At 50.1% G+C, this 144,179-nt stretch overlaps 1 protein-coding gene across 1 annotated transcript; it reads left to right on the forward strand.

The window, feature by feature from the left end:
* Nucleotides 1-11,447: 11,447 nt before the first annotated feature.
* Nucleotides 11,448-82,283, forward strand: LOC124022339 (mitotic spindle assembly checkpoint protein MAD1-like; the record flags this gene model as incomplete). The annotated part of the gene is made up of 18 exons (XM_046337259.1): nucleotides 11,448-11,598; nucleotides 12,545-12,724; nucleotides 13,889-14,029; nucleotides 15,027-15,206; nucleotides 20,342-20,466; nucleotides 20,571-20,679; nucleotides 22,228-22,262; nucleotides 22,963-23,077; nucleotides 23,515-23,576; nucleotides 30,512-30,598; nucleotides 33,711-33,855; nucleotides 38,971-39,111; nucleotides 45,590-45,646; nucleotides 47,130-47,221; nucleotides 49,479-49,569; nucleotides 73,411-73,627; nucleotides 80,955-81,007; nucleotides 82,146-82,283. Coding segments are annotated over exons 2-18 (1,935 nt in total), but the record flags the coding sequence as incomplete, so codon positions are not given.
* Between the last annotated feature and the right edge of the window lie 61,896 nt (nucleotides 82,284-144,179).

Here is a 144,179-nt window from a genome sequence, read left to right on the forward strand (position 1 = left end):
TCTTGCTCTTCATTGTATCTTATCTAGACCAGAGGGCCGTAGTTTGCTCTTCATTGTAACCAGCCATGTCTTGTTTATTGTAACCGCTCTTGTTTTATTGTATCTTGCTTCATGTCCAGAGGGCCGTAGTCTTGCTCTTCATTGTAACCAGAGGGCACACAGTCTTGCTTTCATTGTAACCAGAGGGCACTAGTCTTTATCATTGTATCTTGCTCTTCATTGTCCAGAGGGCACACAGTCTTGCTCTTCATTGTAGGCCAGATTGTAACCAGCAGTCTTGCTCTTTTGTAACCGATTACATGTCTTGCTCTTCATTGTAACCAGAGGGGCACACAGTCTTGCTCTTCATTGTAACCAGAGGGCACACAGTCTTGCTCTTCATTGTAACCAGAGGGCACACAGTCTTGCTCTTCATTGTAACCAGAGGGCACACAGTCTTGCTCTTCATTGTAACCAGAGGGCACACAGTCTTGCTCTTCATTGTAACCAGAGGGCACACAGTCTTGCTCTTCATTGTAACCAGAGGGCACACAGTCTTGCTCTTCATTGTAACCAGAGGGCACACAGTCTTGCTCTTCATTGTAACCAGAGGGCACACAGTCTTGCTCTTCATTGTAAGAGGGCACACAGTCTTGCTCTTCATTGTAACCAGAGGGCATGTCTTGCTCTTCATTGTAACCAGAGGGCACACAGTCTTGCTCTTCATTGTAACCGAGGGCACACAGTCTTGCTCTTCATTGTAACCAGAGGGCACACAGTCTTGCTCTTCATTGTAACCAGAGGGCACACAGTCTTGCTCTTCATTGTAACCAGAGGGCACACAGTCTTGCTCTTCATTGTAACCAGAGGGCACACAGTCTTGCTCTTCATTGTAACCAGAGGGCACACAGTCTTGCTCTTCATTGTAACCAGAGGGCACACAGTCTTGCTCTTCATTGTAACCAGAGGGCACACAGTCTTGCTCTTCATTGTAACCGGAGGGCACAGTCTTGCTCTTCATTGTAACCGGAGGGCACACAGTCTTGCTCTTCATTGTAACCAGAGGGCACACAGTCTTGCTCTTCATTGTAACCAGAGGGCACACAGTCTTGCTCTTCATTGTAACCAGAGGGCACACAGTCTTGCTCTTCATTGTAACCAGAGGGCACACAGTCTTGCTCTTCATTGTAACCAGAGGGCACACAGTCTTGCTCTTCATTGTAACCAGAGGGCACACAGTCTTGCTCTTCATTGTAACCAGAGGGCACACAGTCTTGCTCTTCATTGTAACCAGAGGGCACACAGTCTTGCTCTTCATTGTAACCAGAGGGCACACAGTCTTGCTCTTCATTGTAACCAGAGGGCACACAGTCTTGCTCTTCATTGTAACCAGAGGGCACACAGTCTTGCTCTTCATTGTAACCAGAGGGCACACAGTCTTGCTCTTCATTGTAACCAGAGGGCACACAGTCTTGCTCTTCATTGTAACCAGAGGGCACACAGTCTTGCTCTTCATTGTAACCAGAGGGCACACAGTCTTGCTCTTCATTGTAACCAGAGGGCACACAGTCTTGCTCTTCATTGTAACCAGAGGGCACACAGTCTTGCTCTTCATTGTAACCAGAGGGCACACAGTCTTGCTCTTCATTGTAACCAGAGGGCACACAGTCTTGCTCTTCATTGTAACCAGAGGGCACACAGTCTTGCTCTTCATTGTAACCAGAGGGCACACAGTCTTGCTCTTCATTGTAACCAGAGGGCACACAGTCTTGCTCTTCATTGTAACCAGAGGGCACACACAGTCTTGCTCTTCATTGTAACCAGAGGGCACACAGTCTTGCTCTTCATTGTAACCAGAGGGCACACAGTCTTGCTCTTCATTGTAACCAGAGGGCACACAGTCTTGCTCTTCATTGTAACCAGAGGGCACACAGTCTTGCTCTTCATTGTAACCAGAGGGCACACAGTCTTGCTCTTCATTGTAACCAGAGGGCACACAGTCTTGCTCTTCATTGTAACCAGAGGGCACACAGTCTTGCTCTTCATTGTAACCAGAGGGCACACAGTCTCGCTCTTCATTGTAACCGGAGGGCACAGTCTTGCTCTTCATTGTAACCAGAGGGCACACAGTCTCTCTTGGCTGAGAGTTGAGGAAAGACACTAATTGTTTTAATAACAAAGTGTTATAAATTCCAAATAGTTTCCATAGTCACCGTACACACAGCACTGACACACACACTTACCCCACCAGACACGCCACCAGGGGTCTTTTCACAGTCCCCAGGTCCAGAACACAGTCAAGGAAACATACAGTATTATACACGCGCGTGAGTGCCTGGTGCTCCCTTCTATCTTATATACAGTATTATACAGAGCCGTGAGTGCCTGGTGCTCCCTTCTATCTTATATACAGTATTATACAGAGCCGTGAGTGCCTGGTGCTCCCTTCTATCTTATATACAGTATTATACACGTGCGTGAGTGCCTAGTGCTCCCTTCTATCTTATATACAGTATTATACAGAGCCGTGAGTGCCTGGTGCTCCCTTCTATCTTATACACAGTATTATACAGAGCTGTGAGTGCCTGGTGCTCCCTTCTATCTTATATACAGTATTATACAGAGCCGTGAGTGCCTGGTGCTCCCTTCTATCTTATACACAGCCGTGAGTGCCTGGTGCTCCCTTCTATCTTATACACAGTATTATACAGAGCCGTGAGTGCCTGGTGCTCCCTTCTATCTTATATACAGTATTATACAGAGCCGTGAGTGCCTGGTGCTCCCTTCTATCTTATACACATTATTATACAGAGCCGTGAGTGCCTGGTGCTCCCTTCTATCTTATATACAGTATTATACAGAGCCGTGAGTGCCTGGTGCTCCCTTCTATCTTATATACAGTATTATACAGAGCCGTGAGTGCCTGGTGCTCCCTTTTATCTTATACACAGTATTATACAGAGCCGTGAGTGCCTGGTGCTCCCTTCTATCTTATACACAGTATTATACAGAGCCGTGAGTGCCTGGTGCTCCCTTCTATCTTATACAGTATTATACAGAACCGTGAGTGCCTGGTGCTCCCTTCTATCTTATATACAGTATTATACAGAGCCGTGAGTGCCTGGTGCTCCCTTCTATCTTATATACAGCCGTGAGTGCCTGGTGCTCCCTTCTATCTTATATACAGTATTATACAGAGCCGTGAGTGCCTGGTGCTCCCTTCTATCTTATATACAGTATTATACAGAGCCGTGAGTGCCTGGTGCTCCCTTCTATCTTATATACAGTATTATACAGAGCCGTGAGTGCCTGGTGCTCCCTTCTATCTTATATACAGTATTATACAGAGCCGTGAGTGCCTGGTGCTCCCTTCTATCTTATATACAGTATTATACAGAGCCGTGAGTGCCTGGTGCTCCCTTCTATCTTATATACACTATTATACAGAGCCGTGAGTGCCTGGTGCTCCCTTCTATCTTATACATATTATTATACAGAGCCAGGAATGCCTGGTGCTCCCTTCTATCTTATACAGCGCTAGTGAACCTCAGACCTGGTTTGGAAACAACCGATGAAGCAATAGCTCACGACACAACGCCTCTCCATGTTTATTTATTTATTTCACCTTTATTTAACCGGGTAGGCAAGTTGAGAACAAGTTCTCATTTACAATTGCGACCTGGCCAAGATAAAGCAAAGCAGTTCGACAGATACAACGACACAGAGTTACACATGGAGTAAAACAAACATACAGTCAATAATACAGTATAAACAAGTCTATATACAATGTGAGCAAATGAGGTGAGAAGGGAGGTAAAGGCAAAAAAGTAAATGCAATATAGCAAGTAAAACACTGGAATGGTAGTTTTGTGACATGTGTGTATGTACTGACAGGTATGTGTAACTGATAGATACACACACACACACACACACACACACACACACACACACACACACACACACACACACACACACACACACACACACACACACACACACACACACACACACACACACACACACACATTACATATGCATGTTTTTAAATATATGTAAACTGTGAAGTATTTTTTTCTGTATTGTATTTTTCGTTATGTGTCGGGATCCCAGTAAAGACGAGCTGTCTCCGTTGCCGTCGGCGACTGGGCATCCTAATAAATCACACGTTAGGACCTCATCCCTGTTCCCTGTGTGTGACTGAGATTCTGTAGCCGTTCACATCAGCACAGCATTTTGCCATCACAGTCTCCATTCATTCAGCCTGGACATCCATTCATTCAGCCTGGACATCCATTCATTCAGGCTGGACATCCATTCATTCAGCCTGTACATCCATTCATTCAGCCTGTACATCCATTCATTCAGCCTGGACATCCATTCATTCAGCCTGTACATCCATTCATTTAGCCTGGACATCCATTCATTCAGCCTGGACATCCATTGCTTTAGCCTGGACATCCATTGCTTTAGCCTGGACATCCATTCATTCAGCCTGGACATCCATTCATTCAGCCTGGACATCCATTCATTCAGCCTGGACATCCATTCATTCAGCCTGGACATCCATTCATTCAGCCTGGACATCCATTCATTCAGCCTGGACATCCATTCATTCAGCCTGTACATCCATTCATTTAGCCTGGACATCCATTCATTCAGCCTGGACATCCATTGCTTTAGCCTGGACATCCATTGCTTTAGCCTGGACATCCATTCATTCAGCCTGGACATCCATTCATTCAGCCTGGACATCCATTCATTCAGCCTGGACATCCATTCATTCAGCCTGGACATCCATTCATTCAGGCTGGACATCCATTCATTCAGCCTGGACATCCATTCATTCAGCCTGGACATCCATTCATTCAGCCTGGACATCCATTCATTCAGCCTGGACATCCATTCATTCAGCCTGGACATCCATTCATTCAGCCTGGACATCTATTCATTCAGCCTGGACATCCATTCATTCAGCCTGTACATCCATTCATTCAGCCTGGACATCCATTCATTCAGCCTGGACATCCATTCATTCAGCCTGGACATCCATTGCTTTAGCCTGTACATCCATTCATTCAGCCTGTACATCCATTGCTTTAGCCTGTACATCCATTCATTCAGCCTGTACATCCATTCATTCAGCCTGGACATCCATTCATTCAGCCTGGACATCCATTCATTCAGCCTGGACATCCATTCATTCAGCCTGGACATCCATTCATTCAGCCTGGACATCCATTGCTTTAGCCTGTACATCCATTCATTCAGCCTGTACATCCATTCATTCAGCCTGGACATCCATTCATTCAGCCTGGACATCCATTCATTCAGCCTGGACATCCATTCATTCAGCCTGGACATCCATTGCTTTAGCCTGTACATCCATTCATTCAGCCTGTACATCCATTGCTTTAGCCTGTACATCCATTCATTCAGCCTGTACATCCATTCATTCAGCCTGTACATCCATTCATTCAGCCTGGACATCCATTCATTCAGCCTGTACATCCATTCATTCAGCCTGTACATCCATTCATTCAGCCTGGACATCCATTCATTCAGCCTGTACATCCATTCATTCAGCCTGGACATACATTCATTCAGCCTGTACATCCATTGCTTTAGCCTGGACATCCATTGCTTTAGCCTGGACATCCATTCATTCAGCCTGTACATCCATTGCTTTAGCCTGGACATCCATTGCTTTAGCCTGGACATCCATTGCTTTAGCCTGGACATCCATTGCTTTAGCCTGGACATCCATTGCTTTAGCCTGGACATCCATTCATTCAGCCTGTACATCCATTGCTTTAGCCTGGACATCCATTGCTTTAGCCTGGACATCCATTGCTTTAGCCTGGACATCCATTGCTTTAGCCTGGACATCCATTGCTTTAGCCTGGACATCCATTCATTCTGCCTGGACATCCATTGCTTTAGCCTGGACATCCATTGCTTTAGCCTGGACATCCATTGCTTTAGCCTGGACATCCATTCATTCAGCCTGGACATCCATTGCTTTAGCCTGGACATCCATTCATTCAGCCTGGACATCCATTGCTTTAGCCTGGACATCCATTCATTCAGCCTGGACATCCATTGCTTTAGCCTGGACATCCATTCATTCAGCCTGGACATCCATTGCTTTAGCCTGGACATCCATTCATTCAGCCTGGACATCCATTGCTTTAGCCTGCCTGACATCCATTGCTTTAGCCTGACATCCATTGCTTCCATTGCTTTAGCCTGGACATCCATTCCATTGCTTTAGCCTGGACATCCATTGCTTTAGCCTGGACATCCATTGCTTTAGCCTGGACATCCATTGCTTTAGCCTGGACATCCATTGCTTTAGCCTGGACATCCATTGCTTTAGCCTGGACATCCATTGCTTTAGCCTGGACATCCATTGCTTTAGCCTGGACATCCATTCATTCAGCCTGGACATCCATTGCTTTAGCCTGGACATCCATTCATTCAGCCTGTACATCCATTGCTTTAGCCTGTACATCCATTCATTCAGCCTGTACATCCATTCATTCAGCCTGTACATCCATTCATTCAGCCTGGACATCCATTGCTTTAGCCTGGACATCCATTGCTTTAGCCTGGACATCCATTGCTTTAGCCTGGACATCCATTCATTCAGCCTGGACATCCATTGCTTTAGCCTGGACATCCATTCATTCAGCCTGGACATCCATTGCTTTAGCCTGGACATCCATTCATTCAGCCTGGACATCCATTGCTTTAGCCTGGACATCCATTCATTCAGCCTGGACATCCATTGCTTTAGCCTGGACATCCATTCATTCAGCCTGGACATCCATTGCTTTAGCCTGGACATCCATTCATTCAGCCTGGACATCCATTGCTTTAGCCTGGACATCCATTGCTTTAGCCTGGACATCCATTGCTTTAGCCTGGACATCCATTGCTTTAGCCTGGACATCCATTGCTTTAGCCTGGACATCCATTGCTTTAGCCTGGACATCCATTGCTTTAGCCTGGACATCCATTGCTTTAGCCTGGACATCCATTCATTCAGCCTGGACATCCATTGCTTTAGCCTGTACATCCATTCATTCAGCCTGGACATCCATTGCTTTAGCCTGTACATCCATTCATTCAGCCTGTACATCCATTCATTCAGCCTGGACATACATTCATTCAGCCTGTACATCCATTCATTCAGCCTGGACATCCATTGCTTTAGCCTGTACATCCATTCATTCAGCCTGTACATCCATTGCTTTAGCCTGTACATCCATTAATTCAGCCTGTACATCCATTCATTCAGCCTGTACATCCATTCATTCAGCCTGGACATACATTCATTCAGCCTGTACATCCATTCATTCAGCCTGGACATACATTCATTCAGCCTGGACATCCATTGCTTTAGCCTGGACATCCATTGCTTTAGCCTGGACATCCATTCATTCAGCCTGTACATCCATTGCTTTAGCCTGGACATCCATTGCTTTAGCCTGGACATCCATTCATTCAGCCTGGACATCCATTGCTTTAGCCTGGACATCCATTGCTTTAGCCTGGACATCCATTCATTCAGCCTGTACATCCATTGCTTTAGCCTGGACATTCATTCAGCCTGGACATCCATTGCTTTAGCCTGGACATCCATTCATTCAGCCTGGACATCCATTGCTTTAGCCTGGACATCCATTGCTTTAGCCTGGACATCCATTCATTCAGCCTGGACATCCATTGCTTTAGCCTGGACATCCATTCATTCAGCCTGGACATCCATTGCTTTAGCCTGGACATCCATTCATTCAGCCTGGACATCCATTGCTTTAGCCTGGACATCCATTCATTCAGCCTGGACATCCATTGCTTTAGCCTGGACATCCATTGCTTTAGCCTGGACATCCATTGCTTTAGCCTGGACATCCATTGCTTTAGCCTGGACATCCATTGCTTTAGCCTGGACATCCATTGCTTTAGCCTGGACATCCATTGCTTTAGCCTGGACATCCATTCATTCAGCCTTCCATTGCTTTAGCCTGGACATCCATTCATTCAGCCTGGACATCCATTGCTTTAGCCTGGACATCCATTGCTTTAGCCTGGACATCCATTCATTCAGCCTGGACATCCATTCATTCAGCCTGTACATCCATTCATTCAGCCTGGACATCCATTGCTTTAGCCTGTACATCCATTCATTCAGCCTGTACATCCATTGCTTTAGCCTGTACATCCATTAATTCAGCCTGTACATCCATTCATTCAGCCTGTACATCCATTCATTCAGCCTGGACATCCATTCATTCAGCCTGTACATCCATTCATTCAGCCTGGACATACATTCATTCAGCCTGGACATCCATTGCTTTAGCCTGGACATCCATTGCTTTAGCCTGGACATCCATTCATTCAGCCTGTACATCCATTGCTTTAGCCTGGACATCCATTGCTTTAGCCTGGACATCCATTCATTCAGCCTGGACATCCATTGCTTTAGCCTGGACATCCATTGCTTTAGCCTGGACATCCATTCATTCAGCCTGTACATCCATTGCTTTAGCCTGGACATCCATTCATTCAGCCTGGACATCCATTGCTTTAGCCTGGACATCCATTCATTCAGCCTGGACATCCATTGCTTTAGCCTGGACATCCATTGCTTTAGCCTGGACATCCATTCATTCAGCCTGGACATCCATTGCTTTAGCCTGGACATCCATTCATTCAGCCTGGACATCCATTGCTTTAGCCTGGACATCCATTCATTCAGCCTGGACATCCATTCATTAGCCTGGACATCCATTGCTTTAGCCTGGACATCCATTCATTCAGCCTGGACATCCATTGCTTTAGCCTGGACATCCATTGCTTTAGCCTGGACATCCATTGCTTTAGCCTGGACATCCATTGCTTTAGCCTGGACATCCATTGCTTTAGCCTGGACATCCATTGCTTTAGCCTGGACATCCATTGCTTTAGCCTGGACATCCATTGCTTTAGCCTGGACATCCATTCATTCAGCCTGGACATCCATTGCTTTAGCCTGGACATCCATTGCTTTAGCCTGGACCTGGACATCCATTCATTCAGCCTGGACATCCATTCATTCAGCCTGGACATCCATTCATTCAGCCTGGACATCCATTCATTTAGCCTGGACATCCATTCATTCAGCCTGGACATCCATTGCTTTAGCCTGGACATCCATTGCTTTAGCCTGGACATCCATTGCTTTAGCCTGGTTATTTCTAAGCATTTCTTATTTGTTTTTGTATTTTATTTAACTAGGAAAGTCAGCTAAGAACAAATTCTTATTTACAATGACTGCCTACCCCGGCCAAACCCTTTACGTCACTGGGCCAATTGTGCGCCGCCCTACGGGACTCCCATTCATGGCTGGTTGTGATACAGCCTGGACTCGAACCTATAGACATATCGGTCCTGGATGGCAGGAAGCTCGGCCCCTGTGATGTGCTGGGCCGTACGCACTGCCCTCTGAAGCGCCTTGCGGTCGGATGCAGAGCAGTTTCCGTACCAAGCGGTGTTGCAGCCAGTCAAGATGCTCTCAGTGGTGCAGCTGTAGAACTTTGAGAGGATCTGAGGGCCCAGATCCTTTCAGCCTGCTGAGGGGGAAGAGGTGTTGTTGTGCCCTCTTAAGGACTGTGTTAGTTTGTGTGGACCATGATATATCCTTGGTGATGTGAACACAGAGGAACTTGAACCCTACACCACTACAGCCCCGTTGAAGTGGAGTCGTGCGAGTCCACGCAGTTGTGGGTGAAGGTAGTATAGGAGGGACTAAGCTTGCACCATTGAGGGGCCCCCGTGTTGAGGGGGAGTATGTGTTGTTCTCTACCCTCACTACCTGGGGGCGGCCCGTCAGGAAGTCCAGGGTCCAGTTGTAGAGGGAGGTGTTCAGTCCCAGGGTCCTTAGCTAAGTGATGAACGTGGAGGGGACTATGGTGTTGAACGCTGAGCTGTTGTCAATGAATATCATTTTCACATAGGTGTTCCTTTTGTCCAGGTGGGAAAAGCCAGCAGCATACAACCCTGCATACCACTGCTGGCTTGCTTCTGAAGCTAAGCAGAGTTGGTCCTGGTCAGTTCCTGGATGGGAGACCAGATGTTGCTGGAAGTGGTGTTGGAGGGCCAGTAGGAGGCACTCTTTCCTCTGGTCTAAAAAATATCCCAATACCCCAGGGCAGTGATTGGGGACACTGTCCTGTGTAGGGTGCCGTCTTTCTGATGGGACGTTAAACGGGTGTCCTGACTCTCTGAGGTCATTAAAGATCCCATGGCACTTATCATAAGAGTAGGGGTGTTAACCCTGGGGTCCTGGCTAAATTCCCAATCTGGCCCTCGAACCATCAATGTCACCTAATAATCCCCAGTTTACACTTGGCTCATTCATCCACCTCCTCCTCTCCCCTGTAACTATTCCCCAGGTCGTTGCTGTAAATGAGAACGTGTCTCAGTCAACTTACCTGATAAAATAACGGATCAATAAAATAAAAAGGCCAGTGTGGAGGGTAATAGAGATTGAGTCGTCTGTGGATCTGTTGGGGAGGTATGTGAACTGGACTGGATCCAGGAGATTGAGTCGTCTGTGGATCTGTTGGGGAGGTATGTGAACTGGACTGGATCCAGGAGATTGAGTCGTGTGTGGATCTGTTGGGAAGGTATGTGAACTGGACTGGATCCAGGAGATTGAGTCGTGTGTGGATCTGTTGGGAAGGTATGTGAACTGGACTGGATCCAGGAGATTGAGTCGTCTGTGGATCTGTTGGGGAGGTATGTGAACTGGACTGGATCCAGGAGATTGAGTCGTCTGTGGACCTGTTGGGAAGGTATGTGAACTGGACTGGATCCAGGGTGTCTGGGATGATGGTGTTGATGTGAGCCATGACCAGCCTCTCAGACCAGTGTCTACATTCAGTTCAGTCAAAAGTTTGGACATATGACATTATGTATGTATGTATGTATGTATGTATGTATGTATGTATGTATGTATGTATGTATGTATGTATGTATGTATGTATGTATGTATGTATGTATGTATGTATGTATGTATGTATGTATGTATGTATGTATGTATGTATGTATGTATGTATGTATGTATGTATGTATACACACAGTACCAGTCAACAGTTTGGACACACCTCATTCCAGGGTTTTTCTTTATTTGTACTATTTTGTACATTGTAGAATAACAGTGAAAACATCAACACTATGAAATAACACATGTAGTAACCAAAAAAGTGTTAAACGAATCAAAATATATTTGAGATTTTTCAAAGGAGCTACTCTTTGCCTTGAGGACAGTTTTAAACACTCTTGGCATTCTCTCAACCAGCTTCATGAGGTGGAATGCATTTCAGTTGACATAAAAATCACTTCCAAACCAAATGGTATTAACGATATAAGATCTTACTCGGAAGTATTTAGTGAATTGCTCGATATGCGCATCGAGCGCAGCCTTGACTCTCCTTTAGAACGCAGCAGGTAATCTCGCGATAACAGCACAGATCTCGTTCTAGGAAAGGAGGGAGTTCGAAGTTATGCTAGCTAGCTGTTGTTACTATCTATAACTACCTAACTAGTCAACTTTTTTAAACGTCAAGTTCCAAGGTAAGATCTGATCAAACTGTATAATACATTCTATAACGTGTCCATTATGATTTAATAGTCGGATTATTTGCCGATCAACATGTGTCGACAATTTGCCGATTGAGCTTGCTAGCTAACGTTAGCTAACTAGGGGCTTCGAGACGTCTAGGTAACCAACGTTAACTATCATAGAGAAGTTGTTGTGATCACATTATTTATGTTCATCGACTACGACGTGTGACTCGTCCATCCTTAAAATAACCGAGTAAATCCATAGTTATTAGGCAACCCTGGTAGCAGGTTATAGCATGGCTAGTTGGTTACTCGTTCACGTCATTGGCGTTACATGCGGCTTCATCTTTCCAATTGTGCAAAGTCACTAAAGTACCGACCAACTTGTTTCTCTTGTATGCGCATTTCAAACATCATGTCGCGACTTTCGGACACTTTTTATTTTTATTTAACCCCAGACTAGCTTTGCGCATGTGTCGGATCAGCAGTACGAGTTGTGCATCCGACGTAAACTTTTTTATTTCTTTATTTAACTAAACCCTAACCCGGAAGACGTTGGGCCAATTATGATACAGCCTGGAATCGAACCAGGGTCTGTAGTGACGCCTGTAGTACTGAGATGCAGTGCCTTAAACTGCTGCGCCACTCTGGAGCTAGCTAACATGCTAACATCTTCTTGCCCACCAGAGATAGTCGCCCCAAAATGCTCGTTGACCATGGACATAGCCTCCTATGTCACATAGGAATATGAAGCTACTGAAAATGTTGCCAGCTAATTACCCTCTCTGTTCTAGCGCAGTAGGCTTGTAAAAAATAAACAGTTGACCACCATGGACATCGTAGCTCCTGTAAATATTGGTCTCTCTCTCTCTTATAGAAGCTACAGCAACCTTGTAAACAGTTGACCACCATGGACATCGTAGCTCCTGTAAATATTGGTCTCTCTCTCTTATAGAAGCTACATCAACCTTGTAAACAGTCGACCACTATGGACATTGAGGATGACACGACGGTGTTCTCCACTCTGAAGTCCTTTAAGAGTTTCATCTCTCTTCCGGACACGTCTCGGAACCAGGGAGAACCCGCCCCGGTGCAGAGCCACGTCCTACAGAACCAGTACCTGCAGAGATTACAGGTGGGTGGAGTAGGACAGACCCACGTCCTACAGAACCAGTACCTGCAGAGATTACAGGTGGGTGGAGTAGGACAGACACACACAGAGCCACGTCCTACAGAACCAGTACCTGCAGAGATTACAGGTGGGTGGAGTAGGACAGACACACACAGACCCACGTCCTACAGAACCAGTACCTGCAGAGATTACAGGTGGGTGGAGTAGGACAGACCCACACAGACCCACGTCCTACAGAACCAGTACCTGCAGAGATTACAGGTGGGTGGAGTAGGACAGATACACACAGACCCACGTCCTACAGAACCAGTACCTGCAGAGATTACAGGTGGGTGGAGTAGGACAGACACACAGAGCCACGTCCTACAGAACCAGTACCTACAGAACCATTACCTACAGAACCAGTACCTACAGGGATACCAGGTGGGTGGAGTAGGACAGACACACAGAGCCACGTCCTACAGAACCAGTACCTGCAGAGATTACAGGTGGGTGGAGTAGGACAGACCCACGTCCTACAGAACCAGTACCTACAGAACCAGTACCTACAGAACCAGTACCTACAGAACCATTACCTACAGAACCAGTACCTACAGAGATACCAGGTGGGTGGAGTAGGACAGACACACAGAGCCACGTCCTACAGAACCAGTACCTGCAGAGATTACAGGTGGGTGGAGTAGGACAGACCCACACAGACCCACGTCCTACAGAACCAGTACCTGCAGAGATTACAGGTGGGTGGAGTAGGACAGACACACACAGACCCACGTCCTACAGAACCAGTACCTGCAGAGATTACAGGTGGGTGGAGTAGGACAGACCCACACAGAGCCATGTCCTACAGAACCAGTACATACAGAACCAGTATTTAGAGGACAGAGGTGGTGGGACTGTGACACATTGTGTTGTTGTGAATGACCAGAGACTGCAGAGAGAAGGTTCAGTCTGAAACCTGTGTATGTAAGACACAGGAAGTGACCCGTGTGTCTCTGTGTGTAGTTGCTGGAGGCAGCAGAGAAGGTTCAGTCTGAAACCTGTGTATGTAAGAGCACAGGAAGTGACCCGTGTGTCTCTGTGTGTAGTTGCTGGAGGCAGCAGAGAAGGTTCAGTCTGAAACCTGTGTATGTAAGACACAGGAAGTGACCCGTGTGTCTCTGTGTGTAGTTGCTGGAGGCAGCAGAGAAGGTTCAGTCTAAGACCCAGCTGATCCAGATGGACCAGGAGAAGAGACAGATGGAGATCAGTCACAAGAGAGCACGCATCGAACTGGAGAAGAACGCTACGCTGAGCGCTAGGGACTTTGAGGTATGTAACACACACACCTGGAGGTAACACACACACACACCTGGAGGTAACACACACACACACACACACCTGGAGGTAACACACACACACACACACACCTGGAGGTAACACACACACACTGGAGGTAACACACACACACCTGGAGGTAACACACACACACCTGGAGGTAACACACACACACCTGGAGGTAACACACACACACCTGGAGGTAACACACACACACCTGGAGGTAACACACACACACCTGGAGGTAACACACACACACCTGGAGGTAACACACACACACCTGGAGGTAACACACACACACCTGGAGGTAACACACACACACCTGGAGGTAACACACACACACCTGGAGGTAACACACACACACCTGGAGGTAACACACACACACCTGGAGGTAACACACACACACCTGGAGGTAACACACACACACACACACACCTGGAGGTAACACACACACACACACCTGGAGGTAACACACACACACCACCTGGAGGTAACACACACACACCACCTGGAGGTAACACACACACACACTGGAGGTAACACACACACACACACCTGGAGGTAACACACACACACACACCTGGAGGTAACACACACACACACCTGGAGGTAACACACACACACACCTGGAGGTAACACACACACACACCTGGAGGTAACACACACACACACACACACCTGGAGGTAACACACACACACACACACCTGGAGGTAACACACACACACACACACCTGGAGGTAACACACACACACACACACCTGGAGGTAACACACACACACACACACACCTGGAGGTAACACACACACACACACACACACCTGGAGGTAACACACACACACCTGGAGGTAACACACACACACACACACACCTGGAGGTAACACACACACACACACCTGGAGGTAACACACACACACACACCTGGAGTATTCTGTGTTCATATTCTGTGTTCTGTGTTCTGACTTCTATGGCCCACGTTCTAATTGTTCCCAGCGTGAGGTGGACCGTAACCAGGACCTGCTGGGACGAATCAGACGCCTGGAAGAGAGGGAGGCGGAGTCTAGCCAGAGCCTATCGGAAAAGGCAGAGGCAAACCGTGCTCTACATCGGACCCTGGAGTCTCTCAACAGGAGGGTGGAGGAGAGGGATGGATGGCTCAACACCTCTAACCAGGTACACCTGTAACAGAGATCAGATTATACCATGAAATCACTCCTCTAACCAGGTTCACCTGTAACAGAGATCAGATTATACCATGAAATCAACCAGGTTCCTCAGAGATAACCAGGTTCACCTGTAACAGAGATCAGATTATAAAATCCATAAAATCACTCCTCTAACCAGGTACACCTGTAACAGAGATCAGATTATACCATAAAATCACTCCTCTAACCAGGTACACCTGTAACAGAGATCAGATTATACCATAAAATCACTCCTCTAACCAGGTACACCTGTAACAGAGATCAGATTATACCATAAAATCACTCCTCTAACCAGGTACACCTGTAACAGAGATCAGATTATACCATAAAATCACTCCTCTAACCAGGTACACCTGTAACAGAGATCAGATTATACCATAAAATCACTCCTCTAACCAGGTACACCTGTAACAGAGATCAGATTATACCATAAAATCACTCCTCTAACCAGGTACACCTGTAACAGAGATCAGATTATACCATAAAATCACTCCAGGTCACCTAACCAGATTATACACCTGGTACCTGTAACAGAGATCAGATTATACCATAAAATCACTCCTCTAACCAGGTTCACACCTGTAACAGAGATCAGATTATACCATAAAATCACTCCTCCCAGGTCACCTGTAACAGAGATCTGATTATACCATAAAATCACTCCTCTAACCAGGTACACCTGTAACAGAGATCAGATTATACAGATTATACCATAAAATCACTCCTCTAACCAGGTTCACCTGTAACAGAGATCAGATTATACCATAAAATCACTCCTCTAACCAGGTTCACCTGTAACAGAGATCAGATTATACCATAAAATCACTCCTCTAACCAGGTTCACCTGTAACAGAGATCAGATTATACCATGAAATCACTCCTCTAACCAGGTTCACCTGTAACAGAGATCAGATTATACCATGAAATCACTCCTCTAACCAGGTTCACCTGTAACAGATCAGATTATACCATAAAATCACTCCTCTAACCAGGTACACCTGTAACAGAGATCTGATTATACCATAAAATCACTCCTCTAACCAGGTACACCTGTAACAGTTCAGATTACACCATAAAATCACTCCTCTAACCAGGTACACCTGTAACAGAGATCAGATTATACCATAAAATCACTCCTCTAACCAGGTTCACCTGTAACAGAGATCAGATTATACCATAAAATCACTCCTCTAACCAGGTTCACCTGTAACAGAGATCAGATTATACCATAAAATCACTCCTCTAACCAGGTACACCTGTAACAGAGATCAGATTATACCATAAAATCACTCCTCTAACCAGGTACACCTGTAACAGAGATCAGATTATACCATAAAATCACTCCTCTAACCAGGTTCACCTGTAACAGAGATCAGATTATACCATAAAATCACTCCTCTAACCAGGTTCACCTGTAACAGAGATCAGATTATACCATGAAATCACTCCTCTAACCAGGTTCACCTGTAACAGATCAGATTATACCATAAAATCACTCCTCTAACCAGGTACACCTGTAACAGAGATCAGATTATACCATAAAATCACTCCTCTAACCAGGTACACCTGTAACAGTTCAGATTACACCATAAAATCACTCCTCTAACCAGGTACACCTGTAACAGAGATCAGATTATACCATAAAATCACTCCTCTAACCAGGTACACCTGTAACAGAGATCAGATTATACCATAAAATCACTCCTCTAACCAGGTACACCTGTAACAGAGATCAGATTATACCATAAAATCACTCCTCTAACCAGGTACACCTGTAACAGAGATCAGATTATACCATAAAATCACTCCTCTAACCAGGTTCACCTGTAACAGAGATCAGATTATACCATAAAATCACTCCTCTAACCAGGTTCACCTGTAACAGAGATCAGATTATACCATCAGATCACAGATTATACCATCAGATCACAAATTTGATATGTCTCCACTAGGGGTCGACTGATGATGATTTTTCAACGCCGATAAAGATTTATTGGAGGACAAAAAAGCCAATGCCGATTTTTATATATATATTTGTAATAATGACAATTACAACAATACTGAATGAACACTTTTATTTTTAACTTTATATAATAAATCAACTCTATTTAGTCTTCAATAAATAATGAAACATGATCAATTTGGTTTAAATAATGCAAAAACAGTGTTGGAGAAGAAAGTAAAAGTGCAATATGTGCCATGTTAAAAAGCGAACGTTTCAGTTCCTTGCTCAGAACATGAGAACATATGAAAGCTGGTGGTTCAACATTCCCAGTTAAGAAGTTTTAGGTTGTAGTTATTATAGGAATTACAACATGTTGACTATTTCTCTATACCATTTGTATGTCATATTTTGACTATTGGATGTTCTAATAGGCACTTTAGTATTTCCAGCCTAATTCTGAGTCGATATTGAAATCATAAACAGCGCTGTGCTTCAAGCATTGATAAGAGCTCTAAACGCAGGCTGTTTGAATGAATGCTTTAGCCTTCTGCTGCCTGCCAGCACTCAGTCAGACTGCTGCTGCCTACCACCTCTCAGTCAGACTGCTGCTGCCTACCACCTCTCAGTCAGACTGCTGCTGCCTAGGACTTGAAATCATACCACCTCTCAGTCAGACTGCTGCTGCCTACCACCTCTCAGCATTGACCACCTCTCAGTCAGACTGCTGCTGCCTACCACCTCTCAGTCAGACTGCTGCTGCCTACCACCTCTCAGTCAGACTGAAAGTGCTGCTTTGAATGTCAGACTGCTGCTGCCTACCACCACTCAGTCAGACTGCTGCTGCCTACCACCTCTCAGTCAGACTGCTGCTGCCTACCACCTCTCAGTCCACCACCACTCAGTCAGACTGCTGCTGCCTACCACCTCAGTCAGACTGCTGCTGCCTACCACCTCTCAGTCAGACTGCTGCTGCTGCCTACCACCTCTCAGTCAGACTGCTGCTGCCTACCACCTCTCAGTCAGACTGCTGCTGCCTACCACCTCTCAGTCAGACTGCTGCTGCCTACCACCTCTCAGTCAGACTGTCAGACTGCTGCCTACCACCTCTCAGTCAGACTCAGAGACTGCTGCTGCCTGCCACCTCTCAGTCAGACTGCTGCTGCCTACCACCTCTCAGTCAGACTGCTGCTGCCTACCACCTCTCAGTCAGACTGCTGCTGCCTACCACCTCTCAGTCAGACTGCTGCTGCCTACCACCAGTCAGACTGCTGCTGCCTACCACCACTCAGTCAGACTGCTCTATCAAATATCAAATCATAGACTTAATTATAATATAATAAACACAGAAATACGAGCTTTAGGTCATTAATATGGTCAAATCCAGAAACTATCATTTAGAAAACAAAACGTTTATTCTTTCAGTGAAATACGGAACATTTCATTATTTTATCGAACGGTTGGCGTCCATCAGTCTAAATATTATACTCTGACTCTGCGTGCAATGAACGCAAGAGAAGTGACACGATTTCACCTGGTTAATATTGCCTGCTAACCTGGATTTCTTTTAGCTAAATATGCAGGTTAAAAAATATACTTCTGTGTATTGATTTTAAGAAAGGCTTTGAGGTTTATGGTTTGGTACATTCGTGCAATGATTGTGTTTTTGTTAAATCATCCCATGTTTGGCGAAGTAGGCTGTGATTCGATGATAAATTAACAGGCACCGCATCGACTATATGCAACGCAGGACAAGCTAGTTAACCTAGTAATATCATCAACCATGTGTAGTTAACTAGTGATTATGTGAAGATTGATATTTTTTTTTCTAAGATACGTTTAATGCTAGCTAGCACCTTACCGTGGCTCCTTGCTGCACGCGTGTAACAGGTAGTCAGCCTGCCACTCAGTCTCCTCGTGTAATGTAATGCAATGTAATGTAATGTAATGTAATGCAATGCAATGCAATGTAATGTAATGTAATGTAATGTAATGTAATGTAATGTAATGTAATGTAATGGGCCATAATCGGCGTCCAGAAATTCCCGATTGTTATGAAAACTAGAAATCGTCCCTAATTAACCGGTCGACCTCTAGTCTCCACTCACATTGTCAAATTGCTATTTTTCTGTGGAGTAACTCATTAGTCCTGTTTATATATATTTTTTAAATCCCAACCTGCGTCCCCGCAGGAGGCAGCTGTAGACGGTGAGCGGTTTAAAGGATGAGATTGATGACTACACTATGTGTTATTTGTCCCTGTAGAGGATGAGCGGTTTAAAGGATGAGGTTGATGACTACACTATGTGTTATTTGTCCCTGTAGACGGTGAGCGGTTTAAAGGATGAGATTGAGGATGAGGTTGATTACTACACTAAGTGTTATTTGTCCCTGTAGACGGCGAACGGTTTAAAGGATGAGGTTGATGACTACACTGTGTGTTATTTGTCCCTGTAGACGGTGAGCGGTTTAAAGGATGAGGTTGAGGATGAGGTTGATGACTACACTGTGTTATTTGTCCCTGTAGACGGCGAACGGTTTAAAGGATGAGGATGATAAAGTCCCTGATGAGGGTTGGATGAGGATGATGACTACACTGTGTGTTATTTGTCCCTGTAGAGGATGAGGATGAGGTTGATGACTACACTGTGTTATTTGTCCCTGTAGACGGCGAACGGTTTAAAGGATGAGGATGATGACTACACTGTGTGTTATTTGTCCCTGTATTTGTCTACACTGTGTGTTATTTGTCCCTGTACGGTGAGCGGTTTAAAGGATGAGGATGAGGTTGATGACTACACTGTGTTATTTGTCCCTGTAGACGGTGAGCGGTTTAAAGGATGAGGTTAAGGATGAGGTTGATTACTACACTAGGTGTTATTTGTCCCTGTAGACGGCGAGCGGTTTAAAGGATGAGGTTGATGACTACACTGTGTGTTATTTGTCCCTGTAGACAGCGAGCGGTTTAAAGGATGAGGTTGAGGATGAGGTTGATGACTACACTGTGTGTTATTTGTCCCTGTAGACGGCGAGCGGTTTAAAGGATGAGGATGAGGATGATGACTACACTGTGTTATTTGTCCCTGTAGACGGCGAGCGGTTTAAAGGATGAGGTTGAGGATGAGGTTGATGACTACACTAGGTGTTATTTGTCCCTGTAGACGGTGAGCGGTTTAAAGGATGAGATCCGGGACCTGAAGCAGCAGGTCCAGACGCGGGACAACACCATCTCTAACCAGACACTGGAGAACCAGGGACTACAGGAACAAGTGGAGCTACAACACAGGTAACACACACTACTTCCTGGATTTCGTTTCTTCTGATTGGTCCTGTCTGGATTTCATTTCTTCTGATTGGTCCTGTCTGGATTTCGTTTCTTCTGATTTACAGGAAGTACCAGGAAGTGTCTCAGCGGTGCCAGGCCCTCCAGTTAGCATCATCCACCTGCTCCGACCACGAACTCAAGATTAAGGTGAGGCTAGGATTATTGTTGTTCAAAGTTGGACTAAAATCAATGATGTCTAGATTAAGATTGGTATTAATACAGTTCAGATTGGGACTAGGTTTAGAAAACTAGGAGGTTGGGACTGATGGGTTGACTGATGTATGAAGATTGAGACTGATTGTACCTGAATTCAATTTAGGACTGAGGTTGAGTTTGGGACTAGAGTTGGGGAGCGAGGTTAGGATTAAGACTGGGGTTGAGATTGGGACGAGAGTTGGGGAGCTAGGTTAGGATTAGGACTGGGATGGGGACTAGAGTTGGAGCTAGGTTAGGATTAGGACTGGGGTTGAGATTGGGACTAGAGTTGGAGCTAGGTTAGGATTAGGACTGGGGTTGAGATTGGGACGAGAGTTGGGGAGCTAGGTTAGGATTAGGACTGGGGTTGAGATTGGGACTAGAGTTGGAGCTAGGTTAGGATTAGGACTGGGGTTGAGATTGGGACTAGAGTTGGGGAGCTAGGTTAGGATTAGGACTGGGGTTGAGATTGGGACTAGAGTTGGGGAGCTAGGTTAGGATTAGGACTGGGATGGGGACTAGAGTTGGAGCTAGGTTAGCTATTAGCTCTAGGACTGGGGTTGAGATTGGGACGAGAGTTGGAGCTGGATTAGGATGGATTGAGATTGGGACTAGAGTTGGAGCGAGGTTAGGATTAGGACTGTGGTTGAGATTGGGACTAGAGTTGGTACTAGGAAAAGGACTGGGATTGAGATTGGGACTAGAGTTGGTACTAGGAAAAGGACTGGGGTTGAGATTGGGACTAGAGTTGGTACTAGGAAAAGGACTGAAGTATCAATCTCGTTTATTCTGTGGTGCTTTATATGCATGTAGAGGTTTTGAGCTGTTGAACAGGTGCAGGTCCATTTCTTCTGCTTATCTTGGCATCCATGTGTGTTCTCTCCAAAGTGTCATTTGGGAAGTTAAGTGGTAATTGTTTATGCAATGTAATCACCTTTTATTGTTTCTGGGTTTAAACTCTGTCCTCTGTAGGCTTTATAAACTCTCAATGTAATCACCTTTTATTGTTTCTGGGTTTAAACTCTGTCCTCTGTAGGCTTTATAAACTCTCAATGTAATCACCATTTATTGTTTCTGGGTTTAAACTCTGTCCTCTGTAGGCTTTATAAACTCTCAATGTAATCACCATTTATTGTTTCTGGGTTTAAACTCTGTCCTCTGTAGGCTTTATAAACTCTCAATGTAATCACCATTTATTGTTTCTGGGTTTAAACTCTGTCCTCTGTAGACTTTATAAACTCTCAATGTAATCACCATTTATTGTTTCTGGGTTTAAACTCTGTCCTCTGTAGGCTTTATAAACTCTCAATGTAATCACCATTTGTTGTTTACTGGGTTTAAATGACTCTGTCCATCAAATGAAGAGATGCTATTAACTTTCAGTCTAAAACCTCAAACTCTCAGATGTAATCACCATTTATTGTTTCATGAGGGAGTTTAAACTCTGTCCTCAGGTAGTTTATAGAACTCTGGAGGAACAGGATGTAATCACCAAGAATGTTTCTGGGTCCCAGATAAACTCTGGAGCTCCGACAGCTAAGGGAGGAGAATGTTTACCTCAGGTAACACTACTAGAACACATGGAATCAAGAGAGGAGAATGTTTACCTCAGGTAACACTACTAGAACACATGGAGCAGGACAGCTAAGAGAGGAGAATGTTTACCTTAACACTACTAGAACACATGGAGCAGGACAGCTAAGAGAGGAGAATGTTTACCTTTCAGATTGTCACAAATCTACTAGAACACATGGAGCAGGACAGCTAAGAGAGGAGAATGTTTACCTGGTAACACTACTAGAACACATGGAGCAGGAGTTGGAGAGGAGACTGTGCAGGAACCTCATGGTAACACTACTAGAACACATGAGCAGGACAGCTAAGAGAGGAGAATGTTTACCTCAGGTAACACTACTAGAACACATGGAGCAGGACAGCTAAGGGAGGAGAATGTTTACCTCAGGTAACACTACTAGAACACATGGAGCAGGACAACTAAGAGAGGAGAATGTTTACCTCAGGTAACACTACTAGAACACATGGAGCAGGACAGCTAAGAGAGGAGAATGTTTACCTCAGGTAACACTACTAGAACACATGGAGCAGGACAGCTAAGAGAGGAGAATGTTTACCTCAGGTAACACTACTAGAACACATGGAGCAGGACAGCTAAGAGGTTATTTGTAGGTTGTAAAAGAAGACAACTATCATTAATGTCTCTTAAACCTCTCTCTCACTGTCTCCCCTCATTCCGTATCCCAGGGAGACGAGGGAGAACGTGATCCTGCTGAAGGAGGAAACGGAGGGTTTGAGACGTAAGGTGGAACGCATGGAGAAGATGAAAGAGGAGATGGTGAACGTGGAGCTGGAGAAGGAGGTGTGTGACCTGTTTAAATGTGAAACTGGGCTGGAGGAGAAACATTTGCAGTGTGCCGTCTGTTCTAACTAATGGTTGTTCTGATACACAACTGAAATGGAAACGTAACTTCAAAAATAAATCATTTTTATTTTTTAATTTCACCTTTATTTAACCAGGCAAGTCAGTTAAGAACAAATTCTTATTTTCAATGAAGGCCTAGGACCAGTGGGTTAACTGCCTGTTCAGGGGCGGAACGACAGATTTGTACCTTGTCAGCTTGTGAACTCGCAAACTTCCGGTTACTAGTCCAACGCTCTAACCACTCGGCTACCCTAGTTAGCGACAAACAAATCTCAGGCTTGGAAACAATCTGCATAGTAGTTGAATTTGTAAATGTGAAACCTTGAATCCCGACACCCTGGTGTGTCATCCTGTTCCTTCCTCTCCTCCTCCAGAAACTGTCTCAGAAACTGCAGGCCTGGGAGAACCTGGGACAGTCTACTGGACTCAACATACGGTCAGTTGGAATGCCTGTAGTATAATATTTCACCACTTGGTGGAGCTCTTGAGTCATGAAAAATACTGGTGCCTCATTCTCTCTGCGAAGAGAGTGAGGTTTTATTTGTGTGTGTGTGTGTGTGTGTGTGTGTGTGTGTGTGTGTGTGTGTGTGTGTGTGTGTGTGTGTTCTGGGCTGAAAGCCCGTAATGACAGAATGATTGCATGTTTCCATATGAGCAGCGAAGCACATCAGACACATTACAAACACTGCACTGCATCTAACACACACACACACTATATTTTTCTCTCAGGACTACCCCAGTGTTTGATGTACACTGAGTGGCCAGATTATTAGATACATCACCCTGTTCACCAAAATAGATGGCTCCTACAGACAGGGAGTCTATAGAAAGCAGGCAGACAGGCATCGAGGCATTCAGTTACTGTTTGATTGAACGTTAGGATGGGAGAACGAGTGACCTGAGAGACGTTGAGCGTGGTATGGTCCTCAGTGCCTGCTGCACCGGATCCAGTGTCTCAGAAACATGGCTCTACCTAATAAACTGTGTGAATTGATTGTTAAATGGTGCATGTCCTCTCTCCCATACGATACTGATACATAGCATTACCTCCCCTCTCTCCCATACGATACTGATACATAGCATTACCTCCCCTCTCTCCCACACGATACTGATACATAGCATTACCTCCCCTCTCTCCCACACGATACTGATACATAGCATTACCCCCCTCTCTCCCATACGATACTGATACATAGCATTACCTCCCCTCTCTCCCATACGATACTGATACATAGCATTACCTCCCCTCTCTCCCATACGATACTGATACATAGCATTACCTCCCTCTCTCCATACGGTACTGATACATAGCATTACCTCCCTCTCTCCCATACGATACTGATACATAGCATTACCCCCCTCTCTCCATACGATACTGATACATAGCATTACCTCCCTCTCTCCCATACGGTACTGATACATAGCATTACCTCCCCTCTCTCCCATACGATACTGATACATAGCATTACCCCCCCTCTCTCCCATACGATACTGATACATAGCATTACCCCCCCCCTCTCCCCATACGATACTGATACATAGCATTACCCCCCTCTCTCTCCCATACGATACTGATACATAGCATTACCCCCCTCTCTCCCATACGATACTGATACATAGCATTACCCCCCTCTCTCCCATACGATACTGATACATAGCATTACCCCCTCTCTCCCATACGATACTGATACATAGCATTACCCCCCCCCATACGATACTGATACATAGCATTACCTCCCTCTCTCCCATACGATACTGATACATAGCATTACCCCCCTCTCTCCCATACGATACTGATACATAGCATTACCTCCCCTCTCTCCCATACGATACTGATACATAGCATTACCCCCCCCTCTCCCCATACGAAACTGATCACATAGCATTACCCCCTCTCTCCCATACGATACTGATACATAGCATTACCCCCCCTCTCTCCCATACGATACTGATACATAACATTACCCCCCTCTCTCCCATACGATACTGATACATAGCATTACCCCCCTCTCTCCCATACGATACTGATACATAGCATTACCTCCCTCTCTCCCACACGATACTGATACATAGCATTACCTCCTCTCTCTCCCATACGATACTGATACATAGCATTACCTCCCCTCTCTCTCATACTGATACATAGCATTACCTCCCTCTCCCCATACGATACTGATACATAGCATTACCCCCCCCCTCTCTCCCATACGATACTGATACATAGCATTACCTCCCCTCTCTCCCATACGATACTGATACATAGCATTACCTCCCCTCTCTCCCATACGATACTGATACATAGCATTACCTCCCCTCTCTCCCATACGATACTGATACATAGCATTACCTCCCCTCTCTCTAGTCTTTTAAGGACTTGAAAGAATAGAATCTTCAGGAGAGTTTAGATTCAGCAATTATCCCAAATGGCACCTGATTCCCTATGGGCCCTGGTCAAAAGTATAGGTAAAGGGCTATAGTAGTACCACTATAAAGGGAATAGGGTGCTACTTGGGAGACCGACGGTGTTGGTTAATTGAGCTGCTGTAGTCGAGCTCCATCAGTTAAGCTTTAGGACTGGAGACTGGAGCACTTTGACAAGCTGTGTGATGTCTTTAGAACTTACCCATCTGTCTGCTCCCTCACACTAATTAGTCCTCATCTCTCTTCCCTCTGTCCTCCTCTCTCCTCCTCCCCCTCTCTCTCCTCCTCCCCCCTGCTCTCTCTCCTCCTCCCCTGCTCTCTCCCTCCTCTCCTGCTCTCTCTCCTCCTCTCCTGCTCTCTCTCCTCCTCTCCTGCTCTCTCTCCTCCTCTCCTGCTCTCTCTCCTCCTCTCCTGCTCTCTCCTCCTCCTGCTCTCTCTCCTCCTCTCCTGCTCTCTCTCTTCCCTCTCCTCCTCTCCTGCTCTCATCCCTCTGTCCTCCTCCCCTGCTCTCTCTTCCCTCTGTCCTCCTCTCCTGCTCTCTCTCCTCCTCCCCTGCTCTCTCTTCCCTCTGTCCTCCTCCCCTGCTCTCTCTTCCCTCTGTCCTTCTCTCTCATCCTCCCCTGCTCTCTGTCCTCCTCCCCTGCGCTCTCTCCTCCTCTCCTGCTCTCTTCCCTCTGTCCTCCTCTCCTGCTCCCTCTTCCCTCTGTCCTTCTCTCTCCTCCCCTGCTCTCTGTCCTCCTCCCCTGCGCTCTCTCCTCCTCCCCTGCTCTCTCTTCCCTCTGTCCTCCTCTCTCCTCCACCCCTGCTCTCTGTCTCAGCAGGGTTGGAGGTTGCTCTCTGTCTCAGCAGGGTAGGAGGTTGCTCTCTGTCTCAGCAGGGTAGGAGGTTGCTCTCTGTCTCAGCAGGGTTGAGGGTTGCTCTGTCTCAGCAGGGTTGGAGGTTGCTCTCTGTCTCAGCAGGGTAGGAGGTTGCTCTCTGTCTCAGCAGGGTTGGAGGTTGCTCTCTGTCTCAGCAGGGTTGGAGGTTGCTCTCTGTCTCAGCAGGGTTGGAGGTTGCTCTCTGTCTCAGCAGGGTTGGAGGTTGCTCTCTGTCTCAGCAGGGTTGGAGGTTGCTCTCTGTCTCAGCAGGGTTGGAGGTTGCTCTCTGTCTCAGCAGGGTTGGAGGTTGCTCTCTGTCTCAGCAGGGTAGGAGGTTGCTCTCTGTCTCAGCAGGGTAGGAGGTTGCTCTCTGTCTCAGCAGGGTAGGAGGTGACTCTCTGTCTCAGCAGGGTAGGAGGTTGCTCTCTGTCTCAGCAGGGTTGGAGGTTGCTCTCTGTCTCAGCAGGGTAGGAGGTTGCTCTCTGTCTCAGCAGGGTAGGAGGTTGCTCTCTGTCTCAGCAGGGTAGGAGGTTGCTCTCTGTCTCAGCAGGGTAGGAGGTTGCTCTCTGTCTCAGCAGGGTAGGAGGTTGCTCTCTGTCTCAGCAGGGTAGGAGGTTGCTCTCTGTCTCAGCAGGGTAGGAGGTTGCTCTCTGTCTCAGCAGGGTAGGAGGTTGCTCTCTGTCTCAGCAGGGTAGGAGGTTGCTCTCTGTCTCAGCAGGGTAGGAGGTTGCTCTCTGTCTCAGCAGGGTAGGAGGTTGCTCTCTGTCTCAGCAGGGTTGGAGGTTGCTCTCTGTCTCAGCAGGGTAGGAGGTTGCTCTCTGTCTCAGCAGGGTAGGAGGTTGCTCTCTGTCTCAGCAGGGTAGGAGGTTGCTCTCTGTCTCAGCAGGGTAGGAGGTTGCTCTCTGTCTCAGCAGGGTAGGAGGTTGCTCTCTGTCTCAGCAGGGTAGGAGGTTGCTGTCTCAGCAGGGTAGGAGGTTGCTCTCTGTCTCAGCAGGGTAGGAGGTTGCTCTCTGTCTCAGCAGGGTAGGAGGTTGCTCTCTGTCTCAGCAGGGTAGGAGGTTGCTCTCTGTCTCAGCAGGGTAGGAGGTTGCTCTCTGTCTCAGCAGGGTAGGAGGTTGCTCTCTGTCTCAGCAGGGTAGGAGGTTGCTCTCTGTCTCAGCAGGGTAGGAGGTTGCTCTCTGTCTCAGCAGGGTAGGAGGTTGCTCTCTGTCTCAGCAGGGTAGGAGGTTGCTCTCTGTCTCAGCAGGGTAGGAGGTTGCTCTCTGTCTCAGCAGGGTTGGAGGTTGCTCTCTGTCTCAGCAGGGTAGGAGGTTGCTCTCTGTCTCAGCAGGGTTGGAGGTTGCTCTCTGTCTCAGCAGGGTAGGAGGTTGCTCTCTGTCTCAGCAGGGTAGGAGGTTGCTCTCTGTCTCAGCAGGGTAGGAGGTTGCTCTCTGTCTCAGCAGGGTAGGAGGTTGCTCTCTGTCTCAGCAGGGTAGGAGGTTGCTCTCTGTCTCAGCAGGGTAGGAGGTTGCTCTCTGTCTCAGCAGGGTTGGAGGTTGCTCTCTGTCTCAGCAGGGTTGGAGGTTGCTCTCTGTCTCAGCAGGGTAGGAGGTTGCTCTCTGTCTCAGCAGGGTTGGAGGTTGCTCTCTGTCTCAGCAGGGTAGGAGGTTGCTCTCTGTCTCAGCAGGGTAGGAGGTTGCTCTCTGTCTCAGCAGGGTTGGAGGTTGCTCTCTGTCTCAGCAGGGTAGGAGGTTGCTCTCTGTCTCAGCAGGGTTGGAGGTTGCTCTCTGTCTCAGCAGGGTAGGAGGTTGCTCTCTGTCTCAGCAGGGTTGGAGGTTGCTCTCTGTCTCAGCAGGGTAGGAGGTTGCTCTCTGTCTCAGCAGGGTAGGAGGTTGCTCTCTGTCTCAGCAGGGTTGGAGGTTGCTCTCTGTCTCAGCAGGGTTGGAGGTTGCTCTCTGTCTCAGCAGGGTAGGAGGTTGCTCTCTGTCTCAGCAGGGTAGGAGGTTGCTCTCTGTCTCAGCAGGGTTGGAGGTTGCTCTCTGTCTCAGCAGGGTAGGAGGTTGCTCTCTGTCTCAGCAGGGTAGGAGGTTGCTCTCTGTCTCAGCAGGGTTGGAGGTTGCTCTCTGTCTCAGCAGGGTAGGAGGTTGCTCTCTGTCTCAGCAGGGTAGGAGGTTGCTCTCTGTCTCAGCAGGGTAGGAGGTTGCTCTCTGTCTCAGCAGGGTTGGAGGTTGCTCTCTGTCTCAGCAGGGTTGGAGGTTGCTCTCTGTCTCAGCAGGGTTGGAGGTTGACGTGGTTTATCAGAATGTCTAATACATGACGTCTGTCTCTCTGAGCTCTATGGATGTCCTCTGTCCAGTGTGTTAACTGTGTGTTGTGTCCCCTACAGGACACCAGAGGATCTGTCCTCCTCTGTCCAGTGTGTTAACTGTGTGTTGTGTCCCCTACAGGACACCAGAGGATCTGTCCTCCTCTGTCCAGTGTGTTAACTGTGTGTTGTGTCCCCTACAGGACACCAGAGGATCTGTCCTCCTCTGTCCTCTGTCCAGTGTGTTAACTGTGTGTTGTGTCCCCTACAGGACACCAGAGGATCTGTCCTCCTCTCTCCTCTGTCCAGTGTGTTAACTGTGTGTTGTGTCCCCTACAGGACACCAGGGGATCTGTCCTCCTCTCTCCTCTGTCCAGTGTGTTAACTGTGTGTTGTGTCCCCTACAGGACACCAGGGGATCTGTCCTCCTCTGTCCTCTGTCCAGTGTGTTAACTGTGTGTTGTGTCCCCTACAGGACACCAGAGGATCTGTCCTCCTCTGTCCTCTGTCCAGTGTGTTAACTGTGTGTTGTGTCCCCTACAGGACACCAGGGGATCTGTCCTCCTCTGTCCTCTGTCCAGTGTGTTAACTGTGTGTTGTGTCCCCTACAGGACACCAGAGGATCTGTCCTCCTCTGTCCTCTGTCCAGTGTGTTAACTGTGTGTTGTGTCCCCTACAGGACACCAGGGGATCTGTCCTCCTCTGTCCTCTGTCCAGTGTGTTAACTGTGTGTTGTGTCCCCTACAGGACACCAGAGGATCTGTCCTCCTCTCTCCTCTGTCCAGTGTGTTAACTGTGTGTTGTGTCCCCTACAGGACACCAGAGGATCTGTCCTCCTCTGTCCTCTGTCCAGTGTGTTAACTGTGTGTTGTGTCCCCTACAGGACACCAGAGGATCTGTCCTCCTCTCTCCTCTGTCCAGTGTGTTAACTGTGTGTTGTGTCCCCTACAGGACACCAGGGGAACTGTCCTCCTCTCTGTCCTCCTCTCTCCTCTGTCCAGTGTGTTAACTGTGTGTTGTGTCCCCTACAGGACACCAGGGGATCTGTCCTCCTCTGTCCTCTGTCCAGTGTGTTAACTGTGTGTTGTGTCCCCTACAGGACACCAGGGGATCTGTCCTCCTCTGTCCTCTGTCCAGTGTGTTAACTGTGTGTTGTGTCCCCTACAGGACACCAGGGGATCTGTCCTCCTCTGTCCTCTGTCCAGTGTGTTAACTGTGGGTTGTGTCCCCTACAGGACACCAGAGGATCTGTCCTCCTCTGTCCAGTGTGTTAACTGTGTGTTGTGTCCCCTACAGGACACCAGGGGATCTGTCCTCCTCTGTCCTCTGTCCAGTGTGTTAACTGTGTGTTGTGTCCCCTACAGGACACCAGAGGATCTGTCCTCCTCTGTCCAGTGTGTTAACTGTGTGTTGTGTCCCCTACAGGACACCAGAGGATCTGTCCTCCTCTGTCCTCTGTCCAGTGTGTTAACTGTGTGTTGTGTCCCCTACAGGACACCAGAGGATCTGTCCTCCTCTGTCCAGTGTGTTAACTGTGTGTTGTGTCCCCTACAGGACACCAGAGGATCTGTCCTCCTCTGTCCAGTGTGTTAACTGTGTGTTGTGTCCCCTACAGGACACCAGGGGATCTGTCCTCCTCTGTCCTCTGTCCAGTGTGTTAACTGTGTGTTGTGTCCCCTACAGGACACCAGAGGATCTGTCCTCCTCTGTCCAGTGTGTTAACTGTGTGTTGTGTCCCCTACAGGACACCAGAGGATCTGTCCTCTGTCCTCTGTCCAGTGTGTTAACTGTGTGTTGTGTCCCCTACAGGACACCAGAGGATCTGTCCAGAGAGGTGATTCAGATCCAACAACGAGAGATCGCTGTCAAACAACACAACTACACTCTCACCAGCAGGTAACACACACATCATGATGCTTCATCAGCTTCCTCATATGCCACACCTGTCAGGTGAATGGATTGATTATCTTGGCAAAGGACAAATGGTCACTAATAGGGATGTAATATTTGAATAGAAAATGAGGGAAATAAGGATCACCTCTTTAAGGAATACCTAGGATAGGATAAGTAATCCCTCTCACCCCCCCCCCCTTTAAGATTTAGATGCACTATTGTAAAGTGACTGTTCCACTGGATGTCATAAGGTGAATGCACCAATTTGTAAGTCGCTCTGGATAAGAGCGTCTGCTAAATTACTTAAATGTAATGTAAATGTAATTTTTTTCAGCTCATGAGACACGGGACCTTCACTTTAACGTGTTACGTTATATTTCTGTTTAGTGCAGTTAACGTGCTATAGTAGCTAGCATAGTTAGCGTGCTATAGAACTGTAGGTATCAGATGCTCTGTTTAGTTAGCGTGCTATAGAACTGTAGGTATCAGATGCTCTGTTTAGTTAGCGTGCTATAGAACTGTAGGTATCAGATGCTCTGTTTAGTTAGCGTGCTATAGAACTGTAGGTATCAGATGCTCTGTTTAGTTAGCGTGCTATAGAACTGTAGGTATCAGATGCTCTGTTTAGTTAGCGTGCTATAGAACTGTTGGTATCAGATGCTCTGTTTAGTTAGCGTGCTATAGAACTGTAGGTATCAGATGCTCTGTTTAGTTAGCGTGCTATAGAACTGTAGGTATCAGATGCTCTGTTTAGTTAGCGTGCTATAGAACTGTAGGTATCAGATGCTCTGTTTAGTTAGCGTGCTATAGAACTGTTGGTATCAGATGCTCTGTTTAGTTAGCGTGCTATAGAACTGTAGGTATCAGATGCTCTGTTTAGTTAGCGTGCTATAGAACTGTAGGTATCAGATGCTCTGTTTAGTTAGCGTGCTATAGAACTGTAGGTATCAGATGCTCTGTTTAGTTAGCGTGCTATAGAACTGTAGGTATCAGATGCTCTGTTTAGTTAGCGTGCTATAGAACTGTAGGTATCAGATGCTCTGTTTAGTTAGCGTGCTATAGAACTGTAGGTATCAGATGCTCTGTTTAGTTAGCGTGCTATAGAACTGTAGGTATCAGATGCTCTGTTTAGTTAGCGTGCTATAGAACTGTTGGTATCAGATGCTCTGTTTAGTTAGTGTGCTATAGAACTGTAGGTATCAGATGCTCTGTTTAGTTAGCGTGCTATAGAACTGTAGGTATCAGATGCTCTGTTTAGTTAGCGTGCTATAGAACTGTAGGTATCAGATGCTCTGTTTAGTTAGCGTGCTATAGAACTGTTGGTATCAGATGCTCTGTTTAGTTAGCGTGCTATAGAACTGTAGGTATCAGATGCTCTGTTTAGTTAGCGTGCTATAGAACTGTAGGTATCAGATGCTCTGTTTAGTTAGCGTGCTATAGAACTGTAGGTATCAGATGCTCTGTTTAGTTAGCGTGCTATAGAACTGTAGGTATCAGATGCTCTGTTTAGTTAGCGTGCTATAGAACTGTAGGTATCAGATGCTCTGTTTAGTTAGCGTGCTATAGAACTGTTGGTATCAGATGCTCTGTTTAGTTAGCGTGCTATAGAACTGTAGGTATCAGATGCTCTGTTTAGTTAGCGTGCTATAGAACTGTAGGTATCAGATGCTCTGTTTAGTTAGCGTGCTATAGAACTGTAGGTATCAGATGCTCTGTTTAGTTAGCGTGCTATAGAACTGTTGGTATCAGATGCTCTGTTTAGTTAGCGTGCTATAGAACTGTAGGTATCAGATGCTCTGTTTAGTTAGCGTGCTATAGAACTGTAGGTATCAGATGCTCTGTTTAGTTAGCGTGCTATAGAACTGTAGGTATCAGATGCTCTGTTTAGTTAGCGTGCTATAGAACTGTAGGTATCAGATGCTCTGTTTAGTTAGCGTGCTATAGAACTGTAGGTATCAGATGCTCTGTTTAGTTAGCGTGCTATAGAACTGTAGGTATCAGATGCTCTGTTTAGTTAGCGTGCTATAGAACTGTTGGTATCAGATGCTCTGTTTAGTTAGCGTGCTATAGAACTGTAGGTATCAGATGCTCTGTTTAGTTAGCGTGCTATAGAACTGTAGGTATCGGATGCTCTGTTTAGTTAGCGTGCTATAGAACTGTAGGTATCAGATGCTCTGTTTAGTTAGTGTCTCCTCCTCCTTCAGCTCCCCTTCTCTCTATTATGTCCACCTCTCCCCCTCCTTCCCCCTCCCCAGCTCTCCTTCTCTCTATCATGTCCACCTCTCCCCCTCCTTCCCCCTCCCCAGCTCTCCTTCTCTCTCTCATGTCCACATCTCCCCCTCCTTCCCCCTCCCCAGCTCTCCTTCTTTCTCTCCCCCTCCTTCCCCCTCCCCAGCTCTCCTTCTTTCTCTCCCCCTCCTTCCCCCTCCCCAGCCCTCCTTCTTTCTCTCCCCCTCCTTCCCCTATCAGACAGCTAATTAGACTCATCTTGACTTCGTTAGTACTGCTACACTAATCCCCAGCATAGAGGTGTGTGTTTCTGTGTGTGTGTTTGTGCTAGTCGTTAGCTAACGAGCTACCCTCTCTTGATCCATACGGAGCTAATTATGAAATATAACACTGTTTAGAAGCACTAGATAACGAGGAGAGATGGAGTGCAGGGGGAGGGTGGAGAGGGAGGAGGAGGAAGCCGGAACGAGAAGCACTTAGGAAAGTAGGGAGAACAGGGAGGGTATCTCTCCTTCCTCTGTGTTCACTTCCCTTCACTGATTTGAAAGGAAATGAGGTCAAATGAAGCATGGTGGAAGCTTCCTCTTGTTCATTCCTCCCAATCCAATGCTTTAAGTTTAGTTGGAAGCAGTGAACAGGTGCACACTTACTGACAAGGTATAATTATTGGAACGCACCCATTAAGAGGGACTGAAGAGAAAGAGGGGGGATTTAGTCTCCCTCCTTCCCCCTCCCCAGCTTTCCTTCTCTCTATCATGTCCACCTCTCCCCCCTTCCCCCCCCCTCACCCCTTTCTCCCCCCCAGCTGTAGATCAGTGGAGCGTTCTAAGGCTGACCTCCAGGGGGAGCTGTTCTCTACGTTCTAAAGCTCTCTCCTCCCCCCCAGCTGTAGGTCAGTGGAGCGTACTAAGGCTGACCTCCAGGGGGAGCTGTTGTCGCTACGTTCTAAAGCTCTGGAAGAACAGAAGAAGAGAGAGACCCAGGAATCACTGGTCAGACGACTACAGAAGAGAGTGTTGCTGCTCACCAAGGTAGTGTGTGTTTGCGTGTCAGATCAACTGGTGGAAACTATTATGTCTCTGTGTCCGTTCTGAAGGAAGTTAAGAGGTAGTTTAGCGAGCCGTTAACTACAGTAGACTTCATCATTGCGCTAACGCTAGTTAGCATTTTTGCTAGATAGTAACTGCCTTCAACCTGCCTGTGGAGACAATATACATGGTATCCAGGAGTTCATGTGACTCTGGGGAAGTAGATTAAGGGCCCTACCAGTATCCTGACGTCCCCCTTTAAGGAGGCTCAGACAGTCTACATGGTAATGACGGCTCTGTGAGACAGCGACTGTTGGTGGAGGTCTTGGATAAGAGACACAACCTGCTTTAGGCTGCTTAATGTTTCTCATCATAGTCTCTTTCATATTAGCCAACACGTTCTTTAATCCGGGTAGACGTGTGTGTGTGTGTGTGTGTGTGTGTGTGTGTGTGTGTGTGTGTGTGTGTGTGTGTGTGTGTGTGTGTGTGTGTGTGTGTTGACGTGGTAGAATCCTATTATCACAACAGATAAGTTGACCAAAACCAATTTTGTTTATATAAATAAATAAGAAATGTATGAAAATAATAAAATTCTAAATGGGACTGTTATCTGTGTGTGTGTGGGGGGGGGTCACAGTAAGCATCCTGAGTAGGACATCTTGTGTGTGTGTGTGTTGATGGGTGTGTGATTGGTCTCAGGCCAAGTTGTTTGTTCCGTGACAAATGACTGGCGAGAAAACAATCAACAAGTTCCGTCAGTCTGAATTAAACAGACCTTCACAGCCCTACCACGACCTTCACAGCCCTACCACGACCTTCACAGCCCTACCACGACCTTCACAGCCCTGCCACGACCTTCACAGCCCTGCCACGACCTTCACAGCCCTGCCACGACCTTCACAGCCCTGCCACGACCTTCACAACCCTGCCACGACTTTCACAGCCCTGCCACGACCTTCACAGCCCTACCACGACCTCCACAGCCCTACCACGACCTCCACAGCCCTACCACGACCTTCACAGCCCTACCACGACCTTCACAGCCCTACCATTACCTCCCCAGGTCTCCGTTTAATTGACTTGGAAATGAGGCTCGTACACACGTGTTATAGGGGGCCAGTTGTGTGCTCTTAAAGGTCAACTCCACCTGCATGAACACCTGCATATATAGATATATATAGATATATATACATTTTTATAGACATTCATTTTCAACGATCTATATAAGACGTCGGCGGCCATTGCTCTGTTTCCAGATGACCTTTTCTTTTCATAGTGAATTACTTGTAGACTTTTTGTTACTTCTAATAGGTCTCCAGTGTTGGATGGTTGGACTGAGGCTGTGTTTTGTTACTTCTAATAGGTCTCTAGTGTTGGATGGTTGGACTGAGGCTGTGTTTTGTTACTTCTAATAGGTCTCCAGTGTTGGATGGTTGGACTGAGGCTGTGTTTTGTTACTTCTAATAGGTCTCTAGTGTTGGATGGTTGGACTGAGGCTGTGTTTTGTTACTTCTAATAGGTCTCCAGTGTTGGACTGAGGCTGTGTTTTGTTACTTCTAATAGGTCTCCAGTGTTGGATGGTTGGACTGAGGCTGTGTTTTGTTACTTCTAATAGGTCTCCAGTGTTGGATGGTTGGACTGAGGCTGTGTTTTGTTACTTCTAATACATTTACATTTACATTTAAGTCATTTAGCAGACGCTCTTATCCAGAGCGACTTACAAATTGGTGCATTCACCTTATGACATCCAGTGGGACAGTCACTTAACAATAGTGCATCTAAAACTTAGGGGGGGTGGGGTGAGAGGGATTACTTATCCTATCCTAGGTATTCCTTAAAGAGGTGGGGTTTCAGGTGTCTCCGGAAGGTGGTGATTGACTCCGCTGTCCTGGCGTCGTGAGGGAGTTTGTTCCACCATTGGGGGGCCAGGGCAGCGAACAGTTTTGACTGGGCTGAGCGGGAGCTGTACTTCCTCAGTGGTAGGGAGGCGAGCAGGCCAGAGGTGGATGAACGCAGTGCCCTTGTTTGGGTGTAGGGCCTGATCAGAGCCTGGAGGTACTGAGGTGCCGTTCCCCTCACAGCTCCGTAGGCAAGCACCATGGTCTTGTAGCGGATGCGAGCTTCAACTGGAAGCCAGTGGAGAGAACGGAGGAGCGGGGTGACGTGAGAGAACTTGGGAAGGTTGAACACCAGACGGGCTGCGGCGTTCTGGATGAGTTGAAGGGGTTTAATGGCACAGGCAGGGAGCCCAGCCAACAGCGAGTTGCAGTAATCCAGACGGGAGATGACAAGTGCCTGGATTAGGACCTGCGCCGCTTCCTGTGTGAGGCAGGGTCGTACTCTGCGGATGTTGTAGAGCATGAACCTACAGGAACGGGCCACCGCCTTGATGTTGGTTGAGAACGACAGGGTGTTGTCCAGGATCACGCCAAGGTTCTTGGCGCTCTGGGAGGAGGACACAATGGAGTTGTCAACCGTGATGGCGAGATCATGGAACGGGCAGTCCTTCCCCGGGAGGAAGAGCAGCTCCGTCTTGCCGAGGTTCAGCTTGAGGTGGTGATCCGTCATCCACACTGATATGTCTGCCAGACATGCAGAGATGCGATTCGCCACCTGGTCATCAGAAGGGGGAAAGGAGAAGATTAATTGTGTGTCGTCTGCATAGCAATGATAAGAGAGACCATGTGAGGTTATGACAGAGCCAAGTGACTTGGTGTATAGCGAGAATAGGAGAGGGCCAAGAACAGAGCCCTGGGGACACCAGTGGTGAGAGCGCGTGGTGAGGAGACAGATTCTCGCCACGCCACCTGGTAGGAGCGAATAGGTCTCCAGTGTTGGATGGTTGGACTGAGGCTGTGTTTTGTTACTTCTAATAGGTCTCCAGTGTTGGATGGTTGCTTGGACTGTCGCTGGGTTTTGTCTGTATCGTTGAAAACACTTGATTTCAGAATGCAGCAGGGTTAGTTACTTAGTGAGCTAGCATTGCTAACGTTAGCACCAAATGTTTTAAGACTGTCGCTAAGATTTAAACTCCGCTATTATTGTTAAACACCATTTTTTTTTGCATGTAGCAGTCGGACTAGCAGATACAGGACTATGCTTAGCGCCGTTAGCCAGATTAGCATCTACATTCAGATACAGGACTATGCTTAGCGCCGTTAGCCAGATTAGCATCTACATTCAGATACAGGACTATGCTCAGCGCCGTTAGCCAGATTAGCATCTACATTCAGATACAGGACTATGTTTAGCGCCGTTAGCCAGATTAGCATCTACATTCAGATACAGGACTATGCTTAGCGCCGTTAGCCAGATTAGCATCTACATTCAGATACAGGACTATGCTTAGCGCCGTTAGCCAGATTAGCATCTACATTCAGATACAGGACTATGCTCAGCGCTGTTAGCCAGATTAGCATCTACATTCAGATACAGGACTATGTTTAGCGCCGTTAGCCAGATTAGCATCTACATTCAGATACAGGACTATGCTTAGCACCGTTAGCCAGATTAGCATCTACATTCAGATACAGGACTATGCTTAGCGCCGTTAGCCAGATTAGCATCTACATTCAGATACAGGACTATGCTTAGCGCCGTTAGCCAGATTAGCATCTACATTCTGATACAGGACTATGCTTAGCGCCGTTAGCCAGATTAGCATCTACATTCAAATAAATAAAAAAATCCACATACGTGTTTAGCAGATGTTATTGCGGGTGTAACGAAATGCTTGATACATTCAGATACAGTACAATCGTTAGCCAGATTAGCCTCTACATTCAGATATTGTACTATGGTTAGCACCATTAGCCAGATTAGCCTCTACATTCAGATATAGTACTATGGTTAGCACCATTAGCCAGATTAGCCTCTACATTCAGATATAGTACTATGGTTAGCACCATTAGCCAGATTAGCCTCTACATTCAGATATAGTACTATGGTTAGCACCATTAGCCAGATTAGCCTCTACATTCAGATATAGTACTTTGGTTAGCACCATTGGCCAGATTAGCATCTACATTCAGATATAGTACTATGGTTAGCACCATTAGCCAGATTAGCATCTACATTCAGATACAGGACTATGCTTAGCGCCGTTAGCCAGATTAGCATCTACATTCAGATACAGGACTATGCTTAGCGCCGTTAGCCAGATTAGCATCTACATTCAGATACAGGACTATGTTTAGCGCCGTTAGCCAGATTAGCATCTACATTCAGATACAGGACTATGCTTAGCGCCGTTAGCCAGATTAGCATCTACATTCTGATACAGGACTATGCTTAGCGCCGTTAGCCAGATTAGCATCTACATTCAAATAAATAAAAAAATCCACATACGTGTTTAGCAGATGTTATTGCGGGTGTAACGAAATGCTTGATACATTCAGATACAGTACAATCGTTAGCCAGATTAGCCTCTACATTCAGATATTGTACTATGGTTAGCACCATTAGCCAGATTAGCCTCTACATTCAGATATAGTACTATGGTTAGCACCATTAGCCAGATTAGCCTCTACATTCAGATATAGTACTTTGGTTAGCACCATTGGCCAGATTAGCATCTACATTCAGATATAGTACTATGGTTAGCACCATTAGCCAGATTAGCATCTACATTCATTAGCATCTCCATTCTGATTTATTTTTCAGGGTAATGCAGTTGATTGGTGACTATCACTACAAGCATTATAATATGATCACAACCCAAAGTGTTGTGAAATGCACTCATAGTCCCACAGGGCGGCACCCATTTGTCCCAGCGTCGTCCGGGTTTGTCCCAGCGTCGTCCGGGTTTGGCCCGGCGTCGTCCGGGTTTGGCCCGGCGTCGTCCGGGTTTGGCCCGGGTCGTCCGGGTTTGGCCCGGCGGGAGGCCGTCATTGTAAATAAGAATTAGTTCTTAACTGACTTGCCTCGTTAAATACATTTTTAAAAAATGGTTTAATGACAAAAGCCTACGTGTCTCAATCAATGTTTTTAGTTGCCTCACTGTCTCTCTTTCCGTGTCTGTTCCAGGAGCGGGATAGGATGCGCGCTATCCTGGAGTCCTATGACAGTGAGCTGTCTTCTAGTGACTACACTCACTGTCTCTCTTTCCGTGTGTTCCAGGAGAGGGATGGGATGCGCGCTATCCTGGAGTCCTATGACAGTGAGCTGTCTTCTAGTGACTACACTCCTCAACTCAGCCGCAGACTCAGAGAGGCAGAAGATGTACTGACCAAGACTCAGAACCACAATACAGAGATGGAGGTATGGAGACGGTCTGTCTGTGTCTCTGTCTGTCTGTGTCTCTGTCTGTCTCAACCTAGATGTCTGTCTGTGTCTCTGTCTGTCTCAACCTAGATTCGGTCTTATGGAGCAGAATTTGAAATTGTGTTATTTTGAGTTGAGGAACAATGGGAAAATAATTCTGCTTTGAAGTTGATCAACTTTGTAAACTCACTTTTGAGAAAATGATTTTTGAATGTTTTGGTATCTGGTGAAGAGCTCTTCTTTGTCTACACCCATTCAGCATCGTTCACGCCTTCTTAAGCACCCACTTGGCGCTCAACTAACAGTACACTTTTAGTTTAAGACATATAGCTAGCAAGTTAGGTAAACAATGAACCTAGCTAGGCAAACGGAGTGTAAGATCACACACACGTCACTTAACGTTAGCTAACGAGCCAACCAGTTAACGTTAGCTAGTTAACCTCTCTAGGGTACGTGGGGCGTCCCACCTCGTCAACAGCCAGTGAAAGTGCAGATGTGTTTTCTTTAAAATGATACCAAGAATATGCATATCCTTGCTTCTGGGACTGAGCTACAGGCAGTTAGATTAGGGTATGTCTACAGGCAGTTAGATTAGGGTATGTCTACAGGCAGTTAGATTAGGGTATGTCTACAGGCAGTTAGATTAGGGTATGTCTACAGGCAGTTAGATTAGGGTATGTCTACAGGCGGTTAGATTAGGGTATGTCTACAGGCGGTTAGATTAGGGTATGTCTACAGGCGGTTAGATTGGGGTATGTCTACAGGCGGTTAGATTAGGGTATGTCTACAGGCGGTTAGATTAGGGTATGTCTACAGGCGGTTAGATTAGGGTATGTCTACAGGCGGTTAGATTAGGGTATGTCTACAGGCGGTTAGATTGGGGTATGTCTACAGGCGGTTAGATTGGGGTATGTCTACAGGCGGTTAGATTGGGGTATGTCTACAGGCGGTTAGATTGGGGTATGTCTACAGGCGGTTAGATTGGGGTATGTCTACAGGCGGTTAGATTGGGGTATGTCTACAGGCGGTTAGATTGGGGTATGTCTACAGGCGGTTAGATTGGGGTATGTCTACAGGCGGTTAGATTGAGAAAAGGGGGTTATCCTGTCTAGGATAGAACCCAGTTTCACTAGCGTCCCACCTCGTCAACAGCCAGTGAAACTTTGCAGGGCGCCAAATTCAAAACAACAGAAATACCATAATTTAAATTCCTCAAACATACAAGTTTATCCACCATTTTAAAGACAAACTTGTTGTTAATCCCACCACAGTGTCCGATTTAAAAAAGGCAAACGATTGTTAGGTCAGAGCCAAGTCACAGAAAAACACAGCCATTTTTCCAGCCAAAGAGAGGAGTCACAAAAAGCAGAAATAGAGATAAAAAAATTAATCACTAGTCTTTGATCTTCATCAGATGACACTCATAGGACTTCATGTTACACAATACATGTATGTTTTGTTCGGTAAAGTTCATATTTATATCCAAAAATCTGAGTTTAAATTGCCACTTTACATTCAGTAGTTCCAAAACATCCAGTGATTTTGCAGAGAGCCACATCAATGTACAGGAATACTCATAATAAACATGTTATGTTTTATGTTATGCTAAAAGATACAACTGTTATGCATGGGATTTTAGATCCACACCTCCTTAAAGCTGTGTCAGATTTTAAAAAAAAACTTTACGGAAAAAGCACACCATGCAATAATCTGAGTACGGCGCTCCGAGACCAAAACAACCCAAACAGATATCCGCCATGTTGTGGAGTCAACAGAAGTCAGAAATAACATCAGAAATATTCACTTTCCTTTGATGATCTTCATCGGAATGCACTCCCAGGAATCCCAGTTCCACAATTAATGTTTGTTTTTGTTCGATAATGTCCATTTATGTCCAAATACCTCCTTTTTGTTCACGCTTGTTTAGCCCAGTAATCAAAAATCATGAGGCGACATCACTAGGTGCAGACGAAAAGTCAAAGTTCCGTTACAGTCCGTAGAAACATGTCAAACGTATAGAATCAATCTTTAGAATGTTTTTAATATAAATCTTCAATAATGTTCCAACCGGAATATTCCTTTGTCTGTAGAATTGCAATGGAACACAAGCTAACTATCACGTGAACGCGCGTGGTCAGCTCATGCCTCTCTGGCAGACCTCTGACTCAATCCCCTCTCTTTCTCCCCCACATCACAGTTGAAGCCTCAAACAAGGTTCTAAAGACTGTTGACATTTTTTCTCAGGTTTTTGCCTGCCATATGAGTTCTGTTATACTCACAGACATAATTCAAACAGTTTTAGAAACTTCAGTTTTTTCTATCCAAATCTACTAATTATATGCATATTCTAGCTTTTATGTCTGAGTAGCAGGCAGTTTAATTTGGCCATGCTTTTCATCCAAAATTCCCAATGCTGCCCCCTACCCTAGAGAAGTTAAACAACAATGAACACAGTGCCAACAATGCCACAGTGCTGGGAGCTTACTAACCAGGTTGAATGTTAGCTAGCTAACATCAGGCTCCTAACTAGAAAAGTAAATGGTTTTGGGATACAGGGAACCAGCCAGCTAACATTAGCTAGCTAGCTAACGGTACACTAGCTTGAAATGAAACAATTTTCTGTCAATTAGAAACATGTAATATCTGAAAATGTAGCTAACTATCTTACCTGTATACATCATTAGGCATGATGGACGCCTCTCCCTGTCAGGAATGCCATGCCACGCTTGCCCCTTAGTTTGAAGATGTAATCCGGAGACAGGTGTTTTCTCCATCTCTTTAGCTGTCATGCTCTAATTTCACTGATTTTCAAAACTTGATCCTTCAGAAAGTGGAGAGCAACACTTATGCAGCTCCTCTACACTACATTTCATAGAGGATTACCAACACAGACTGACGAGGTCATAGGCAGAACCCTTCTGTAGGCCGGACCCTTCTGTAGGCAGAACCCTTCTGTAGGCCGGACCAATCTGAACTCCTCTCTCTGCACATGGCCTAGTTTCCCGAATCGGGTCACATATATACAGTTGAAGTCGTATGTTTACATACACCTTAGCCAAATACATTTAAACTCCATTTTTCACAGTTCCCGACATTTAATCCTTGGATAAAGTTGCTGTCTTAGGTCATTTAGGATCACCACTTTATTTTAAGAATGTGAAATGTCAGAATAATAGTAGAGAGCTATTAAATAAATCATATTTTATTTCTTTCATCACATTCCCAGGAGGTTAGAAGTTTAAATACACTCAATTATTATTTGATAGCATTGCCTTTTTAAATTGTTTAATTTGGGTCAAATGTTTCGGATAGCCTTCTACAAGCTTCCCACAATAAGTTGGGTGAATTTTGGCCCATTCCTCCTGACAGAGCTGGTGTACTTGAGTCAAGTTTGAAGGCCTCCTTGCTCACACATGCTTTTTCAGTTCTGCCCTCAAATGTTCTGTAGGATTGAGGTCAGGGCTTTGTGATGGCCACTCCAATACCTTGACTTTGTTGTCCTTAAGCCATTTTGCCACAACTTTGAAAGTGCTTGGGGTCATTGTCCATTTGGAAGACCCATTTGCGACCAAGCTTTAACTTCCCGACTGATGTCTTGAAATGTTGCTTCAATATATCCACATAGTTTTCCTTCCTCATGATGCAGATTTCCAAGCTGTTTAAAAGCACAGTCAACTTAGTGTATGTAAACTTCTGACCCACTGGAATTGTGATACAGTGAAATAATCTATCTGTAAACAATTGTTAGAGAAATCACTTGTCATTCACAAAGTAGATGTCCTAACCGACTTGCCATAACTATAACTTGTTAAAACAAGACATTTGTAGAGTTGAAAAACACGTTTTATTGACTCCAACCTAAGTGTATGTTAACTAGTTTTATTGACTCCAACCTAAGTGTATGTTAACTAGTTTTATTGACTCTAACCTAAGTGTATGTTAACTAGTTTTATTGACTCTAACCTAAGTGTATGTTAACTAGTTTTATTGACTCTAACCTAAGTGTATGTTAACTAGTTTTATTGACTCCAACCTAAGTGTATGTTAACTAGTTTTATTGACTCCAACCTAAGTGTATGTTAACTAGTTTTAATGACTCCAACCTAAGTGTATGTTAACTAGTTTTAATGACTCCAACCTAAGTATGTTAACTAGTTTTATTGACTCCAACCTAAGTGTATGTTAACTAGTTTTAATGACTCCAACCTAAGTGTATGTAATCTTCCCACTTCAACTGTGCATGTATGTATCTTATGTTGACACCCCCTCAAATGAGTGGATTTGGCTGTTTCAGCCACACCCGTTGCTGCCAGGGGTATAACATTGAGCATACATCCATGCAATCTCCATAGACAAACATTTGCAGTAGAATGGCCTTTACTGAAGAGCTTGGTGACTTTCAACGTGACACCGTCATAGGATGCCACTTTTCCAACAAGTCAGTTTGTGAAATGTCTGCCCTGCTAGAGCTGCCCCTGGTCAACTTTAAGTGCTGTTATTGTGAAGTGGAAACATCTAGAAGCAACAATGGCTCAGCCGTGAAGTGGTAGGCGACACAACCTCAGCAGAACGGGACCGCAGAGTGCTGAAGTGCAATGCTTGTAAAAATGGTCTGTCCTCTGTTGCAACACTCACTACCGAGTTCCAAACTGTCCTCTGTTACAACACTCACTACCGAGTTCCAAACTGTCCTCTGTTACAAAACTCACTACCGAGTTCCAAACTGTCCTCTGTTGCAACACTCACTACCGAGTTCCAAACTGTCCTCTGTTACAACACTCACTACCGAGTTCCAAACTGTCCTCTGTTATAACACTCACTACCGAGTTCCAAACTGTCCTCTGGAAGCATCACTCACTACCGAGTTCCAAACTGTCCTCTGTTACAACACTCGCTACCGAGTTCCAAACTGTCCTCTGTTACAACACTCACTACCGAGTTCCAAACTGTCCTCTGGAAGCATCACTCACTACCGAGTTCCAAACTGTCCTCTGGAAGCAACACTCACTACCGAGTTCCAAACTGTCCTCTGTTACAACACTCACTACAGAGTTCCAAACTGTCCTCTGTTGCAACACTCACTACCGAGTTCCAAACTGTCCTCTGTTGCAACACTCACTACCGAGTTCCAAACTGTCCTCTGGAAGCATCACTCACTACCGAGTTCCAAACTGTCCTCTGGAAGCATCACTCACTACCGAGTTCCAAACTGTCCTCTGGAAGCATCACTCACTACCGAGTTCCAAACTGTCCTCTGGAAGCATCACTCACTACCGAGTTCCAAACTGTCCTCTGTTGCAACACTCACTACCGAGTTCCAAACTGTCCTCTGTTGCAACACTCACTACCGAGTTCCAAACTGTCCTCTGTTGCAACACTCACTACCGAGTTCCAAACTGTCCTCTGTTGCAACACTCACTACCGAGTTCCAAACTGTCCTCTGGAAGCATCACTCACTACCGAGTTCCAAACTGTCCTCTGGAAGCATCACTCACTACCGAGTTCCAAACTGTCCTCTGTTACAACACTCACTACCGAGTTCCAAACTGTCCTCTGGAAGCAACATCATCACAATGACAGATATTACACGTTTCTAATTTTGACACAGTGGTTTCATTTCAAGCTACAGTGTACTGTTAGCTAGCTAGCTAACATTAGCTGTCTGGTTTCCTAGCTGATGTTATTATTCGTATCCCAGAGCCGTGTTCATGCAGGGTGGTAAAACCACGTGATCTGAACTTCAATGGGTTTCCATGGCCGAGCAGCCGCACACAAGCCTAACATCACCATGCTCAATGACACTCGTGGCTGGACTGGTGTAAAGCTCGCCGCCACTGGACTCTGGAAACGCCTTCTCTGGAGGGATGAATCACGCTTCACCATCTGGCAGTCCGAAGGGCGAATCTGGGTTTGGCGGATGCCAGGAGAACGCTACCTGCCCCAATGCAAAGTGCCAACTGTAATGTTTGGTGGAGGATAAATAACGGTCTGTGGCTGTTTATCACAGTTCGGGCCCGTTAGTTCAAGTGTAGGGGAATATTAGCACGACAACATACAATGACATTCTAGACAATTCTGTTTCTTCCAACATTGTGGCAACAGTTTGGGGAAGGCCCTTTCCTGTTTCAGCATGACAATACCTCCGCGCACAAAGCGAGATCCATTTCAGAAATGGTTTGTCGAGATTGATGTGGAAGAACTTGACTATCCTGCACAGATCCCTGACTGCGAGCCAGGCCTGGTCTCCCAACATCAGTGCCTGATCTCACTAATGCTCTTGTGGCTGCATGGAAGCAAGTCCCCGCAGCAATGTTCCAACATCTAGTGGGAAAGCCCTCCAGGAAGAGTGGAGGCTGTTATAGAATATTTGGTTCTCTACCAGTCTTCCTCTCTCTGCCTGCCGCACGCGCACACGCACACACACGCACACACACCTACCTCTTGTCTAAGTGGTGTTTTTCTCCCTCTTCTGCAGGTTCTGTTGACTAAAGCCCAAGAGGAGGCTGGGGCCCTCAAACTACAAGTACAGACTGTGAGTGCACACACACACACACACACACACACACCCTGTGAAATAAAGCGTGTTTTTCCTAGACGGCGGTCGTTTATAACACACACTTGGCTGTTCCTGTTTCCAGGGCAACGTCACAATTGCCGTGGTGATGGGAAGTGACACGTGTGAAATCATCTCGTCTCGCCACACACACACACACCCTCTCGTCTCTCCACCTTGTGATTACCTCTCTGTCTGAGGAGAGACAGAAGAGGGAGAGGAATGAATGAATGTATCATTGTGTGTGTCTGAGTGGTGTTGAATCACGAGCCGTGTCCCTCTCCTCCTCTCTTCCCTTGTTACCCAGACATCTCCTTCATTGATTAGTCTCTATCAGAGGAGAGACAGATGGAGGGAGACCACTGTGCTGTCTGTTTAGGGAATAGTGGTATAGAGAGGGAGATGCACCACTGTGCTGTCTGTTTAGGGAATAGTGGTATAGAGAGGGGGACCACTGTGCTGTCTGTTTAGGGAATAGTGGTATAGAGAGGGGGACCACTGTGCTGTCTGTTTAGGGAATAGTGGTATAGAGAGGGGGACCACTGTGCTGTCTGTTTAGGGAATAGTGGTATAGAGAGGGGGACCACTGTGCTGTCTGTTTAGGGAATAGTGGTATAGAAAGGGAGACCACTGTGCTGTCTGTTTAGGGAATAGTGGTATAGAGAGGGGGACCACTGTGCTGTCTGTTTAGGGAATAGTGGTATAGAGAGGGGGACCACTGTGCTGTCTGTTTAGGGAATAGTGGTATAGAGAGGGGGACCACTGTGCTGTCTGTTTAGGGAATAGTGGTATAGAGAGGGGGACCACTGTGCTGTCTGTTTAGGGAATAGTGGTATAGAGAGGGGACCACTGTGCTGTCTGTTTAGGGAATAGTGGTATAGAGAGGGGGACCACTGTGCTGTCTGTTTAGGGAATAGTGGTATAGAGAGGGGGACCACTGTGCTGTCTGTTTAGGGAATAGTGGTATAGAGAGGGGGACCACTGTGCTGTCTGTTTAGGGAATAGTGGTATAGAGAGGGGGACCACTGTGCTGTCTGTTTAGGGAATAGTGGTATAGAGAGGGAGACCACTGTGCTGTCTGTTTAGGGAATAGTGGTATAGAGAGGGGGACCACTGTGCTGTCTGTTTAGGGAATAGTGGTATAGAGAGGGAGACCACTGTGCTGTCTGTTTAGGGAATAGTGGTATAGAGAGGGAGACCACTGTGCTGTCTGTTTAGGGAACAGTGGTATAGAGAATTTAGAGAGGGAGGTGGAAGAAGGGAGAGGGGGCCGGAGGGAGGTGGAAGAAGGGAGAGGGGGCCGGAGGGAGGTGGAAGAAGGGAGAGGGGGCCGGAGGGAGGGAGATGATGGGGGAGAGGGGGCCGGAGGGAGGGGGGAGATGGGGGAGAGGGAAGGCATCGGAGTGATTGGGTCTGTTTTTATGTTAGTCTGGGTTACTAAATGTGTGTCTCTGTGTTCTAGATGGAGTTGGAGCTGGAGGTTATGAAGAAGCAGCAAGACTCCGTCGCTGAGGGCATCCCCTTAGCAACGAACGAGGAAGTCAACACACTCCGGTAACTCACACACTTAACACCAGCAGAGAGGTGAAGTACCATACTATATGTAGTGGATTGTGAGAGAGGAGAGAGAATGGAGTGGAGGGTGAGAGAGGAGAGAGAATGGAGTGAGCCTGGGGGCCAGGCGGCTGGCTAGGGAGCGCGGGGGGCCAGGCGGCTGGCTAGGGAGCGCGGGGGGCCAGGCGGCTGGCTAGGGAGCGCGGGGGGCAAGGCGGCTGGCTAGGGAGCGCGGGGGGCCAGGCGGCTGGCTAGGGAGCGCGGGGGCCAGGCGGCTGGCTAGGGAGCGCGGGGGCCAGGCGGCTGGCTTGGGAGCGCGGGGGGCCAGGCGGCTGGCTAGAGAGCGCGGGGGCCAGGCGGCTGGCTAGAGAGCGCGGGGGGCCAGGCGGCTGGCTAGGGAGCGCGGGGGGCCAGGCGGCTGGCTAGGGAGCGCGGGGGGCCAGGCGGCTGGCTAGAGAGCGCGGGGGGCCAGGCGGCTGGCTAGGGAGCCCGGGGGTCAGGCGGCTGGCTAGAGAGTGCTGGGGGCCAGGTGGGTTGCTAGGGAGCGCGTGGGGCTAGGCGTCTGGCGCGGCGGGCTGGTTAGGGAGCGCGGGGGGCCAGGCGGCTGGGAGAAGAGGGGGTGAAGAAGAGAGGCTGGGAGAAGAGGGTAGTTGGAGAAGTGGGGGGTGAAGAAGAGGGTAGTTGGAGAAGTGGGGGGTGAAGAAGAGGGTAGTTGGAGAAGTGGGGGTGAAGAAGAGGGTAGTTGGAGAAGTGGGGGTGAAGAAGAGGGTAGTTGGAGAAGTGGGGGTGAAGAAGAGGGTAGTTGGAGAAGTGGGGGTGAAGAAGAGGGTAGTTGGAGAAGTGGGGGTGAAGAAGAGGGTAGTTGGAGAAGTGGGGGGTGAAGAAGAGGGTAGTTGGAGAAGTGGGGGTGAAGAAGAGGGTAGTTGGAGAAGTGGGGGTGAAGAAGAGGGTAGTTGGAGAAGTGGGGGGTGAAGAAGAGGGTAGTTGGAGAAGTGGGGGTGAAGAAGAGTGTAGTTGGAGAAGTGGGGGTGAAGAAGAGGGTAGTTGGAGAAGTGAGGGGTGAAGAAGAGGAGGAGAGGCTGGGAGAAGAGGGTAGTTAGAGAAGTGGGGGGTGAAGAAGAGGAGGAGAGGCTGGGAGAAGAGGGTAGCTAGAGAAGTGGGGGTGGAGAAGAGGAGGAGAGGCTGGGAGAAGAGGGTAGTTAGAGAAGTGGGGGTGAAGAGGGTAGTTAGAGAAGTGGGGGTGAAGAAGAGGAGGAGAGGCTGGGAGAAGAGGGTAGTTAGAGAAGTGGGGGTGAAGAAGAGGAGGAGAGGCTGGGAGAAGAGGGTAGTTAGAGAAGTGGGGGGTGAAGAAGAGGAGGAGAGGCTGGGAGAAGAGGGTAGTTAGAGAAGTGGGGGTGAAGAAGAGGAGGAGAGGCTGGGAGAAGAGGGTAGTTAGAGAAGTGGGGGGTGAAGAAGAGGAGGAGAGGCTGGGAGAAGAGGGTAGTTAGAGAAGTGGGGGGTGAAGAAGAGGAGGAGAGGTTGGGAGAAGAGGGTAGTTAGAGAAGTGGGGGGTGAAGAAGAGGAGGAGAGGGATGTGAGGTCGACTGGGAGCGATAGAGGAAGAGATGGAGGTCAGACGTCATGCTGCATCTAATGTCAATCTGTGACATCATAACGACGACCAGAGGTTTTCCTACTAATGATGTGTCTCCTTCAGAATGGGGTTGTATTGCTTAGCCACTATAATTTACTTTTGGATAAATCTTCATCAGCGTTAATGGACTTTGTATTGAGAATAATGCTCAGTCGGGCGTCAGTCCAAAACAAACGTTCAAAACAATATTGTCAGTTAACATGTAACCCATGAATAGAACACCAAGCGTTAGAACATAGAACTATGGAACACACAACTGTAGAATATAGAAATATGGAACACACAACTGTAGAATACACACACACACACACACACACACACACACACACACACACACACACACACACACACACACACACACACACACACACACACACACACACACACACACACACACACACACACACACACACACACACACACACACACACACACACACACTTTACCATCAATTACACACGTTGTGATTAGTGTCTCTGTTTCACTACAGTCTGGATATCAAAACAAACATTCAGTTCATTAATGGGGACACACCGCTTCATTACACTCAGAATCATGATCACTATTGAGCTCATTCATCTAAGGAGTGTGTGTGTGTGTGTGTGTGTGTGTGTGTGTCGGCAGGCTGAAGATTGAGGAGTTGGAGGGAGAGCGACAACGTCTGGAAGAACAGAACAATGTTCTAGAGCTGAGGCTGGAGAGACACAACTTACAGGTACACAGTCATGTGTGTGTGAGGACCTACAGGGCTTCTCTCTGGCCTGGGAGGTTCTGGTATCTCACCTGTCAATCATCCATGTCAGGGCTTCTCTCTGGCCTGGGAGGTTTTGGTAACTCACCTGTCAATCATCCATGTCAGGGCTGCTCTCTGGCCTGGGAGGTTCTGGTAACTCACCTGCCAATCATCCACGTCAGGGCTTCTCTCTGGCCTGGGAGGTTCTGGTAACTCACCTGTCAATCATCCATGTCAGGGCTTCTCTCTGGCCTGGGAGGTTCTGGTAACTCACCTGTCAATCATCCACGTCAGGGCTTCTCTCTGGCCTGGGAGGTTCTGGTAACTCACCTGTCAATCATCCACGTCAGGGCTTCTCTCTGGCCTGGGAGGTTCTGGTAACTCACCTGTCAATCATCCATGTCAGGGCTTCTCTCTGGCCTGGGAGGTTCTGGTAACTCACCTGTCAATCATCCACGTCAGGCGCTTCAGCCAATAACAATACTAATAATAATGATGGATGAAAAAGACGCTGCTTCCTGTTAGTTCACTATGTAGATGATCAGCCGAGTTTGAGCTGAATAAATAATAACAATAATAATCTGTCGCGCAGCAAACAAACAACTTGATACTCAGAGGGGGCAGCACTGAGCCTCTGACGTCACTTCCTGTAGCAGCACTGAGCCTCTGACGTCACTTCCTGGAGTAGCACTGAGCCTCTGACGTCACTTCCTGTAGCAGCACTGAGCCTCTGACGTCACTTCCTGTAGTAGCACTGAGCCTCTGACGTCACTTCCTGGAGTAGCACTGAGCCTCTAACGTCACTTCCTGTAGCAGCACTGAGCCTCTAACGTCACTTCCTGTAGTAGCACTGAGCCTCTAACGTCACTTCCTGGAGTAGCACTGAGCCTCTGACGTCACTTCCTGGAGTAGCACTGAGCCTCTGACGTCACTTCCTGGAGTAGCACTGAGCCTCTGACGTCACTTCCTGGAGTAGCACTGAGCCTCTGACGTCACTTCCTGTAGTAGCACTGAGCCTCTGACGTCACTTCCTGTAGCAGCACTGAGCCTCTAACGTCACTTCCTGTAGCAGCACTGAGCCTCTAACGTCACTTCCTGTAGTAGCACTGAGCCTCTAACGTCACTTCCTGGAGTAGCACTGAGCCTCTAACAGAGTCAATGTGGAGGCTATATACAGGGGGTACCGGTACAGAGTCAATGTGGAGGCTATATACAGGGGGTACCAGTACAGAGTCAATGTGTCAATGTGGAGGCTATATACAGGGGGTACCGGTACAGAGTAAATGTGTCAATATGGAGGCTATATACAGGGGGTACCGGTACAGAGTCATGTGGAGGTTATATACAGGGGGTACCGGTACAGAGTCAATGTGGAGGCTATATACAGGGGGTACCAGTACAGAGTCAATGTGTCAATGTGGAGGCTATATACAGGGGGTACCAGTACAGAGTCAATGTGGAGGCTATATATAGGGGGTACCGGTACAGAGTAAATGTGTCAATGTGGAGGCTATATACAGGGGGTACCGGTACAGAGTCAATGTGGAGGCTATATACAGGGGGTACCGGTACAGAGTCAATGTGGAGGCTAGATACAGGGGGTACCGGTACAGAGTCAATGTGGAGGCTATATACAGGGGGTACCGGTACAGAGTCAATGTGGAGGTTATATACAGGGGGTACCGGTACAGAGTCAATGTGGAGGCTATATACAGGGGCTACCAGTGCAGAGTCAATGTGGGGGCTATATACAGGGGGTACCGGTACAGAGTCAATGTGGAGGCTATATACAGGGGGTACCGGTACAGAGTCAATGTGGAGACTATATACAGGGGGTACCGGTACAGAGTAAATGTGGAGGCTATATACAGGGGCTACCAGTGCAGAGTCAATGTGGAGGCTATATACAGGGGGTACCGGTACAGAGTAAATGTGTCAATATGGAGGCTATATACAGGGGGTACCGGTACAGAGTCATGTGGAGGTTATATACAGGGGGTACCGGTACAGAGTCAATGTGGAGGCTATATACAGGGGGTACCAGTACAGAGTCAATGTGTCAATGTGGAGGCTATATACAGGGGGTACCAGTACAGAGTCAATGTGGAGGCTATATATAGGGGGTACCGGTACAGAGTAAATGTGTCAATGTGGAGGCTATATACAGGGGGTACCGGTACAGAGTCAATGTGGAGGCTATATACAGGGGGTACCAGTACAGAGTCAATGTGGAGGCTATATACAGGGGGTACCAGTACAGAGTCAATGTGGAGGCTATATACAGGGGGTACCAGTACAGAGTCAATGTGGAGGCTATATACAGGGGGTACCGGTACAGAGTCAATGTGGAGGCTATATACAGGGGGTACCGGCTATATACAGGGGGTACCAGTACAGAGTCAATGTGGAGGCTATATACAGGGGGTACCAGTACAGAGTCAATGTGGAGGCTATATACAGGGGGTACCAGTACAGAGTCAATGTGGAGGCTATATACAGGGGTACCAGTACAGAGTCAATGTGGAGGCTATATACAGGGGGTACCAGTACAGAGTCAATGTGGAGGCTATATACAGGGGGTACCAGTACAGAGTCAATGTGGAGACTATATACAGGGGGTACCAGTACAGAGTCAATGTGTCAATGTGGAGGCTATATACCTGTAGAGACACACCATCTAATCCTTCACTACACACACCTAGACACACACCATCTAATCCTTCACTACACACACCTAGACACACACCATCTAATCCTTCACTACACACACCTAGACACACACCATCTAATCCTTCACTACACACACCTAGACACACACCATCTAATCCTTCACTACACACACCTAGACACACACCATCTAATCCTTCACTACACACACCTAGACACACACCATCTAATCCTTCACTACACACACCATCTAATCCTTCACCACACACACCTAGAGAGACACACCATCTAATCCTTCACCACACACACCTAGAGACACACACCATCTAATCCTTCACTACACACACCATCTAATCCTTCACCACACACACCTAGAGAGACACACCATCTAATCCTTCACCACACACACCTAGAGACACACACCATCTAATCCTTCACCACACACACCATCTAATCCTTCACTACACACACCATCTAATCCTTCACTACACACACCATCTAATCCTTCACCACACACACCATCTAATCCTTCACCACACACACCTAGAGACACACACCATCTAATCCTTCACCACACACACCTGGAGAGACACACACCATCTAATCCTTCACCACACACACCTAGACACACACCATCTAATCCTTCACCACACACACCTGGAGACACACACCATCTAATCCTTCACTACACACACCTAGAGACACACACCATCTAATCCTTCACCACACACACCTAGAGACACACACCATCTAATCCTTCACCACACACACCTAGAGACACACACCATCTAATCCTTCACCACACACACCTAGAGACACACACCATCTAATCCTTCACCACACACACCTAGAGACACACACCATCTAATCCTTCACCACACACACCTAGAGACACACACCATCTAATCCTTCACCACACACACCTAGAGACACACACCATCTAATCCTTCACCACACACACCTAGAGAGACACACCATCTAATCCTTCACCACACACACCATCTAATCCTTCACCACACACACCTAGAGACACACACCATCTAATCCTTCACTACACACACCATCTAATCCTTCACTACACACACCATCTAATCCTTCACCACACACACCATCTAATCCTTCACCACACACACCTAGAGACACACACCATCTAATCCTTCACCACACACACCTGGAGAGACACACACCATCTAATCCTTCACCACACACACCTAGACACACACCATCTAATCCTTCACCACACACACCTAGAGAGACACACCATCTAATCCTTCACCACACACACCTAGAGACACACACCATCTAATCCTTCACCACACACACCTAGAGACACACACCATCTAATCCTGCCTCTCACATCTCACCAAGTTTTTTTAAAACTACCTCTCTATGTGGACCTGATCCCCTTCACTTTTAAACTGGCTGGAGGGGTTGGCTCTGCTCTGCTCTGCTGTGTGTGTGTGTGTGTGTGTTGTGTTGTGTTGTGTTGTGTTGTGTTGTGTGCGTGTGCGGTCTCTCCCCACCTCACAGGAGAGATGTGCTTTTGGTCCACAGACAGACGGGGATTTTAGAGTCTATTACGGTAGTGTGTTTAGGGACAGTCCGAATGGGAACCCAATGATGAAGCAGGTATCAGTAACTAAATTATTTCACTGGCCGTCTCTCGATCGCGACCTTGAATGTCTGAAGAATTCCCCCCGGTGTTACTCGCAGCGGACAAACTAGTTTCACCTCGGGCTGGGACATTCTGTCAGCCGCTGAATCAAATACCTGCCGGTCTCACGGCAATCGCCCGTTAATGAACACCAACACGCTTAGCGTCTCCTGGCTTCCACACAAAGCCACTGATCCTTTTGGAACATCTACCTTCACAGTAAATCCATGTGATATAGCCTAGACCTTCACAGTAAATCCATGTAATATATCCTACACCTTCACAGTTAATCCATGTAATATATCCTACACCTTCACAGTAAATCCATGTGATATAGCCTAGACCTTCACAGTAAATCCATGTAATATATCCTACACCTTCACAGTAAATCCATGTAATATAGCCTACACCTTCACAGTAAATCCATGTAATATAGCCTACACCTTCACAATAAATCCATGTAATATAGCCTACACCATCACAATAAATCCATGTAATATAGCCTACACCTTCACAGTAAATCCATGTGATATAGCCTACACCTTCACAGTAAATCCATGTGATATAGCCTACACCTTCACAGTAAATCCATGTGATATAGCCTACAGAGAAGCCTAATTACCGTGTCTAAACGGTCAGGTGGAATTTGACTGTCTTCATGACTAGTGACCTCCGGTGTGGCGGTAGTATGGTCACCATAACAACCCTAGTTTCAACCCAACTCATCCCTCTCTCTCTCTGTGTGTGTGTGGATCTTAATAGAATCAGTCCTACTGTTGTCACAGTCCTGATGGTCCCTAAAGCCACACAGAGATTAGATTCCCTATTCCACAGCAGTGATGGGACACTATCAACTAGAGAGCGTTTTAGATCAGACTGCTAGTTTAGAGTCTGCCTACATGTCTGGGGGACCTGTCTGGGGTAGACATGAAGGGTAACTTTTTCTGTCACTTCCTGTCCCTGTGTGTTCTGGTCACACAGACACTTCATGTCCCTGTGTGTTCTGGTCACACAGACACTTCCTGTCCCTGTGTGTTCTGGTCACACAGACACTTCCTGTCCCTGTGTGTTCTGGTCACACACACACTTCCTGTCCCTGTGTGTTCTGGTCACACAGACACTTCCTGTCCCTGTGTGTTCTGGTCACACAGACACTTCCTGTCCCTGTGTGTTCTGGTCACACAGACACTTCCTGTCCCTGTGTGTTCTTGTCTAATTGTCAGATCTTTCTGGCCTCAGGTTCCAAACCATTTTCTAACAGTTACTGTGAACTCTACTGTTCCTCTCTCTCCTCTTCATCTCTCTCTCCTCTTCATCCCTCTTTGTCTCCTCCCTTTCTCTCCTCCCTTTCTCTCCTCCCTTTCTCTCCTCCCTTTCTCTCCTCTCTTTCTCTCCTCTTCATCTCTGTCTCCCTCTCTCTGTCTCTCTCTCTCTCTCTCACCCTCACTATTTTCTCCCCCCTTCATTAAAAGAGAAGATGATGTTCCTCTCTACTTATTTAGATCACTAATGACACTTTAGGAGACTGGGTTTTCCTTTCCTCTTTAAGACACACACACTGAGACACACACACTGAGACACACACACTGAGACACACACACTGAGACACACACACTGAGACACACACACTGAGACACACACACTGAGACACACACACTGAGACACACACACTGAGACACACACACTGAGACACACACACACACACACACTGAGACACACACACACACTCCTCTACTCCCCTCTCCTCTACACTCCTCTCCTCTACACTCCTCTCCTCTACACTCCTCTCCTCTACACTCCTCTCCTCTACACTCCTCTACACTCCTCTACACTCCTCTCCTCTACACTCCTCTCCTCTACACTCCTCTCTTCTATACTCCTCTACACTCCTCTCCTCTACACTCCTCTCCTCTACACTCCTCTCCTCTACACTCCTCTCCTCTACACTCCTCTCCTCTACACTCCTCTCCTCTACACTCCTCTCCTCTACACTCCTCTCCTCTACGCTCCTCTCCTCTACGCTCCTCTCCTCTACGCTCCTCTCCTCTACGCTCCTCTCCTCTACGCTCCTCTCCTCTACGCTCCTCTACGCTCCTCTACACTCCTCTCCTCTACGCTCCTCTCCTCTACGCTCCTCTCCTCTACGCTCCTCTCCTCTCCTCTACGCTCCTCTCCTCTCCTCTACGCTCCTCTCCTCTACGCTCCTCTCCTCTACGCTCCTCTCCTCTACGCTCCTCTCCTCTACACTCCTCTCCTCTACACTCCTCTACACTCCTCTACACTCCTCTCCTCTACACTCCTCTCCTCTACACTCCTCTCCTCTACACTCCTCTCTTCTATACTCCTCTACACTCCTCTCCTCTACACTCCTCTCCTCTACACTCCTCTCCTCTACACTCCTCTCCTCTCCTCTACACTCCTCTCCTCTACACTCCTCTCCTCTACACTCCTCTCCTCTCCTCTACGCTCCTCTACACTCCTCTCCTCTCCTCTCCTCTACGCTCCTCTCCTCTACGCTCCTCTCCTCTACGCTCCTCTCCTCTACACTCCTCTCCTCTACACTCCTCTACACTCCTCTCCTCTACGCTCCTCTCCTCTACGCTCCTCTCCTCTCCTCTACTCTCCTCTCCTCTACACTCCTCTACACTCCTCTCCTCTACACTCCTCTCCTCTACACTCCTCTACACTCCTCTCCTCTACACTCCTCTCCTCTACGCTCCTCTCCTCTACGCTCCTCTCCTCTCCTCTACACTCCTCTCCTCTACACTCCTCTACACTCCTCTCCTCTACGCTCCTCTCCTCTACACTCCTCTCCTCTACACTCCTCTCCTCTACGCTCCTCTACACTCCTCTCCTCTACGCTCCTCTCCTCTACGCTCCTCTCCTCTACGCTCCTCTCCTCTACACTCCTCTCCTCTACACTCCTCTCCTCTACACTCCTCTACACTCCTCTACACTCCTCTACACTCCTCTACACTCCTCTCCTCTACACTCCTCTCTTCTATACTCCTCTACACTCCTCTCTTCTACACTCCTCTCCTCTACACTCCTCTCCTCTACACTCCTCTCCTCTACACTCCTCTCCTCTACACTCCTCTCCTCTACGCTCCTCTCCTCTACACTCCTCTCCTCTCCTCTACGCTCCTCTACACTCCTCTCCTCTACGCTCCTCTACACTCCTCTCCTCTCCTCTACACTCCTCTCCTCTACACTCCTCTCCTCTACGCTCCTCTACGCTCCTCTCCTCTACGCTCCTCTCCTCTACGCTCCTCTCCTCTACGCTCCTCTCCTCTACGCTCCTCTCCTCTACGCTCCTCTCCTCTACGCTCCTCTCCTCTCCTCTCCTCTCCTCTACACTCCTCTACACTCCTCTACACTCCTCTACACTCCTCTCCTCTACACTCCTCTCCTCTACACTCCTCTCTACACTCCTCTCCTCTCCTCTACACTCCTCTACACTGCTCTCCTCTCCTCTCCTCTACACTCCTCCTCTCCTCTACACTCCTCTCCTCTCCTCTACACTCCTCTCCTCTCCTCTACACTCCTCTCCTCTACACTCTCCTCTACACTCCTCTACACTCCTCTCCTCTACACTCCTCTACACTCCTCTCCTCTACACTCCAATGGACGTCTGCCTGGTAAAAACAGATAATGGCTTCATTTACTACTGCTGGGGCACATCATCAAACACACACACCACACACACACACGTCCTGATAATCCTTAGGGCATTTTGTCTTATTATCAGAAGAGACACTCACCCTCCCCTCTCTCCCTGTCCTCCTCTCTCCTGAGTAACTCAATCAAACTTTCCTCATCCCCCTCCTCTCTCTCCCTCTCATCCTCTCTCCTGAGTAACTCAATCAAACTTTCCTCATCCCCCTCCTCTCTCTCTCTCTCATCCTCTCTCTCTCTCTCTCTCTCATCCTCTCTCTCTCTCTCTCTCATCCTCTCTCTCTCCCTCTCCTCCTCTCTCCCTCTCCTCCTCTCTCCTGAGTAACTCAATCAAACTTTCCTCATCCCCCTACTCTCTCTCCCTCTCCTCATCTCTCTCCCTCTCCTCCTCTTCATAAAGTAACTCAATCAAACTTTCAGATCCTCCTCTCTCTCTCTTCTCTTTCTCAGGAACAGTTCCTTCCCTCAGTTCATAAATTGTAGTCCAGACCAGACCTCCCTAGAATAGGAGTGACTAAACAGGAACAGTGTGTTATATTGTAGACCAGACCAGACCTCCCTAGAATAGGAGTGACTAAACAGGAACAGTGTGTTATATTGTAGACCAGACCAGACCTCCCTAGAATAGGAGTGACTAAACAGGAACAGTGTGTTATATTGTAGACCAGACCTCCCTAGAATAGGAGTGACTAAACAGGAACAGTGTGTTATATTGTAGACCAGACCTCCCTAGAATAGGAGTGACTAAACAGGAACAGTGTGTTATATTGTAGACCAGACCTCCCTAGAATAGGAGTGACTAAACAGGAACAGTGTTTTATATTGTAGGCCAGACCTCCCTAGAATAGGAGTGACTAAACAGGAACAGTGTGTTATATTGTAGACCAGACCAGACCTCCCTAGAATAGGAGTGACTAAACAGGAACAGTGTTTTATATTGTAGACCAGACCAGACCTCCCTAGAATAGGAGTGACTAAACAGGAACAGTGTTTTATATTGTAGACCAGACCAGACCTCCCTAGAATAGGAGTGACTAAACAGGAACAGTGTGTTATATTGTAGACCAGACCTCCCTAGAATAGGAGTGACTAAACAGGAACAGTGTTTTATATTGTAGACCAGACCAGACCTCCCTAGAATAGGAGTGACTAAACAGGAACAGTGTTTTATATTGTAGACCAGACCTCCCTAGAATAGGAGTGACTAAACAGGAACAGTGTTTTATATTGTAGACCAGACCAGACCTCCCTAGAATAGGAGTGACTAAACAGGAACAGTGTTTTATATTGTAGACCAGACCTCCCTAGAATAGGAGTGACTAAACAGGAACAGTGTTTTATATTGTAGACCAGACCTCCCTAGAATAGGAGTGACTAAACAGGAACAGTGTTTTATATTGTAGACCAGACCTCCCTAGAATAGGAGTGACTAAACAGGAACAGTGTTTTATATTGTAGACCAGACCTCCCTAGAATAGGAGTGACTAAACAGGAACAGTGTTTTATATTGTAGACCAGACCTCCCTAGAATAGGAGTGACTAAACAGGAACAGTGTTTTATATTGTAGACCAGACCTCCCTAGAATAGGAGTGACTAAACAGGAACAGTGTTTTATATTGTAGACCAGACCAGACCTCCCTAGAATCGGAGTGACTAAACAGGAACAGTGTGTTATATTGTAGACCAGACCAGACCTCCCTAGAATAGGAGTGACTAAACAGGAACAGTGTGTTATATTGTAGACCAGACCAGACCTCCCTAGAACAGGAGTGACTAAACAGGAACAGTGTTTTATATTGTAGACCAGACCAGACCTCCCTAGAATAGGAGTGACTAAACAGGAACAGTGTTTTATATTGTAGACCAGACCTCCCTAGAATAGGAGTGACTAAACAGGAACAGTGTGTTATATTGTAGACCAGACCAGACCTCCCTAGAATAGGAGTGACTAAACAGGAACAGTGTTTTATATTGTAGACCAGACCAGACCTCCCTAGAATAGGAGTGACTAAACAGGAACAGTGTGTTATATTGTAGGCCAGACCTCCCTAGAATAGGAGTGACTAAACAGGAACAGTGTGTTATATTGTAGACCAGACCTCCCTAGAATAGGAGTGACTAAACAGGAACAGTGTTTTATATTGTAGACCAGACCTCCCTAGAATAGGAGTGACTAAACAGGAACAGTGTTTTATATTGTAGACCAGACCTCCCTAGAATACCTCCAGGAACAGTGAATAGGAGTGACTAAACAGGAACAGTGTTTTATATTGTAGACCAGACCTCCCTAGAATAGGAGTGACTAAACAGGAACCGTGTGTTTTGATATTATAGATGATTCACCCTCTTAGCGATCCCTCTCTCCTCTCTTCTCCCCCTTTCTGTCTGTCCATGTTAATGAATGGTAAGTTACATAGTAAGTTTAGAAACTAGAGGGGAAGTAGAGTCGTGTGCTTGACTGGACCCGGAACACCGGTCCTGCCTTCCGGAACCTTCTAGAATCCTGGCTTGAGAAATGTATATCAGTGTTCCGTCTCCTCAATATAAATAGTCCTGGCATCGGTTTCAGTCCTCTTCCAGCCCTGGTCAGTGTGGTTGAGTGGTTCCACAGACAGTCCTCTTCCAGCCCTGGTCAGTGGTTCCACAGACAGTCCTCTTCCAGCCCTGGTCAGTGTGGTTCCACAGACAGTCCTCTTCCAGCCCTGGTCAGTGTGGTTCCACAGACAGTCCTCTTCCAGCCCTGGTCAGTGTGGTTCCACAGACAGTCCTCTTCCAGCCCTGGTCAGTGTGGTTCCACAGACAGTCCTCTTCCAGCCCTGGTCAGTGTGGTTCCACAGACAGTCCTCTTCCAGCCCTGGTCAGTGTGGTTCCACAGACAGTCCTCTTCCAGCCCTGGTCAGTGTGGTTCCACAGACAGTCCTCTTCCAGCCCTGGTCAGTGTGGTTCCACAGACAGTCCTCTTCCAGCCCTGGTCAGTGTGGTTCCACAGACAGTCCTCTTCCAGCCCTGGTCAGTGTGGTTCCACAGACAGTCCTCTTCCAGCCCTGGTCAGTGGTTCCACAGACAGTCCTCTTCCAGCCCTGGTCAGTGTGGTTGAGTGGTTCCAGACAGTCCTCTTCCAGCCCTGGTCAGTGTGGTTCCACAGACAGTCCTCTTCCAGCCCTGGTCAGTGTGGTTGAGTGGTTCCAGACAGTCCCCCTCCAGCCCTGGTCAGTGTGGTTCCACAGACAGTCCTCTTCCAGCCCTGGTCAGTGGTTCCACAGACAGTCCTCTTCCAGCCCTGGTCAGTGTGGTTGAGTGGTTCCAGACAGTCCTCTTCCAGCCCTGGTCAGTGTGGTTCCACAGACAGTCCTCTTCCAGCCCTGGTCAGTGTGGTTGAGTGGTTCCAGACAGTCCTCTTCCAGCCCTGGTCAGTGTGGTTCCACAGACAGTCCTCTTCCAGCCCTGGTCAGTGTGGTTCCACAGACAGTCCTCTTCCAGCCCTGGTCAGTGGTTCCACAGACAGTCCTCTTCCAGCCCTGGTCAGTGTGGTTGAGTGGTTCCAGACAGTCCTCTTCCAGCCCTGGTCAGTGTGGTTCCACAGACAGTCCTCTTCCAGCCCTGGTCAGTGTGGTTGAGTGGTTCCAGACAGTCCTCTTCCAGCCCTGGTCAGTGTGGTTCCACAGACAGTCCTCTTCCAGCCCTGGTCAGTGGTTCCACAGACAGTCCTCTTCCAGCCCTGGTCAGTGGTTCCACAGACGGTCCTCTTCCAGCCCTGGTCAGTGTGGTTCCACAGACAGTCCTCTTCCAGCCCTGGTCAGTGTGGTTCCACAGACAGTCCTCTCCCAGCCCTGGTCAGTGGTTCCACAGACAGTCCTCTTCCAGCCCTGGTCAGTGGTTCCACAGACAGTCCTCTTCTAGCCCTGGTCAGGGTGGTTGAGTGGTTCCAGACAGTCCTCTTCCAGCCCTGGTCAGTGGTTCCACAGACCAGTCCTCTTCCAGCCCTGGTCAGTGGTTCCACAGACAGTCCTCTTCTAGCCCTGGTCAGGGTGGTTGAGTGGTTCCAGACAGTCCTCTTCTAACCCTGGTCAGTGGTTCCACAGACAGTCCTCTCCCAGCCCTTGTCAGTGGTTCCACAGACAGTCCTCTTCCAGCCCTGGTCAGTGTGGTTGAGTGGTTCCACAGACAGTCCTCTTCCAGCCCTGGTCAGTGTGGTTCCACAGACAGTCCTCTTCCAGCCCTGGTCAGTGGTTCCACAGACAGTCCCCTTCCAGCCCTGGTCAGTGGTTCCACAGACAGTCCTCTTCCAGCCCTGGTCAGTGTGGTTGAGTGGTTCCACAGACAGTCCTCTTCCAGCCCTGGTCAGTGTGGTTCCACAGACAGTCCTCTTCCAGCCCTGGTCAGTGTGGTTGAGTGGTTCCAGACAGTCCTCTTCTAGCCCTGGTCAGTGGTTCCACAGACAGTCCTCTCCCAGCCCTGGGCAGTGGTTCCACAGACAGTCCTCTCCCAGCCCTGGTCAGTGGTTCCACAGACAGTCCCCTTCCAGCCCTGGTCAGTGGTTCCACAGACAGTCCTCTTCCAGCCCTGGTCAGTGTGGTTCCACAGACAGTCCCCTTCCAGCTCTGGTCAGTGGTTCCACAGACAGTCCCCTTCCAGCCCTGGTCAGTGGTTCCACAGACAGTCCTCTTCCAGCCCTGGTCAGTGGTTCCACAGACAGTCCCCTTCCAGCCCTGGTCAGTGGTTCCACAGACAGTCCCCTTCCAGCCCTGGTCAGTGGTTCCACAGACAGTCCTCTTCCAGCCCTGGTCAGTGTGGTTGAGTGGTTCCACAGACAGTCCTCTTCCAGCCCTGGTCAGTGTGGTTGAGTGGTTCCACAGACAGTCCCCTTCCAGCCCTGGTCAGTGGTTCCACAGACAGTCCTCTTCCAGCCCTGGTCAGTGGTTCCACAGACAGTCCCCTTCCAGCCCTGGTCAGTGGTTCCACAGACAGTCCCCTTCCAGCCCTGGTCAGTGGTTCCACAGACAGTCCTCTTCCAGCCCTGGTCAGTGTGGTTGAGTGGTTTCACAGACAGTCCTCTTCCAGCCCTGGTCAGTGTGGTTGAGTGGTTCCACAGACAGTCCTCTTCCAGCCCTGGTCAGTGGTTCCACAGACAGTCCTCTTCCAGCCCTGGTCAGTGGTTCCACAGACAGTCCTCTTCCAGCCCTGGTCAGTGGTTCCACAGACAGTCCTCTTCCAGCCCTGGTCAGTGTGGTTGAGTGGTTCCACAGACAGTCCTCTTCCAGCCCTGGTCAGTGTGGTTGAGTGGTTCCACAGACAGTCCTCTTCCAGCCCTGGTCAGTGTGGTTCCACAGACAGTCCTCTTCCAGCCCTGGTCAGTGTGGTTGAGTGGTTCCACAGACAGTCCTCTTCCAGCCCTGGTCAGTGTGGTTGAGTGGTTCCACAGACAGTCCTCTTCCAGCCCTGGTCAGTGTGGTTGAGTGGTTCCACAGACAGTCCTCTTCCAGCCCTGGTCAGGGTGGTTCTGCCTGGTTCCATCTGTCCTTTCAGACAGTCCTCTTCCAGCCCTGGTCAGGGCATGGTTGAGTGGTTTTTACATAATCAAAAATACATGGAGCATCATTGACTGTTCTCAGTCGCGTTCTTCTTCTTGTCTTTGTCCTTCAGATGTTCTGGAGGCAGTGTGTTCCATCTGGAGGCTTTCCTGTGTGTCAGAGAGAGATGGAGGCATTAGTGTGTGTGGGATGGAGCAGGACAAATGGAGGCATTAGTTTTCAGAGAGATGGAGCCACTAATCAGAGAGAGATGGAGGCATTAGGAGGCATTAGTGTGTGTCAGAGAGAGAGATGGAGGCATTAGTGTGTGTCAGAGAGAGAGATGGAGGCATTAGTGTGTGTCAGAGAGAGAGATGGAGGCATTAGTGTGTGTCAGAGAGAGATGGAGGCATTAGTGTGTGTCAGAGAGAGATTAGTGTGTGTCAGAGAGAGAGATGGAGGCATTAGTGTGTGTCAGAGAGATGGTGTGTGAGAGAGATGGAGGCATTAGTGTGTCAGAGAGAGATGGAGGCATTAGTGTGTGTCAGAGAGAGATGGAGGCATTAGTGTGTGTCAGAGATGGAGATGGAGGCATTAGTGTGTGTCAGAGAGATGGAGGCATTAGTGTGTGTCAGAGAGATGGAGGCATTAGTGTGTGTCAGAGAGAGATGGAGTTAGTGTGTCAGAGAGAGATGGAGAGATGGAGGCATTAGTGTGTGTCAGAGAGAGAGATGGAGAGCATTAGTGTGTGTCAGAGAGAGATGGAGGCATTAGTGTGTGTCAGAGAGAGAGATGGAGGCATTAGTGTGTGTCAGAGAGATGGAGGCATTAGTGTGTGTCAGAGAGAGATGGAGGCATTAGTGTGTGTCAGAGAGAGATGGAGGCATTAGTGTGTGTCAGAGAGAGATGGAGGCATTAGTGTGTGTCAGAGAGGAGGCATTAGTGTGTGTCAGGAGGATGGAGGCATTAGTGTGTGTCAGAGAGAGATGGAGGCATTAGTGTGTGTCAGAGAGAGATGGAGGCATTAGTGTGTGTCAGAGAGAGATGGAGGCATTAGTGTGTGTCAGAGAGAGATGGAGGCATTAGTGTGTGTCAGAGAGAGATGGAGGCATTAGTGTGTGTCAGAGAGAGATGGAGGCATTAGTGTGTGTCAGAGAGAGATGGAGGCATTAGTGTGTGTCAGAGAGAGAGATGGAGGCATTAGTGTGTGTCAGAGAGAGAGATGGAGGCATTAGTGGAGGCATTAGTGTGTGTCAGAGAGAGAGATTAGTGGAGGCATTAGTGTGTGTCAGAGAGAGATGGAGGCATTAGTGTGTGTCAGAGAGAGATGGAGGCATTAGTGTGTGTCAGAGAGAGATGGAGGCATTAGTGTGTGTCAGAGAGAGATGTCAGAGAGAGATGGAGGCATTAGTGTGTGTCAGAGAGAGAGATGGAGGCATTAGTGTGTGTCAGAGAGAGAGATGGAGGCATTAGTGTGTGTCAGAGAGAGATGGAGGCATTAGTGTGTGTCAGAGAGAGATGGAGGCATTAGTGTGTGTCAGAGAGATGGAGGCATTAGTGTGTGTCAGAGAGAGATGGAGGCATTAGTGTGTGTCAGAGAGAGATGGAGGCATTAGTGTGTGTCAGAGAGAGATGGAGGCATTAGTGTGTGTCAGAGAGATGGAGGCATTAGTGTGTGTCAGAGAGAGATGGAGGCATTAGTGTGTGTCAGAGAGAGATGGAGGCATTAGTGTGTGTCAGAGAGAGAGATGGAGGCATTAGTGTGTGTCAGAGAGAGATGGAGGCATTAGTGTGTGTCAGAGAGAGATGGAGGCATTAGTGTGTGTCAGAGAGAGATGGAGGCATTAGTGTGTGTCAGAGATTAGTGTGTGTCAGAGAGATGGAGGCATTAGTGTGTGTCAGAGAGAGAGATGGAGGCATTAGTGTGTGTCAGAGAGAGATGGAGGCATTAGTGTGTGTCAGAGAGAGAGGAGGCATTAGTGTGTGTCAGGCATTAGTGTGTGTCAGAGAGAGATGGAGGCATTAGTGTGTGTCAGAGAGATGGAGGCATTAGTGTGTGTCAGAGAGAGATGGAGGCATTAGTGTGTGTCAGAGAGAGATGGAGGCAGTGTGTGTCAGAGAGATGGAGGCATTAGTGTGTGTCAGAGAGAGATGGAGATGGAGAGCATTAGTGTGTGTCAGAGAGATGGAGGCATTAGTGTGTGTCAGAGAGAGATGATTAGTGTGTGTCAGAGCATTAGTTAGTGTGTGTCAGAGAGAGATGGAGGCATTAGTGTGTGTCAGAGAGAGAGATGGAGGCATTAGTGTGTGTCAGAGAGAGATGGAGGCATTAGTGTGTGTCAGAGAGAGATGGAGGCATTAGTGTGTGTCAGAGAGATGGAGGCATTAGTGTGTGTCAGAGAGAGATGGAGGCATTAGTGTGTGTCAGAGAGAGAGATGGAGGCATTAGTGTGTGTCAGAGAGAGATGGAGGCATTAGTGTGTGTCAGAGAGAGATGGAGGCATTAGTGTGTGTCAGAGAGAGATGGAGGCATTAGTGTGTGTCAGAGAGAGATGGAGGCATTAGTGTGTGTCAGAGAGAGATGGAGGCATTAGTGTGTGTCAGAGAGAGATGGAGGCATTAGTGTGTGTCAGAGAGAGATGGAGGCATTAGTGTGTGTCAGAGAGAGATGGAGGCATTAGTGTGTGTCAGAGAGAGAGATGGAGGCATTAGTGTGTGTCAGAGAGAGATGGAGGCATTAGTGTGTGGAGGCATTAGTGTGTGTCAGAGAGAGAGATGGAGGCATTAGTGTGTGTCAGAGAGAGAGATTAGGAGGCATTAGTGTGTGTCAGAGAGATGGAGGCATTAGTGTGTGTCAGAGAGAGATGGAGGCATTAGTGTGTGTCAGAGAGAGAGATGGAGGCATTAGTGTGTGTCAGAGAGAGATGGAGGCATTAGTGTGTGTCAGAGAGAGATGGAGGCATTAGTGTGTGTCAGAGAGAGAGATGGAGGCATTAGTGTGTGTCAGAGAGATGGAGATGGAGTCAGAGAGCATTAGTGTGTGTCAGAGAGAGATGGAGGCATTAGTGTGTGTCAGAGAGAGAGATGGAGGCATTAGTGTGTGTCAGAGAGAGAGATGGAGGGAGGCATTAGTGTGTGTCAGAGAGAGATGGAGGCATTAGTGTGTGTCAGAGAGAGATGGAGAGAGAGATGGAGGCATTAGTGTGTGTCAGAGAGAGAGATGGAGGCATTAGTGTGTGTCAGAGAGAGATGGAGGCATTAGTGTGTGTCAGAGAGAGATGGAGGCATTAGTGTGTGTCAGAGAGAGATGGAGGCATTAGTGTGTGTCAGAGTGTGTGTCAGAGAGAGAGATGGAGGCATTAGTGTGTCAGAGAGAGAGATGGAGGCATTAGTGTGTGTCAGAGAGAGATGGAGGCATTAGTGAGAGAGAGATGGAGGCATTAGTGTGTGTCAGAGAGAGATGGAGGCATTAGTGTGTGTCAGAGAGAGATGGAGGCATTAGTGTGTGTCAGAGAGAGATGGAGGCATTAGTGTGTGTCAGAGAGAGATGGAGGCATTAGTGTGTGTCAGAGAGAGAGATGGAGGCATTAGTGTGTGTCAGAGAGAGAGATGGAGGCATTAGTGTGTGTCAGAGAGAGATGGAGGCATGGAGGCATTAGTGTGTGTCAGAGAGAGATGGAGGCATTAGTGTGTTAGTCAGAGAGAGATGGAGGCATTAGTGTGTGTCAGAGAGAGATGGAGGCATTAGTGTGTGTCAGAGGAGATGGAGGCATTAGTGTGTGTCAGAGAGAGATGGAGGCATTAGAGAGAGATGGAGGCATTAGTGTGTGTCAGAGAGAGATGGAGGCATTAGTGTGTGTCAGAGAGAGAGATGGAGGCATTAGTGTGTGTCAGAGAGAGAGATGGTGTCAGGCAGATGGAGTGTGTGTGTCAGAGAGATGGAGATTAGTGTGTGTCAGAGAGAGAGATGGAGGCATTAGTGTGTCAGAGAGATGGAGGCATTAGTGTGTGTCAGAGAGAGGAGAGAGATGGAGGCATTAGTGTGTGTCAGAGAGAGAGATGGAGGCATTAGTGTGTGTGTCAGAGAGAGATGGAGGCATTAGTGCATTAGTGTTAGTGTCAGAGAGAGAGAGAGAGATGGAGGCATTAGTGTGTGAGAGAGATCATTAGTGTGTGTCAGAGAGAGATGGAGGCATTAGTGTGTGTCAGAGAGAGATGGAGGCATTAGTGTGTGTCAGAGAGAGAGATGGAGGCATTAGTGTGTGTCAGAGAGAGATGGAGGCATTAGTGTGTGTCAGAGAGAGAGATGGAGGCATTAGTGTGTGTCAGAGAGATGGAGGCATTAGTGTGTGTCAGAGAGAGATGGAGGCATTAGTGTGTGTCAGAGAGAGATGGAGGCATTAGTGTGTATCAGAGAGAGAGATGGAGGCATTAGTGTGTGTCAGAGCATTAGTGTGTGTCAGAGAGAGAGATGGAGTGCATTAGTGTGTGTCAGAGAGAGATGGAGGCATTAGTGTGTGTCAGAGAGAGAGATGGAGGCATTAGTGTGTGTCAGAGAGAGATGGAGGCATTAGTGTGTGTCAGAGAGAGAGATGGTGTGTCAGAGCATTAGTGTGTGTCAGAGAGAGAGATGGAGGCATTAGTGTGTGTCAGAGAGAGATGGAGGCATTAGTGTGTGTCAGAGAGAGAGAGAGATGGAGATTAGTGTGTGTCAGAGAGAGATGGAGGCATTAGTGTGTCAGAGAGAGATGGAGGCATTAGTGTGTGTCAGAGAGAGATGGAGGCATTAGTGTGTGAGAGAGATGGAGGCATTAGTGTGTGTCATGGAGGAGGCATTAGTGTGTGTCAGAGAGAGAGATGGAGGCATTAGTGTGTGTCAGAGAGAAATGGAGGCATTAGTGTGTGAGGTATTGAAGATTCAGAGTCGTCAAAGATGGAGGTCTTTGACTGAGAAGACATTTATGTTTCTGTATGAGAGTTTTAGTTGAAAATAATCACAGTATTAGGTTCTTAACTGTTACAGAGAGATGGAATTCATTTCATTATTGAGATAGAAAATGCTTAGTGTGTGTCAGTTGGACCTTTTGTCAGATGAGATGGACTCATTTACTCTGTAAACATGAGGAGGAGAGGAGGAGGACAGGGAGCTGAGGGAGGGGTCAGAGAGGAGAGGGGAGAGGGAAGAGGGAGAGGGGACAGGGAGCTGAGGGAGGGTCAGAGAGAGGAGGAGAGGAGAGAGAGGATGTGTGTGTCAGATGGAGGCAGGGAGCTGAGGGAGGAGGAGAGGAGAGGGAGAGAGGACAGGGAGCTGAGGGAGGAGAGAGAGAGAGGGAGCTGAGGGTGTCAGGGAGAGATGGACAGGGAGCTGAGAGGATGGAGGCAGAGAGGAGAGGAGAGGAGAGCTGAGGGAGGAGAGGAGGCAGCTGAGAGAGAGAGAGGGAGCTGAGAGAGAGGGAGCTGAGGAGAGGGAGCTGAGGAGAGGGAGCTGAGGAGAGGGAGCTGAGGGAGGGGAGAGAGGAGAGGACAGGGAGCTGAGGGAGGGGGAGAGAGGAGAGGAAGAGAGGACAGGGAGCTGAGGGAGGGGAGAGAGGAGAGGGAGGAGGAGAGTGAGCTGAGGGAGGAGAGAGAGGAGAGGGAGGGAGGGGAGAGAGGAGCGGGAGCTGAGGAAGGAGAGAGAGGAGGGGGAGAGGGAGAGAGGAGGAGGAGGGAGGGAGGAGAGGGGAGGGGGAGCTGAGAGAGGGAGAGGGAGAGGGAGAGGGGAGAGGAGAGGGAGCTGAGGAGAGGGAGAGGAGAGGGAGAGGAGGAGAGGGAGAGGAGGACAGGGAACTGAGGGAGGGGAGGAGGAGAGGGAGCTGAGGGAGGGGAGAGAGGAGGGGGAGAGAGGAGGGAGAGAGGGGAGGAGGACAGGGAGCTGAGGGAGGGGAGAGAGGAGGGGGAGAGAGGAGGGGAGGAGGACAGGGAGCTGAGGGAGGGGAGAGAGGAGAGGGAGAGAGGGGGAGGAGGACAGGGAGCTGAGGGAGAGGGAGGAGAGGAGGGGAGAGAGGAGAGGGAGCTGAGGGAAGGAGGGAGAGGAGGAGGGGAGAGGAGGGGAGGGAGAGAGGACAGGGAGCTGAGGGAGGGAGAGAGGAGAGGGAGAGAGGAGGATTAGCTGAGGAGGGAGAGGAGGGGGGGAGAGAGGACAGGGAGCTGAGAGAGGGGAGAGGGAGAGGGAGGAGGGGGAGAGAGGACAGGGAGCTGAGGGAGAGGAGAGGGAGAGAGAGGGAGAGAGAGGGGGAGAGGAGGCAGGGGAGAGAGGGGGAGAGAGGACAGGGAGCTGAGGGGGGAGAGAGGAGGGGGAGAGAGAGGAGAGGGAGAGAGGAGGGGGAGAGAGGACAGGGAGCTTAGGGAGGGGAGAGAGGAGAGGAGAGGAGAGGAAGAGAGGACAGGGAGCTGAGGGAGGAGGAGAGAGGGGGGGAGAGGACAGGGAGCTGAGGGAGGGGAGAGAGAGAGGGGGAGAGAGGACAGGGAGCTGAGAGAGGGGGGGAGGACAGGGAGCTGAGGGAGGGGAGAGAGGAGAGGGAGGAGGACAGGGAGCTGAGGGAGGGGGAGAGAGGAGGGGGAGGAGAGAGGGGGGGAGAGAGGAGGGGGACAGGGAGGAGAGGAGAGGAGAGGAGAGAGAGAGGGAGAGGGAGTATTTTGAGACCACACTTTAAGCATTGAGATCTGTGAAAGTGGATTAAAAGCAGAACCGTATTAACCATGAAGCAATGACTCCCATGTATTGTAGAACCAGAGAGATCTGTCTGCTATGTCTCTCTCTCTCTCTCTCTCTCTCTCTCTCTCTCTCTCTCTCTCTCTCTCTCTCTCTCTCTCTCTCTCTCTCTCTCTCTCTGTCTCTCTCTCTCTCTGCTCTCTCTCTCTCTCTCTCTCTCTCTCTCTCTCTCTCTCTCTCTCTCTCTCTCTCTCTCTCTCTCTCTCTCTCTCTCTCTCTCTCTCTCTCTCTCTCTCTCTCTCTCTCTCTCTCTCTCTCTCTCTCTGTGTCTCTCTCTCTCTCTCTCTCTCTCTCTCTCTCAGAGAGAGAGATCTCTCTCTCTCTCTCTCTCTCTCTCTCTCTCTCTCTCTCTCTCTCTCTCTCTCTCTCTCTCCTCTCTCTCTCTTCCTCTCTTCCTCTCTCTCTTCTCTCTCTCTCTCTCTCTCTCTTCTCTCTCTTTCTCTCTCTCTCTCTTTCTCTCTTCCTCTCTCTCTCTCTCTCTCTCTCTCTCTCTCTCTCTCTCTCTCTCTCTCTCTCTCTCTCTCTCTCTCTCTCTCAATTCAATTCAATTTAAGGGCTTTATTGGCATGGGAAACATGTGTTAACATTGCCAAAGCAAGTGAGGTAGACAACATACAAAGTGAATATATAAAGTGAAAAACAACAAAAATGAACAGTAAACATTACACATACAGAAGTTGTGTCTCTCTGTCTGACTGCTATGTGTCTCTCTGTCTGACTGCTATGTGTCTCTCTCTGTCTGACTGCTATGTGTCTGACTGCTATGTGTCTCTCTCTGTCTGACTGCTATGTGTCTGACTGCTATGTGTCTCTCTGTCTGACTGCTATGTGTCTCTCTGTCTGACTGCTATGTGTCTCTCTCTGTCTGACTGCTATGTGTCTCTCTCTGTCTGACTGCTATGTGTCTCTCTCTGTCTGACTGCTATGTGTCTCTCTGTCTGACTGCTATGTGTCTCTCTCTGTCTGACTGCTATGTGTCTCTCTGTCTGACTGCTATGTGTCTCTCTGTCTGACTGCTATGTGTCTCTCTGTCTGACTGCTATGTGTCTCTCTGTCTGACTGCTATGTGTCTCTCTGTCTGACTGCTATGTGTCTCTCTGTCTGACTGCTATGTGTCTCTCTGTCTGACTGCTATGTGTCTCTCTCTGTCTGACTGCTATGTGTCTCTCTGTCTGACTGCTATGTGTCTCTCTCTGTCTGACTGCTATGTGTCTCTCTCTGTCTGACTGCTATGTGTCTGTGTCTTGGAGATTATTCCCTAGTTTATCCTACAATACTGGACATGAATACTATTTGAAGTGGAGGTTAAGGCTGAGACACCAGGAAGACAGTGGAGGTTAAGGCTGAGACACCAGGAAGACAGTGGAGGTTAAGGCTGAGACACCAGGAAGACAGTGGAGGTTATGTGTCTGAGACACCAGGAAGACAGTGGATGTGTCTCTCTCTGTCTGACTGCTGACACACCAGGAAGACTGTGGAGTGTTAAGGCTGACACACCAGGAAGACAGTGGAGGTTAAGGCTGAGACACCAGGAAGACAGTGGAGGTTAAGGCTGAGACACCAGGAAGACAGTGGAGGTTAAGGCTGAGACACCAGGAAGACAGTGGAGGTTAAGGCTGAGACACCAGGAAGACAGTGGAGGTTAAGGCTCAGACACCAGGAAGACAGTGGAGGTTAAGGCTGAGACACCAGGAAGACAGTGGAGGTTAAGGCTGAGACACCAGGAAGAGAGTGGAGGTTAAGACACCAGGAAGAGAGTGGAGGTTAAGACACCAGGAAGAGAGTGGAGGTTAAGGCTGAGACACCAGGAAGACAGTGGAGGTTAAGGCTGAGACACCAGGAAGACCGTGGAGGTTAAGGCTGAGACACCAGGAAGACAGTGGAGGTTAAGGCTCAGACACCAGGAAGACAGTGGAGGTTAAGGCTGAGACACCAGGAAGACAGTGGAGGTTAAGGCTGAGACACCAGGAAGACAGTGGAGGTTAAGGCTGACACACCAGGAAGACAGTGGAGGTTAAGGCTGACACACCAGGAAGACAGTGGAGGTTAAGGCTGAGACACCAGGAAGACAGTGGAGGTTAAGGCTGAGACACCAGGAAGACAGTGGAGGTTAAGGCTGAGACACCAGGAAGACAGTGGAGGTTAAGGCTGAGACACCAGGAAGACAGTGGAGGTTAAGGCTCAGACACCAGGAAGACAGTGGAGGTTAAGGCTGAGACACCAGGAAGACAGTGGAGGTTAAGGCTGAGACACCAGGAAGAGAGTGGAGGTTAAGACACCAGGAAGAGAGTGGAGGTTAAGACACCAGGAAGAGAGTGGAGGTTAAGGCTGAGACACCAGGAAGACAGTGGAGGTTAAGGCTGAGACACCAGGAAGACCGTGGAGGTTAAGGCTGAGACACCAGGAAGACAGTGGAGGTTAAGGCTCAGACACCAGGAAGACAGTGGAGGTTAAGGCTGAGACACCAGGAAGACAGTGGAGGTTAAGGCCGAGACACCAGGAAGACTGGAGGTTAAGGCTGAGACACCAGGAAGACAGTGGAGGTTAAGGCTGAGACACCAGGAAGACAGTGGAGGTTAAGGCTGAGACACCAGGAAGACAGTGGAGGTTAAGGCTGAGACACCAGGAAGACAGTGGAGGTTAAGGCTGAGACACCAGGAAGAGAGTGGAGGTTAAGGCTGAGACACCAGGAAGAGAGTGGAGGTTAAGACACCAGGAAGACAGTGGAGGTTAAGACACCAGGAAGAGAGTGGAGGTTGAGACACCAGGAAGACAGTGGAGGTTAAGGCTGAGACACCAGGAAGACAGTGGAGGTTAAGGCTGAGACACCAGGAAGACAGTGGAGGTTAAGGCTGAGACACCAGGAAGACAGTGGAGGTTAAGGCTGAGACACCAGGAAGACAGTGGAGGTTAAGGCTGAGACACCAGGAAGACAGTGGAGGTTAAGGCTGAGACACCAGGAAGACAGTGGAGGTTAAGGCTGAGACACCAGGAAGAAAGAGAACCGATTCAACATGTGGAATTGTCATGAAAATGAATGTAAAATGATGACCAGCCAGTGTCCTGGTAAGATTCAGTTTTGGTGTTTTTCTAAAGCATCTCTCTCTCTCTCTCTCTCTCTCTCTCTCTCTCTCTCTCTCTCTCTCTCTCTCTCTCTCTCTCTCTCTCTCTCTCTCTCTCTCTCTCTCTCTCTCTCTCTCTCTCTCTCTCTCTCTCTCTCTCTCTCTCTCTCTCTCTTCTCTCTCTCTCTCTCTCTCTCTCTCTCTCTCTCTCTCTCTCTCTCTCTCTCTCTCTCTCTCTCTCTCTCTCTCTCTCTCTCTCTCTCTCTCTCTCTCTCTCTCTCTCTTTCTCTTTCTCTCTCTTCTCTCTCTCTCTCTCTCTCTCTTCCTCTCTCTCTCTCTCTCTCTCTCTCTCTCTCTCTCTCTCTCTCTCTCTCTCTCTCTCTCTCTCTCTTCCTCTCTCTCTCTCTCTCTCTTCCCCTCTCTCTCTCTCTTCCTCCTCTCTCTCTCTCTCTCTCCCACCTCTCTCTCTCTTCCCATCTCTCTCTTCTTCTCTCTCTCTCCAGGGAGACTACAATCCGGTCAAAACCAAAGTCCTCCACTTCAGTCTGAACCCTACGAGCATGGCCAAACAGCAGCGTGTGGAGGAAGTGGAGGCGCTGAGGGCAGAAGTGGAGTGTTTGAGGGAACGCCTCCGCTCACTGCAGACAGGGGGCGCTATCCCTCTTGCTGCTGCTGCAGGAGAGGCCAGCCTATGTCTGCCTCCCTCACAGGAGGTCCTGGGTAAGTGGAAACACACAGCTCACTGACAGCTTTTCACTGGTGACGGGCTGTTCTCTCGTTCAGGGTTTATGCAAAAACAAAACATCATTTATACTGGAGAACTGGCAAGCCTCTACTTCAGCCTCTCGACCTTCAGCCTCTCGACCTTCATCCTCTTTCTCGACCTTCATCTTTGTCATCCTCTCGCTCTCCCGTCGACCCCTCTCTCTACCGTCGACCCCTCTCTCTACCGTCGACCCCTCTCTCTACCGTCGGCCCCTCTCTCTACCGTCGGCCCCTCTCTCTCTACCGTCGGCCCCCCTCTCTCTACCGTCGAACCCTCTCTCTACCGTCGGCCCCTCTCTCTACCGTCGGCCCCTCTCTCTACCGTCGGCCCCTCTCTCTACCGTCGGCCCCTCTCTCTCTACCGTCGGCCCCCTCTCTCTACCGTCGGCCCCTCTCTCTACCGTCGGCCCCTCTCTCTACCGTCGGCCCCTCTCTCTGCCGTCGGCCCCTCTCTCTGCCGTCGGCCCCTCTCTCTACCGTCGACCCCTCTCTCTGCCGTCGGCCCCTCTCTCTGCCGTCGGCCCCTCTCTCTACCGTCGGCCCCTCTCTCTGCCGTCGGCCCCTCTCTCTACCGTCGGCCCCTCTCTCTACCGTCGGCCCCTCTCTCTACCGTCGACCCCTCTCTCTGCCGTCGGCCCCTCTCTCTACCGTCGGCCCCTCTCTCTACCGTCGGCCCCTCTCTCTACCGTCGACCCCTCTCTCTGCCGTCGGCCCCTCTCTCTGCAGCGTCGGCCCCTCTCTCTGCAGCCGGCCCCTCTCTCTGCAGCCGGCCCCTCTCTACCGTCGAACCCTCTCTCTACCGTCGGCCCCTCTCTCTACCGTCGGCCCCTCTCTCTACCGTCGGCCCCTCTCTCTACCGTCGGCCCCTCTCTCTACCGTCGGCCCCTCTCTCTCTACCGTCGGCCCCTCTCTCTACCGTCGGCCCCTCTCTCTACCGTCGGCCCCTCTCTCTGCCGTCGGCCCCTCTCTCTGCCGTCGGCCCCTCTCTCTGCCGTCGGCCCCTCTCTCTGCCGTCGACCCCTCTCTCTGCCGTCGGCCCCTCTCTCTGCCGTCGGCCCCTCTCTCTACCGTCGGCCCCTCTCTCTACCGTCGGCCCCTCTCTCTACCGTCGGCCCCTCTCTCTACCGTCGGCCCCTCTCTCTACCGTCGGCCCCTCTCTCTACCGTCGGCCCCTCTCTCTACCGTCGGCCCCTCTCTCTACCGTCGGCCCCTCTCTCTACCGTCGGCCCCTCTCTCTACCGTCGGCCCCTCTCTCTGCCGTCGGCCCCTCTCTCTGCCGTCGGCCCCTCTCTCTGCAGCCGGCCCCTCTCTCTGCAGCCGGCCCCTCTCTACCGTCGGCCCCTCTCTGCAGTCGGCCCCTCTCTCTACCGTCGGCCCCTCTCTCTACCGTCGGCCCCTCTCTCTACCGTCGGCCCCCTCTCTACCGTCGGCCCCCCTCTCTACCGTCGGCCCCTCTCTCTGCCGTCGGCCCCTCTCTCTTCCTCTATTCTGTCTCATGTCTTTCTCCTCTCTCCACCTTAATTCTCTGACTGCTGTGGCTAGCTAGGTGGACTGCTGTGGCTAGCTAGGTGGACTGCTGTGGCTAGCTAGGTGGACTGCTGTGGCTAGCTAGGTGGACTGCTGTGGCTAGCTAGGTGGACTGCTGTGGCTAGCTAGGTGGACTGCTGTGGCTAGCTAGTGGACTGCTGTGGCTAGCTAGTGGACTGCTGTGGCTAGCTAGTGGACTGCTGTGGCTAGCTAGCGGACTGCTGTGGCTGGCTAGCGGACTGCTGCGGCTGGCTAGCGGACTGCTGCGGCTGGCTAGCGGACTGCTGCGGCTGGCTAGCGGACTGCTGCGGCTGGCTAGCGGACTGCTACGGGCTAGCTAGGTGGACTGCTGTGGGCTAGCTAGCGGACTGCTGTGGCTGGCTAGCGGACTGCTGTGGCTGGCTAGCGGACTGCTGTGGCTAGCTAGGTGGACTGCTGTGGGCTAGCTAGTGGACTGCTGTGGCTGGCTAGCGGACTGCTGCGGCTGGCTGGCCAGAGAGGACTCATATTTTCCTTTGAGGCTTTAAGTGTTCTTACACCGCTTCTGAACGTTCAGCGAGGAAACGGACATAGCAGCGTTGTTGTCACCGTAGCTTGTTACATAACTTCTGATTGATAGGAAGCACGAGCACCACCACCAATCAGCCTCCACCACCGCCTGCCGTTACTATGACAACTAGCGTAGGCGTGTCAGCCAATGACTGCTGCGTGAACACACACATCTGATTTTGGTGTTTGTAACATGGTGTTTGGACAGCCAGTATCCCAAAACAGATTTGAGCATTAATGCCTGCAGTGTGAACACGGCTTTAGTTACCCCTGGAGAGAGACTGAAACTCACTGTAGAAATGGGCTGTTTATACACACGCACGCACACACACACACACACAGACTGAACACTGAAATGGTCTGTTTTAGGGAGAGGGAACGTCAGAGGACCTAGAGAATGAGAAATGGACAGACAGAGGAGAAACAAAGAAAAGTGTGGATAGGGAAGAATTGGAGAGAGGGAAGAATTGGAGAGAGGGAAGAATTGGAGAGCGGGAAGAATTGGAGAGCGGGAAGAATTGGAGAGAGGGAAGAATTGGAGAGAGGGAGGACAAGGGAGGACAAGGGAGGACAAGGGAGGACAAGGGAGGAGAGAGGGAGGACAAGGGAGGACAAGGGAGGGAGGAGAGAGGGAGGACAAGGGAGGAGAGAGGGAGGAGAGAGGGAGACAAGGGAGGAGAGAGGGAGGAGAGAGGGAGGACAAGGGAGGACAAGGGAGGAGAGAGGGAGGAGAGAGGGAGGAGAGAGGGAGGACAAGGGAGGACAAGGGAGGAGAGCGGGAGGACAAGGGAGGAGGGGGAGGACAAGGGAGGGAGGAGAGGAGGGAGGACAAGGGAGGGAGGACGAGGGAGGACAAGGGAGGACAAGGGAGGAGAGAGGGAGGAGAGGGAGGACAAGGGAGGAGAGAGGGAGGAGAGAGGGAGGACAAGGGAGGGAGAGGGAGGAGGACAAGGGAGGAGAGAGGGAGGACAAGGGAGGACAAGGGAGGACAAGGGAGGAGAGAGGGAGGAGAGAGGGAGGACAAGGGAGGGAGGAGAGAGGGAGGACAAGGGAGGAGAAGGGAGGACAAGGGAGGGAGGGGAGGGGAGGGAGGGAGGAGAGGGGAGGACAGAGGGAGGACAAGGGAGGACAAGGGAGGAGAGAGCGGGAGGGACAAGGGAGGAGAGAGGGAGGACGAGGGAGGAGAGGGGGAGGGCAGGAGAGGGGGAGGGCGGAGAGAGGGAGGACAAGGGAGGGCGGAGAGAGGGAGGACGGGGAGGAGAGGGGGAGGGCGGAGAGAGAGGGGGACAAGGGAGGGCGGAGAGAGGGAGGACAAGGGAGGGCGGAGAGAGGGAGGACAAGGGAGGGCGGAGAGAGGGAGGACAAGGGAGGGCGGAGAGAGGGAGGACAAGGGAGGGCGGAGAGAGGGAGGACAAGGAGGGCGGAGAGAGGGAGGACGGGGAGAGAGGAGGAGAGGGGAGGAGAGGGGAGGACGGGGGCGGAGAGAGGGAGGACGGGGGCGGAGAGAGGGAGGACGGGGGCGGAGAGAGGGAGGACGGGGGCGGAGAGAGGGAGGACGGGGGCGGAGAGAGAGACAGGGAGGAGAGAGAGACAGGGAGGAGAGAACGAGGGAGGAGAGCGGGAGGACAAGGGAGGAGATGAAGTAGAGAGGAGAGGAGCAGAGACGTGATTATGAGTAATCTGGAGGGTGAGGAGTATCACGTTATGAATAAAGCATGTAATTACCCTCACGCTGTCAACGGCTGTCTGTGTCATTGTTCATTGTTGTGATTATGTGGCGTTGACTACACAGTCATTCAGTTGTTCCATTAGGCTCTGTTCCCCCTCGACCCACACCACTCCTTCTGAACTATGGAACATTCACTGCTGTGTCAATAATTGATCAGATTCCAGGCAGGCCCATTTCTCTGGCTTGGAGAGGCTGTTCCAGATGCTACCCTGTTCCCTAGGTAGTACACTCCTCTTGACCTGGGAGCCTGTGGGTACTACAAGGGGAATATGGTGTTCCAGATGCTACCCTGTTCCCTAGGTAGTACACTCCTCTTGACCTGGGAGCCTGTGGGTACTACAAGGGGAATATGGTGTTCCAAATGCTACCCTGTTCCCTAGGTAGTACACTCCTCTTGACCTGGGAGCCTGTGGGTACTACAAGGGGAATATGGTGTTCCAGATGCTACCCTGTTCCCTAGGTAGTACACTCCTCTTGACCTGGGAGCCTGTGGGTACTACAAGGGGAATATGGTGTTCCAGATGCTACCCAAATTGATTTCAGACTTAATTGAACTAATTATTCCTGTCTATTCTCCTCTCCACCTCTTCTCTCCTTCTCTCCTCTCCTTTTCTCCTCTCCTTTTCTCCTCTCCACCTCTTCTCTCCACCTCTCTCCTCTCCACCTCTTCTCTCCACCTCTTCTCTCCACCTCTCCTCTCACCTCTCCTCTCACCTCTCCTCTCCACCTCTTCTCTCCACCTCTTCTCTCCACCTCTTCTCTCCACCTCTTCTCTCCACCTCTTCTCTCCTTCTCTCCTCTCCACCTCTCTCCTCTCCACTCTTCTCTCCACCTCTTCTCTCCACCTCTTCTCTCCACTCTTCTCTCCACCCTTCTCTCCACTCTTCTCTCCACCTCTTCTCTCCACCTCTTCTCTCCACCTCTTCTCTCCACCTCTTCTCCACCTCTTCTCTCCACCTCTCCTCTCTCCACCTCTTCTCTCCACCTCTCTCTCCACCTCCACCTCCACCTCTTCTCTCCTCCACCTCTTCTCTCTCCTCCTCTCCACCTCCACTTCTCTCCTCTCCTCTTCTCTCCTCTCCACCTCTTCTCTCTCTCCACCTCTCTTCTCTCCACCTCTTCTCTTCTCTCCACCTCTTCTCTTCTCTCTCCACCTCTTCTCTTCTCTCTCCACCTCTTCTCTTCTCTCTCCACCTCTTCTCTTCTCTCTCCACCTCTTCTCTTCTCTCTCCACCTCTTCTCTTCTCTCTCCACCTCTTCTCTCCTCTCCACCTCTTCTCTCCTCTCCACCTCTCTTCTCTCCACCTCTTCTCTTCTCTCTCCACCTCTTCTCTTCTCTCTCCACCTCTTCTCTCCTCTCCACCTCTCTTCTCTCCACCTCTTCTCTTCTCTCTCCACCTCTTCTCTTCTCTCTCCACCTCTTCTCTTCTCTCCACCTCTTCTCTTCTCTCTCCACCTCTTCTCTCCTCTCCACCTCTTCTCCTCTCTCCTCTCCACCTCTTCTCCTCTCTCCTCCCTCTCCACCTCTTCTCTCCTCTCCACCTCTTCTCTCCCTCCACCTCTCTCCCACCTCTTCTCTTCTCTCCACCTCTTCTCTCTCTCCACCTCTTCTCTCCACCTCTTCTCTCCACCTCTCTCCTCTCCACCTCTTCTCTCCTCTCCACCTCTCTCCTCTCCACCTCTTCTCTCCACCTCTCCTCTCCACCTCTCCTCCTCTCCCACCTCTCTCCTCTCTCCACCTCTTCTCTCCTCTCCACCTCTTCTCCTCTCTCCTCTCCACCTCTTCTCTCTCTCCTCTCCACCTCTTCTCTCCTCTCCACCTCTTCTCTCCTCCCACCTCTTCTCTCCTCCACCTCTCTCTCCTCTCCACCTCTCTCCCTCTCCACCTCTCCACCTCTCTTCTCTCCTCTCCACCTCTTCTCTCCTCTCCACCTCTTCTCTCCTCTCCACCTCTTCTCTCCTCTCCACCTCTCTCCTCTCCACCTCTCTCTCTCCACCTCTTCTCTCCACCTCTTCTCTCCTCTCCACCTCTTCTCTCCACCTCTCCTCCACCTCTCCTCTCCACCTCTTCTCTCCTCTCCACCTCTCTCTCCTCCACCTCTCCTCTCCTCCCTCTCTCTCCACCTCTCCACCTCTCCACCTCTCTCCTCTCCACCTCTTCTCTCTCCACCTCTTCTCTCCTCTCCACCTCTTCTCTTCTCTCTCCACCTCCACCTCTCTCTCCTCTCCACTCTTCTCTCCTCTCCACCTCTCTCCACCTCTCTCCACCTCTTCTCTCCACCTCTCCACCTCCACCTCTCTCTCCACCACCTCTCCCTCTCCACCTCTCTCCTCCTCTCCTCTCCACCTCTTCTCTCCACCTCTTCTCCACCTCTTCTCTCCACCTCTCTCCCACCTCTCTCTCTCCACCTCTCTCTCCACCTCTCTCCTCCCACCTCTCTCTCTCTCCACCTCTCTCTCTCCACCTCTTCTCTCTCTCTCTCTCCACCCACTTCTCTCCTCTCCACCTCTCTCCTCTCCACCTCTCTCCTCTCCACCTCTCTCCTCTCCACCTCTCTCCTCTCCACCTCTCTCCTCTCACCTCTCCTCTCCACCTCTCTCCTCTCACCTCTCTCCTCCACCTCTTCTCTCCTCTCTCCACCTCTCTCTCTCTCCTCCTCCTCTCCACCTCTTCTCTCTCTCCACCTCTTCTCTCTCCACCTCCACCTCTCTCTCCCCTCTCTCTCCTCTCCACCTCTCTCTCCACCTCTTCTCTCTCACCTCTTCTCTCTCTCCACCTCCTCCCTCCACCTCTCTCTCTCCTCCTCCACCTCTTCTCTCTTCACCTCTTCTCTTCTCTCTCCACCTCCACCTCTTCTCTCTTCACCTCTTCTCTCTCCACCTCCACCTCCTCTCCACCTCTTCTCTTCTCTCTCCACCTCTTCTCTCCTCTCCACCTCTTCTCTCCTCTCCACCTCTCTTTTCTCCACCTCTTCTCTCCTCTCCACCACTTCTTTCCACCTCTTCTCTTCTCTCTCCACCTCCACCTCTTCTCTCCTCTCCACTTCTTCTCTCCTCTCTCCTCTCCACCTCTTCTCCACCCTCTTTTCTCTTCACCTCATCTCACCTCCACCTCGTCTCCACCCTCTCCTCTTCTCCTCTCTTCCACCTCCTCTCTTCTCCCCTCTCTTCTTCACCACCTCTTATCTCCTCTCGTTTCCCCTCTCCTCCACCTTTTCTCTCCTTTCTCCTCTCCTCCAACTCCTCTCTCCTCTCCACCTTTTCTCTCCTCTCTCCTCTCCTCTCCACCTTTTCTCTCCTCTCTCCTCTCCTCCACCTCCTCTCTCCTCTCTCCTCTCCCTGCCTCTTCTACTTTTCCTTCCTCTCCTCCCCTCTTCTTGTCTCCTCTCTCCTAATCACTGCATAGTGACTCTGTTTAACGTTAAGGGACTGTTCTGTGTTCTACATGTAGCTTAACACGACTGTTCTGTGTTGTAGATCTGCGTAAACAGATGGAAACAGCTGAACTGAAGAACCAGCGGTTGAAGGAGGTGTGGAATGTTGTATTACATAGAAAATAAACATGTTTTATCCCCTTTCTTCCTCGTACACATCTTATTCCTCTCCTCTACCTCATCCCTCTCTCCTCTACCTCATCCCTCTCTCCTCTACCTCTCTCCTCTACCTCTCTCCTCTACCTCTCTCCTCTACCTCTCTCCTCTACCTCTCTCCTCTACCTCTCTCCTCTACCTCTCTCCTCTACCTCTCTCCTCTACCTCATCCCTCTCTCCTCTACCTCTCTCCTCTACATCATCTCTCTCTCCTTTACCTCATCCCTCTCTCCTCTACCTCATCCCCCTCTCTCCTCTACCTCATCCCCCTCTCTCCTCTACCTCATCCCCCTCTCTCCTCCACCTCATCCCTCTCTCTCCTCTACCTCATCCCTCTCTCTCCTCTACCTCATCTCTCTCTCTCCTCTACCTCATCTCTCTCTCTCCTCTACCTCCTCTCTCTCTCTCCTCTACCTCCTCTCTCTCTCTCTCCTCTACCTCCTCTCTCTCTCTCCTCTACCTCCTCTCTCTCTCTCTCCTCTACCTCCTCTCTCTCTCTCTCCTCTACCTCATCCCTCTCTCCTCTACCTCTCTCCTCTACCTCATCCCTCTCTCCTCTACCTCTCTCCTCTACCTCATCCCTCTCTTCTCTACCTCTCTCCTCTACCTCTCTCTCTCTCATCTCTCTCTCCTCTACCTCATCTCTCTCTCTCTACCTCATCCCTCATCTCTCTTTCTCTCTACCTCATCCCTCTCTCTCCTCTACCTCATCCCTCTCTCTCCTCTACCTCATCCTCTCTCTCCCTCTACCTCATCTCTCTCTCTCCTCTACCTCATCTCTCTCTCTCCTCCACCTCATCTCTCTCTCTCCTCCACCTCATCTCTCTCCTCTACCTCATCTCTCTCTCTCCTCTACCTCATCCCTCTCCTCTACCTCATCTCTCTCCTCTACCTCATCTCTCTCTCTCCTCTACCTCATCTCTCTCTCTCCTCTACCTCATCCCTCTCTCTCCTCTACCTCATCCCTCTCTCTCCTCTACCTCATCCCTCTCTCTCTCGCCTCTACCTCATCTCTTCTGATGAGTGTGAGTGACGGAGAGACTATTGTAAACCAGTGTTGTATCTGTGTTGTTGCCAGGTGTTCCAGAGGAAGATTCAGGAGTTCAGGACGGTGTGTTATGTTCTGACCGGCTATCAGATAGACATCACTACTGAGAACCAGTACAGGCTGACCTCTGTCTACGCTGAACACATGGACGACTCTCTACTGTTTAAGGTACAAACACACAAGGTGACCAGATGGTTAGAGTGTTGGGCCAGTAACCAATTAGCGAACCGTCAAGGTGGCCAAGCGGTTAGTGTTGGGCCAGTAACCAATCAGCGAACCGTCAAGGTGGCCAAGCGGTTAGAGTGTTGGGCCACATACTGGGGCGGCAGGGTAGCCTAGTGGTTAGAGTGTAGAGGTGGCAGGGTAGCCTAGTGGTTAGAGTGTAGAGGTGGCAGGGTAGCCTGGTGGTTAGAGTGTAGAGGTGGCAGGTAGCCTGGTGGTTAGAGTGTAGAGGTGGCAGGGTAGCCTAGTGGTTAGAGTGTAGAGGTGGCAGGTAGCCTAGTGGTTAGAGTGTAGAGGTGGCAGGGTAGCCTAGTGGTTAGAGTGTTGGACAAGTAACCAAAAGGTTGCAAGTTCAAATCCCCAATGCGTGTACTAATACATACTGGTACATGTGTATAATAATACATACTGGTACATGTGTACATTAATACATACTGGTACATGTGTACATTAATACATACTGGTACATGTGTATAATAATACATACTGGTACATGTGTATAATAATACATACTGGTACATGTGTACATTAATACATACTGGTACATGTGTACATTAATACATACTGGTACATGTGTACAATAATACATACTGGTACATGTGTACATTAATACATACTGGTACATGTGTATAATAATACATACTGGTACATGTGTACATTAATACATACTGGTACATGTGTACATTAATACATACTGCTACATGTGTACATTAATACATACTGCTACATGTGTACATTAATACATACTGGTACATGTGTATAATAATACATACTGGTACATGTGTACATTAATACATACTGGTACATGTGTACATTAATACATACTGGTACATGTGTACATTAACACATACTGGTACATGTGTACATTAATACATACTGGTACATGTGTATAATAATACATACTGGTACATGTGTACAATAATACATACTGGTACATGTGTACAATAATACATACTGGTACATGTGTATAATAATACATACTGGTACATGTGTACAATAATACATACTGGTACATGTGTACATTAATACATACTGGTACATGTGTACATTAATACATACTGGTACATGTGTATAATAATACATACTGGTACATGTGTATAATAATACATACTGGTACATGTGTATAATAATACATACTGGTACATGTGTACATTAATACATACTGGTACATGTGTACATTAATACATACTGGTACATGTGTACATTAATACATACTGGTACATGTGTACATTAATACATACTGGTACATGTGTATAATAATACATACTGGTACATGTGTACATTAATACATACTGGTACATGTGTACATTAATACATACTGGTACATGTACATGTGTACATTAATACATACTGGTACATGTGTATATAATACATACTGGTACATGTGTACATTAATACATACTGGTACATGTGTACATTAATACATACTGGTACATGTGTATAATAATACATACTGGTACATGTGTACATTAATACATACTGGTACATGTGTACATAATACATACTGGTACATGTGTATAATAATACATACTGGTACATGTGTATAATAATACATACTGGTACATGTGTATAATAATACATACTGGTACATGTGTATAATAATACATACTGGTACATGTGTATAATAATACATACTGGTACATGTGTATAATAATACATACTGGTACATGTGTACAATAATACATACTGGTACATGTGTATAATAATACATACTGGTAATTAATACATACTGGTACATGTGTACATCAATACATACTGGTACATGTGTACATTAATACATACTGGTACATGTGTACATTAATACATACTGGTACATGTGTACATAATACATACTGGTACATGTGTACAATAATACATACTGGTACATGTGTATAATAATACATACTGGTACATGTGTATAATAATACATACTGGTACATGTGTATAATAATACATACTGGTACATGTGTATAATAATACATACTGGTACATGTGTACATTAATACATACTGGTACATGTGTATAATAATACATACTGGTACATTAATACATACTGGTACATGTAATACATACTGGTACATGTGTACATTAATACATACTGGTACATGTGTACATACATACTGGTACATGTGTACATTAATACATACTGGTACATGTGTACATTAATACATACTGGTACATGTGTACATCAATACATACTGGTACATGTGTACATTAATACATACTGGTACATGTGTATAATAATACATACTGGTACATGTGTATAATAATACATACTGGTACATGTGTATAATAATACATACTGGTACATGTGTATAATAATACATACTGGTACATGTGTACATTAATACATACTGGTACATGTGTATAATAATACATACTGGTACACGTGTATAATAATACATACTGGTACATGCGTTTAATACATGAAAGGAGAGACGGAGGGATGAAAGGAGAGACGGAGGGATGAAAGGAGAGACGGAGGGATGAAAGGAGAGACGGAGGGATGAAAGGAGAGACGGAGGGATGAAAGGAGAGACGGAGGGATGAAAGGAGAGACGGAGGGATGAAAGGAGAGACGGAGGGATGAAAGGAGAGACGGGGGGATGAAAGGAGAGACGGGGGGATGAAAGGAGAGACGGGGGATGAATGGAGAGACGGGGGATGAAAGGAGGGATGAAAGGAGAGACGGGGGGATGAAAGGAGGGATGAAAGGAGAGACGGGGGATGAAAGGGGATGAAAGGAGAGACGGGGGGATGAAAGGAGAGACGGGGGGATGAAAGGAGAGACGGGGGGATGAAAGGAGAGACGGGGGGATGAAAGGAGAGACGGGGGATGAATGGAGAGACGGGGGATGAAAGGAGAGACGGGGGATGAAAGGAGAGACGGGGGATGAAAGGAGAGACGGGGGGATGAAAGGAGAGAGGGGGGATGAAAGGAGAGACGGGGGGATGAAGAGAGACGGGGGATGAAAGGAGAGACGGGGGATGAAAGGAGAGACGGGGGGATGAAGGATGAAAGGAGAGACGGAGGGATGAAAGGAGAGACGGGGGATGAAAGGAGAGACGGGGGGATGAAAGGAGAGACGGAGGGATGAAAGGAGAGACGGAGGGATGAAAGGAGAGACGGGGGATGAATGGAGAGACGGGGGATGAATGGAGAGACGGGGGATGAATGGAGAGACGGGGGATGAATGGAGAGACGGGGGATGAAAGGAGAGACTGGGGGATGAAAGGAGAGACTGGGGGATGAAAGGAGAGACTGGGGGATGAAAGGAGAGACTGAGGGATGAAAGGAGAGACTGAGGGATGAATGGAGAGATGGAGGGATGAATGAACTCTGCGTATCAAATCAGTGGCAGATTGAAAAGAGAACAGGTGAAGATGGCAGGAGAATGTCATTAATTAAGGACTGGTAGAAAGAGGAGAAGAGAGCGAGAGGGTTAGAGAGGAGATGAGAGGGAGGGGGTTTAGAGAGAGGAGATGAGAGGGGGGGGGTTAGAGAGAGGAGATGAGAGGGGGTTAGAGAGAGGAGATGAGAGAGAGGGGGTTAGAGAGAGGAGATGAGAGAGAGGGGGGTTAGAGAGAGGAGATGAGAGGGAGGGAGGGTTAGAGAGAGGAGATGAGAGAGAGGGGGGGTTAGAGAGAGGAGATGAGAGGGAGGGAGGGTTAGAGAGAGGAGATGAGAGAGAGGGAGGGGAGGTTCTTAAAGGACCACGAACTTCGTTTTGAGGGTTCGTTAAGCTTTATTTGGGTTTTAGTGTGTCTTCTCTCCAGTGTGTTAAATCCTCAGAGAGCCACCTGCGACCCTGTCAGGGAAGATGATTCACTGTCAATATTTATTAACCTCAGCTCAAGTACTCCTCCTCTCTCGCTCTCTCTCTCTCTCGCTCTCTCTCTCTCTCGCTCTCTCGCTCTCTCGCTCTCTCTCGCTCTCTCGCTCTCTCTCTCTCGCTCTCTCTCTCTCGCTCTCTCTCTCGCTCTCTCTCTCGCTCTCTCTCTCTCGCTCTCTCTCTCTCGCTCTCTCTCTCGCGCTCTCTCTCTCGCTCGCTCGTGCTGTCTCGCTCTCTCAAATCATTTCAATTTATTCAAGTTAAGGGCTTTATTGGCATGGGAAGCATATGTTGACATTGCCAAAGCAAGTAAACTAGATAATAAACAAAAGTGAAATAAACAATACAATTGAACAGTAAACACTCACAGAAGTTCCAAAAGAATAAAGACATTTCAAATGTAATTTATTTGCAAATAGTTAAAGTACAAAAGGGAACATAAGTCCACCTACTTATGTGCACCCACACACACATGTTATATGGTGTTGTCTGTGTGTGTTAGTATGACACACCAGCATGTAGCCTGCACTGGTAATGACTGGTGACGCACACAACTGGAGCAGCGTCCCGCAGAGGAGGGGTTTGTGTGGGAACAGTGAGAGGTGATGAGTCCATGTGAACAGTGAGTCCATGTGAACAGTAAGAGGTGATGAGTCCATGTGATGAGTCCATGTGAACAGTAAGAGGTGATGAGTCCATGTGATGAGTCCATGTGATGAGTCCATGTGATGAGTCCATGTGATGAGTCCATGTGATGAGTCCATGTGATGAGTCCATGTGATGAGTCCATGTGATGAGTCCATGTGATGAGTCCATGTGAACAGTAAGAGGTGATGAGTCCATGTGATGAGTCCATGTGATGAGTCCATGTGATGAGTCCATGTGATGAGTCCATGTGAACAGTAAGAGGTGATGAGTCCATGTGATGAGTCCATGTGATGAGTCCATGTGAACAGTAAGAGGTGATGAGTCCATGTGATGAGTCCATGTGATGAGTCCATGTGATGAGCCCATGTGAACAGTAAGAGGTGATGAGTCCATGTGATGAGTCCATGTGAACAGTAAGAGGTGATGAGTCCCATGTGATGAGTCCATGTGAACAGTAAGAGGTGATGAGTCCATGTGAACAGTAAGAGGTGATGAGTCCATGTGATGAGTCCATGTGAACAGTAAGAGGTGATGAGCCCATGTGAACAGTAAGAGGTGATGAGTCCATGTGATGAGTCCATGTGAACAGTAAGAGGTGATGAGTCCATGTGATGAGTCCATGTGAACAGTAAGAGGTGATGAGTCCATGTGAACAGTAAGAGGTGATGAGTCCATGTGATGAGTCCATGTGAACAGTAAGAGGTGATGAGTCCATGTGATGAGTCCATGTGAACAGTAAGAGGTGATGAGTCCATGTGATGAGTCCATGTGAACAGTAAGAGGTGATGAGTCCATGTGAACAGTAAGAGGTGATGAGTCCATGTGATCCTGCCGTTGAAACCTGTCTGAGAGAGAACCACTTTTCTGTCCCTTTCACCCCCCCCTCCTTCTCTCTTCATGCTTATCATTTTTGAAACGTGCAGCCTTGCAAAATCAATATAATTGATCGTAATTAACACATTTTGCAGACTTCAGATGAAGCTCAGTGAAGTGTTTGCATGTGTAGGATTAAAACCATCTTCCTGCTTTTTAAATCAGCTGTGGTGTCGAATGTCATACCCCCCCTCCATCTCATTCCCTTCTTATCCCTCTTCTCATCCCTCTCCACTCTTCTACACCCTTGAAAGAAAGAAAGAGATGAGTCCATGAGAGTGAGAGGTGATGAGTCCATGTGAGACCTGGGGAGAAAGGGAGAGACTGACTTAGGTTGCTTGTTCAACATTTTGGAGAGAGCAGAGATCTTACATAATAGGAGAATGTCATGTTGAACAGTGGAATCTCTTCCCCCGTCCCTCCCTCTCTGCTCTGTTATACTGTGAGTTGTGTATCTAAAAGATATTGCCTTGACAATCTCTCCTCTCTCCTCTGTTATACTGTGAGTTGTGTATCTAAAAGATATTGCCTTGACAATCTCTGATCTTTTATACTGTGAGTTGTGTATCTAAAAGATATTGCCTTGACAATCTCTGCTCTGTTATACTGTGAGTTGTGTATCTAAAATATATTGCCTTGACAATCTCTGAGTCCATGTCTGAGTCCATGTGAAGACTGAACTCGGAGGTGATGAGTCCTGTAGTCCCACAGCCCCTGGGTTTATACACTATATAGTGATTGTAGTGTTATAAAAGAGGTGAAAAGGCTCTTTGTGAAGATACCCTTTAATCAAGATGTCCATCAGATGAACAGGATGTCTCACGGCTAAAAGGTGATGAGTCCATTTAACCCCCAGAGTTCAGCGTTGTACCAATAACAGACTGGAAAAGGGTTGTTGTTTGACCTTTCTGATGGAAAGAGGTGTTTTGTGATTTAACCCCCAGAGTTCAGCGTTGTGAGTCCAATGTGACAGACTGGAAAAAGGGTTGTTGTTTGACCTTTCTGAACGGAAAGAGGTGTTTTGTGATTTAACCCCCAGAGTTCAGCGTTGTAACAATAACAGACTGGAAAAAGGGTTGAGTTGTTTGAGTCCATTCTGAACGGAAAGAGGTGTTTTGAGTCCATGATTTAACCCCCAGAGTTCAGCATTGTACCAATAACAGACTGGAAAAAGGGTTGAGTCCATTGTTTGACCTTTCTGATGGAAAGAGGTGTTTGTGATGATTGTGTTCTTTCCTGGATGACTTTAGACAGTGAACAGAGATGCCCATTGGAGTCAGGTTAACGTAAGAGGTGATGACCATGTGAACGAGGTTTCAGTAAGAGCTGCAAATCCATGGGAGTCCATGTCATTGTTCTAATTATGTGGTTGGTGTTTAGCATCACAGTGGAAATTACCAGTGAAACCATGTGAGCACCAGGTATGAGTAGAAACCACAGCACTATGGATAATAGAAAGTCCATGTGAGACCAGGTCAGGTGATGAGTCATGAACCCACAGCACCAGGTGATCCATGTAGAACCCACAGCACCAGGCCAGGTATAGTAGAAACCACAGCCCAGGTCAGATATAGTAGAAACCACAGCACCAGGTATAGTGAGAACCCACAGCACCAGGTATAGTAGAAACCACAGCACCAGGTCAGATATAGTAGAAACCACAGCACCAGGTCAGATATAGTAGAAACCACAGCACCAGGTATAGCAGAACCCACAGCACCAGGTATAGTAGAACCCACAGCACCAGGTCAGATATAGTAGAAACCACAGCACCAGGTCAGATATAGTAGAACCCACAGCACCAGGTCAGGTATAGTAGAACCCACAGCACCAGGTATAGTAGAACCCACAGCACCAGGCCAGGTATAGTAGAACCCACAGCACCAGGTATAGTAGAACCCACAGCACCAGGTATAGTAGAACCCACAGCACCAGGTCAGGTATAGTAGAAACCACAGCACCAGGTATAGTAGAAACCACAGCACCAGGTATAGTAGAAACCACAGCACCAGGCATAGTAGAAACCACAGCACCAGGCCAGGTATAGTAGAACCCACAGCACCAGGTCAGGTATAGTAGAACCCACAGCACCAGGTCAGGTATAGTAGAACCCACAGCACCAGGTATAGTAGAACCCACAGCACCAGGTATAGTAGAAACCACAGCACCAGGTATAGTAGAAACCACAGCACCAGGTATAGTAGAAACCACACCACCAGGTCAGGTATAGTAGAAACCACACCACCAGGTCAGGTATAGTAGAAACCACATCACCAGGTATAGTAGAAACCACAGCACCAGGTATAGTAGAAACCACAGCACCAGGTCAGGGATAGTAGAAACCACAGAACCAGGTATCATAGAAACCACAGCACCATGTATAGTAGAAACCATAGCACCAGGTATAGTAGAATCCACAGCACCAGGTCAGGTATAGTAGAAACCATAGCACCAGGTATAGTAGAAACCACAGCACCAGGTATAGTAGAAACCACAGCACCAGGTATAGTAGAACCCACAGCACCAGGTATAGTAGAACCCACAGCACCAGGTCAGGTATAGTAGAACCCACAGCACCAGGTATAGTAGAACCCACAGCACCAGGTCAGGTATAGTAGAAACACAGCACTGGGTATAGTAGAAACCGCAGCACCGGGTATAGTAGAAACCGCAGCACCAGGTATAGTAGAAACCGCAGCACCAGGTATAGTAGAACCCACAGCACCAGGTATAGTAGAACCCACAGCACCAGGTATAGTAGAACCCACAGCACCAGGTCAGGTATAGTAGAACCCACAGCACCAGGTATAGTAGAACCCACAGCACCAGGTCAGGTATAGTAGAAACCGCAGCACCGGGTGCTAGTAGAAACCGCAGCACCACAGTAAAACTAGTATAGTAGAAACCGCAGCACCAGGTATAGTAGAAACCGCAGCACCAGGTATAGTAGAAACTTTTTGGAGAGCACCAGGTATAAAACAAAAATAGAATGTTTGGTCAGCACCAGGTATAGTTTGGAGAAACCGCAGCACCAGGTCAGATATAGTAGAAACCACAGCACCAGGTCAGATATAGTAGAAACCACAGCACCAGGTATAGTAGAAACCACAGCACCAGGTATAGTAGAAACCACAGCACCAGGTATAGTAGAAACCACAGCACCAGGCCAGGTATAGTAGAACCCACAGCACCAGGTATAGTAGAACCCACAGCACCAGGTCAGGTATAGTAGAACTCACAGCACCAGGTATAGTAGAACCCACAGCACCAGGTCAGGTATAGTAGAAACCACAGCACCAGGTATAGTAGAAACCACAAACACCAGGTATAGTAGAAACCACAGCACCAGGTATAGTAGAAACCGCAGCACCAGGTATAGTAGAAACCGCAGCACCAGGTATAGTAGAAACCACAGCACCAGGTATAGTAGAAACCGCAGCACCAGGTATAGTAGAAACCGCAGCACCAGGTATAGTAGAAACCGCAGCACCAGGTATAGTAGAAACCGCAGCACCAGGTAAGTAGAAACCGATCCTGCAGCAACCAGGTATAGTAGAAACCGTCAGCAGCAGGTATAGTAGAAACCGCAGCAAAAATCAATATAGTAGAAACCGCAGACTTCAGATGGGTATAGTAGAAACTGCAGCACCGGTATAGTAGAAACCTTCCTGCTTTTTAAATCACCGGGTATAGTCAGAAACCGCAGCACCAGGTCAGATATAGTAGAAACCACAGCACCAGGTATAGTAGAAACCACAACACCAGGTCAGATATAGTAGAAACCACAGCACCAGGTCAGATATAGTAGAAACCACAGTGTTCCCAGAGCTCTGTTACCTTGGTTGTGTACTAAAAAGCTGTTATGTTTCAATAGATGTGACAGATTTGTCTTCCTGACTGTAGTCTTTGCTAGACAGATTTGTCCTCCTAGCTCTGTAGTCTTTGCTAGACAGATTTGTCCTCCTAGCTCTGTAGTCTTTGCTAGACAGATTTGTCCTCCTGGCTCTGTAGTCTTTGCTAGACAGATTTGTCCTCCTGGCTCTGTAGTCTTTGCTAGACAGATTTGTCCTCCTGGCTCTGTAGTCTTTGCTAGACAGATTTGTACTCAGACTGGAGCTTGTTGTTTGACCTTTTGTAGTCTTTGCTAGACAGATTTGTCCTCCTGGCTCTGTAGTCTTTGCTAGACAGATTTGTCCTCCTGGCTCTGTAGTCTTTGCTAGACAGACCCCTGGCTCTGAGTTTTTGTCCTCCTGGCTCTGTAGTCTTTGCTAGACAGATTTGTCCTCCTGGTTCTGTAGTCCAATTGACTGGAAAGATTTGTCCTCCTGGCCTTTCTGATGACAGAAAGAGGTGTTTTGTGATTTAACCCCTGGCTCTGAGTTCAGACGTTGTCCTCCTGGTTCTGTAGTCTTTGCTAGACAGATTTGTCCTCCTGGCTCTGTAGTCTTTGCTAGAAGATTTGTGACCCTAGCTCTGAGTTTTGCTAGACAGATTTGTCCTCAGACTGGCTCTGTAGTCTTTGCTAGACAGATTTGTCCTCCTGGTTCTCTGTAGTCTTTGACAGATTTGTCCTCCTGGCCCATTTGACAGATTTGTACTCTGCTCTGTAGTCTTTGGGCTGACAGATTTGTCCTCATGGCTCTGTAGTCTTTGCTAGACAGATTTGTCCTCCTAGCTCTGTAGTCTTTGCTAGACAGATTTGTCCTCCTGGCTCTGTAGTCTTTGCTAGACAGATTTGTCCTCCTGGTCTGTAGTCTTTGCTAGACAGATTTGTCCTCCTGGTCTGTAGTCTTTGCTAGACAGATTTGTACTCCTAGCTCTGTAGTCTTTGCCCTAGCACAGATTTGTCCTCCTGGCTCTGTAGTCTTTGCTAGACAGATTTGTCCTCCTGGCTCTGTAGTCTTTGCCTCCTATACAGATACACAGCATCCCTGCAGTGTATTTGTCTTAGAGCTCTGACCTGATCCCGATTTGCCCTGACATGATACATAAGGTTAGGGGCGGAGTAGAGCCCAGTTTTTATCAATAACTAGGGTAGTAGACTGGGTCCAGGTATCACTAACTAGGGTCCAGGCTGGGTCCGCACCAGGTATCGCTAGAACCCACAGCACCAGGTCAGGACTGTAGAAACCACAGTCCAGGTATAGTAGAAACCACAAACACCAGGTACGGGAAACTGGGTCGGGGTATCTCTAAACCACAGCACCAGGCTGGATCCACAGGGTATCACAACTAGGTATAGTAGAAACCACAGACTGGTATAGTCCGGGGTATCACTAAAACCGCAGGGGTATAGGCTGGGTCCGGGTATCACTAAAACGCAGCACCAGGTATAGGCTGGGTCGGGGTATCACTAGAAACGGGCTGGGTCATCACTAACTAGGGTATGGGCTGGGACCGGGTATCACTAACCAGGGTATAGGAAACCGGGCACCGGGTATCACTAAAACTAGGGTTAGGGCTGGGTCCAGGTCATATACTAGAGGTACGGGCTGGGTCCAGGTATCACTAACCAGGTCAGATACGGAAACTGGGTCCAGGTGTATCACTAACTAGGGTATGGGCTGGGTCCAGGTATCACTAACTAGGGTCCTCCTACGGGCTGGGTCCAGGTATCACTAAGGTACGGGCTGGGTCCTGGGTATCACTAACTAGGGTTCGGGCTGGGTCCAGGTATCACTAAGGTACGGGCTGGGTCCTCCTGGCTCTGGTAGTCTTTGCTGGATTTGTCCGGCTCTGTATCACTAGACAGATTTGTCCTCCTGGCTGGGTCCAGGTATCACTAACTAGGGTAGTCGGGCTGGGTCCAGGTATCACTAGGGTACGGGCTGGGTCCAGGTATCACTGGCTCTGGGTCTGGGTTTGTCCAGGCTCTGTAGTCTTTGCTAACAGGTTATCCTCCTGGCTGGGTCCAGGTATCACTAACTAGGGTACGGGCTGGGTCCAGGTATCACTAACTAGGGTTCGGGCTGGGTCCAGGTATCACTAACTAGGGTTCGGGCTGGGTCCAGGTATCACTAACTAGGGTACGGGCTGGGTCGGGGCATCTCTAACTAGGGTACGGGCTGGGTCCAGGTATCACTAACTAGGGTACGGGCTGGGTCGGGGCATCGGACTGGGTCCAGGTATCACTAACTAGGGTACGGGCTGGGTCGGGGCATCTCTAACTAGGGTACGGGCTGGGTCCAGGTATCACTAACTAGGGTATGGGCTGGGTCGGTGTATCACTAACTAGGGTACGGGCTGGGTCGGGGTATCACTAGGGTATGGGCTGGGTCGGTGTATCACTAACTAGGGTACGGGCTGGGTCCAGGTATCACTAACCAGGGTACGGGCTGGGTCCAGGTATCACTAACTAGGGTACGGGCTGGGTCCAGGTATCACTAACTAGGGTACGGGCTGGGTCCAGGTATCACTAACTAGGGTACGGGCTGGGTCGGGGTATTACTAGGGTATGGGCTGGGTCGGTGTATCACTAACTAGGGTACGGGCTGGGTCCAGGTATCACTAACTAGGGTACGGGCTGGGTCCAGGTATCACTAAGGTACGGGCTGGGTCCAGGTATCACTAACTGGGTCCAGGGTTCGGGCTGGGTCCAGGTATCACTAAGGTACGGGCTGGGTCCAGGTATCACTAACTAGGGTATGGGCTGGGTCCAGGTATCACTAAGGTACGGGCTGGGTCCAGGTATCACTAACTAGGGTACGGGCTGGGTCCAGGTATCACTAACTAGGGTACGGGCTGGGTCCAGGTATCACTAACTAGGGTACGGGCTGGGTCCAGGTATCACTAAGGTACGGGCTGGGTCCAGGTATCACTAACTAGGGTATGGGCTGGGTCCAGGTATCACTAACTAGGGTACGGGCTGGGTCCAGGTATCACTAACTAGGGTACGGGCTGGGTCCAGGTATCACTAACATTTTGAGGCGGAGCCATTTACTACGTTCTAGGGTCATATTTAAGGTGCTTCAACCTCGTCAAATAGAGGACAGGAGAAATGATTTCACAGAAAAGAGTTGCGTTCCTGCCGTTTTTGTCGGCGTTTAGAGTGACCAACGGTAGCTATAACAGCTCTCTGCTCTCTCATGACTCTTCATTGAGCAGAGCAGCCCAAGCGGAGCCGTTGCCATGGAGACGCAGAGCCGCCATGAGCAGAGCGAGCTGCGTGCTGGGAGAGAGTGACAGACAGAGGAGCAGCTAATGGATTTGCTGATAGAGGAAGGTAATTTCTGGTTTCGGGCCTTTCAGTTTGGAAGAAGCAATCGGGACTGGGTTAGAGCGGGGCCTACACGTTGTGGGTAGGGCTCGGGCTTATAATTCATACCTGTGCAAGGCTCTAGTGTGTGTGTGTGTGTGTGTGTGTGTGTGTGTGTGTGTGTGTGTGTGTGTGTGTGTGTGTGTGTGTGTGTGTGTGTGTGTGTGTGTGTGTGTGTGTGTGTGTGTGTGTGTGTGTGCGCTGTGCCGTAGGACCCTCACCGTAGTCACTGCTGTGCGATCTCGCTCTCTGATGAGCTGTCTACTGGAGTCCAGCGGATAGTTGAAATAATTGTTTCATTTTATGATATAAGTATCAAACGTGGTACACTAATACAGGATACCTTGAGGAACATGTTAAAGACTGGAGGCAGTCTGGGAAGCCTGTCAGTCGACCAGGGTGGCCATTTGAATTAAATGGCTGCCGTCCAGATTTCCTGTGAACATTCAGAAGGCGCTCGCACATCTGAGCATACTTTATCTGTCTAGAGCATACTTTATCACCACATCTGAGCATACTTTATCACCGCATCTGAGCTATCCTAATCTGTCTAAGTCATACTTTATCACCACATCTGAGCTATCCTTATCTGTCTAGAGCATACTTTATCACCACATCTGAGCATACTTTATCACCACATCTGAGCTATCCTTATCTGTCTAGGGCATACTTTATCACCACATCTGAGCTCTCTTTATCTGTCTAGGGCATACTTTATCACCACATCTGAGCATACTTTATCTGTCTAGAGAATACTTTATCACCACATCTGAGCTATCATTTTCTGTCTAGAGCATACTTTATCACCAGATCTGAGCATACTTTATCTGTCTAGAGAATACTTTATCACCACATCTGAGCTATCCTTATCTGTCTAGGGCATACTTTATCACCAGATCTGAGCATACTTTATCTGTCTAGAGAATACTTTATCACCACATCTGAGCTATCCTTATCTGTCTAGGGGATACTTTATTACCACATCTGAGCTATCCTTATCTGTCTAGAGCATACTTTATCACCACATCTGAGCATACTTTATCACCACATCTGAGCTATCCTAATCTGTCTAAGTCATACTTTATCACCACATCTGAGCTATCCTTATCTGTCTAGGGCATACTTTATCACCACATCTGAGCTCTCTTTATCTGTCTAGGGCATACTTTATCACCACATCTGAGCATACTTTATCTGTCTAGAGAATACTTTATCACCACATCTGAGCTATCATTTTCTGTCTAGAGCATACTTTATCACCAGATCTGAGCATACTTTATCTGTCTAAAGAATACTTTATCACCACATCTGAGCTATCCTTATCTGTCTAGGGCATACTTTATCACCAGATCTGAGCATACTTTATCTGTCTAGAGAATACTTTATCACCACATCTGAGCTATCCTTATCTGTCTAGGGGATACTTTATTATTACCACATCTGAGCTATCCTTATCTGTCTAGAGCATACTTTATCACCACATCTGAGCATACTTTATCACCACATCTGAGCTATCCTAATCTGTCTAAGGCATACTTTATCACCACATCTGTGCTCTCTGTATCTGTCTAGGGAATACTTTATCACAATATCTGAGCTATCCTTATCTGTCTAGAGAATACTTTATCACCACATCTGAGCTCTCTTTATCTGTCTAGAGCATACTTTATCACCAGATCTGAGCATACTTTATCTGTCTAGGGCATACTTTATCACCACATCTGAGCTATCTTTATCTGTCTAGGGCATACTTTATCACCGCATCTGAGCATACTTTATCACCAGATCTGAGCATACTTTATCTGTCTAGGGGATACTTTATCACCGCATCTGAGCATACTTTATCACCACATCTGAGCTATCCTTATTTTTTGCAGGTGCCTGGTAACAGTTGAATAAGATGAGAGAAGAGCAGAAACCTGCACGCTGCTCTTGATAGTATCACTAATCTTTAACACGTATCGGCCTCAAGGCCTTCGCCAGAGCTTTTTTATATATATTTTATTAAATCATTCCAGACAACATTACAAAGTCATTTTGATATTATCTACCCACTAAATAATCCCCACAGATAATATATACAATCATTCTAATAGGATCATATTGATACATATTCACATCATTTTGAACCTAGTCCGACAGCTACGTGACATTTATTTTAATACTCGGTGAAAGAGCCACTGTTTCCCACTCAGCTAGGGCACGTCTCAATAAGTACTTTTGGATATAGAGCCTCTGATTCCCACTCAGCTAGGGCACGTCTCAATAAGTCCTTTTGGATATAGAGCCACTGTTTCCCACTCAGCTAGGGCACGTCTCAATAAGTACTTTTGGATAAAGAGCCTCTGTTTCCCACTCAGCTAGGGCACGTCTCAATAAGTACTTTTGGATATAGAGCCATTGCTGGTTTTGTGAATTATACCCCCTGGTGGGTTTATTTCCAATATTGCCGCTGAAACACAGGCTAAAACACCCCAAGATAGGAATCTGGTTGGATAGATATCACCAGGGGTACTCTGATAGGATAGATGTCACCAGGGGTGTCACCAGGGGTACTCTGGTTGGATAGATGTCACCAGGGGTGTCACCAGGGGTACTCTGATAGGATAGATGTCTCCAGGGGTGTCACCAGGGGTACTCTGATAGGATAATGTCACCAGGGGTACTTTGATTGGATAGATGTCACCAGGGGTACTCTGGTTGGATAGATGTCACCAGGGGTACTCTGGTTGGATAGATGTCACCAGGGGTACTCTGATAGGATAGATGTCACCAGGGTTACTCTGATAGGATAGATGTCACCAGGGGTACTCTGGTTGGATAGATGTCACCAGGGGTGTCACCAGGGGTACTCTGATAGGATAGATGTCACCAGGGGTACTCTGATAGGATAGATGTCACCAGGGGTACTCTGATAGGATAGATGTCACCAGGGGTACTCTGATAGGATAGATGTCACCAGGGGTACTCTGATTGGATAGATGTCACCAGGGGTACTCTGGTTGGATAGATGTCACCAGGGGTACTCTGGTTGGATAGATGTCACCAGGGGTACTCTGATAGGATAGATGTCACCAGGGTACTCTGATAGGATAGATGTCACCAGGGGTACTCTGGTTGGATAGATGTCACCAGGGGTACTCTGATAGGATAGATGTCACCAGGGGTACTCTGATAGGATAGATGTCACCAGATGTCATAGGATAGATGTCACCAGGGTACTCTGATAGGATAGATGTCACCAGGGGTACTCTGATAGGATAGATGTCACCAGGGGTACTCTGATAGGATAGATGTCACCAGGGGTACTCTGATAGGATAGATGTCACCAGGGGTACTCTGATAGGATAGATGTCACCAGGGGTACTCTGATAGGATAGATGTCACCAGGGGTATGGATAGATGTCACCAGGGGTACTCTGGGATAGATGTCTCTGATAGGATAGATGTCACCAGGGGTACTCTGGTAGGATAGATGTCACCAGGGGTACTCTGATAGGATAGATGTCACCAGGGGTACTCTGGTAGGATAGATGTCACCAGGGGTACTCTGATAGGATAGATGTCACCAGGGGTGTCACCAGGGGTACTCTGATAGGATAGATATCACCAGGGCCCTGTTAATTTGATTTGGTTTGCCGTTCCAAATCAAATTGAATGTTTTATGTTCATATAATTTAAAAGCAGGTCACTAGGTGAAGGCAAAACCATAAGCAAATACGTAAACTGTGATATGAGAGTTAATCACGGTGATTTTTCCAGAAATAGACAGGTATTTTCCTTCCCATGGTAGCAATATCTTATCTCTTTTTGCCAACTTTCTATAAAAATGTATTGAGATAATTTCTTTCCTTTGGGATTTGTATGTCTACATCTCCGTCAGACCATTTAATTGGTCAACTACATGGTAATGTCAAATGTGCGTTTTTTTGTGATCCAATAATTTGGTTTTAATCCAGAGAGAAGAGCAAAAGTATCTAGATCCTCTAAGAGTCCGTGACTCTAATTGTGGTTTTAAAAGAAAACATGAATCATCAGCGAACAATGACACCTTAGTTTTTAGGACACGGATTTCTAATCCCTTTAATATTATCTTTGATCTAAGTTTAACAGCTAACATTTTGATGGCAATAATAAACAGATATGCCGATAGTGGACAACCTTGTTTTACTCTTCTGGAGAGTTCTGAGATATAGCCATTATATACTATTTTACACCTAGGGTTACTATACATAACTTTAACCCATTTTATAAGAGATTCCCCAAAATTGAAATATTCTAGGCATTTATATATAAACTCCAGTCGTACTTTATCAAAAGCATTTTCGAAATTTGCTGTGAACCAGGCCTGGTGTCCCCGATATTTCACAGTATTCTATTGTTTCCAGTACTTGTCTTATATTATCTCCAATGTATCGTCCATGTAAAAAAACCTGTCTGATGAATAATATCTGACAATACTTTTTTAAATTCTGTGTGCCAAGCATTTTGCTAGGATTTTTGCATCACAACACTGAAGTGTAAGAGGTCTCCAATTTTTTTAATGGACTGGATCTTTATATATTCCACTCGGGTCCTGTTTCAGTAATAATGATATCAGACCTTCTTGTTGCGTGTCTGATAATCTACCATTTATATATATTTAAAACATGCTAATAATGGTTCTCTGAGTAGATCAAAACAGCCTTTGTATACTTCCACTGGTTTGTCATCCAGCCATGGAGTTGTCCCAGACTTAAAGGCTTTAATTGCATCAAACAGTTCCTCCTCTGTAATTTGACCTCTTTACATGAGTCTTTCTGTACAGATGGTAATATTAGTTTCAGTTAGTGGAGATGGAGGAGCCTGAAATGAAAACATATTCTTAAAGTACTTTACTTCCTCTTTCAAAATATAATTTGGTGAATCATGCGACTCCATCATTTGTAACAAGTTTTAATACATTTTGTTTGGTAGCATTTCTATATTGAAGATTGAAAAATAATTTGGTGCATTTTTTTCCCCATATTCCACCCAGTTCGCTTTATTTTTATAATCTATTACACTGGATCTTTCTTGAATAAGTTCCTGCATTTCGTTTAGTTTTTCCTCTAACTTATTCTGTGCCTCTCTGGTACAGTTTTTATTGCTATCTAACTGCACTGTTAGTCCTTCCATTTCCTTTGTTAATATGGACTCTTTTGATCTAAATTGTTTTTGTTTTATGAGTACTGAATTGCATGGCCTCTAAAGGCACATGTAAAAGTGTCCCATACAATAAGGAGATCTGCAGTACTTATCTTATGTCGGGAAAAGTCAGTTATAAATGATTCTGTCCTTGTTATAAACAAGTTATCATCCAGTAGGCTTTGATTAGATTTCCTATATCCTCGCCCACGGGGAAATTCTGTAAGAGTCATATTCATACCAATTATGTGATGATCCGACCGCATTCTGTCGCCTATCAACACTTTTTAAACTTTTGGTGCCAGAGAGAGAATGGCCTAAGAAAGTAATCAAGACGACAAGCTTGATTAAGCCTCTGCCATGTATATCTCACTAGGTCAGGGTATTAAACCTCTGCCATGTATATCTCACTAGGTCAGGGTATTAAACCTCCTCCATGTATATCTCACTAGGTCAGGGTATTAAACCTCCTCCATGTATATCTCACTAGGTCAGGGTATTAAACCTCCTCCATGTATATCTCACTAGGTCAGGGTATTAAACCTCCTCCATGTATATCTCACTAGGTCAGGGTATTAAACCTCCTCCATGTATCTCTCACTAGGTCAGGGTATTAAACCTCCTCCATGTATCTCTCACTAGGTCAGGGTATTAAACCTCCTCCATGTATATCTCACTAGGTCAGGGTATTAAACCTCCTCCATGTATATCTCACTAGGTCAGGGTATTAAACCTCCTCCATGTGTATCTCACTAGGTCAGGGTATTAAACCTCCTCCATGTATATCTCACTAGGTCAGGGTATTAAACCTCCTCCATGTATATCTCACTAGGTCAGGGTATTAAACCTCCATGTATATCTCACTAGGTCAGGGTATTAAACCTCCATTTATATCTCACTAGGTCAGGGTATTAAACCTCTGCCATGTATATCTCACTAGGTCAGGGTATTAAACCCCCTCCATGTATCTCTCACTAGGTCAGGGTATTAAACCTCCTCCATGTATATCTCACTAGGTCAGAGTATTAAACCTCCATGTATCTCTCACTAGGTCAGGGTATTACACCTCCTCCATGTATATCTCACTAGGTCAGGGTATTAAACCTCCTCCATGTATCTCTCACTAGGTCAGGGTATTAAACCTCCATGTATATCTCACTAGGTCAGGGTATTAAACCTCCTCCATATATCTCTCACTAGGTCAGGGTATTAAACCTCCTCCATGTATCTCTCACTAGGTCAGGGTATTAAACCTCCTCCATGTATCTCTCACTAGGTCAGGGTATTAAACCTCCATGTATATCTCACTAGGTCAGGGTATTAAACCTCCTCCATGTATATCTCACTAGGTCAGGGTATTAAACCTCCATGTATATCTCACTAGGTCAGGGTAATAAACCTCTCCATGTATATCTCACCAGGTCAGGGTATTAAGCCTCTGCCATGTATATCTCACCAGGTCAGGGTATTAAGCCTCTGCCATGTATATCTCACTAGGTCAGGGTATTAAACCTCCTCCATGTATATCTCACTAGGTCAGGGTATTAAACCTCCTCCATGTATATCTCACTAGGTCAGGGTATTAAACCTCCTCCATGTATATCTCACTAGGTCAGGGTATTAAACCTCCATGTATATCTCACTAGGTCAGGGTATTAAACCTCCTCCATGTATATCTCACTAGGTCAGGGTATTAAACCTCCTCCATGTATATCTCACTAGGTCAGGGTATTAAGCCTCTGCCATGTATATCTCACTAGGTCAGGGTATTAAGCCTCTGCCATGTATATCTCACTAGGTCAGGGTATTAAACCTCCTCCATGTATCTCTCACTAGGTCAGGGTATTAAACCTCCTCCATGTATCTCTCACTAGGTCAGGGTATTAAACCTCTGCCATGTATCTCTCACTAGGTCAGGGTTTTAAACCTCCATGTATCTCTCACTAGGTCAGGGTTTTAAACCTCCTCCATGTATCTCTCACTAGGTCAGGGTATTAAACCTCCATGTATATCTCACTAGGTCAGGGTATTAAGCCTCTGCCATGTATATCTCACTAGGTCAGGGTATTAAACCTCCTCCATGTATATCTCACTAGGTCAGGGTATTAAGCCTCTGCCATGTATATCTCACTAGGTCAGGGTATCTCACTGCCATGTATATCTCACTAGGTCAGGGTATTAAACCTCCTCCATGTATCTCTCACTAGGTCAGGGTATTAAACCTCCTCCATGTATATCTCACTAGGTCAGGGTATTAAACCTCCATGTATCTCTCACTAGGTCAGGGTATTAAGCCTCTGCCATGTATCTCTCACTAGGTCAGGGTTTTAAACCTCCTCCATGTATCTCTCACTAGGTCAGGGTATTAAACCTCCATGTATATCTCACTAGGTCAGGGTATTAAACCTCCTCCATGTATATCTCACTAGGTCAGGGTTTTAAACCTCCTCCATGTATCTCTCACTAGGTCAGGGTATTAAGCCTCTGCCATGTATCTCTCACTAGGTCAGGGTATTAAACCTCCTCCATGTATATCTCACTAGGTCAGGGTATTAAGCCTCTGCCATGTATATCTCACTAGGTCAGGGTATTAAACCTCCTCCATGTATATCTCACTAGGTCAGGGTATTAAACCTCCTCCATGTATATCTCACTAGGTCAGGGTATTAAACCTCCTCCATGTATATCTCACTAGGTCAGGGTATTAAGCCTCTGCCATGTATATCTCACTAGGTCAGGGTATTAAACCTCCTCCATGTATATCTCACTAGGTCAGGGTATTAAACCTCCTCCATGTATATCTCACTAGGTCAGGGTATTAAACCTCCTCCATGTATATCTCACTAGGTCAGGGTATTAAACCTCTCCATGTATATCTCACTAGGTCAGGGTATTAAGCCTCTGCCATGTATATCTCACTAGGTCAGGTATTAAACCTCCATGTATATCTCACTAGGTCAGGGTATTAAACCTCCTCCATGTATATCTCATATTAAATCTCCATGTATATCTCACTAGGTCAGGGTATTAAACCTCCTCCATGTATATCTCACTAGGTCAGGGTATTAAACCTCCTCCATGTATATCTCACTAGGTCAGGGTATTAAACATGTATATCTCACTAGGTCAGGGTATTAAACCTCCTCCATGTATATCTCACTAGGTCAGGGTATTAAACCTCCTCCATGTATATCTCACTAGGTCAGGTATTAAACCTCCTCCATGTATATCTCACTAGGTCAGGGTATTAAACCTCCTCCATGTATATCTCACTAGGTCAGGTATTAAGCCTCTGCCATGTATATCTCACTAGGTCAGAGTATTAAACCTCCATGTATATCTCACTAGGTCAGGGTATTAAACCTCCTCCATGTATCTCTCACTAGGTCAGGGTATTAAGCCTCCTCCATGTATCTCTCACTAGGTCAGGGTATAAACCTTCCATGTATATCTCACTAGGTCAGGGTATTAAACCTCCTCCATGTATATCTCACTAGGTTAGGTAATAAATCTCCTCCATGTATATCTCACTAGGTCAGGGTAATAAACCTCCCATGTATCTCTCACTAGGTCAGAGTATTAAACCTCCTCCATGTATCTTTAGGTCAGTTATTAAACCTCCTCCATGTATCTCTCACTAGGTCAGGTATTAAACCTCCTCCATGTATCTTCACTAGGTCAGGGTATTTCCATATATCCACTAATTCATGACATTCATGATGTCCTTAAGTGCCTGAGGGTGATAGTTTGTAGTGTGATTTCCTGAAGTGCCTGAGGGTGATAGTTTGTAGTGTGATTTCCTTAAGTGCCTGAGGGTGATAGTTTGTTATGTGATTTTTGTAGTGTGATTTCCTGAAGTGCCTGAGGGTGATAGTTTGTAGTGTGATTTCCTTAAGTGCCTGAGGGTGATAGTTTGTAGTGTGATTTCCTGAAGTGCCTGAGGGTGATAGTTTGTAGTGTGATTTCCTGAGGGTGAAGTGCCTGAGGGTGATAGTTTGTAGTGTGATTTCCTGAAGTGCCTGAGGGTGATAGTTTGTTATTTCCTTAAGTGCCTGAGGGTGATAGTTTGTAGTGTGATTTCCTGAAGTGCCTGAGGGTGATAGTTTGTAGTGTGATTCCTTAAGTGCCTGAGGGTGATAGTTTGTTAAGTGCCTGAGGGTGATAGTTTGTGTGTGATTTCCTTAAGTGCCTGAGGGTGATAGTTTGTAGTGTGATTTCCTTAAGTGCCTGAGGGTTATAGTTTGTAGTGTGATGTCCTTAAGTGCCTGAGGGTGATATCTGTTTATTGTCTAATAACATTTTTAAAATAATCCATCTACCTTGATAATCTGTTTGGACATTTTGCACATTTGGGTCAAAATGACTCTTAGAACTCCCCATCCCGGATCCGGGATCGTGACTACGGCTCAAGCTCATTACCATAACGCACAATGCGAAAAATATTCCTAGAAATATTTAACCTCCACACATTAACAAGTCCAATAGCTCAAATGAAAGATAAACATCTTGTTAATCTACCCAGCAAGTCAGATTTCTAAAATGTTTTACGGCGAAAACATAGCACATATTTATATTAGATCACCACCGAAACAAAAGGCAAGCGGCGGCCATTTTGTCCCAGAAAAAATAAATTTAAAAGTAGGATTAAAAAATAAATAATTCACTAACCTTGTCAAAAAATCTTCATCAGATGACAGTAATATTACATGTTACACAGTACATTAAAAAAAATCAATAATATGCCATTTATATCCATAAATCTCTGTTTACAATGACGACATTTCAAAAAATGCTACTCAAATGTCCGGAGAAATGATGATAGCTCCGACAGATAACGTCAGATAACAAGCAATAAACATGACTAAATATACATGTTCTACATATATTTACAAAGATACACTTCTTCTTAATGCAACCGCTGTATTACATTTATTTTTAACGTTACAGACATCGTTCACTGGGCTATACAATGAGTCGGCGCTCAGATATTAGCACTATGTCTCCTCTACGTTTGGAGTCCACAGAAACCCAAAATAACCACATAAATATTCCCTTACCTTTGATGTTCTTCCATCAGAAGACGTAGAAGGAGTCATACTTACCCAATACATCGTTTGGTTTCAGGTTGTGTGTCCCTGTATTAGCATATGCTAACAGCTTCAGTTGAAATGCGACAAACATGACTTCTGGTCCAGCACTCTTGCGAATCAAAACTTCCAATTTACATATTATATGTCGACTAAACTGGTCAAACGATGTGCAAAATCGAGCTTTATGATGTTTTTAGCATGTAGAACAAAAAACATGTAGAACAGACAAACCGGCTTCAAATGCTGGATCATGGAAAAAGAACGTACTCCAAATCGGCCGTGCGCAATAGAGTGCATGTTTTTCAGAGGGACACGAGCAATTTCGCCCGCCAAACGTGTAGGGCTCGTGAGATTCTCACAATGAACGTGCCATTTGAAAGCAGGCATCGCGCTGAACAGATAGACTGGTCCTGGATCGGTAGCTGCCTGGGAAGGGTGGGTGCTATGACGTCAAAGTTGACCCAACTGTTCTCTTCACAAGAGAGTGTTTGGGAGAAAGGCTGCCCCGAGAGTTCTGCTTTACATACAGACATATTAGCAATTTTGGGAAAAAATATTTTCAGTTTACTATGGGCATGCACTTTCTCCAACGGGGGCAGTATAGAGGGGTAGTCTTAAGAGGTTAAATAAAACCATCACCCCCCTTGAAGTTCTTTGCCCCCCTGGAAGAAATATGTTTCTCTCCCCAGTTCTTTTCCCCCTGGGAGAAATATGTTCCTCCCCCAGGTAAATACTGTCTTTTCTTATTATCTAATAGGACATTACAATTGTAACTGGCTATACTTATTTCACCACTTCTCATAATGAGACACAACTTTCAATTCTATTTATCAAAATATATGTTTGTAAACGTACCATTAGAAAGTAACATGATGATGGAGTTTCTATATACTGTAGCTGTACCATGATATTTGCTGTGCTACTAAGTTGACTTCCAATTGGTCCCCACCATTCCACCCGCTAAACGCCCTCCTCATCCCGAGCTGGGCCGTCATCCCAATGCCGACAGACCACCTCTGACCCCCCTTATCCCGAGCTGGGCCGTCATCCCAATGCCCTGCAGACCACCTCTGACCCCCCTCATCCCGAGCTGGGCCGTCATCCCAATGCCGACAGACCACCTCCGACCCCCCTCATCCCAATGCCGACAGACCACCTCTGACCCCCTCATCCCATAGCCCTGAACGGACTGGGATCCATCCTTCGAAAAGAGCACACAGTGCCATTTACCTAATTGAAGTAGATCAACTGCAAAATGAATTTCCATCGCCCTCACCTTGATTTGTATTATATATCGCTGTGGATCATCCTCTATTGTCCCTAACATATTTTACTCCTTCTCACCAGTGATGGGATACACACCCACACACACTCAATCCTTTCCCCCCACACAACCATAAACTCTCATTCTCACCAGTGGTGGGATACACACACACACACACACACACACACACACACACACACACACACACACACACACACACACACACACACACACACACACACACACACACACACACACACACACACACACACACACACACACACACAATCCTTTCCCCCCACACAACCATAAACTGCCATTCTCACCAGTGGTGGGACACACACACACACACACACACACACACACACACACACACACACACACACACACACACACACACACACACACACACACACACACACACACACACACACACACACACACACACACACACACACACACACACACACACACTCAATCCTTTCCCCCCACACAACCATAAACTCCCATTCTCACCAGTTGCACCATTTAATTTACCTTTATTTAACTAGGCAAGTCAGTTAACAGTGGGTTAACTGGCCTAGGACTGTAGCTCAGTTGGTAGAGCATGACGCTTGTAACGCCAGGGTAGTGGGTTCGATTCCTGGGACCACCCATACGTAGAATGTATTCACACATGACTGTAATTCGCTTTGGATAAAAGCGTCTGCTAAATGGCATATATTATTATTATTATATATTAACAGTGGGTTAACTGCCTGTTCAGGGGCAGAACGACAGAGTAGTACTTTGTCAGCTCGGGGGTTTGAACTTGCAACCTTCCGGTTCCTAGTCCAACCATCTGTCACGAACGTCGTAGTGAGCTCGGGGGTTTGAACTTGCAACCTTCCGGTTCCTAGTCCAACCATCTGTCACGAACGTCGTAGTGAGCTCGGGGGTTTGAACTTGCAACCTTCCGGTTCCTAGTCCAACCATCTGTCACGAACGTCGTAGTGAGCTCGGGGGTTTGAACTTGCAACCTTCCGGTTCCTAGTCCAACCATCTGTCACGAACGTCATAGTGAGGAGACCAAAGCGCAGCGTGATGTGAATACGTCCTTTTAATGATCGATGAAAACAAACACGAAGTACACTGAACAAACAAACACAAAGTACACTGAACAAACAAACACAAAGTACACTGAACAAACAAACACAAAGTACACTGAACAAACAAACACAAAGTACACTGAACAAACAAACACAAAGTACACTGAACAAACAAACACGAAGTACACTGAACAAACAAACACAAAGTACACTGAACAAACAAAAACAAACACGTACACTGAACAAACAAACACAAAGTACACTGAACAAACAAACACGAAGTACACTGAACAAACAAACACAAAGTACACTGAGCAAACAAACACGAAGTACACTGAACAATACACCAACAAACATAAAATATCAAAACGACCGCTATAAATACTGAGTGCAAACATGCAACATCACACAGACAATAACCCACAAAATACCCAAAGCAGATGGCTGCCTAAATATGGTTCGATTAACAACGATTAACAGCTGCCTCTAATTGAGAACCAATCTAGGCAACCATAAACACCTAGATGGTAAACAACCCCATAAACCTACATACAAAACCCCCTAGACAGTACAAAAACACATACATCACCCATGTCACACCCTGACCTAACCAAAATATATAAAGAAGACAAAGAATACTCAGGTCAGGGGCGTGACACCATCCCAGAGCCCAACTCAAGAAAGGTCTTGATTTACAAATGCACTTACTGTTGCAGCTGCATGAGAAGGTCTGCAAGACCGCGCAAAAACAATGGGCAGCAATGGAGAGATTTTATGAACCATTGTCACGTCCTAGATGATGGAGGTCAAATGTACACCTTTGGCTTTGCAGGACCAACCCTGCCAAGCAGGCTCAGAATCTGGATGGGGCAGTGCTGCTCTCGGTCTCTGACCATCATTTTGTCTGGTCATTCAGGTGGATGTCTAGGGTATAGGGTCATGGACCGTACCATTACATTAGGACTTCTCCTTAGTATCTGGGTCATTCAGGTGGGTGTCTAGGGTATAGGGTTATGGACCGTACCATTACATTAGGACTTCTCCTTAGTATCTGGGTCATTCAGGTGGGTGTCTAGGGTATAGGGTTATGGACCTTCTCCTTAGTACCATTACATTAGGACTTCTCCTTCTCCTTAGTATCTGGGTCATTCAGGTGGGTGTCTAGGGTATAGGGTTATGGACCGTACCATTACATTAGGACTTCTCCTTAGTATCTGGGCCATTCAGGTGGGTGTCTAGGGTTATGGACCGTACCATTTAAATTAGGATCATAAATAAATAATTACATATAAAAAAAAAATTTTTTATGTAGTTCCCCATGATAGGACAATAAATAAATCAAATGTATAATGTATTTTAAAACTGTTCCGCCATGATAGGCCAATAAATAAATAAGACGTATAATTAATGATAAAAGTATATCTGTCATCTGAACCACATTGAGAGCTCTCTCACACCCCGGCTCACAGCAACACATTGGTTCTGGGACCCATTTCATTACTCAACTTTACAAACATAACAAATCAACACACACCCTCCTCCACACATACTGTGCCTTCTGTTTACATCTTCACCATGTTGAGTTAGTGCTTGTGTGTTCCAATTAGTCATATGTGAAGATATACAGAAGCTATATATATATATATATGTGTATTTATTTATTGTATTGTTTTCAATCCATAACCAGGCTAGAATTGTGTTTCCTTATTTTCCTGATCTATGAGAACTTTGTAATTGTTTAAAACAGCCTTGGAGTCTTTGTCTCTGAACAACTAACTGTTTAAAACAGCCTTGGAGTCTTTGTGTCTCTGAACAACTGGTTATCGATATATAGTTTATCAACGACGAGAGCTACTCGTTTCCCTTTTCATCTATTTTTTTGAAAATTGGATACAGAACTTTACGCCGTTCTGCAAACTGATCATTCGTGACAGTATTGATCCCAGCAAGTCTTTTAGCATTATGTTATTATTAAATGAAGCAAATTTGGCAACGATTGGGGTGGTCGTAGCTTTCATTGTCGTAGCTTTCAGATTCTCTCTCTTGGATACCTGGAAAGTACCAGATTCTCTCTTGGATACCTGGAAAGTACCAGATTCTCTCTCTTGGATACCTGGAAAGTACCAGATTCTCTCTTGGATACCTGGAAAGTACCAGATTCTCTCTCTTGGATACCTGGAAAGTACCAGATTCTCTCTCTTGGATACCTGGAAAGTACCAGATTCTCTCTTGGATACCTGGAAAGTACCAGATTCTCTCTCTTGGATACCTGGAAAGTACCAGATTCTCTCTTGGATACCTGGAAAGTACCAGATTCTCTCTTGGATACCTGGAAAGTACCAGATTCTCTCTCTTGGATACCTGGAAAGTACCAGATTCTCTCTCTTGGATACCTGGAAAGTACCAGATTCTCTCTTGGATACCTGGAAAGTACCAGATTCTCTCTTGGATACCTGGAAAGTACCAGATTCTCTCTCTTGGATACCTGGAAAGTACCAGATTCTCTCTCTTGGATACCTGGAAAGTACCAGATTCTCTCTCTTGGATACCTGGAAAGTACCAGATTCTCTCTTGGATACCTGGAAAGTACCAGATTCTCTCTCTTGGATACCTGGAAAGTACCAAATTCTCTCTCTTGGATACCTGGAAAGTACCAGATTCTCTCTCTTGGATACCTGGAAAGTACCAGATTCTCTCTTGGATACCTGGAAAGTACCAGATTCTCTCTCTTGGATACCTGGAAAGTACCAGATTCTCTCTTGGATACCTGGAAAGTACCAGATTCTCTCTCTTGGATACCTGGAAAGTACCAGATTCTCTCTTGGATACCTGGAAAGTACCAGATTCTCTCTCTTGGATACCTGGAAAGTACCAGATTCTCTCTCTTGGATACCTGGAAAGTACCAGATTCTCTCTCATGGATCTAGTCTGTATGTCCAGTAAGGCTTCTCTCAGAACGGTGTTCTCCTTTTTAAGTTCATTCACTTCGGTTTCAGTCTTATTGACTGTCCCTTTTTAGCTTGTGTGTATCTTTCTCCAATGTCGCAGCTTTTTCATCACTCATCTCGTGGCCTTCAACTGTTTTATATCCTTACTGACTAATTCAAGTATACCCAGTTTGACATTTATTGATTTGAACAAATAGGTTTCGACCTTTACCATTCCCGGTGGTGAAAATATTAAATCACCTGTGTCTGTGGAAGAGTCACGTTTTGAGGTAATAACTTGGCTATATACACTGGGTACCAGTACTGAGTCCATGTGTAGGGGCAGAAGTTATAACTTGGCTATATACACTGGGTACGAGGTCATAACTTGGCTATATACACAGGCTACCATTACTGAGTCGATGTGTAGGGGTACGAGGTCATAACTTGGCTATATACACAGGGTACGAGGTCATAACTTGGCTATATACACGTGGTACCAGTACTGAGTCCATGTGTAGGGGTACGAGGTCATAACTTGGCTATATACAAGGGTTACCAGTACTGAGTCAATGTGTAGGGGTACGAGGTTATAACTTGGCTATATACACAGGGTATGAGGTCATAACTTGGCTATATACACAGGGTACCAGTACTGAGTCATTGTGTAGGGGTACGAGGTCATAACTTGGCTATATACACAGGGTACGAGGTCATAACTTGGCTATATACACGGGGTACCAGTACTGAGTCAGTGTGTAGGGGTACGAGGTTATAACTTGGCTATATACACAGGGTACGAGGTAATAACTTGGCTATATACACGGGGTACTAGTACTGAGTCAGTGTGTAGGGGTACGAGGTCATAACTTGGCTATATACACGGGTACCAGTACTGAGTCAGTGTGTATGGGTACAAGGTCATAACTAGGCTATATACACGGGGTACCAGTACTGAGTCAGTTTGTAGAGGTACGAGGTCATAACTAGGCTATATACACAGGGTATGAGGTCATAACTAGGCTATATACACGGGGTACCAGTACTGAGTCAGTGTGTAGGGGTATGAGGTCATAACTAGGCTATATACACGGGGTACGAGGTCATAACTTGGCTATATATACGGGTACCAGTACTGAGTCAGTGTGTATGGGTGCGAGGTCATAACTAGGCTATATACACGGGGTACCAGTACTGAGTCAGTATGTAGGGCTACGAGGTCATAACTTGGCTATATACACAGGGTACGAGGTCATAACTTGGCTATATACACGGGTACCAGTACTGAGTCAGTATGTAGGGGTATGAGGTCATAACTTGGCTATATACACGGGTACCAGTACTGAGTCAGTGTGTAGGGGTACGAGGTCATAACTTGGCTATATACACGGGTACCAGTACTGAGTCAGTGTGTAGGGTACGAGGTCATAACTTGGCTATATACACGGGGTACCAGTACTGAGTCAGTATGTAGGGTACGAGGTCATAACTTGGCTATATACACGGGTACCAGTACTTGAGGTAGATTCCTTTTGTATACATAGTGTATGTGGACACCCCTTCAAATGAGTGGATTCGGCTATTTCAGCCACACACGTTGCTGACAAGTGTATAAAATCGAGCAGACAGCCATGCAATCTCCATAGACAAACGTTGGCAGTTGAGTGGCCTTACTGAAGAGCTCAGTGACTGATGGAGAGGAGGACAGCGGGAGGGAGATGGAGAGGAGGACAGCGGGAGGGAGGTGGAGAGGAGGACAGAGGGAGGAAGTAGAGAAAATTGAGTGAGGATGTGACTGAGATGTCTTCTGACAGCTGTCTCTTAGCCCCAGGTGATTTCTGGTGGTGGTGTCCTCTGGGTGATGGTTGGAACATATGTCTGTTGTCTCCGTGGAAACCTGATACTCCAGAGCCTGTCATTGGACGCTGGTAACACACTGTCACACACACACTGAGCCGTTGGCTGGCGGTGTCTATAAACACATAATGATGTGAGAATACGAGACGCCCCAGGTCTGCCACACACACACCTCTCAGTCCTGAACAAAACATAACTGACCCTCTCAGACAGCATCAACAGATGGTACGGAGTTACCATCAGCCCTCTCAGATGGTACGGAGTTACCATCAGCCCTCTCAGATGGTACAGAGTTACCATCAGCCCTCTCAGATGGTATCAACAGATGGTACGGAGTTACCATCAGCCCTCTCAGATGGCATCAACAGATGGTTACCATCAGCCCTCTCAGATGGTACAGAGTTACCATCAGCCCTCTCAGATGGTACAGAGTTACCATCAGCCCTCTCAGATGGTACAGGGTTACCATCAGCCCTTACCATCAGCCCTCTCAGATGGTACAGGGTTACCATCAGCCCTCTCAGATCAGACCATCAGCCCTCTCAGATGGTACAGCCCTCTCAGTTACCATCAGCCCTCTCAGATGGTACAGAGTCATCACAGATGGTACAGAGTTACCATCAGCCCTCTCAGATGGTACAGCATCAGCCCTCTCAGATGGTACAGAGTTACCATCAGCCCTCTCAGATGGTACAGAGTTACCATCAGCCCTCTCAGATGGTACAGAGTTACCATCAGCCCTCTCAGATGGTACAGAGTTACCATCAGCCCTCTCAGATGGCATCAGATGGTACAGAGTTACCATCAGCCCTCTCAGATGGTACAGGAGTTACCATCAGCCCTCTCAGATGGTATCAACAGATGGTACAGGGTTACCATCAGCCCTCTCAGATGGTTACCATCAGCAGATGGTTACCATCAGCCCTCTCAGATGGATGGTACAGGGTTACCATCAGCCCTCTCAGATGGTATCAGGGATTACCATCAGCCCTCTCAGATGGTATCAGATGGTTTACCATCAGCCCTCTCAGATGGTACAGATGTTACCATCAGCCCTCTCAGATGGTATCAACAGATGGTACAGACCATCAGCCCTCTCAGATGGTACGGAGTTACCATCAGCCCTCTCAGATGGTACAGAGTTACAGAGGTTAGATGGTACAGATGGTACAGAGTTACCATCAGCCCTCTCAGATGGTACAGGGTTACAGATGGTACAGGGTTACCATCAGCCCTCTCAGATGGTACAGGGTTACCATCAGCCCTCTCAGAGATGGTACAGGAGTTACCATCAGCCCTCTCAGATGGTACCCATCAGCCCTCTCAGATGGTACAGAGTTACCATCAGCCCTCTCAGATGGTATCAGATGGTTACAGCCCTCTCAGGTTGGTACAGGACCATCAGCCCTCTCAGATGGTACAGAGTTACCATCAGCCCTCTCAGATGGTACAGAGTTACCATCAGCCCTCTCAGATGGTACAGGGTTACCATCAGCCCTCTCAGATGGTATCAGATGGTACAGAGTTACCATCAGCCCTCTCAGATGGGTGCAGATCAGCCCTCTCAGATGGTACAGAGTTACCATCAGCCCTCTCAGATGGTACAGGTTACCATCAGCCCTCTCAGATGGTACAGAGTTACCATCAGCCCTCTCAGATGGTACAGAGTTACCATCAGCCCTCTCAGATGGTACAGAGTTACCATCAGCCCTCTCAGATGGTACATCAACCAGATCAGCCCTCTCAGATGGTTTACCATCAGCCCTCTCAGATGGTACAGGGTTACCATCAGCCCTCTCAGATGGTACAGGTTACCATCAGCCCTCTCAGATGGTACAGAGTTACCATCAGCCCTCTCAGATGGTACAGGGTTACCATCAGCCCTCTCAGATGGCATCAACAGATGGTACGGAGTTACCATCAGCCCTCTCAGACGATGGTTATCATCAGCCCTCTCAGATCAACAGATGGTACAGGGTTACCATCAGCCCTCTCAGATGGTACAGGGTTACCATCAGCCCTCAGATGGCATCAACAGATGGTTTACCATCAGCCCTCTCAGACGGCATCAACAGATGGTACAGGGTTACCATCAGCCCTCTCAGATGGTATCAACAGATGGTACAGGGTTACCATCAGCCCTCTCAGATGGTATCAACAGATGGTACGGAGTTACCATCAGCCCTCTCAGATGGTATCAACAGATGGTTTACCATCAGCCCTCTCAGATGGTATCAACAGATGGTACAGGGTTACCATCAGCCCTCTCAGATGGTACGGAGTTACCATCAGCCCTCTCAGATGGTACAGAGTTACCATCAGCCCTCTCAGATGGTACAGGGTTACCATCAGCCCTCTCAGATGGTACAGAGTTACCATCAGCCCTCTCAGATGGTACAGAGTTACCATCAGCCCTCTCAGATGGTACAGGGTTACCATCAGCCCTCTCAGATGGTACAGGGTTACCATCAGCCCTCTCAGACGGCATCAACAGATGGTACGGGTTACCATCAGCCCTCTCAGACGGTACGGAGTTACCATCAGCCCTCTCAGACGGCATCAACAGATGGTACAGGGTTACCATCAGCCCTCTCAGATGGTACAGGGTTACCATCAGCCCTCTCAGACGGTACAGAGTTACCATCAACCCTCTCAGACAGCATCAACAGATGGTACGGAGTCACCATCAGCCCTCTCAGATGGTATTACCATCAGCCCTCTCAGATGGTACGGAGTTACCATCAGCCCTCTCAGATGGTATCAACAGATGGTACGGAGTTACCATCAGCCCTCTCAGATGGTATCAACAGATGGTACAGAGTTACCATCAGCCCTCTCAGATGGTACAGAGTTACCATCAGCCCTCTCAGATGGTACAGAGTTACCATCAGCCCTCTCAGATGGTACAGAGTTACCATCAGCCCTCTCAGATGGTACAGAGTTACCATCAGCCCTCTCAGATGGTACAGAGTTACCATCAGCCCTCTCAGATGGTACAGAGTTACCATCAGCCCTCTCAGATGGTACAGGGTTACCATCAGCCCTCTCAGATGGTATCAACAGATGGTAAGGAGTTACCATCAGCCCTCTCAGACGGCATCAACAGATGGTACAGGGTTACCATCAGCCCTCTCAGATGGTATCAACAGATGGTACAGGGTTACCATCAGCCCTCTCAGATGGTATCAACAGATGGTACAGGGTTACCATCAGCCCTCTCAGATGGTACAGGGTTACCATCAGCCCTCTCAGATGGTATCAACAGATGGTACGGAGTTACCATCAGCCCTCTCAGATGGTATCAACAGATGGTACAGGGTTACCATCAGCCCTCTCAGATGGTACAGGGTTACCATCAGCCCTCTCAGATGGTATCAACAGATGGTACGGAGTTACCATCAGCCCTCTCAGATGGTACAGAGTTACCATCAGCCCTCTCAGATGGTACAGGGTTACCATCAGCCCTCTCAGATGGTACAGGGTTACCATCAGCCCTCTCAGATGGTATCAACAGATGGTACAGGGTTACCATCAGCCCTCTCAGATGGTACAGGGTTACCATCAGCCCTCTCAGATGGTACAGGGTTACCATCAGCCCTCTCAGATGGTATCAACAGATGGTACGGAGTTACCATCAGCCCTCTCAGATGGTACAGAGTTACCATCAGCCCTCTCAGATGGTATCAACAGATGGTACAGGGTTACCATCAGCCCTCTCAGATGGTATCAACAGATGGTACGGTGTTACCATCAGCCCTCTCAGATGGTACAGGGTTACCATCAGCCCTCTCAGATGGTACAGGGTTACCATCAGCCCTCTCAGATGGTACAGGGTTACCATCAGCCCTCTCAGATGGTATCAACAGATGGTACAGGGTTACCATCAGCCCTCTCAGATGGTATCAACAGATGGTACGGTGTTACCATCAGCCCTCTCAGATGGTACGGAGTTACCATCAGCCCTCTCAGATGGTACAGAGTTACCATCAGCCCTCTCAGATGGTACAGAGTTACCATCAGCCCTCTCAGATGGTACAGGGTTACCATCAGCCCTCTCAGACAGCATCAACAGATGGTACAGGGTTACCATCAGCCCTCTCAGATGGTACAGAGTTACCATCAGCCCTCTCAGATTCACTTTATTCAATCACATAGTTCACAGGTGAGGTGAGGCTAGGGGCTGGAGATGAGACTAGCTATAGCTGGAGGTTAGGATAGGGGCTGGAGGTGAGACTAGCTATAGCTGGAGGTTAGGCTAGGGGCTGGAGGTGAGACTAGCTATAGCTGGAGGTTAGGCTAGGGGCTGGAGATGAGACTAGCTATAGCTGGAGGTTAGGCTAGGGGCTGGAGATGAGACTAGCTATAGCTGGAGGTTAGGCTAGGGGCTGGAGGTGAGACTAGCTATAGCTGGAGGTTAGGCTAGGGGCTGTAGGTGAGACTAGCTATAGCTGGAGGTTAGGATAGGTGCTGGAGGTTAGGATAGGTGCTGGAGGTTAGGATAGTGCTGGAGGTTAGGATAGGGGCTGGAGGTGAGACTAGCTATAGCTGGAGGTTAGGCTAGGGGCTGTAGGTGAGACTAGCTATAGCTGGAGGTTAGGATAGGTGCTGGAGGTTAGGATAGGTGCTGGAGGTTAGGATAGGTGCTGGAGGTTAGGATAGTGCTGGAGGTTAGCATAGGTGCTGGAGGTTAGGCTAGGTGCTGGAGGTTAGGCTAGGGGCTGGAGGTGAGACTAGCTATAGCTGGAGGTGAGACTAGGGGCTGGAGGTTAGGCTAGGGGCTGGAGGTTAGGCTAGGGGCTGGAGGTTAGGCTAGGGGCTGGAGGTTAGGCTAGGGGCTGGAGGTTAGGCTAGGGGCTGGAGGTTAGGCTAGGTGCTGGAGGTTAGGCTAGGGGCTGGAGGTTAGGCTAGGGGCTGGAGGTTAGGCTAGGGGCTGGAGGGGCTAGGGGCTGGAGGTTAGGCTAGCTATAGCTGGAGGTTAGGATAGGTGCTGGAGGTTAGGTTAGGGGCTGGAGATGAGACTAGCTATAGCTGGAGGTTAGGCTAGGGGCTGGAGGTTAGGCTAGGGGCTGGAGGTTAGGCTAGGGGGCTGGAGGTTAGGCTAGGGGCTGGAGGTTAGGCTAGGGGCTGGAGGTTAGGATAGGGGCTGGATGTTAGGCTAGCTATAGCTGGAGGTTAGGCTAGGGGCTGGAGGTTAGGATAGGGGCTGGAGGTTAGGCTAGGGGCTGGAGGTTAGGCTAGCTATAGCTGGAGGTTAGGATAGGTGGTGGAGGTTAGGTTAGGGGCTGGAGATGAGACTAGCTATAGCTGGAGGTTAGGCTAGGGGCTGGAGGTTAGGCTAGGGGCTGGAGGTTAGGCTAGGGCCTGGAGGTTAGGCTAGGGGCTGGAGGTTAGGATAGGGGCTGGATGTTTGGCTAGGGGCTGGATAGCTGGATGTTTGGCTAGGGGCTGGAGGTTAGGCTAGGGGCTGGAGGTTAGGCTGGAGGTTAGGATAGGTGCTGGAGGTTAGGTTAGGGGCTGGAGATAAGACTAGCTACAGATGGAGGTTAGGCTAGGGGCTGGAGGTTAGGCTAGGGGCTGGAGGTTAGGCTAGGGGCTGGAGGTTAGGCTAGGGGCTGGAGGTTAGGCTAGCTATAGCTGGAGGTTAGGCTAGCTATAGCTGGAGGTTAGGCTAGCTATAGCTGGAGGTTAGGATAGGGGCTGGAGGTGAGGATAGGGGCTGGAGGTGAGACTAGCTGGAGGTGAGGTTAGGTTTTTGCCCTTGATGATGACTTGGTTATTTGAATCAGCTGTGTAGTGCTAGGGCATCAACCACATGGTGCCCCCGGGAGGCCCCAGGACCCAGTTTGGGAAACACTGATTTAGCAGACTCTTAACTTAGGGTAGTGAATGCATGCGTTTTCATACTGGTTCCCCATATCCACAGTTCTGGCCCCCTGCTCTACCAACTGAGCTTCCTGTTATATATATATCTCACCACCACTCACTCTCTCCCCTCTCTCCTGTCTCTTCTCTCACCCCTCTCTTCTCTCGCCCCCCATCACTCCCCTTCTCTCGCCCTGTCACCCTCTCTCTTCTCTCGCCTGTCTCTCCCCCTTTTCTCTCCGCCCTTTCTCCCTGTCTCTATCCCTGTTTCTCTACCTCCCCCTCTCTCCCTGTCTCTCTAGCTCCCCCTCTCTCCCTGTCTCTCTACCTCCCCCTCTCTCCCTGTCTCTCTACCTCCCCCTCTCTCCCTGTCTCTCTACCTCTCCCTGTCTCTCTCCCTGTCTCCCTGTCTCTCTACTGCCCCCTCTCTCCCTGTCTCTCTCCCTGTCTCTCTACCTCCCCCTCTCTCCCTGTCTCTCTACCTCCCCTTTCTCTCTACCTCCCCTCTCTCTCTGTCTCTCTACCTCCCCCTCTCTCCCTGTCTCTCTACCTCCCCCTCTCTACCTCCCCCCTCTTCCCCTGTGTCTCTCTCCCCCTGTGTCTCTCTCCCCCTGTGTCTCTCTCCCCTGTGTCTCTCTCCCCCTGTGTCTCTCTCCCCCTGTGTCTCTCTCCCCCTGTGTCTCTCTCTCTCTACCTACCTGTCTCTCTACCTACCTGTCTCTCTACCTCCCTGTCTCTCTACCTCCCCCTCTCTCTGCCTCCCCTGTCTCTCTACCTCCCCCTCTCTCTACCTCCCTGTCTCTAGTGTATCCATCTCTTCTCTACTAGATGTTAAATATCAGAATCTGCATTTAAATTGAAACCAGTTAATTTGCATATTTTTGATTATACCATTAATATCCCTTCTGTTTTTCTCCTTTCAGCCAATCACAAGCCTCTGTTCTTTTGTCTTAAATGGTGTCTGAGACTTGGGAGGTAAAGATAGGAGAGATCTAGTCACTTCATCTCACTTTCTACCCCCCTTCTCTCTCTCTCTCTGCCCTTCCTTCTTCTCTCTGCCCTTCCTTCTTCTCTCTGCCTTCCCTCTTCTCTCTCTGCCTTCCCTCTTCTCTCTCTGCCTTCCCTCTTCTCTCTCTGCCCCCCTTCTCTCTCTCTGCCCCCCTTCTCTCTCTCTGCCCCCCTTCTCTCTCTCTGCCCCTTCTCTCTCTCTGCCTTCCCTCTTCTCTCTCTGCCCCCTTCTCTCTCTCTGCCCCCCTTCTCTCTCTCTGCCCCCCTTCTCTCTCTCTGCCCCCCTTCTCTCTCTCTGCCCCTTCTCTCTCTGCCTTCCCTCTTCTCTCTCTGCCCCCCTTCTCTCTCTCTACCTTCCCACTTCTCTCTCTGCCCCCCTTCTCTCTCTCTGCCCCCCTTCTCTCTCTCTGCCCCCCTTCTCTCTCTCTGCCCCCTTCTCTCTCTCTGCCCCCTTCTCTCTCTCTGCCCCCCTCTCCCTCTCTCTCTCTGCCCCTCTTCTCTCTCTGCCCCCTCTCTATTTTTTTTACTCTCTCCAACCCCCCCATCTCTCCCATCTCTTCCTCTCTCTCTCCCATCTCTCCCTCTCTCTCTCCCCCTCTCTCCCCATTTCTTACTCTCTCCAACCCCCCATCTCTTCCTCTCTCTCTCCCATCTCTCCCTCTCTCTCTCCCCATCTCTCCCTCTGTCTCTCTCCCCATTTCTTACTCTCACCAACCCCCATCTCTCCCTCTGTCTCTCTCCCCATTTCTTACTCTCACCAACCCCCATCTCTTCCTCTCTCCCATCTCTCCCCCTCTCTCTCCCATCTCTCCCCTCTCTCTCCCATCTCTCTCCCTCTCTCTCTCCCATCTCTCCCTTTCTCTCTCCCATCTCTCCCTCTCTCTCTCCCCATCTCTCCCTCTCTCTCTCCCCATCTCTCCCTCTCTCTCTCCCCATCTTTCCCGCTGTGTCTCTCTCCCCATCTCTCCCTCTGTCTCTCTCCCCATCTCTCCCTCTGTGTCTCTCTCCCCATCTCTCCCTCTGTCTCTCTCCCCATCTCCCCCTTTGTCTCTCTCCCCATCTCTCCCTCTGTCTCTCTCCCTCTGTCTCTCTCCCCATCTCTCCCCCTCTGTCTCTCTCCCCATCTCTCCCCTCTGTCTCTCTCCCCATCTCTCCCTCTGTCTCTCTTCCCCTCTGTCTCTCTCCCCATCTCTCCCCCTCTGTCTCTCTCCCCATCTCTCCCTTTGTCTCTCTCCCCATCTCTCCCTTTGTCTCTCTCCCCATCTCTCCCTTTGTCTCTCTCCCCATCTCTCCCTCTGTCTCTCTTCCCCTCTGTCTCTCTCCCCATCTCCCCCTTTGTCTCTCTCCCCATCTCTCCCTCTGTCTCTCTTCCCCTCTGTCTCTCTCCCCATCTCTTCCCCTCTGTCTCTCTCCCCATCTCTCCCCCTCTGTCTCTCTCCCCATCTCTTCCCCTCTGTCTCTCTCCCCATCTCTTCCCCTCTGTCTCTCTCCCCATCTCTTCCCCTCTGTCTCTCTCCCCATCTCTTCCCCTCTGTCTCTCTCCCCATCTCCCCTGTCTCTCTTCCCTCTGTCTCTCTCCCCATCTCTCCCCCTCTGTCTCTCTCCCCATCTCTCCCTCTGTGTCTCTCTCCCCATCTCTCCCCTGTCTCTCTCCCCATCTGTCTCTCTCCCCATCTCTCCCTCTGTCTCTCTTCCCCTCTGTCTCTCTCCCCATCTCTCCCCCTCTGTCTCTCTCCCCATCTCTCCCTCTGTCTCTCTCCCCATCTCTCCCCTCTGTCTCTCTCCCCATCTCTCCCCCTCTCTCCCCATCTCTCCCTCTGTCTCTCTTCCCCTCTGTCTCTCTCCCCCATCTCTCCCCCTCTGTCTCTCTCCCCATCTCTCCCCCTCTGTCTCTCTCCCCATCTCTCTCCCTCTGTCTCTCTCCCCATCTCTTCCCCTCTGTCTCTCTCCCCATCTCTCCCCCTCTGTCTCTCTCCCCATCTCTTCCCCTCTGTCTCTCTCCCCATCTCTTCCCTCTGTCTCTCTCCCCTGTCTCTCTTCCCCTCTGTCTCTCTCCCCATCTCTCCCCCTCTGTCTCTCTCCCCATCTCTCCCCCTCTGTCTCTCTCCCCATCTCCCCTTTGTCTCTCTCCCCATCTCTCCCCTGTCTCTCTTCCCCTCTGTCTCTCTCCCCATCTCTCCCCCTCTGTCTCTCTCCCCATCTCTTCCCCTCTGTCTCTCTCCCCATCTCTCCCCTGTCTCTCTCCCCTCTCTCCTCCCCATCTCTCCCCCTCTGTCTCTCTCCCCCCATCTCTCCCCCTCTGTCTCTCTCCCCATCTCTCCCTCTGTCTCTCTCCCCATCTCTCTCCCCCATCTCTCCCCCTCTGTCTCTCTCCCCATCTCTCCCCTCTGTCTCTCTCCCCATCTCTCCCCCTCTGTCTCTCTCCCCATCTCCCCTCTCTCTCCCCATCTCTCCCCCTGTCTCTCTGTCTCTCTCCCCATCTCTCCCCCTCTGTCTCTCTCCCCATCTCTCCCCCTCTGTCTCTCTCCCCATCTCTCCCTCTGTCTCTCTCCCCCTCTGTCTCTCTCCCCATCTCTCCCCCTCTGTCTCTCTCCCCATCTCTCCCTCTGTCTCTCTTCCCCTCTGTCTCTCTCCCCATCTCTCCCCCTCTGTCTCTCTCCCCATCTCTCCCCTCTGTCTCTCTCCCCATCTCTCCCCTCTGTCTCTCTCCCCATCTCTCCCCCTCTGTCTCTCTCCCCATCTCTCCCCTCTGTCTCTCTCCCCATCTCTCCCCCTCTGTCTCTCTCCCCATCTCTCCCCTCTGTCTCTCTCCCCATCTCTCCCCCTCTGTCTCTCTCCCCATCTCTCCCCCTCTGTCTCTCTCCCCATCTCTCCCCCTCTGTCTCTCTCCCCATCTCTCCCCCTGTCTCTCCCCATCTCTCCCTCTGTCTCTCTCCCCATCTCTCCCCCCTCTGTCTCTCTCCCCATCTCTCCCCTCTGTCTCTCTCCCCATCTCTCCCCCTCTGTCTCTCTCCCCATCTCTCCCCCTCTGTCTCTCTCCCCATCTCTCCCCCTCTGTCTCTCTCCCCATCTCTTCCCCTCTGTCTCTCTCCCCATCTCTTCCCCCTGTCTCTCTCCCCATCTCTCCCCCTCTGTCTCTCTCCCCATCTCTCCCCCTCTCCTCCCCATCTCTCCCTGTCTCTCTCCCCATCTCTCCCCCTCTGTCTCTCTCCCCATCTCTCCCCCTCTGTCTCTCTCCCCATCTCTCCCCCTCTGTCTCTCTCCCCATCTCTCCCCCTCTGTCTCTCTCCCCATCTCTCCCCTGTCTCTCTCCCCATCTCTCCCCCTCTGTCTCTCTCCCCATCTCTCCCCCTCTGTCTCTCTCCCCATCTCTCCCCCTCTGTCTCTCTCCCCATCTCTCCCCCTCTGTCTCTCTCCCCATCTCTCCCCCTCTGTCTCTCTCCCCATCTCTCCCCCTCTGTCTCTCTCCCCATCTCTCCCCTCTGTCTCTCTCCCCATCTCTCCCCTCTGTCTCTCTCCCCATCTCTCCCCCTCTGTCTCTCTCCCCATCTCTCCCCTCTGTCTCTCTCCCCATCTCTCCCCCTCTGTCTCTCTCCCCATCTCTCCCCCTCTGTCTCTCTCCCCATCTCTCCCTCTGTCTCTCTCCCCATCTCTCCCCCTCTGTCTCTCTCCCCATCTCTCCCCCTCTGTCTCTCTCCCCATCTCTCCCCTGTCTCTCTCCCCATCTGTCCCCTCTGTCTCCCCCCCATCTCTCCCCTCTGTCTCTCTCCCCCATCTCTCCCCCTCTGTCTCTCTCCCCATCTCTCCCCCTCTGTCTCTCTCCCCATCTCTCCCCTGTCTCTCTCCCCATCTCTCCCTCTGTCTCTCTCCCCATCTCTCCCTCTGTCTCTCTCTCTGTCTCTCTCCCCATCTCTCCCCCTCTGTCTCTCTCCCCATCTCTCCCCCTCTCTCTCTCTCTCCCCTCTGTCTCTCTCCCCTCTGTCTCTCTCCCCATCTCTCCCCCTCTGTCTCTCTCCCCATCTCTCCCCCTCTGTCTCTCTCCCCATCTCTCCCCTGTCTCTCTCCCCTCTGTCTCTCTCCCCATCTCTCCCCCTCTGTCTCTCTCCCCATCTCTCCCCCTCTGTCTCTCTCCCCATCTCTCCCCCTCTGTCTCTCTCCCCATCTCCCCCTCTGTCTCTCTCCCCATCTCTCCCCTGTCTGTCTCTCTCCCCATCTCTCCCCCTCTGTCTCTCTCCCCATCTCTCCCCTCTGTCTCTCTCCCCATCTCTCTCCCCTCTGTCTCTCTCCCCATCTCTCCCCCTCTGTCTCTCTCCCCATCTCTCCCCCTCTGTCTCTCTCCCCATCTCTCCCCCTCTGTCTCTCTCCCCCATCTCTCCCCCTCTGTCTCTCTCCCCATCTCTCCCCCTCTGTCTCTCTCCCCATCTCTCCCCCTCTGTCTCTCTCCCCATCTCTCCCCCTCTGTCTCTCTCCCATCTCTCCCCCTCTGTCTCTCTCCCCATCTCTTCCCCTCTGTCTCTCTCCCCATCTCTCCCCCTCTGTCTCTCTCCCCATCTCTCCCCCTCTGTCTCTCTCCCCATCTCTCCCCCTCTGTCTCTCTCCCCATCTCTCCCCCTCTGTCTCTCTCCCCATCTCTCCCTCTGTGTCTCTCTCCCCATCTCTCCCCCTCTGTCTCTCTCCCCATCTCTCCCTCTCTGTCTCTCTCCCCATCTCTCCCCCTCTGTCTCTCTCCCCATCTCTCCCCTCTGTCTCTCTCCCCATCTCTCCCCCTCTGTCTCTCTCCCCATCTCTTCCCCCTCTGTCTCTCTCCCCATCTCTCCCCTCTGTCTCTCTCCCCATCTCTCCCCCTCTGTCTCTCTCCCCATCTCTCCCCCTCTGTCTCTCTCCCCATCTCTCCCTCTGTCTCTCTCCCCATCTCTCCCCCTCTGTCTCTCTCCCCATCTCTCCCCCTCTGTCTCTCTCCCCATCTCTCCCCCCTCTGTCTCTCTCCCCATCTCTCCCCCTCTGTCTCTCTCCCCATCTCTCCCCTGTGTCTCTCTCCCCATCTCTCCCCTCTGTCTCTCTCCCCATCTCTCCCCCTCTGTCTCTCTCCCCATCTCTCCCCTCTGTCTCTCTCCCCATCTCTCCCCCTGTCTCTCTCCCCATCTCTCCCCTCTGTCTCTCCCCCATCTCTCCCCCTCTGTCTCTCTCCCCATCTCTCCCCTCTGTCTCTCTCCCCATCTCTCCCCCCTCTGTCTCTCTCCCCATCTCTCCCCCTCTGTCTCTCTCCCCATCTCTCCCCCTCTGTCTCTCTCCCCATCTCTCCCCCTCTGTCTCTCTCCCCATCTCTCCCCCTCTGTCTCTCTCCCCCATCTCTCCCCCTCTGTCTCTCTCCCCATCTCTCCCCCTCTGTCTCTCTCCCCATCTCTCCCCCTCTGTCTCTCTCCCCATCTCTCCCCCTCTGTCTCTCTCCCCATCTCTCCCCCTCTGTCTCTCTCCCCATCTCTCCCCTCTGTCTCTCTCCCCATCTCTCCCCCTCTGTCTCTCTCCCCATCTCTCCCCCTGTCTCTCTCCCCATCTCTCCCCTCTGTCTCTCTCCCCATCTCTCCCCCTCTGTCTCTCTCCCCATCTCTCCCCTCTGTCTCTCTCCCCATCTCTCCCCTCTGTCTCTCTCCCCATCTCTCCCCTCTGTCTCTCTCCCCATCTCTCCCCCTCTGTCTCTCTCCCCATCTCTCCCCCTCTGTCTCTCTCCCCATCTCTCCCTCTGTCTCTCTCCCCATCTCCCCCTCTGTCTCTCTCCCCATCTCTCCCCCTCTGTCTCTCTCCCCATCCTCCCCCTCTGTCTCCCCCCATCTCTCTCTCTCCCCCCATCTCTCCCCTCTGTCTCTCTCCCCATCTCTCCCCTCTGTCTCTCTCCCCATCTCTCCCCCTCTGTCTCTCTCCCCATCTCTCCCCTCTGTCTCTCTCCCCATCTCTCCCCTCTGTCTCTCTCCCCATCTCTCCCCCCTGTCTCTCTCCCCATCTCTCCCTCTGTCTCTCTCCCCCATCTCTCCCCCTCTGTCTCTCTCCCCATCTCTCCCCCTCTGTCTCTCTCCCCATCTCCCCCCTCTGTCTCTCTCCCCATCTCTCCCCCTCTGTCTCTCTCCCCATCTCTCCCCCTCTGTCTCTCTCCCCATCTCTCCCCCTCTGTCTCTCTCCCCATCTCTCCCCTCTGTCTCTCTCCCCATCTCTCCCCCTCTGTCTCTCTCCCCATCTCTCCCCCTCTGTCTCTCTCCCCATCTCTCCCCCTCTGTCTCTCTCCCCATCTCTCCCCCTCTGTCTCTCTCCCCATCTCTCCCCCTCTGTCTCTCTCCCCATCTCTCCCCTCTGTCTCTCTCCCCCATCTCTCCCCCTCTGTCTCTCTCCCCATCTCTCCCCTCTGTCTCTCTCCCCATCTCTCCCCTCTGTCTCTCTCCCCATCTCTCCCCCTCTGTCTCTCTCCCCATCTCTCCCCCTCTGTCTCTCTCCCCATCTCTCCCCCTCTGTCTCTCTCCCCATCTCTCCCCCTCTGTCTCTCTCCCCATCTCTCCCCCTCTGTCTCTCTCCCCATCTCTCCCCCTCTGTCTCTCTCCCCATCTCTCCCCCTCTGTCTCTCTCCCCATCTCTCCCCCTCTGTCTCTCTCCCCATCTCTCCCCCTCTGTCTCTCTCCCCATCTCCCCCTCTGTCTCTCTCCCCATCTCTCCCCCTCTGTCTCTCTCCCCATCTCTCCCCCTCTGTCTCTCTCCCCATCTCTCCCCCTCTGTCTCTCTCCCCATCTCTCCCCTCTGTCTCTCTCCCCATCTCTCCCCCTCTGTCTCTCTCCCCATCTCTCCCCCTCTGTCTCTCTCCCCATCTCTCCCCTCTGTCTCTCTCCCCATCTCTGTCTGTCTCTCTCCCCATCTCTCCCCCTCTGTCTCTCTCCCCATCTCTCCCCCTCTGTCTCTCTCCCCATCTCTCCCCTCTGTCTCTCTCCCCATCTCTCCCCCTCTGTCTCTCTCCCCATCTCTCCCCCTGTCTCTCTCCCCATCTCTCCCCTCTGTCTCTCTCCCCATCTCTCCCTCTCTCCCCATCTCTCCCCCTCTGTCTCTCTCCCCATCTCTCCCCTCTGTCTCTCTCCCCATCTCTCCCCCTCTGTCTCTCTCCCCCATCTCTCCCCCTCTGTCTCTCTCCCCATCTCTCCCCCTCTGTCTCTCTCCCCATCTCTCCCCCTCTGTCTCTCTCCCCATCTCTCCCTCTGTCTCTCTCCCCATCTCTCCCCCTCTGTCTCTCTCCCCATCTCTCCCCCTCTGTCTCTCTCCCCATCTCTCCCCCTCTCTCCCCCCTCTCTGTCTCTCTCTCCCCCTCTCTCCCCTCTGTCTCTCTCCCCATCTCTCCCCCTCTGTCTCTCTCCCCATCTGTCTCTCTCCCCATCTCTCCCCCTCTGTCTCTCTCCCCCATCTCTCCCCCTCTGTCTCTCTCCCCATCTCTCCCCCTCTGTCTCTCTCCCCATCTCTCCCCTCTGTCTCTCTCCCCATCTCTCCCCCTCTGTCTCTCTCCCCATCTCTCCCCCTCTGTCTCTCTCCCCATCTCTCCCCCTCTGTCTCTCTCCCCATCTCTCCCCCTGTCTCTCTCCCCATCTCTCCCCCTCTGTCTCTCTCCCCATCTCTCCCCCTCTGTCTCTCTCCCCCATCTCTCCCCCTCTGTCTCTCTCCCCATCTCTCCCCCTCTGTCTCTCTCCCCATCTCTCCCCTCTGTCTCTCTCCCCATCTCTCCCCTCTGTCTCTCTCCCCATCTCTCCCCCTCTGTCTCTCTCCCCATCTCTCCCCCTCTGTCTCTCTCCCCATCTCTCCCCTCTGTCTCTCTCCCCATCTCTCCCCCTCTGTCTCTCTCCCCATCTCTCCCCTCTGTCTCTCTCCCCATCTCTCCCCCTCTGTCTCTCTCCCCATCTCTCCCCTCTGTCTCTCTCCCCATCTCTCCCTGTCTCTGTCTCTCTCCTCCCCATCTCTCCCCTCTGTCTCTCTCCCCATCTCTCCCCCTCTGTCTCTCTCCCCATCTCTCCCCTCTGTCTCTCTCCCCATCTCTCCCCCTCTGTCTCTCTCCCCATCTCTCCCCCTCTGTCTCTCTCCCCATCTCTCCCCTCTGTCTCTCTCCCCATCTCTCCCCCTCTCTCTCCCCCATCTCTCCCCTCTGTCTCTCTCCCCATCTCTCCCCCTCTGTCTCTCTCCCCATCTCTCCCCCTCTGTCTCTCTCCCCATCTCTCCCCCTCTGTCTCTCTCCCCATCTCTCCCCCTCTGTCTCTCTCCCCATCTCTCCCCCTCTGTCTCTCTCCCCATCTCTCCCCCTCTGTCTCTCTCCCCATCTCTCCCCCTCTGTCTCTCTCCCCATCTCTCCCCCTCTGTCTCTCTCCCCATCTCTCCCCCTCTGTCTCTCTCCCCATCTCTCCCCCTCTGTCTCTCTCCCCATCTCTCCCCCTCTGTCTCTCTCCCCATCTCTCCCCTCTGTCTCTCTCCCCATCTCTCCCCCTCTGTCTCTCTCCCCATCTCTCCCCTCTGTCTCTCTCCCCATCTCTCCCCTCTGTCTCTCTCCCCATCTCTCCCCTCTGTCTCTCTCCCCATCTCTCCCCCTCTGTCTCTCTCCCCATCTCTCCCCTCTGTCTCTCTCCCCATCTCTCCCCTCTGTCTCTCTCCCCATCTCTCCCCTCTGTCTCTCTCCCCATCTCTCCCCCTCTGTCTCTCTCCCCATCTCTCCCCCTCTGTCTCTCTCCCCATCTCTCCCCCTCTGTCTCTCTCCCCATCTCTCCCCCTCTGTCTCTCTCCCCATCTCTCCCCCTCTGTCTCTCTCCCCATCTCTCCCCCTCTGTCTCTCTCCCCATCTCTCCCCCTCTGTCTCTCTCCCCCATCTCTCCCCCTCTGTCTCTCTCCCCATCTCTCCCCCTCTGTCTCTCTCCCCATCTCTCCCCCTCTGTCTCTCCCCCATCTCTCCCCCTCTGTCTCTCTCCCCATCTCTCCCCTCTGTCTCTCTCCCCATCTCTCCCCCTGTCTCTCTCCCCATCTCTCCCCCTCTGTCTCTCTCCCCATCTCTCCCCCTCTGTCTCTCTCCCCATCTGTCTCTCTCCCCATCTCTCTCTCTCCCCATCTCTCCCCCTCTGTCTCTCTCCCCATCTCTCCCCTCTGTCTCTCTCCCCATCTCTCCCCCTCTGTCTCTCTCCCCATCTCTCCCCCTCTGTCTCTCTCCCCATCTCTCCCCCTCTGTCTCTCTCCCCATCTCTCCCCCTGTGTCTCTCTCCCCATCTCTCCCCCTCTGTCTCTCTCCCCCCATCTCTCCCCCTCTGTCTCTCTCCCCATCTCTCCCCCTCTGTCTCTCTCCCCATCTCTCCCCCTCTGTCTCTCTCCCCCATCTCTCCCCCTCTGTCTCTCTCCCCATCTCTCCCCTCTGTCTCTCTCCCCATCTCTCCCTCTGTCTCTCTCCCCATCTCTCCCCCTCTGTCTCTCTCCCCATCTCTCCCCCTCTGTCTCTCCCCCATCTCTCCCCCTCTGTCTCTCTCCCCATCTCTCCCCCTCTGTCTCTCTCCCCATCTCTCCCCCTCTGTCTCTCTCCCCATCTCTCCCCTCTGTCTCTCTCCCCCATCTCTCCCCCTCTGTCTCTCTCCCCATCTCTCCCCCTCTGTCTCTCTCCCCATCTCTCCCCCTCTGTCTCTCTCCCCATCTCTCCCCCTCTGTCTCTCTCCCCATCTCTCCCCCTCTGTCTCTCTCCCCATCTCTCTCTCTCTCCCCCATCTCTCCCCCTCTGTCTCTCTCCCCATCTCTCCCCTCTGTCTCTCTCCCCATCTCTCCCCCTCTGTCTCTCTCCCCATCTCTCCCCCTCTGTCTCTCTCCCCATCTCTCCCCCTCTGTCTCTCTCCCCATCTCTCCCCCTCTGTCTCTCTCCCCATCTCTCCCCCTCTGTCTCTCTCCCCATCTCTCCCCCTCTGTCTCTCTCCCCATCTCTCCCCCTCTGTCTCTCTCCCCATCTCTCCCCCTCTGTCTCTCTCCCCATCTCTCCCCCTCTGTCTCTCTCCCCATCTCTCCCCCTCTGTCTCTCTCCCCATCTCTCCCCCTCTGTCTCTCTCCCCATCTCTCCCCCTCTGTCTCTCTCCCCATCTCTCCCCCTCTGTCTCTCTCCCCATCTCTCCCCCTCTGTCTCTCTCCCCATCTCTCCCCCTCTGTCTCTCTCCCCATCTCTCCCCCTCTGTCTCTCTCCCCATCTCTCCCCCTCTGTCTCTCTCCCCATCTCTCCCCCTCTGTCTCTCTCCCCATCTCTCCCCCTCTGTCTCTCTCCCCATCTCTCCCCTCTGTCTCTCTCCCCATCTCTCCCCCTCTGTCTCTCTCCCCCATCTCTCCCCCTCTGTCTCTCTCCCCATCTCTCCCCCTCTGTCTCTCTCCCCATCTCTCCCCCTCTGTCTCTCTCCCCATCTCTCCCCTCTGTCTCTCTCCCCATCTCTCCCCCTCTGTCTCTCTCCCCATCTCTCCCCCTCTGTCTCTCTCTCCCCATCTCTCCCCCTCTGTCTCTCTCCCCATCTCTCCCCCTCTGTCTCTCTCCCCATCTCTCCCCCTCTGTCTCTCTCCCCATCTCTCCCCCTCTGTCTCTCTCCCCATCTCTCCCCCTCTGTCTCTCTCCCCATCTCTCCCCCTCTGTCTCTCTCCCCATCTCTCCCCCTCTGTCTCTCTCCCCCCATCTCTCCCCCTCTGTCTCTCTCCCCATCTCTCCCCCTCTGTCTCTCTCCCCATCTCTCCCCCTCTGTCTCTCTCCTCTCATCTCTCCCCCTCTGTCTCTCTCCCCATCTCTCCCCCTCTGTCTCTCTCCCCATCTCTCCCCCTCTGTCTCTCTCCCCATCTCTCCCCCTCTGTCTCTCTCCCCATCTCTCCCCCTCTGTCTCTCTCCCCATCTCTCCCCCCTCTGTCTCTCTCCCCATCTCTCCCTCTCTGTCTCTCTCCCCCATCTCTCCCCCTCTGTCTCTCTCCCCCATCTCTCCCCCTCTGTCTCTCTCCCCATCTCTCCCCCTCTGTCTCTCTCCCCATCTCTCCCCCTCTGTCTCTCTCCCCATCTCTCCCCCTCTGTCTCTCTCCCCATCTCTCTCTCCCCATCCCCCTCTGTCTCTCTCCCCCATCCCTCTCCCTCTGTCTCCCCCCCATCTCTGTCTCTCTCTCCCATCTCTCCCCCTCTGTCTCTCTCCCCATCTCTCCCCCTCTGTCTCTCTCCCCATCTCTCCCCCCTCTGTCTCTCTCCCCATCTCTCCCCCTCTGTCTCTCTCCCCCATCTCTCCCCCTCTGTCTCTCTCCCCATCTCTCCCTCTGTCTCTCTCCCCATCTCTCCCCTCTGTCTCTCTCCCCATCTCTGTCTCTCTCCCCATCTCTCCCCCTCTGTCTCTCTCCCCATCTCTCCCCCTCTGTCTCTCCCCCATCTCTCCCCTCTGTCTCTCTCCCCATCTCTCCCCTCTGTCTCTCTCCCCATCTCTCCCCCTCTGTCTCTCTCCCCATCTCTCCCCCTCTGTCTCTCTCCCCATCTCTCCCCCTCTGTCTCTCTCCCCATCTCTCCCCCTCTGTCTCTCTCCCCATCTCTCCCCCTCTGTCTCTCTCCCCATCTCTCCCCCTCTGTCTCTCTCCCCATCTCTCCCCCTCTGTCTCTCTCCCCATCTCTCCCCTCTGTCTCTCTCCCCATCTCTCCCCTCTGTCTCTCTCCCCATCTCTCCCCCTCTGTCTCTCTCCCCATCTCTCCCCCTCTGTCTCTCTCCCCATCTCTCCCCCTCTGTCTCTCTCCCCATCTCTCCCCCTCTGTCTCTCTCCCCATCTCTCCCCCTCTGTCTCTCTCCCCATCTCTCCCCCTCTGTCTCTCTCCCCATCTCTCCCCCTCTGTCTCTCTCCCCATCTCTCCCCCTCTGTCTCTCTCCCCATCTCTCCCCCTCTGTCTCTCTCCCCATCTCTCCCCTCTGTCTCTCTCCCCATCTCTCCCCCTCTGTCTCTCTCCCCATCTCTCCCCCTCTGTCTCTCTCCCCATCTCTCCCCCTCTGTCTCTCTCCCCCATCTCTCCCCCCCTCTGTCTCTCTCCCCATCTCTCCCCCTCTGTCTCTCTCCCCATCTCTCCCCCTCTGTCTCTCTCCCCATCTCTCCCCCTCTGTCTCTCTCCCCATCTCTCCCCCTCTGTCTCTCTCCCCATCTCTCCCCCTCTGTCTCTCTCCCCATCTCTCCCCCTCTGTCTCTCTCCCCATCTCTCCCCCTCTGTCTCTCTCCCCATCTCTCCCCCTCTGTCTCTCTCCCCATCTCTCCCCCTCTGTCTCTCTCCCCATCTCTCCCCCTCTGTCTCTCTCCCCATCTCTCCCCTCTGTCTCTCTCCCCATCTCTCCCCCTCTGTCTCTCTCCCCATCTCTCCCCTCTGTCTCTCTCCCCATCTCTCCCCCTCTGTCTCTCTCCCCATCTCTCCCCCTCTGTCTCTCTCCCCATCTCTCCCCTCTGTCTCTCTCCCCATCTCTCCCCCTCTGTCTCTCTCCCCATCTCTCCCCCTCTGTCTCTCTCCCCCCATCCCCCCTCTGTCTCTCTCCCCATCTCTCCCCCTCTGTCTCTCTCCCCATCTCTCCCCTCTGTCTCTCTCCCCATCTCTCCCCCTCTGTCTCCCCCTCTCTCCCCATCTCTCCCCTCTGTCTCTCTCCCCATCTCTCCCCCTCTGTCTCTCTCCCCATCTCTCCCCTCTGTCTCTCTCCCCATCTCTCCCCCTCTGTCTCTCTCCCCATCTCTCCCCCTCTGTCTCTCTCCCCATCTCTCCCCCTCTGTCTCTCTCCCCATCTCTCCCCTCTGTCTCTCTCCCCATCTGTCTCTCTCTCCCATCTCTCCCCCTCTGTCTCTCTCCCCATCTCTCCCCCTCTGTCTCTCTCCCCATCTCTCCCCCTCTGTCTCTCTCCCCATCTCTCCCCCTCTGTCTCTCTCCCCATCTCTCCCCCTCTGTCTCTCTCCCCATCTCTCCCCCTCTGTCTCTCTCCCCATCTCTCCCCTCTGTCTCTCTCCCCATCTCTCCCCCTCTGTCTCTCTCCCCATCTCTCCCCCTCTGTCTCTCTCCCCATCTCTCCCCCTCTGTCTCTCTCCCCATCTCTCCCCTCTGTCTCTCTCCCCATCTCTCCCCCTCTGTCTCTCTCCCCATCTCTCCCCCTCTGTCTCTCTCCCCATCTCTCCCCCTCTGTCTCTCTCCCCATCTCTCTCTGTCTCCTCCCCATCTCTCCCCCTCTGTCTCTCTCCCCATCTCTCCCCTCTGTCTCTCTCCCCATCTCTCCCCTCTGTCTCTCTCCCCATCTCTCCCCCTCTGTCTCTCTCCCCATCTCTCCCCCTCTGTCTCTCTCCCCCATCTCTCCCCTCTGTCTCTCTCCCCATCTCTCCCCCTCTGTCTCTCTCCCCATCTCTCCCCCTCTGTCTCTCTCCCCATCTCTCCCCCTCTGTCTCTCTCCCCATCTCTCCCCCTCTGTCTCTCTCCCCATCTCTCCCCCTCTGTCTCTCTCCCCATCTCTCCCCTCTGTCTCTCTCCCCATCTCTCCCCCTCTGTCTCTCTCCCCATCTCTCCCCTCTGTCTCTCTCCCCATCTCTCCCCTCTGTCTCTCTCCCCATCTCTCCCCTCTGTCTCTCTCCCCATCTCTCCCCTCTGTCTCTCTCCCCATCTCTCCCCTCTGTCTCTCTCCCCATCTCTCCCCCTCTGTCTCTCTCCCCATCTCTCTCCCTCTGTCTCTCTCCCCATCTCTCCCCCTCTGTCTCTCTCCCCATCTCTCCCCCTCTGTCTCTCTCCCCATCTCTCCCCCTCTGTCTCTCTCCCCATCTCTCCCCCTCTGTCTCTCTCCCCATCTCTCCCCCTCTGTCTCTCTCCCCATCTCTCCCCCTCTGTCTCTCTCCCCATCTCTCCCCCTCTGTCTCTCTCCCCATCTCTCCCCCTCTGTCTCTCTCCCCATCTCTCCCCCTCTGTCTCTCTCCCCATCTCTCCCCCTCTGTCTCTCTCCCCATCTCTCCCCCTCTGTCTCTCTCCCCCATCTCTCCCCCTCTGTCTCTCTCCCCATCTCCCCCTCTGTCTCTCTCCCCATCTCTCCCCCTCTGTCTCTCTCCCCATCTCTCCCCCTCTGTCTCTCTCCCCATCTCTCCCCCTCTGTCTCTCTCCCCATCTCTCCCCCTCTGTCTCTCTCCCCATCTCTCCCCCTCTGTCTCTCTCCCCATCTCTCCCCCTCTGTCTCTCTCCCCATCTCTCCCCCTCTGTCTCTCTCCCCATCTCTCCCCCTCTGTCTCTCTCCCCCATCTCTCCCCCTCTGTCTCTCTCCCCATCTCTCCCCTCTGTCTCTCTCCCCATCTCTCCCCCTCTGTCTCTCTCCCCATCTCTCCCCCTCTGTCTCTCTCCCCATCTCTCCCCCTCTGTCTCTCCCCCATCTCTCCCCCTCTGTCTCTCTCCCCCATCTCTCCCCCTCTGTCTCTCTCCCCATCTCTCCCCCTCTGTCTCTCTCCCCATCTCTCCCCCTCTGTCTCTCTCCCCATCTCTCCCCCTCTGTCTCTCTCCCCATCTCTCCCCCTCTGTCTCTCTCCCCCCATCTCTCCCCCTCTGTCTCTCTCCCCATCTCTCCCCCTCTGTCTCTCTCCCCATCTCTCCCCCTCTGTCTCTCTCCCCATCTCTCCCCCTCTGTCTCTCTCCCCATCTCTCCCCCTCTCTCTGTCTCTCTCCCCATCTCTCCCCCTCTGTCTCTCTCCCCATCTCTCCCCCTCTGTCTCTCTCCCCATCTCTCCCCTCTGTCTCTCTCCCCATCTCTCCCCCTCTGTCTCTCTCCCCATCTCTCCCCTCTGTCTCTCTCCCCATCTCTCCCCCTCTGTCTCTCTCCCCATCTCTCCCCCTCTGTCTCTCTCCCCATCTCTCCCCCTCTGTCTCTCTCCCCATCTCTCCCCCTCTGTCTCTCTCCCCATCTCTCCCCCTCTGTCTCTCTCCCCATCTCTCCCCCTCTGTCTCTCTCCCCATCTCTCCCCCTCTGTCTCTCTCCCCATCTCTCCCCTCTGTCTCTCTCCCCATCTCTCCCCCTCTGTCTCTCTCCCCATCTCTCCCCCTCTGTCTCTCTCCCCATCTCTCCCCCTCTGTCTCTCTCCCCATCTGTCTCTGTCTCCCCCCATCTCTCCCCCTCTGTCTCTCTCCCCATCTCTCCCCCCTCTGTCTCTCTCCCCATCTCTCCCCCTCTGTCTCTCTCCCCATCTCTCCCCTCTGTCTCTCTCCCCATCTCTCCCCTCTGTCTCTCTCCCCATCTCTCCCCCTCTGTCTCTCTCCCCATCTCTCCCCTCTGTCTCTCTCCCCATCTCTCCCCCTCTGTCTCTCTCCCCATCTCTCCCCCTCTGTCTCTCTCCCCATCTCTCCCCCTCTGTCTCTCTCCCCATCTCTCCCCCTCTGTCTCTCTCCCCATCTCTCCCCTCTGTCTCTCTCCCCATCTCTCCCCCTCTGTCTCTCTCCCCATCTCTCCCCCTCTGTCTCTCTCCCCATCTCTCCCCTCTGTCTCTCTCCCCATCTCTCCCCTCTGTCTCTCTCCCCATCTCTCCCCCTCTGTCTCTCTCCCCATCTCTCCCCCTCTGTCTCTCTCCCCATCTCTCCCCCTCTGTCTCTCTCCCCATCTCTCCCCCTCTGTCTCTCTCCCCATCTCTCCCCCTCTGTCTCTCTCCCCATCTCTCCCCCTCTGTCTCTCTCCCCATCTCTCCCCCTCTGTCTCTCTCCCCATCTCTCCCCCTCTGTCTCTCTCCCCATCTCTCCCCCTCTGTCTCTCTCCCCATCTCTCCCCCTCTGTCTCTCTCCCCATCTCTCCCCCTCTGTCTCTCTCCCCATCTCTCCCCCTCTGTCTCTCTCCCCATCTCTCCCCTCTGTCTCTCTCCCCTGTCTCTCCCCCTCTGTCTCTCTCCCCTGTCTCTCCCCCTCTGTCTCTCTCCCCATCTCTCCCCCTCTGTCTCTCTCCCCATCTCTCCCCCTCTGTCTCTCTCCCCATCTCTCCCCCTCTGTCTCTCTCCCCATCTCTCCCCCTCTGTCTCTCTCCCCATCTCTCCCCCTCTGTCTCTCTCCCCATCTCTCTCCCCCTCTGTCTCTCTCCCCATCTCTCCCCCTCTGTCTCTCTCCCCATCTCTCCCCCTCTGTCTCTCTCCCCATCTCTCCCCCTCTGTCTCTCTCCCCATCTCTCCCCCTCTGTCTCTCCCCCATCTCTCCCCCTCTGTCTCTCTCCCCATCTCTCCCCCTCTGTCTCTCTCCCCATCTCTCCCCCTCTGTCTCTCTCCCCATCTCTCCCCTCTGTCTCTCTCCCCATCTCTCCCCCTCTGTCTCTCTCCCCATCTCTCCCCCTCTGTCTCTCTCCCCATCTCTCCCCTCTGTCTCTCTCCCCATCTCTCCCCCTCTGTCTCTCTCCCCATCTCTCCCCCTCTGTCTCTCTCCCCATCTCTCCCCCCTCTGTCTCTCTCCCCATCTCTCCCCCTCTGTCTCTCTCCCCATCTCTCCCCCTCTGTCTCTCTCCCCATCTCTCCCCCTCTGTCTCTCTCCCCATCTCTCCCCCTCTGTCTCTCTCCCCATCTCTCCCCCTCTGTCTCTCTCCCCATCTCTCCCCTCTGTCTCTCTCCCCATCTCTCCCCCTCTGTCTCTCTCCCCATCTCTCCCCCTCTGTCTCTCTCCCCATCTCTCCCCCTCTGTCTCTCTCCCCATCTCTCCCCCTCTGTCTCTCTCCCCATCTCTCCCCCTCTGTCTCTCTCCCCATCTCTCCCCCTCTGTCTCTCTCCCCATCTCTCCCCCTCTGTCTCTCTCCCCATCTCTCCCCTCTGTCTCTCTCTCCCCATCTCTCCCCCTCTGTCTCTCTCCCCATCTCTCCCCCTCTGTCTCTCTCCCCATCTCTCCCCCTCTGTCTCTCTCCCCATCTCTCCCCCCTCTGTCTCTCTCCCCATCTCTCCCCCTCTGTCTCTCTCCCCATCTCTCCCCCTCTGTCTCTCTCCCCATCTCTCCCCCTCTGTCTCTCTCCCCATCTCTCCCCCTCTGTCTCTCTCCCCATCTCTCCCCCTCTGTCTCTCTCCCCATCTCTCCCCTCTGTCTCTCTCCCCATCTCTCCCCCTCTGTCTCTCTCCCCATCTCTCCCCTGTCTCTCTCCCCATCTCTCCCCTCTGTCTCTCTCCCCATCTCTCCCCCTCTGTCTCTCTCCCCCATCTCTCCCCCTCTGTCTCTCTCCCCCATCTCTCCCCTCTGTCTCTCTCCCCATCTCTCCCCTCTGTCTGTCTCCCCATCTCTCCCCCTCTGTCTCTCCCCCATCTCTCCCCCTCTGTCTCTCTCCCCATCTCTCCCCCTCTGTCTCTCTCCCCATCTCTCCCCCTCTGTCTCTCTCCCCATCTCTCCCCCTCTGTCTCTCTCCCCATCTCTCCCCTCTGTCTCTCTCCCCATCTCTCCCCTCTGTCTCTCTCTCTCTCCCCCTCTGTCTCTCTCCCCCTCTCTGTCTCTCTCCCCATCTCTCCCCCTCTGTCTCTCTCCCCATCTCTCCCCCTCTGTCTCTCTCCCCATCTCTCCCCCTCTGTCTCTCTCCCCATCTCTCCCCCTCTGTCTCTCTCCCCATCTCTCCCCATGTCTCTCTCCCCATCTCTCCCCTCTGTCTCTCTCCCCATCTCTCCCCCTCTGTCTCTCTCCCCATCTCTCCCCCTCTGTCTCTCTCCCCATCTCTCCCCTCTGTCTCTCTCCCCATCTCTCCCCCTCTGTCTCTCTCCCCATCTCTCCCCCTCTGTCTCTCTCCCCATCTCTCCCCCTCTGTCTCTCTCCCCATCTCTCCCCCTCTGTCTCTCTCCCCATCTCTCCCCTCTGTCTCTCTCCCCATCTCTCCCCCTCTGTCTCTCTCCCCATCTCTCCCCCTCTGTCTCTCTCCCATCTCTCCCCCTCTGTCTCTCTCCCCATCTCTCCCCCTCTGTCTCTCTCCCCATCTCTCCCCCTCTGTCTCTCTCCCCATCTCTCCCCCTCTGTCTCTCTCCCCATCTCTCCCCCTCTGTCTCTCTCCCCATCTCTCCCCCTCTGTCTCTCTCCCATCTCTCTGTCTCTCTCCCCATCTCTCCCTCTGTCTCTCTCCCCATCTCTCCCCTCTGTCTCTCTCCCCATCTCTCCCCTCTGTCTCTCTCCCCATCTCTCCCCCTCTGTCTCTCTCCCCATCTCTCCCCCTCTGTCTCTCTCCCCATCTCTCCCCCTCTGTCTCTCTCCCCATCTCTCCCCCTCTGTCTCTCTCCCCATCTCTCCCCCTCTGTCTCTCTCCCCATCTCTCCCCTCTGTCTCTCTCCCCATCTCTCCCCCTCTGTCTCTCTCCCCATCTCTCCCCCTCTGTCTCTCTCCCCATCTCTCCCCTCTGTCTCTCTCCCCATCTCTCCCCCTCTGTCTCTCTCCCCATCTCTCCCCCTCTGTCTCTCTCCCCATCTCTCCCCTCTGTCTCTCTCCCCATCTCTCCCCCCTCTGTCTCTCTCCCCATCTCTCCCCCTCTGTCTCTCTCCCCATCTCTCCCCCTCTGTCTCTCTCCCCATCTCTCCCCTCTGTCTCTCTCCCCATCTCTCCCCCTCTGTCTCTCTCCCCATCTCTCCCCCTCTGTCTCTCTCCCCATCTCTCCCCCTCTGTCTCTCTCCCCATCTCTCCCCCTCTGTCTCTCTCCCCATCTCTCCCCCTCTGTCTCTCTCCCCCATCTCTCCCCTCTGTCTCTCTCCCCATCTCTCCCCCTCTGTCTCTCTCCCCATCTCTCCCCCTCTGTCTCTCTCCCCATCTCTCCCCCTCTGTCTCTCTCCCCATCTCTCCCCCTCTGTCTCTCTCCCCATCTCTCCCCCTCTGTCTCTCTCCCCATCTCTCCCCCTCTGTCTCTCTCCCCATCTCTCCCCCTCTGTCTCTCTCCCCATCTCTCCCCCTCTGTCTCTCTCCCCATCTCTCCCCCTCTGTCTCTCTCCCCATCTCTCCCCCTCTGTCTCTCTCCCCATCTCTCCCCCTCTGTCTCTCTCCCCCATCTCTCCCCCTCTGTCTCTCTCCCCATCTCTCCCCTCTGTCTCTCTCCCCATCTCTCCCCCTCTGTCTCTCTCCCCATCTCTCCCCCTCTGTCTCTCTCCCCATCTCTCCCCCTCTGTCTCTCTCCCCATCTCTCCCCTCTGTCTCTCTCCCCATCTCTCCCCTCTGTCTCTCTCCCCATCTCTCCCCCTCTGTCTCTCTCCCCATCTCTCCCCCTCTGTCTCTCTCCCCCATCTCTCCCCCTCTGTCTCTCTCCCCATCTCTCCCCCTCTGTCTCTCCCCCATCTCTCCCCCTCTGTCTCTCTCCCCATCTCTCCCCCTCTGTCTCTCTCCCCATCTCTCCCCCTCTGTCTCTCTCCCCATCTCTCCCCCTCTGTCTCTCTCCCCATCTCTCCCCCTCTGTCTCTCTCCCCATCTCTCCCCCTCTGTCTCTCTCCCCATCTCTCCCCCCTCTGTCTCTCTCCCCATCTCTCCCCTCTGTCTCTCTCCCCATCTCTCCCCCTCTGTCTCTCTCCCCATCTCTCCCCCTCTGTCTCTCTCCCCATCTCTCCCCCTCTGTCTCTCTCCCCATCTCTCCCCCTCTGTCTCTCTCCCCCATCTCTCCCCCTCTGTCTCTCTCCCCATCTCTCCCCCTCTGTCTCTCTCCCCCATCTCTCCCCTCTGTCTCTCTCCCCATCTCTCCCCCTCTGTCTCTCTCCCCATCTCTCCCCCTCTGTCTCTCTCCCCATCTCTCCCCCTCTGTCTCTCTCCCCATCTCTCCCCCTCTGTCTCTCTCCCCATCTCTCCCCCTCTGTCTCTCTCCCCATCTCTCCCCCTCTGTCTCTCTCCCCATCTCTCCCCCTCTGTCTCTCTCCCCATCTCTCCCCCTCTGTCTCTCTCCCCATCTCTCCCCTCTGTCTCTCTCCCCATCTCTCCCCCTCTGTCTCTCTCCCCATCTCTCCCCCTCTGTCTCTCTCCCCATCTCTCCCCCTCTGTCTCTCTCCCCATCTCCCCCCTCTGTCTCTCTCCCCATCTCTCCCCCTCTGTCTCTCTCCCCATCTCTCCCCCTCTGTCTCTCTCCCCATCTCTCCCCCTCTGTCTCTCTCCCCATCTCTCCCCCTCTGTCTCTCTCCCCATCTCTCCCCCTCTGTCTCTCTCCCCATCTCTCCCCCTCTGTCTCTCTCCCCATCTCTCCCCCTCTGTCTCTCTCCCCATCTCTCCCCCTCTGTCTCTCTCCCCATCTCTCCCCCTCTGTCTCTCTCCCCATCTCTCCCCCTCTGTCTCTCTCCCCATCTCTCCCCCTCTGTCTCTCTCCCCATCTCTCCCCCTCTGTCTCTCTCCCCATCTCTCCCCTCTGTCTCTCTCCCCATCTCTCCCCCTCTGTCTCTCTCCCCATCTCTCCCCCTCTGTCTCTCTCCCCATCTCTCCCCTCTGTCTCTCTCCCCATCTCTCCCCCTCTGTCTCTCTCCCCATCTCTCCCCCTCTGTCTCTCTCCCCATCTCTCCCCCTCTGTCTCTCTCCCCATCTCTCCCCCTCTGTCTCTCTCCCCATCTCTCCCCTCTGTCTCTCTCCCCATCTCTCCCCTCTGTCTCTCTCCCCATCTCTCCCCCTCTGTCTCTCTCCCCATCTCTCCCCCTCTGTCTCTCTCCCCATCTCTCCCCCTCTGTCTCTCTCCCCATCTCTCCCCCTCTGTCTCTCTCCCCATCTCTCCCCCTCTGTCTCTCTCCCCATCTCTCCCCCTCTGTCTCTCTCCCCCATCTCTCCCCCTCTGTCTCTCTCCCCATCTCTCCCCCTCTGTCTCTCTCCCCATCTCTCCCCTCTGTCTCTCTCCCCATCTCTCCCCCTCTGTCTCTCTCCCCATCTCTCCCCCTCTGTCTCTCTCCCCTCTCCCCCTCTGTCTCTCTCCCCATCTCTCCCCCTCTGTCTCTCTCCCCATCTCTCCCCCTCTGTCTCTCTCCCCATCTCTCCCCCTCTGTCTCTCTCCCCATCTCTCCCCCTCTGTCTCTCTCCCCATCTCTCCCCTCTCTGTCTCTCTCTCCCCCCCATCTCTCCCTCCTCTCTCTCTCCCCATCTCTCCCCCTCTGTCTCTCTCCCCATCTCTCCCCTCTGTCTCTCTCCCCATCTCTCCCCCTCTGTCTCTCTCCCCATCTCTCCCCCTCTGTCTCTCTCCCCATCTCTCCCCCTCTGTCTCTCTCCCCATCTCTCCCCCTCTGTCTCTCTCCCCATCTCTCCCCCTCTGTCTCTCTCCCCATCTCTCCCCTCTGTCTCTCTCCCCATCTCTCCCCCTCTGTCTCTCTCCCCATCTCTCCCCCTCTGTCTCTCTCCCCCATCTCTCCCCCTCTGTCTCTCTCCCCATCTCTCCCCCTCTGTCTCTCTCCCCATCTCTCCCCTCTGTCTCTCTCCCCATCTCTCCCCCTCTGTCTCTCTCCCCATCTCTCCCCTCTGTCTCTCTCCCCATCTCTCCCCCTCTGTCTCTCTCCCCATCTCTCCCCCTCTGTCTCTCTCCCCATCTCTCCCTCTGTCTCTCTCCCCATCTCTCCCCCTCTGTCTCTCTCCCCATCTCTCCCCCTCTGTCTCTCTCCCCATCTCTCCCCCTCTGTCTCTCTCCCCATCTCTCCCCTCTGTCTCTCTCCCCATCTCTCCCCCTCTGTCTCTCTCCCCATCTCTCCCCCTCTGTCTCTCTCCCCATCTCTCCCCCTCTGTCTCTCTCCCCATCTCTCCCCTCTGTCTCTCTCCCCATCTCTCCCCTCTGTCTCTCTCCCCATCTCTCCCCCTCTGTCTCTCCCCCATCTCTCCCCCTCTGTCTCTCTCCCCATCTCTCCCCCTCTGTCTCTCTCCCCATCTCTCCCCTCTGTCTCTCTCCCCATCTCTCCCTCTGTCTCTCTCCCCATCTCTCCCCCTCTGTCTCTCTCCCCATCTCTCCCCCTCTGTCTCTCTCCCCATCTCTCCCCCTCTGTCTCTCTCCCCCATCTCTCCCCCTCTGTCTCTCTCCCCATCTCTCCCCCTCTGTCTCTCCCCCATCTCTCCCCCTCTGTCTCTCTCCCCATCTCTCCCCCCTCTGTCTCTGTCTCTCCCCCATCTCTCCCCCTCTGTCTCTCTCCCCATCTCTCCCCCTCTGTCTCTCTCCCCATCTCTCCCTCTGTCTCTCTCCCATCTCTCCCCTCTGTCTCTCTCCCCATCTCTCCCCTCTGTCTCTCTCCCCATCTCTCCCCCTCTGTCTCTCTCCCCATCTCTCCCCCTCTGTCTCTCTCCCCATCTCTCCCCCTCTGTCTCTCTCCCATCTCTCCCCTCTGTCTCTCTCCCCATCTCTCCCCCTCTGTCTCTCTCCCCATCTCTCCCCCTCTGTCTCTCTCCCCATCTCTCCCCTCTGTCTCTCTCCCCATCTCTCCCCCTCTGTCTCTCTCCCCATCTCTCCCCCTCTGTCTCTCTCCCCATCTCTCCCCCTCTGTCTCTCTCCCCATCTCTCCCCCTCTGTCTCTCTCCCCCATCTCTCCCCCTCTGTCTCTCTCCCCATCTCTCCCCCTCTGTCTCTCCCCCTCTGTCCCCCTCTGTCTCTCTCCCCATCTCTCCCCCTCATCTCTCTCCCCATCTCTCCCCCTCTGTCTCTCTCCCCATCTCCCCCCTCTGTCTCTCTCCCCATCTCTCCCCCTCTGTCTCTCTCCCCATCTCTCCCCCTCTGTCTCTCTCCCCATCTCTCCCCCTCTGTCTCTCTCCCCCATCTCTCCCCCTCTGTCTCTCTCCCCATCTCTCCCCCTCTGTCTCTCTCCCCATCTCTCCCCCTCTGTCTCTCTCCCCATCTCTCCCCCTCTGTCTCTCTCCCCATCTCTCCCCCTCTGTCTCTCTCCCCATCTCTCCCCCATCTGTCTCTCTCCCCATCTCTCCCCCTCTGTCTCTCTCCCCATCTGTCCCCTCTCTCTCCCCCCTCTGTCTCTCTCCCCCATCTCTCCCCCTCTGTCTCTCTCCCCATCTCTCCCCCTCTGTCTCTCTCCCCATCTCTCCCCTCTGTCTCTCTCCCCATCTCTCCCCCTCTGTCTCTCTCCCCATCTCTCCCCCTCTGTCTCTCTCCCCATCTCTCCCCCTCTGTCTCTCTCCCCATCTCTCCCCCCTCTGTCTCTCTCCCCATCTCTCCCCCTCTGTCTCTCTCCCCATCTCTCCCCCTCTGTCTCTCTCCCCCATCTCTCCCCCTCTGTCTCTCTCCCCATCTCTCCCCCTCTGTCTCTCTCCCCATCTCTCCCCTCTGTCTCTCTCCCCATCTCTCCCCTCTGTCTCTCTCCCCATCTCTCCCCCTCTGTCTCTCTCCCCATCTCTCCCCCTCTGTCTCTCTCCCCATCTCTCCCCCTCTGTCTCTCTCTCTCTCCCCCATCTCTCCCCCTCTGTCTCTCTCCCCATCTCTCCCCCTCTGTCTCTCTCCCCATCTCTCCCCTCTGTCTCTCTCCCCCATCTCTCCCCCTCTGTCTCTCTCCCCATCTCTCCCCCTCTGTCTCTCTCCCCATCTCTCCCCCTCTGTCTCTCTCCCCCATCTCTCCCCCATCTCTCCCCTCTGTCTCTCTCCCCATCTCTCCCCCTCTGTCTCTCTCCCCATCTCTCCCCCTCTGTCTCTCTCCCCTCTGTCTCTCTCCCCCTCTGTCTCTCTCCCCATCTCTCCCCTCTGTCTCTCTCCCCATCTCTCCCCCTCTGTCTCTCTCCCCATCTCTCCCCCTCTGTCTCTCTCCCCATCTCTCCCCCTCTGTCTCTCTCCCCATCTCTCCCCCTCTGTCTCTCTCCCCATCTCTCCCCTCTGTCTCTCTCCCCATCTCTCCCCTCTGTCTCTCTCCCCTCTCTCCCCCTCTGTCTCTCTCCCCATCTCTCCCCCTCTGTCTCTCTCCCCATCTCTCCCTCTGTCTCTCTCCCCTCTGTCTTCTCCCCCTCTGTCTCTCTCCCCCCATCTCTCCCCCTCTGTCTCTCTCCCCCTGTCTCTCCCCCCTCTGTCTCTCTCCCCATCTCTCCCCTCTGTCTCTCTCCCCATCTCTCCCCCCCTCTGTCTCTCTCCCCATCTCTCCCCCTCTGTCTCTCTCCCCATCTCTCCCCCTCTGTCTCTCTCCCCATCTCTCCCCCTCTGTCTCTCTCCCCATCTCTCCCCCTCTGTCTCTCTCCCCCCTCTCTCCCCCCCTCTGTCTCTCTCCCCATCTCTCCCCTCTGTCTCTCTCCCCATCTCTCCCCTCTGTCTCTCTCCCCATCTCTCCCCCTCTGTCTCTCTCCCCATCTCTCCCCCTCTGTCTCTCTCCCCCATCTCTCCCCCCTCTGTCTCTCTCCCCTCTCCCCCTCTGTCTCTCTCCCATCTCTCCCCCTCTGTCTCTCTCCCCCATCTCTCCCCTCTGTCTCTCTCCCCCATCTCTCCCCCTCTGTCTCTCTCCCCATCTCTCCCCCTCTGTCTCTCTCCCCATCTCTCCCCCTCTGTCTCTCTCCCCATCTCTCCCCCTCTGTCTCTCTCCCCATCTCTCCCCTCTGTCTCTCTCCCCATCTCTCCCCCTCTGTCTCTCTCCCCCATCTCTCCTCTGTCTCTCCCCCATCTGTCTCTCTCCCATCTCTCCCCCTCTGTCTCTCTCCCCATCTCTCCCCCTCTGTCTCTCTCCCCATCTCTCCCCCTCTGTCTCTCCCCATCTCTCTCCCCTCTGTCTCTCTCTCCCCATCTCTCCCCCTCTGTCTCTCTCCCCATCTCTCCCCCTCTGTCTCTCTCCCATCTCTCCCCCTCTGTCTCTCTCCCCATCTCTCCCTCTGTCTCTCTCCCCATCTCTCCCCCTCTGTCTCTCTCCCCATCTCTCCCCCTCTGTCTCTCTCCCCATCTCTCCCCCTCTGTCTCTCTCCCCATCTCTCCCCCTCTGTCTCTCTCCCCCTCTGTCTCTCTCCCCATCTCTCTCTGTCTCTCTCCCCCTCTGTCTCTCTCCCCATCTCTCCTCTGTCTCTCTCCCCATCTCTCCCCCTCTGTCTGTCTCTCTCTCCCCCTCTGTCTCTCTCCCCATCTCTCCCCCTCTGTCTCTCTCCCCATCTCTCC

This window comes from Oncorhynchus gorbuscha, unplaced genomic scaffold (genome assembly GCF_021184085.1).
Source record: "Oncorhynchus gorbuscha isolate QuinsamMale2020 ecotype Even-year unplaced genomic scaffold, OgorEven_v1.0 Un_scaffold_1346, whole genome shotgun sequence".
NCBI classification, from domain to species: domain Eukaryota; kingdom Metazoa; phylum Chordata; class Actinopteri; order Salmoniformes; family Salmonidae; genus Oncorhynchus; species Oncorhynchus gorbuscha.